The sequence below is a fragment of the Conger conger genome, chromosome 15 (genome assembly GCF_963514075.1).
Source record: "Conger conger chromosome 15, fConCon1.1, whole genome shotgun sequence".
NCBI lineage: Eukaryota > Metazoa > Chordata > Actinopteri > Anguilliformes > Congridae > Conger > Conger conger.
The window spans coordinates 21287970-21432148 of record NC_083774.1 but is presented as its reverse complement, the minus strand read 5'-3'; the positions used below and the strand labels follow the sequence as shown (position 1 = coordinate 21432148).

The following is a 144179-nucleotide window of genomic DNA, read 5'->3' as shown; positions in this document are numbered from 1 at the left end:
GATATAATGACACACTCTTACTGTCTTTGAAAGGACCCAGAAGGCCTTTCCACTACGAAATCAGGTTTGTTTACAGGGAAGCAAAAACAAACAACAATAACACAAAAAAAGTTCCACAATAGACTGCACTGTTTCCCACAATGCATGTCAGTATATGAAGTATCAATAAAGGTAATGAACATACACATTCTTAAGATTTCAAGGCAATGAATTGCAGTTATATGCACATATTAATATGACAATGGACCGTATTTACTGTACATGATTTATGGTCATGTTAATAAGGACACAAAATAATAATATAATCACATTTCTAATATAATTAGATTAATTACACCATTAGACATATTACTGGAATACCAGGATAGTGGACAAGTATAATCGCTCACTAAGGCCATAACAAGCAAACTGCATTTTGTACTCATCATATAAATCAACATTATATATGGTATATATAAATATACACACACACACACACACACACACACACACACATGCAAACACACACGCTGCCTTTGGGCAGAAGGAAATGACATGCCCTTTATAAAATATTCACTGATTACAGCAGGAAACCTGTAGTTCAGTTATATCCTGATGAAAGGCTTTCATTTGTTTTCCAGTCATGTAACGGCATGGTCATAAATAGTTAATGGGGAGCAACTTTGTACATTGTACACACTCCCCTATTTTTACAACCTGACAAGAACAGACAAACAAACATAAATGTACATCATTGCTAACACACATTACTATTTATCACTCAAATATCATGAACTGTTATATCAACCCTTGGATAGAATATAAACTCTGTGTTTTTTTGGGTTGATATTTCTAGTGAACTGTTCTTCTAGTGGAGAGAGTAATTGCATTACATTACATTACATTAATGGCATTTGGCAGACGCTCTTATCCAGAGCGACGTACAACAAAATACTGTTCCAGACAGAGGATCATAGAGGGAGAGGAACTCTGCGGACTAACATGCTACTGCCACCTACATGTCTGTAGGGCCATACATTACAGTGGAGCCAAAATGGCCGGTGTCCAATCATTACATATGGCAACACGAATAACACCGCCAGCGAGCTTTTGTTGATAACTAATAACTAAATTTACTTGGGCTGCTATGGGAAGTCTTGAAATAAAAATATTGCTTTTTTTCTAGTATTCATTTCCATTTTTGACATGGGAAAGGCAGGTATATGACATTGTGAGAAAGGTGTCCATCTTACCAATTCCTCCCACTTTTCAGCTGAACTTAATCTCTAAAATAACATTTAAAACAGTAAAATTTTAAAGCCTTGCAATACATGAAGTATAACTACATCCTAAGCAAACATGTCCTCATGGGAAAATTACATTATGATTTCTTAAATATTTTGCACAAATTTCTTATTGCCCATCAAAAATATTTATAGAAAAGCTGGAGGTTCTGGAAACATTCCCACAATGCTCAGTGCTTTCAGCCTGTTGCTACCTCCTGTAGCCCTGTTGAAAGGTTATGGTATCTCAGAGTGCAGAACATAAACCCAGAGTTTTTCAAATGATGTGTTTCTTTAGAACAGTGATATTTTATCGGAAACACCTACAGCGAGTGATAGATTTCCTTCTGGCTTTATCAGGCACAAATATCCAGAGATAAAATAAAATCCCTTTGAATCTCCATGGGCTCCTCTTTGAAGAAAGTACAAAGGGAAGGTGTTTTAAAAAAGCTGTGCATCAGCAGGAAAAACAAGCAGTAACCTGTTCAAGCTGGTTTGTGTCAACTGAGGAGTATAGAAAATACGAATATGGACCAATGCAGAATGATAATTTGCTAACACTTCATTTGGGATGGGGCTTATGTAACATCATAGCACCTTATACATAATGCATAATGCATCACTGTTGCGTTGTCAGAAGCATACAAAAATATGTCAGTATATTCTCAGCTCTGCCAGCTCCCCTTTCCTCCATTCTGATTCTTGACTGCACTGCTGCTTTTGACACCTATAACCACCAGATTCTTCCTCTCGTTCCTGTATGCAATGGGGAACTGTAGCCCAGCCCTTATCTGGATCCTTGATGGAGACAAGAGCTCACTTGGAAAGGCACAGCATCAACTTCCTGTAAGCTCTCTACCGGTGTTCCCCAAGGCTCTCTCCTTGGTCTCCTCTACTTCTCACTCTACACCAAATCCTTTGGTCCTGACTCATCACTGCCTGTCGTATCACTGCTCGGCCAAAAACACTTAACTCTTTCTTTCTCGCCTCTGCATCTCATCAAGAATGCTGTTCACCGGTTTCACAACCTCCCAATGCTTCCTTGTCAAAAACCTTTTTCTCATTTATTTTTGTAATGTGATGCTTGGCATGGTAAAATCATATGATAAAGTATATTTTGGAATAATTTAGTATTAAAATATTTAATTTAATAACAAAATATTTAAATGTATAATTAATTTTAAAAACATGTTTAGTGTGGAGTAACTGAACATGATCAATATTTCTAGAGGAGGCTATATGTTAATTAAAATGAGCTAACAACAAACAAATATTTGATCTGATTGTATATATGCTTATATCAGTGATGACAGCTGCCCTTTGTTGTAATGTATATTTGTTTTATCACTTATAAAGTAATTCTTGTTGGTATGTGTAGGCTATTTGTTACATGTTTTTTTTCAATGATGAATTGGAATTTATCAATGTGGACAGGAAGCGGGGCTACAGTAGTTAATGGAGCATCATTGAAACATCAAACCTATCAAATAGACAACATTGATAATATCTATATTTCAGAGCAATCCAAAACAAGTGATTGGAAGAACATTTTATAATTGAAAAAAATAAATATGCTGGTGTGTGTGGAAATATTGTGTGAACTCACATCCTAATTCTAATGCTTTTGGCACAGACATCAGTTCTTCAAAGATAAGTGTACTGTATCCACTATGCTCAAGTAATTAAAAAAACCCATACCTGTTCTATCATTATCTATCATTCTGTTTGTATCAAAGTGGCCTTCATGGCGTGGCATTGAAAGCACAGACAAAACAGTGCACTGCAGCCTTAAACACATAACGCAGTCTGAACAGACAAAAAACACCCTGATGTTCACCGTAATTGGATATCAGCAGCAATCAAAATTCAAGGACTCTGTCAGGATTGTGAGGTCCGTATTTCTTGCTTTTATCCTCGTGTCGTCATTTTTCGTATTAGCAAGCGGATACGGTTGAAACTGTAGAACACACGGTAGGTGCTGCACTGCACTGTAAGCACCTTAATATGTTCTGGGGGAATGTCTGCCGGCCGCACACAGACTGGTAAATAATTCATTAATAATTCACACTGGACACTTTTCTGTCGGAGTCCCTGAGCAGCCCAGGAGCTGGAGGAGGGCTGACAGCTGTGTCAGGGGCGGGCGCCGCAGATCTGACATGACAAGAGACTAACAAGTTTCTCTCCATCCTTGCCCGAGGAAGACAATGGCGCGAAGGTGCAGAGCGGGGAGGGGGGGCGAGGGGAGCGGGAACGACAAGACGAAAATAAAAGACAGAATATATTCTCTAATCCCCCGCCAAATAAGCATTTTCTTTTAGCCCATTTCATTTCTAAAGCAGTAACCTCCTTTTCCGCTTTTTAAACAATGTAGCCCCCAACCTCCAATCTCATACAGCCTCCAGGCTCTCTCAATACACCCCACACCCGCCCCCCCCTCCACCCAATCTCCCCCTCCCTGTCCTCCCCCTTTCCTCCCTCTCACTTGCTTGGTCATTTATGCCTGTCCCTGGATCAATACAGGCAATTCTTGGAGAACTGCAATGTCTCCATGGCAACCAGGCCACAAATTCTGGGCAGAAAGCAGTGAGCCTGCTCCTGGACCCTCTGGAGGGCTGGGCTGGGCTGGGCTGGGCTGGGCTGTCTCACTACAGAGGACCAGACTATTACAGTACAGAGCATGCAGTATGTAACCTGATCGAGGGAAGCTGGAATTACACGGTGCAAAAAGAGCATGGAGATCATGTGATATGTATCATTCATAAACTGGTATGAGCGGGATATACTGACTAAGTATGGAGGTGTGTAAGAGGGGAAACCTATAACCTATAACCTTCCCTATAGCATGGGGTTCACTGATCTCCAGGGGATCCCGACAGCCTTTAACTCACGGGTACACAACAGTGATCAGTTTCAGGATTTCACGCTCTAAAACGATTTGATTGGCCCAATAATTTATTTGACGTGACATTTTCGATGAAGTCGGGCGCCACAGGCACAGGCTGCACATATCGTTGCAGAAACGCTCTGTTGTCTGAAGCAGGAGCGTAGCAGCGAGGGTGTATACAGCGCGAAGTAAGTAATTGGCAGGAATAAAATGGACACGCATGCTGGTGCTCCGGGAACGGAGCTCTGCCTTAACGGAAAGGTCAGATGACATGTACACGCAGCCTGGGACCCCGCGCGCAGCCACGGAGGACGGACAGACGGACATCATCTCACAACCCATTACAAGGCTTTTCCAATAGGTCAGAAAAAAGCATTACACTTCAGCACACAGACATTCAGCACCATGGAGGAGTAAATGCCAGCCATTTTAAGAACAGCCCGTCGTTCCTGTGTTCATATTTACTGAGATATGCTTTCCCTGTGGCGCTGGTAACCAAATCTGAGACAGATTTAAATCATCAACCAAATGAACAAGGGTTCTGGAAGAGACTATTTACAGCACTCAGCAAATCAAGCAATCCTTTGGGGAATTTTGGGGAAATGGGATTGCACCAGTATAAATATATACAGTTCACACAGACCCACGCATTAAATACACAAATTGTGCAATATACAGAGAGCTCCACAAGCCTTGGGACAAAGACATTTTTTTCTTGATTTGACTCTGTATTCCACAATTTTACATTAGTAACCAAACAAGTCACATGAGGTTAAAGTGCTTTTGGTTTCACCATGTAGAAATTACAGCACATACTCCTCCCATTTCAGGATGCCATAATATTTTGAACAAATAGCTTCACGGGTGTTTCTGATTAGTCTGGTGTGTTCAATAGTTTTCCTAGTGCAGGTAAAAGACAGCTTTTTCAGTATCTAGTTTTGATTCTAGGCTTTTCATTGCCTTTTGAGTGAATTCCCCAAATAAATTAATTAATGTCCTCTTCCAAGAAAGCAACTCAGGCTATATTTGACATAAGAGCACCTCGATAAGTTTGACTGAATCCATGGGTGCATGTCCTGAGCCTCAATCTTGATCTACTGCCTACTGTCATACAGTAAGTATAAAATGTATTCCAATGCTCCAATGCACCAAGACCCCCCAAGTAAGCAATGCATGTACCTCCTCATCTATTCAATGAAAGACCAGTGATGACACTGCTCCTCCCAGTAGAGCCTCATAGCCACGCCCCCAGGTTGTGTCTTAGCCCTGGCTCCACCCACTTTTCCTCCACGCCTTCATTCACATGCCTGCTCTCTGCAGCACAATCCCCTCGGTCATATTTGTCACAGCGGCAATGGCGACCGTCTTTAAATGGGTCTCACCTGTGCTGTCAGCGTCGCCATAGACGCATCAGTCACTCGCTTCCTGTTGTCCCCTGGCATGGAGCCAGCTTGAGCCACAGTCACGCCTGACCACACTGGCAGCGACTATGACGGTCTGGAAGACAAATAAAAAGAAAAAAGAAAGCTTCTAAAAATAAAGTCAGGCCCTCCGTCTCCTCCCCGTCTCTCTTTCTCTGCCTCGCTCTTTCTATAGTCCTATTGTCCCGAGGAAACACCTCGTAAGTGAACATAATGAATTGAAATAGACAGGCCCTTTAAGTGTTTATTGGCAGCTGTGCAATTGATTGAAGAAATCTGTACTGGTGACCTCATCCAGGTTGAAGCAGGTTCAAGGTGTTGACGGCTAAGCCACAGAGCCAGCTACTTTGAAAGGGGGCACCTCTGCATAGAGACACACATTTACACAAAGGATGCGTTTGTATTATTATTCACAACTTAGAACAAGAGAAATGGAAAGGCACTCATTATACATCCAAAAAAGTAGAAATATGAGAAATTACAATGAAATTAAGCGCTAGAATTTACATTTACCACCCTCTGAAATCAGCAAAGCAGCCTGACCCCCACCCCCTTTGTGTAACATGCACTCAGCAGAAGTTAAGCACTTCAACACATCTCCACAGTTGCCAAGGGTTGAGAGATGGCCCTTGTGTCTTGTCAAAGAAGAGGTCAGCCAGGCCCTGCTTGCATTCAGATATGGGGAGTGTGACAGTTGTATCGGGAGTGTGACACAGTAGTGATATGGGGAGTGTGACAGTTGTATGGGGAGTGTGACATAGTAGTGATATGGGGAGTGTGACAGTAGTGATATGGGGAGTGAGACAGTAGTGATATGGGGAGTGTGACACAGGAGTGATATGGGGAGTGAGACAGTGATGATATGGAGAGTGAGACAGTAGTGATATGGAGAGTGTGACACAGGAGTGATATGGGGAGTGAGAGACAGTAGTGATATGGGGAGTGAGACTCAGGAGTGATATGGGGAGTGAGACAGTAGTGATATGGGGAGTGAGAGACAGTAGTGATATGGGGAGTGAGACTCAGGAGTGATATGAGGAGTGAGACAGTAGTGATATGGAGAGTGAGACACAGTAGTGATATGGAGAGTGAGACACAGGAGTGATATGGGGAGTGAGACACAGTAGTGATATGGGGAGTGAGACAGTAGTGATATGGAGAGTGAGACACAGTAGTGATATGGGGAGTGAGACACAGTAGTGATATGGGGAGTGAGACAGTAGTGATATGGAGAGTGAGACACAGTAGTGATATGGGGAGTGTGACACAGTTGTGATATGGGGAGTCAGACACTAATAAATGCCTAATAAATTGCCTAAAAACTGAACTGTAAATGAATACTACAGAATCATGAACTGAATAATTTAAAAATGATTGTTTCTTCTCACATTTTTGTACACAACTTTTTCCTTTTGTTAATTTCTTTCAAGAATAAGTAAGTGAGGGATCATAATATGTTGGGCCTCCCAAACCAAATTAAGCACAAACACTGGTTATATTACACTGACACCGAGAACTGTCCTTACATAAATAGATGGACTAAAATAAAAATAGAGAATTATGGGCAATATGTGACCAACCAACAAACTTCTCACCACCCAACCCATGAGTATATGAGAAATATTACTGTGTACACAAATAAAAGGCACTGGGATGAATAAAAAAATAATGGTTTAAATTAAAATGAAAAATTTAAAAAGATTAATCAAATTTCCCGGTAAGGTGGACCAATAATGAAAACCTGTTATGAAGCCATTCATTCTGCATTGTCCTTAGGCAAGCAGAATTATGGATATTACAGCAATATTTCCAGTAAAACAAGATGCATCTTTTGACCAATATCATAATTGAAACACAGCAAGGGAAGGGGCGAGGGAGGGCAAAATACATGCTGCCAAGCAAGTAAGCAGAGGGAAATCACATATACCGTAGCTGTACTGTCGCGTAAATGCTTTAAATAACTAATTCATTTGAACTAATATAGGTGCACAAGTAAGCATGACTCATATCTCATACCTGTCAACAAAATGAAAAGGCATTATCCATCAGAGTGGTTAAATGTTCATTCTACAAATACTGTTATTAGGACACATTTATTAAATCATGCTGCTGGAGCTATCAATCATCCACAATGGCACAAGGCCACTTGTTCTTTATCCTATATCCCGCTGTAAAGATGAATCCCCCTCACTGACCTTGTGCATGTTTTCAGATGTACAGTAGGCTTGCCTCCACAATGACCAAGTGCTCATGTAATTAACGCAAGTGTCCGGAGGAGAAATCAATACTGCCTTCATTTTACATATTTACATCTGAAGGGCGTTCATGGAAAGCCGTAATGTAAGGCAACAGGTGCTATATATAGAGTGTGAGGGGTTATAATGGTGATAATGATTATGATAACAACAATGATATTGTACCAATAATAATAACAGTGATAATGATTATGATAACAACAATGAAACTGCACCAATAATAACAACAGTAATAATAATAATAATAATCTGTTGGTGCTTTTATATATTGTTATGTTATGTTTAATTGTATTTGAAGCTTGTGATAGCAGCACTGGCAGAGCACACTGACAATGGATCCTGCATCCTGGATTGATTATTTTGGTTTTGTTTTCAGAGGCGTATCACTTCCCCTCTAGTTTATCAATGAAACCCGGAGAGGGAGCGCAGTGTGCTGGGCTCCGGCACCCAGACCAGGCCTCATTACTCCTGCCGACAGCCTCTCCCCGCACAGCCCTTATGAGCTTCCAGCTCCTCGCTGCTCGTCATGGAAACCCGGGGAAGCAGGCGGATGCATTGTGAGAGTGATCGATACAAGCGTCCATCTGACCACAGCTCCGTCCAGCACTGCAGGACACCAGGATCAAGGGCACTGCAGGCCAATAGATCAGGCACAGCACAGCTACCACACCCACATCTGCTCAGATCCATACATGTGGGTCACAGCCTTCAATATACAAAAGCTTAAATTAAACTGCTCAGAAAAATTACAATCTACTGGGGACAAAGTACTCAATGTCCACTGTTAAATCAAGTATTAAGATTAAATCAAACCATGCTTCTCCTTCACCTGTAACTGAAATACCAAAGAAAGTGTTCGGTTTTAAACTGAATTTTGCTTTGATTCAGCAAAAAGAAAAAGGTTTTGTGATGATGGCTACTTTGTACATTTTAATTAAAAAAAATTAAAGGCAAAAAAAAGGAAATAAGAGGCACAGTAAAAGTAGAATATAATCAAAGGCTCACAGCACAAACGGAGGAAAGTGAAGTTTTGGGGCAGAGGGAGGGCTGTAATGCCTATCGGGGTTTATGTTTATCAGAGTGATGCAGAGAAGAGATGGGTGCTGCCCCTGTCACGGCCTGAGCTCCAGCTCCAGAGGTCACAGAGCCGTTGTGAATATGAAATGAGCCCTGCTGACCCCCTGACCCACTGACCCCAGATCTGGGAGGGTCAATGCTCGTCCCTCTCACCAGATGCTGTAGCCAGATATGCAGGGATTGCTCAAGGGTCTAATGATTTCCCTCATACAGCAGATGAGCACAGAATATCAGAACATTTATTAATCACTAATATCTAAAACCAATATTTTCTGATCACTGTGTATACTGCTGTAGTGTAGAGAATGCCAAGCATCATGAGAAACATTTCACCAGTTGTTCACACAAATGATATAGAATTTGCATTACTAAATATTTTGTACATTTAGTTCAATGTTTTGTAAATGGAGCTAAACTGTCAGGACAGCAGAATCCCTCCCCCTATTTCGACGCAGACTCAAAACACACCTTTTCAAACTCTACCTTAGTCCTCCCTCCTGATCCCCCCCCCCCCCTTTCTGATATCCCTATCCTCCTTGTCTAACCCAAAAAAAAAAAAAACTTATGATGACGACTATATGTTTAGAACAGCATTCCTATTTTCCTAGTTATGGATGTGATGCTTTGACTTGTGGTAGAACCTATGCACTTGTAAATCGCTTTGGATTAAAAGCGTCTGGCAAATGACAAAAATGTAAATGTAAAAATGTAAACATTTGCAGTCCAGGTTTTACTTTGATAAAGTATTGTATACTTCGAGAGGACTAAAGTATGATCATATTAAACAATTAACATGTAAAGATTTACTTACTAGCTATCCTGATAAATCACTCTCAGTTTGCTACCTAGCTAGCTATTCCATGAGAGAAAATCCTTAGACGATTAGCTAGCTAGTGATGGGCAGTTAATTTGTCAGAAATCTAGCTAGCTCGTTGTTGTCACAGTTTAGTGAGATTTAGAGCTAATATGGTTTTGTTACTTCTCTTTATTAGCCTACTAGCTAGCTTTTAGCATCAAGATCAGTCTTGACCTGGTTATAGCATTAGCTAGCCAACAGTAGCCATAGGACATTGTCGCTATCTAGCTAGCAAGCAATTTTAGGTTTGAATTGAAAGGCAACTATGCAGGATTTCTTTCCCCAATTCACCCAGTGTTTACACACAAATAAACGTCTACACCCACATTCTCAACCCTGGCCTAGTCTACACTCAAGAGATGAGCAAAACAACAAAACTTCCTGAAAATATTGCACATTTAATTAACGGTTTCATCCATTTAAAAATATTGAATATTTAATAAATGATTCAGTAACAGTTTGATTCATTGAATACACCCGGAAAACATTTAGCTTAAATACATTTTTCGTTACTATATAATTGCACAATATTTAATATTTAGACCTGTAAATCATCATAAATATAGGCGACAGTAAAATATTTAGATTAAATGAAGCAGAAGAAAACTCATGGTAAAATCCTCCACTTAACTAACCTGACAGCATCAACACAGCAGTAAAAGCTAATATTTGAAATGTTTGAATATTTTAGCTTCACACAACTAAAATTAATAGGTCTTTTTTCTTCTGAACTTGAACATGCATTGACTTTGACTTTGGCAAAAAAAAAACAGAAACACCTTGACAATGTCAATAACCTCTGTTCATGAAAGCGTAACCGCATTTCCATGGACTGCCCTTAGATTTAGCTTTGAGCATAGCCTTGTAATCGCCTGGCCGGCACCTAAATTGAGAAAATGATACAACCAATTATTTTATTAGCATCCATTGAAATTGTAAAAATAAACTGTGAAAGCTTTCAGTAAATCATACCCGTAGGCTGAAAGGCAGCCATATATTAGAGCAGATACCAGGCAGCACACAATATATCACCAAGCCATAGACAAGTTATTGAGCTGTCTATGAGAAACACACCAAACAGGGAACCTTTCAGCCCAGGAGCACAGTGCAGGAGCTGATTGATGGGATCGAATGATGTAAAGCTGTCTGATGGCCTTCTCCCAGCATGCACTGAGGGTACTCAAGGTCTCAGTGATGATCTCTGACCATGGACAAACAGCTACTTTATTACAGCATGGAAACGAGTTGTACCGCAGGTCATATCTCACCATCTTTGCCATGCACATCCCACTTCTCAGCTCCCTGAGAAAGACTCAAAAACATCAAAATGTCCTTCCACCCATGTGCATTTTACTGGCTGTCTTAGTTCACTGTCAGATTGGGATGTGGATGTTTTTATGACTGGTTTCTGTACGGGCAAGGAAAATTATAATCAAACTGTTATTATCAAGTACAGTTTGTATCTGTATCCCATGAGGTTTGGGGTACAATCGTCAGTAATTTCACCCAATTAAATGTATTTTTACAGATACTTATCCTTTACCAGAATAGATAAAGCATACAGTAAGTACAGTTAGGTGGGAGTGCTCATTTGAAAAGAGCCACTCCTTTCTCCTGGCTGGACTGCACATTCATCCACAGGCTTAAGGGATTCTGGGTTTCAATTCACAGCAAGAGCATCAATAATGTAAGCAAATTCATTTTATTTAATATATCACAGGACGATAACTTCATTATCCCAGCTCAATTCATCACATCCAACATTTGTCTTCTCTCTCTCTGCCTCAGCAAAAGGTTCTACATTGGGTGGATAAAGACTGTAATTCCATTAGCTCTGCTTGATGTCACCCTTTCTACAGACTCACAACTTCTCTTCTTTCAGCCATGCATTCACTTATTCCTACAGACATCCGCCTCGTGCCAGGCCTTTGTTCATTCAGCTGAAAAGAAGTTGGATCTCTCTCCTTAGTCTCTTCTAGGATGATATAAGGACACCAAACCAATCCATAAAAAGACAGTTTCTATTAATGTGATTGGGTGTGGGAGGGTTGTTTTCTCAATGCATATAGGGGCATTCTTTTTAACTACCTTTAACTTCTTTACTGCCTAATAATAATAATAATAATAATAATAATAATAACAAAAATAATTATAATCATAATAATGCCATTTATGTATTGGAAGCCCACCACTTTCTATCTGTTACACTCCATGTGAACTCAGCAGTTCATAAGTTACCAGAATCCTATGCTTGTTTCTGATGGTTGAGAAGAGCGAGCATACACATACATTACATTATTGGCATTTGGCAGACGCTCTTATCCAGAGCGACGTACAGTTGATTAGACTAAGCAGGAGACAATCTTCCCCTGGAGCAATGCAGGGTTAAGGGCCTTGCTCAAGGGCCCAACGGCTGTGCAGATCTTATTATGGCTACACCGGGATTAGAACCACCGAACTTGCGTGTCCCAGTCATTTACCTTAACCACTACGCTACAGGCCTCCCCAGACAGTACTGTATGCTCAATCTCCTGTGTGTCAGTAGTCCCCACGTGTCATCTCCCAGTGCAGCCAAACAGCCTGCCTTCCTTTGGACTCATCCTGCAAGCCCTGCATGGGCAGCTCAACTCCTGCTCCACGCTCACCCATTGCACTGATTGCCACAGTGAACTTAAGAGAATTGTGTGTCTTCAATCTTCTCTGATCACTTAGGGCCAGCCATCAGCATAAAGCATCCATCATCCTTAGCCAGAAACACATGGCGCATCAGCAATCTGGCAGCCTATCCAGATGACAGTAAAAGCTGCTGTGCTATTCACAGCAAACACATTGTTGTCCTCTGAGGTACAGAGTTGTGATTAGATGGATGGCATACCCGGCTTAATGCATGCGTTAGGGGCATGGGAGAGATATTGTTTTGAGACATTTGAAAGATTTAATATATCCATTTTTGGCCAAATAATAAGCTGTTGTTGCATTCTTCCACTTTGTGCCGATTTATTTAAAAGCATTTCTTAAGTTTTTCTCCCCTTTCTAGCAGTTGTTTGTCCAACATAATGCAAAATGTGAAATGATTCTCTGACATCAGTTACCAGTGAAAGGCCATATTTCACAGCGTAAGACAGTCATTGTTTTAAAGAGACAAGTCAGCATACAAAAAGGCCAGTTCATAACATTTTACTATGGCAACAGCAGCTTATTTCCAAATGCATGACCTATATCTACCCCCTTTTAGACCAGAGGACAGGGGGACCTATTAGCCAAAACCTAATTCCATGATGGAAAGATCATATGATGGATTAATATACTGACAACTGACAGGATGTACTACAAATGCTTGGAGGTGATGGTAAAATATTCGAACAGAACAACTGCACATATCACTCACAAGCTTCCTTTTTCTCTTTTCTTGAACAGCTGTTGCTTTCTTAAGGTTGACAGTGGTGCGGTTGGTTAAACGCTCAGAGACGGCACATTCCCTGCCTGCACATTACTGTCAGAACACTGCCTGGGTGCACTGGACCGTCCCCCAGGTGTACCGTACCAGAAACACTGCATCCCTCCACAGAGAGAGAGAGCCCTCAGAGAAGAGGAGAGAAACTAGGACTACCTCGCAATAACCAAGCCGCTCTAATAGACAATTAACATTAATAAAGGCACAAAACAATACTCAAACACAATTCTTCATAGGAGGTAAAAAAAAAAAACCCAACAAAAAAACCATCAAATCAGTGACCACTTCATTAGGTAGACCTGTCCACCAGCTCAGTAATGCAATTATATAATAGCCAATCAGCTGGCAGCAACCCATTGCATAAAAGCATACATACATGGCCAAGAGGTTCAGTTGCTGTTCTGACCAAATATCAGAATATGTATATATAAGATGTCATCTACATGACCGTGGAATGATTGTTTGAGCCAGATGGGGTGGTTAGAGCTTCCCAAAAACTGCTGATCTTTGGAGATTTTCATGCACAACAGACAGAGAATGATGTGAAAAACAAAAAAACGTTCAGTGAATGGCAGTTCTGTGGGTGAAAATGCCTCATTAGAGAGAGAGAGAGAAACAAGAATGGCCAGACTGGTTCAAGCTGACAGGAAGGCAACAGTAACTCAAATAACCACAGGTAACAACAGCCGTATGCAGAAGAGCATCTGTGAAGACAGAAACATTGAACCTTGAACAGCAGCAGAAGATCACACCAGGTTCCACTCATGATGCTACAGTGGGCACAGGCTCACCAAACTGCACAGTTGAAGATTGGAGGTCTGACAAATCTCGATTTCCACTGCAACATGCAGATGGCAGGGTCAGAATTTGGCGTAAACAACACAAATCCACGGATCCATCCAGCTTTGTGTCAGCCCAATAGAGATTCAGCAAAGAAGAGTGGGCTAAAATTCCTCCATATCAATGTGAAAGACTGATATGAAATTATAGGAAGAGGGAAGAAATTATTTGGTTCCACTAAATGTTGTGCAATGAGTTAAGTGAAAGGGGGTAATTACTTTTTGACGGGGGTGATTTGGGTGTTTGATAACTTTTCTTAAATAAATCAAAGATTAATAGTAATGAAAATATGTTTTTGTTTACCCAGGTTCCCTTTGTATATTACATTTTGTCTAAAGATCTGAAACCATTCCGTGTATGTAATATGTAATAATGGTTTGCTACAGAAGTGCTACTTTTGATCCCTTTATGAAAATGTTATATTGTTCAAATAAACAGTTAAATATGTCACAGAACAGTGTAAGGAGAAAGGAGATTAATATCTGTAATATAAATATTTGCTCTCCTTTGTAAACACTATTACAACACGCAGTTAAACGCCTGTTGCCTGGTTCTTAATCCTTTGATGGACACAATGGAAGCTATTGGCAGCTGCAGTTCTATAAATCACGCCACAGTCGATCGCAACTGTTGAACAAGAGCCCCCAATTTAATGCAGATGAGCAATTAATCTTCCTTTGGTCTGTGCCGCTTGGCTCACACTGATTCTTTACAATGGGCTATAATAATAGATGGCGTCCGCCAGTGCTAAACTGCTGTGTCTTAATCTCTCTTCATTAGGCACAGGTCCATACACCTTTGAACAGTAATCTCACGTGTGTTCTCTCAAAAGAACATGAAAAAGTATAGGAAATCTCTTTTCACTTATGACTAGGAAAAAAGTAATATAAATGCTCACCATCCTAACACAGGAAAGAAAGTCAGAGGTGGCTTTATGCATTCTTTCCTATGAACTGGAGACATCTGCGGTCATAAAAGGATGGGGAGTGGGGGCAAGGGAGGGGTTGGGGGCGGTGCAGGTGTGAGGTGCTGTCGGTGAATGAGTGGCAGCAGGGCCAGAAATCCGACCAAAAAAGAAAACCATTACTGCCGCTTTTTAGCTGTGGATCACCCCACATCCAGGACTTAGACCATACGGCATGTGAGTCTCTGATGTGGAAGAGAAAATAACGTTAAACACGTTAAAGCCATTGCAGCATGCTTTTCAGAGCAGGGCCTGTGCATGGCAGCTTCAGCACACCCCCTAGTGTGGAAGTGCGCACAGCGCTGCCAGGCTATTCAGCCAATTAGCAGCCAGTCTGCCGAACAATGACTGAGAGCTCCCCAGAGAGGCACTGAAGAGGACAAAAATCAGACTAAAGACTAAACACTGCTAAATGAATAAAGAGTAAACACTGCTATACTGCATGAATAGAGTAAACACTGCTGTGTAAATAAAGAGTAAACACTAATAAATGAATAAAGAATGAACACTGCTGTGTAAATAAAGAGTAAACACTGCTGTGTAAATAAAGAGTAAACACTGCTAAATTAATAAAGAATAGACACTGTTATATAAATAGAGTAAACACTGATATACTGCATGAAGAGTAAACACTGCTATTTGAGAAAGAATAAAGACTACAGCTCAATGAGAAAGATAAAAAATCTGCTACATGAGAAAGACTAAAGACACCTATATGAGTAGACACTAAACACTGCTGCACATAGTAAAATGTTCAGTGTTAAACCACCTCCATCAAAGTACATATGAGTCCAATAGGAACTGTGTGCACTCTCTAAGAGTCGATTCAACACTGAACATTGTACTGTGTTTATGCGCGACTCGACACACAGTTGGCAAGGAGAAGATGATGAGTCGAAACAGACTCTGCAGCTCGAGCATCTGCGATAGGATGGAAAGTAAAGCTCCACCTGTCATGAGAACTGCAGTGGATAAGGAAGCACTACCTATGGTCTCGTTCAGCTGGATAAATCTGCTGAATTTGTTGTTGACATGGATGGATGATGGATGGACCGATGGATGGATGATGGATGGACCGATGGATGGATGGATGCATAGATAGATAGATAGCCTGTAGTGCATGAAATATTTTGTCAGTGCATGCTAAAACATTGGCACTTCATCTCTCTGTTAAATTTTCAGAGCACTTTCACAGGAATGTATAACGAATAAAAATGCATTCTGAAATGTTCAAAGGCGACTCGATGAGAATACGCTGTCTTTTGGCTGCGTTTGTCCACTGAGGTGGGTCAAATCAAAACCTGCTGAGATGAAAGACTCTATATCCAGATGGGCTTCCCCTTATATTGAGCCTCATTAAATATGCAGGGGGCACCATGGGGTATGAAGAAAAATCAATAAACAGAAACTATTCTTCTCACCTTTCTTTATGTTTTTCACAAAATGTTAAGTTTTTCGTTTCCTCCCCTGAATTGAAATGAATGGAAGTAGTCTATGAATACCAGAAATCACTGAAGTATTTGAGAACATACACAAACACTGGTCTAGGACTACAAACCCCCACATATACAGCCTTAACATGAATGATAAATGCCACATACTCCAATGTAGATTTCAGGAGTAACACAACAATCAGTGTGCGCACCTTTTATATAGCGTTCATTATTTTAAAATCAAACGGCAAAGCAAATGAAAAGTGGCTTATGTGATTTTGAGTAGTAGCCAAGCCTTATTGATAATGGGCCTGGCTGGACTGCAGCCCAGCGTATCAGTATCATTACAAAGAGGCCAAAAAAGGCACCTCTGCAACTTAATGTATCTCACGTATACAGTACACATGGAACTGCATTTCTGCAGCATTAAGGACAGCTAAGTTTATCATCCTCAAACCCTCCGTCACCTTTCATTCTATCCTCCTCACAGAATAACTACTGCATGTACAACAGGGCTGGGCCGAGCAGACAGCCACTTTCTACACTGTGACGGCTTGTTTGGTGCTACACTTGTAAAGACATGTAATGACATGTAAGGACATGATTTGATCAAAAAACAAGTGAAGGTCACTCTTGAAACAGCGGAAAGAGTGAAAAGCGTCTATTGCTGAATTAGACGTTTTGTTTACTTACCAGCTAGCTAGGCACGAGCTCTCAGCCATGGTCTGTACTACCTGTAGCAAGTCCAAAAATACATATATATATAGCCCCAAACTACTATCCATGTACCTGCTTTACTGAAGACTACAACAGGTGGGTGCTTTGTGTAGAATTGCTGGTTCGAGCCCTGATTGGCATATAGGGATGCTGCCCTGGTCTTATTATCTTGCATTTCCAATTATTATTGTAGGCATGGGTGATTAAGTATGAACAGAAATGGAATTAGCTGAAATCACTGTAGTGTGCTGTCCTTCATAAAAATACTTTCCCTTGTATGTCAGCTAACAGTTTCTGGATGAGATTAAGTATACACGCTTTGACTTGGGTTCAATGTCCCCTTGGCCTATGTCTGCAGTATCTCCAAATTTAAATTACCAGCCCATTGTATTTCTTCACAAATGAGGAAACTTATAGGTGTGCGTCATGACGTACCGTATAACTCTGTCGATATCTCTGCCCAGGTATTGCTTTGGCAAGCACACACAGAGAGAATTAATTGCGAACGACTTGATCTCTTAAGAGTTATGTTGTTTGCGGTGTAATTCCCCTTTAAAACAGCAGCCAAAAATGCTGGCTAACCCTATCAAACTATTAAGAAAAACCCACAATGCAACTATTATCTAAATTCCACAAATAAACACAAAAGAAACTTGTTTAACATCCAACGAGACCCGACCATGATTTTTTTTCTACACCAACTGAGGATAATGCCTACAGGTAGCAGCAAACATGAACAGTTTTGAACACAGTAAAACAATACAGGAGAACTGCCTTTAGATTTCTTTGCACAGACCATGAATTTAAAATGATTACCGAGGTAGCAGCAACAACTCGGCAAGTTAAAAACGTGCCTGCCTACCTTAAAGCCTTTTTTTTAAATTGCCGATGAGCCGATTAATTTGTTTATCCTTACGTTTAGCCAACCAAATATATCACAGACGCAGGTAGCTAGGATTTCACGCTACTTGCATATTCCACGCATGCTTGGTGCGTCCAATGGAGGAAGGACAAGTTTACACCGACTGCTCGACGGTAATTTAAAAATTGTTTAGTGCGTAGCCTTACATTACTGGACATTGACGTATAAACGCATGTTTTTAAAAAAAAGATGTATATTTTATACAATTCATTTCCGCTAAAATCATCTGCTCCCCATAAAACTCCATAAACATGCATGGCCTAAAATGTAAGGTTCACTTATTTCCTTCACAAATTAACATAATTACCTGTTGTTCTAACTGGGACAGAAAGCAGTTAGCCTACATTCAGTGGTGTAGATTTCATAATGGAAGCCTGGGACTCTCCTCCTTTTCAATCAATTAATAATCTGTTAGCTTGGGTCCATTAGACCTTAGCCGCTCAATCTTCTGACCCTGAATTACAGTACCCTGAGACATGGATCTGGGTGAAATCAACTGTGGAAATGATAGAAATTGAAAATCTCTATCACTATTTTTTTTTTTTGGGATCATCAGATGTCCTCCAGTACAGGAAGAAACACTTTTTCCCATTTGGGTGTTCAGGCACTCACAATAGATTTTGCAACACAGCAATTTCTTCTTTTATTAAATGTAATAGAAATAGAATGAGGGTCTGTTTCTTCTCTTTTCTACATCACAACTATCCCGTGCACACTCAATGCTCCGCTATAGGAGGGAATACACACATGCAGTGCACACACACAATAGAAATGCTTACATTTGCACCTACTCATAGCCACAGACACACAGATATGTACATGCATTCCAGCTCTGCCACGTACCTATAGTACCACACATCACAAATTACTGATTCAGTTTTGATGGTTTTAAAACAAACAAACAAGAAAACAAAAGCTATCTTGGTTATTCTATGAACCAGCCACCCACTGAGAACCAGGCGTTGATCTATAATAATAACAAATGCTTATACTTGTTCCCGGTAGCACCGTTTTCCAGATACCTATTAATTACTCTGTGTTTTGGGTAGAGGACTGCACCTCACCCAGCACATCTTGAATGTGGCTGTGTGTTTGGGGTTATCAGATATGTCACCGGACTTCATGTGTTGAGAGCCTCCCATTCATCACCAGCTCTTCTCCATAAATCTCAATCTCTGCATTCTCCCAGTCTATTCCAGTCTGTCTTTCTGCTGCTCATTGATCCCTGATTATATGGCACTCAGCAAAGCTTTCACCAGTTTGCGTTATCTCAGTGAATAACATGCATTTCTCACTTCACCATCCCCCAAACACACTCACACACACGCACACAGACACACACACACTCACACACACGCACACACACACACACACACACACACACACACACAAACCTCTGCTGATGTGAGCTTTTCAAATTCAGATCTCAGTGGCTGTGTGTAAATAGTTTTTAGAAGGGTTTGCTTTTTTCTGAGTATGTGCCTTGGACTGAATCCCAGTTATTGGCAGCTGGAATAGAGGAGAATCGCTGGCTCCAGCCTGCAGCCGATTGGCTGGAAGAGCAGAACGCTGCAGGCCTCCTGGGTGCAGAAAGACCTCGCCACACTGAAGGGCTCAGGCGTCATCCAGATCCACCTCCCTTAGCATTTGGAGCCCCTCAGCAATTGGCCACAAGGTCAAGGGTCACCCTGACCTCTTCTCATCAAGGCCTTCTGTCCAGTTACTGTCCAATGCAAACCTGAGAGTGAACAGATGGACAGATCCCTCCCTACTCTGGCAGAGCCCTACTGAGAATAAAAGTGAATTGACCTGGCTCTCAGAACAGTAATTTATGATATGCAATTATAGAAAAGTGATCCTTTACTACAACCTCAGCCCACTGTGAGAGGCTCAGGTCACCTGGAAAATGCATTCTGGCCAGTCCCACTCAGTCAAATATTATAACAAAAACTTCAGTATATTGATATATATATTGAAAATATTGAAGCGTATGCTTCATATTTTTCTCTTAATCTGAATATGGTAGACAAACTATATTCTGAAAAATGTCAGGATGCACACCGTTTTAATACTATAATCTTTGAAATGTGATTAAGGTTCTGTCAATGTCCAGCAACTGTCTTTTTAACAATTAGTGAATCTGGACAATTTGATTTCCAGGCAACAGCTATCAATTGAATTTATTTGGTGGGGTACAGTACGCACGTTTATAAAAGGTGAAACTACATTGTTTGGGTAATGTACTGGCCATGGTCTTTGAACTAAAATGTTGACTCAGAATAAGTTATTTATTTAGAACAAACTATATTCACTCTTCAGTAAACAGGTATGTCTAGTCTATTGAGGCTGTGCATCTCAGTAATCCAGAAAAACTTTTAAGGATCTGCTCTTTTGTAAAACAAAATATATCAAAAGATAGCACTTTTATTTTTATGTGTGTGTCTTTGTGTTTTAAAAGAATATTTTCATGTGAATGTACAACATTTTGTAACATTCCCCTTGTCCATCGTAGTACAATTTGAATATTTTGCAGTGGAAAATGCATTGGCCTTCAATGGATACCTAATGATATGATTGATCTCTATAGAATCTCATTGTAGTCTAATAATTTCTACATTATAAAGAAGAGTTTTTATGAAAAAATATGGAATTTAAAAAGTTACTTAAAAAATATATATATCCACCTGATTGGTCAACAGATTCAAAAGTAATTACAAAACGGCTGTAATATGTATATATATGTTCCATTATAATAAATACAATACAATAATACTATTTTTCTTATTATTATCTACATATTAACCATTATAACATTTTCTAATATTATGCTATTATACTTTTAAAAGATTTCTTACAGTGGACATTCTGCTGTTGATTAGAATATAAATGAATCCATCAGGGAAGACTTAATTGACTCCATCTTAAAAGGGCATTAATCTAATTTACTGCTCTTAATTAAGCCATTTGTTAGTATATGTATACAGCACATGAGAATTATTCTAAAGAGGCATGAAGCTAAATTATCTATTTTGTTATCTATGTACTAAAATGTTTTCCAATTAACTGGAGTGATAAGAGATTTCTCTCATCCACACAGACACAGATAAATGTTCTCATGGCACAGCAGGGAATTAAACCCTTTGAACAGCGAACGAGGACAATTACTGACAATTTACATGAAGCAGAGTGTTTATTGTCTCAGTCATGCAAAGTCACTGCGTTGTTTTTTTTTTGTGTTTGTTGTTCACATGATCAGCTTCTACTGTATATGAAAAAAATCAGCATTTGTGAAAGCACATTTCTCATCAACTCCACATTTCAGGTTTCTGAATCTGTAATGAACTGCAGGTTTCAAAAGCTGTTACCACGAGCCATTCTGTTAAAGTGTGAGAAACTACTCAGGTGACTTTCAAGCTTTCAGTAATTTATGAAACAAAAATGTATTCGTTTTAATGAAATGTGGCAACAGCTGGGATCTGATTGTACACCATTTGCTTTTTTATCCTTGAAAAAAATATATTTTACATTTGTAATTCAAACCTGCACCAAAATAATAGCATGCAAAGAAGACTACTTGCTTGACTATTATTTTGACTTTGGGGTCCAAGCACACTTTGTTATTTTTCTTTAACTTTGTATAAAACACGTAACTATTTTGTGCTTCTTAAAGTAAATACTGTACCTAATAAAGTGCTCACTGAGTGTATGTTTTCTGGTTATTTAAGGAATGGATGAAACAAATTTGTGTCAATCTGTAATTTTTCCACATTAAAAAAAGAATGTATTTGATACCATTTCACAATGGCATGTTGTAGCAATATTAAATCAATATGTTTGCATTCTTCAATTGCTGCTGTTTTCCGTGGTGTCAGGTGCAACATTCCTTCCACGCATTCAAATGCGGCATGCACAGGAACTTGCATGATGAATTGCAAGCACCTAAAATCCAAAAAGTGTCTTTAAAATGAGGTTTCATATATTACTGTATTAGATGACATTGTTTGTTATCTCTAGGTAGTCTTCATTCTCGAAAATGCGCAATAGCTGATATATCCTATCAGATAAAATAATGGTATTCTGAAAACTAACTTTTGTGACTGCCAGTCACCACACATTGCCAACTCCACCAACACTGAAGAATTAAAGATAATCTCTTTAAAAATATGGACTAATGTAAAATGAGTGTGGGCTAAGACATTATTCCTTCTCTTATCTTTCCCATTTGAATTTTAACCTTTTGCATTATGCCATTTCAAAGCCTCAAGGGGTCATTTAAATGAATCTGAAATGAAATGAATTAAATGAAGTCTTCACTTCTGTCTTTTTATTCCCTTACATTTTCGTAACCAGTCAATTACTGTTGTTGAAATCTCTGACAAAACACGATTCATATTTTTGCCCCCAGAAGATGATAAAGAATTACAGTAGATCTTTCACTACAGAAGTATACAAACTATTGCAAATAATTAATTTATTCAATTTATTGTTAAAGGGGAGAAATAAAATCTGAAATGAAGACAAAAGATTAAAATAGCAATTAAATGTACTAAAAATATTCTAATATGATTACAGCACATACCATTTTGTTGTGACTTTACTAATGTCTGCATCTGCATAATAATTCATGAATGTTTTTTACAGTATGGTAAGAGTACAATATGCAGGTTTCTGGATATTTCAGTAAGCTGATACTTAAACACAAGTGACTCCACTTGTAAAGCCATACAGGTTTAATTGAGATCTTCAGTCAAAGTTATACCCTTAATACCTAAATGAGTAAACTGCAAACCTTTAGTAAAATACAAGGGCAATTGTACTGCTCTATCCTAATGACGGGCATTTTGAAGGATTATAATGGCTTACATAACACCTGTCAGGTGCTGCTATGCAGAAAAGAGAACAAAGCCGAGTGACAGTCAAATGATTTATGACAGTTAAGGTATAGTAGCCATTTTTAAAATGGATTTCAAAGTGTTTGATCAAAGGATATGCATTACACTTCGAAGCACACAGTGGGTGAAGATTGAACAGGGCTAAATAGGGATGGTTAAGTGTCAAAATCATGGGCACTGAAACCACAAGCTGTCTCTTGATTCTTTTCCAGACAATGGTCTGCATTTTATGAAAAGAAGTAGCAAGCAGCAATTTAAATTGATATAACATGGCGCTCTCCTTTTATGATAAACCCAGAATTTTCCAGTATAAATCACGACAACAGAGAGAACCAGCTTGTTATGAAGAAGATGATATTGATTTTTAATCCTGTTTTTATCTTGTGGTGCAGTGCTATTTGGATGCTGTCAAAGGCTACACATCACCAGCTGCAGTCAAATTGTACTATTTACAGCACGGGTTCTTGTCAAATGGACCATACGGTATCCACACAATGCTCTATTCAAATGGCTTCTCGGCTCGTGGCAAAAGAAAAAATCCCCCAGTTTGATGTCTAACTTGTGACAACAATAAGAAGCCGAAGCTCTTCCGTCTTTGTTCCACATCCGGTGTGGCTGCACACCAGTCCTGGCTGCCAGCGTAACAACCCATCCTTTAAAGGATGCCTAATGTGAACTTTTTTGTCCTCGCAAACTTTCCATAATGAACACACACGCTGTGACAAGTGCATTTGTCACGGGTGGCGGACGGGGTGGGAGAGAGGCGGCCCCCCCCTCCTGGCACGTGGAGCACAATAGACACGCGCAGCTGGCGGGACAGCGGGGATCGAAGCCTGAATGAGGCCACGCACACACCCTTTACGTTCCGCTGAAGGATGGTCAGCTTGGTGCATTGTTGTGTCACCCAAAAAAAAAGGCTCCCTCAGACTCACGGAGTAGATACTGTACGTAATTCAAACCAAACACCTTCCACACAGAATCTACACAACTACGGTGAACCCCACGTGAATACCCTGTCACTTACGGCACAAACACATACTCATTCATGTTTGAACTACATGACAGCAGCATAATTAAAAATACAAATACTCATTAATATATGGCAATAAATATAAGTATTTATTGTATACTTTATGATATACGGTAAATAGTTAACAGTTTAGAGATCAAAGAAGTGTTTTTTTTACAATTGCAAATTGAAGAACACATACTGTGTCCATAGCATGTTTTGTACATTGAATTCATATGGCACAGCTTATTTCCCTATATGAATGTGGCAGTATTTAATGTATTTTAAATTGACAGTGTATTTTGCCATTGTGTGAGTACTGCATGTGAAATGTTTCTGTTGGTATCGTTTAATGCATTAACCTTAACCATTAAGTGCTATGATAAGAAAAAATAATAATAATAATTGTGCTATGATACAGATAAAGTAAGAAATTAGTAACAGAAGCAACATTCTAAAAATACACACAACAAAGATTACAAATATCAAATATACATTTTGAAACATCTCAGATCTAATGAAGAGAATCCAATAAGCAAAAACACACTAAAAATACACAAAAAATAAATGCCACCATTCATAAACTCAGATTCCGCTAATAAAACAATTGTGAATAAAATGGCTTCAATATCCAAAAAGTGGAAACTGAATTAAATGAGCCAGAACATCAAGGCTAGGAACTATTCAAGTCCAACAGCTGTTTCTCTGGTAGGCTCCAGATTATTAACAAATTCCTGGCTACACCACAAAAATACGAGCTGCCATCTGTAGTACAAATTGATACCATGCTGGGCACGGCTTCTGAAAGACATCTTGCGGTTCATTGTATTCAGAACCAACAAGTTACCTTTATAACCTCATAGGATTTATATTAAGTCTAAAGATTTGCCCATTACCCCATTTAACACTGAACAAAATGATTATGTGTCATTAAAATTATTCACCACTAGCATCCACATCCCAAATAAAAAAATAAAAACCAAAGAATGCAATTTGAAGCAGGCTGGGATCAAGTCCCATTGATCCGCACACGGCTGTGCGTGTGAGTGTGTGCACGCGCGTGTGTGTGTGCGCATCTGTGTCTGTGCGTAGAGAAGGAGCGAGAGAAAGAGAATGCATGCAGTCTCCCCGCCATTACTGCGCGCTCATCATTCACACACTGCAGGAAAATTAAAGCCAGACTCATCACTCATACAGAAGAAAAAATGAAGCCCGGCGGTGTGACTGTAATAAAGATGAAGCTCCCACCTCGTGGCCGGCAGCGCAGGAGCGGGGTGCAGCCGGAGCCTGGCCGGCCGTGCTCTTCAGGACGGCTCCTATGCAGATGGCTAGGCCCTGCTGCTCCGCCGGGCTATATCGCACACCCCGGATCAATTATCAGCATCTGAGATTGATCACGGAGAGCGCGCTCTCTCCGGCCAGCTCTCCAGGGTCACGCTGACCCACGGCCTCCTCCTACGACAGGACTGCAGGCCCCAAGCAAACAGACCCAAACTTCAGCCAAATTCAGAGTCATTCCACAACATTCAACCACTTCATGAGGCTTCCATAATATTGATCATGTTTAATCAATCTTTTTTATTTTCTCCTCCAAAAAAGTGTTACTTTTTAAGTGTTTTTTTACCATCAATGCTAAGAAGCAGCCGGGCAAAAGTAAAAACATAGATTCAAAATACAAAACTTAATTTATGTTTGTTCAAGCAATGAACATTAAATCCAAATAAAGAACAAACTTCAGGTGATGCTTGTGGCAGCAAGCGATGAAAAACACATACAGACAAAAACAAAGTCTCTGCTATACGTGAGCTACCTCACACCTGTGTGAGAAATTAGCATGAAATCAATAGGCCATGAAGGTTTTATATTAATCGACTGGCACATTACTTCTGCTTTTCTTTCCATTACATATGCAGTATGCAATATGCAAATGATAAAATTGGGATATGAACCTGTTGTTTCATCCACATTTGTGGGAAGCCATTTTGAAAGCAGCACCTGCCATCTTTCTGGCTTTGTTTTGTTCAGTGTGAGAGAGAGAGCTCCACCCTGCTCACACAAACCTTCCATGCCGTTCTAATTGCCGTATTGTTTCTCACTAGTCAAATGGCTTGGTAAACAAATAGTTTAATCTTCCAAAATTGAGCAATGGTGCATACACAATATAGACTGACCCAGGACCTGAACACTGGTGCACACACTGTGTAGAATGACCCAGGACCTGAACACTGGTCACACACTGTGTAGACTGACCCAGGACCTGAACATACGGTGTAGACTGATCCTGGGCCTGATTCCTTCACTTTATTGTTTTTTGTATCCCTGCTCTCTGCTATCGATCGATTGTAAATGAGATCAATGGCAGCCCACTCTGTCCACATTCTGAGGATTTAAGCCCAGTCTTATTGACTGAAATGGGTACATTGGTACTGTAAATGATTGTAGAAATAATTTGAATATTGCTACACGACAATGATTATTGTTTTTGTTTGATTACCATCATTGTTATTCTTTAATTTAGTCAATCATTATTAAACATTCATACAATAATTGTTTGTTTAGAAAGTTATTGAAATATAAGACAACATGCCACCTTAAAGGAATAGTCCAACTTGTGAAATTAGCTTTCGGCCCTCGAACCCATCGTTAGGTGATTAGGTTGATACCAATATCCCCCCTGCTCATCCAGTACATGGGCTGCATGCTAATTGTGCTACCTCTGTGAATGGCAGCAGGTGGAAACAACATTAGCTTTGCTAAGTGGTGGAAATGTATACCTTCAGCATCTCCAGTTATTTACTGTACATTTTTATCTTGCGTGCTTTCAATGAATGAAAACAAAAACAGAAAAAATCTTGAGTTGTTTTAGTGGCAGCATTAATAAAGAAGCTTTCAGTAGTCAGAAGTATAATTGACACATATCCATCCACTGGAGCCAGTGATTAATACTTGTGCAATGCCACTTGAAGCGTGAGATTGGGGTTACCAGGTATATAGTACTATTGGCTGCAGGGAGAGTTGCAGTGTGAGCAAAAGCTTACAATCAGTGACACACATACCTGGCAACTCACAGTTATATTTCCATCACTTCATTAGCACAGCTAACGTTGCTTATATCTGCTGCCATTGATAGAGGTAGCACAGTTAGCATGCAGCCCCTACATATGGTGTAATGGTTTTGGACTGGGTGCAATAGGATAAAAATCTATTAGTACATTAGCCAAAAAGTAAATTTCCCAAAAAGTCGGACTGTTCAATTAATATGTTTTTTGTGTTAATAGAGATTGGTGGAATTATGAAAAAGAGCAGTTGAGATCCTTTGTAAAACATCACACAGAAGCTGCATTGAAAATGTAGAATAATCGATGTCACAGAGATTTAACATCCCCGGAGCAGAAAATTTATGAGTAGGCAGATGAATAGACCGGTCCTCGCTGACCCTGTCCACCGGTCCAGGGGGGATGGGCTTAGAGGCGCGTGACCTCTTTGACCTTGACCCCGGCTCGGCCACAGCTTCCAGTGCATAAACCAGGGTACTGCTGGATGTTTATCAGTGTGTGTGGACACACACAACCACACAAACCAGGGTACTGCTGGATGTTTATCAGTGTGTGTGGACACACACAACCACACAAACCAGGGTACTGCTGGATGTTTATCAGTGTGTGTGGACACACACAACCACACAAACCAGGGTACTGCTGGATGTTTATCAGTGTGTGTGGACACACACAACCACACAAACCAGGGTACTGCTGGATGTTTATCACACAACCACACAAACCAGGGTACTGCTGGATGTTTATCACACAACCACACGCAAAGCAGGGTACTGCTGGATGTTTATCAGCTGAGACACACACAACCACACAATATCACTCTGACCAACAACCTTAAGAGTGGGAGAGAGAGAGAGAGAGAGAGAGAGAGAGAGAGGATACAGTATATCATTGAAATGAGGAGAAACAGTCAAAATAAAGAAACCACATATCTCACTGTGTCAGTATACCAAAACATTCCCCCCTAAAATATATTGTAGCATCAAGTCAATACAGCTCATAGGATGTTGTTGCACAGTGAATGGCAGTTTGAATTTTCAAAATATAATGTCTGCATTTAAAACAAACATATTGGACATCAAATAGGCAAGATAGTCCTGCTTTTTAACTTCAGACATTTCAAATACTTTATTTAATGCAAATTTGTCTTTTAGTGGAAATACAAGGTCATATAATTTAATCATGTTAATTATTCAGTAGTTTCAAAGAGAACCTTCACTTGCACAGTGAGAATCAGAGACCAAACTGCTTGCTTCATTTGAATGATGTAATTTCCTTGTGGCTGAATGTAATCTAGGGAGGTTGACATTAAATCATATGTCACTATTGATTATGTTACACGGCTTTATGGCAAGATGTTGTAAACGGCCTGTTTTATTGTGCTGCTGTTTGAAATAAATCTGATTAAAGTATTTGCTCTGCTAAAGAGATTGTGTGTAGCAAATAGCTTAAATGCAGCCATTAGGAATTACTCAGCAATTAAGACATTTGCCGATTACTGTATGACCTTTATCAATTTGTCAGCACAAACACTCTTATTTTTGTGTGTGTGTATCTGTGTATGCTGTGGAGCATTGGCACAGAACAAAATCAATTCTGACAACAAAGACATGCAGTAAAGGCACAGGAGTGCGGTGACAGAGCAATGGAGGTACCTGCCAAAGCAAGAGATGAAGCACGTGTCGAAATATGTGCAAATGAACACATACCATTATCAATATTTTAGAATGCATTGTTTATTTTGTATTCACATACTGCATGTTCACAACATATTGTTTTTTCCCCCCCGAAGATGATAGTGCACATTGTTATCATGCGTTGCTATTACATTCTGAAATATACAAACCATTACGGGCCGTTTCGGTGACAAAGCAAGCGTAAACGTGCATGCGAACAAGTCAACAAGAGGGATATTTTTCACCAATAAACCCATTCGCGTCAACATGGATTGGATGCCGCAATAGGAGGCATGTCAATAGAAGAATTCAGGGCTGGGGGTAATATATGCATTTAAACCAACCAAGACCAGGTTTTTACACAAATGTCAGTGCATTGTGCCATTTAGGTGGTGTTGTGAATTTACAGTATTAGGCTTGGTTCTGAAGATGCATGACACACGTGCTGCATGTTTGGATGTACAGAACACACTCACACACTGACAGCTGGTGCTCAGGCATCAGAGGGATAGGACATCTCTCATGGCAGCCACCAAAGCCACCAGCAAATGATCCTGAAACAATTTGAGCAGACCGAGGAGTGTTCAGGGAAATACTAAATGCTTAATTGGTGAACGCGAATGGCATCTTATCATAATGACATGTACATATTAGTTGGAGATAAGAAAGAAGGGAAGTAATAACCATATTTAAAGCCATGAGCGGTGTTCTTATCACAAGTTGCCCTTAATAAAGCAAAGACATTGTATTTAATTATTTGTAATGATTAGCTTTTAAACAACCCAATCAAAACATTCTCTTTCTCCAGCAAATATTAGTCAGCTTTCCTGGATTCTATCTAAATAAATGGTAATGTAATGGCTCATAATTTCATGAAGGATATGATGCACATTTACATATGATGCACAAGTGTCTATCCACTTTTGGTGAATTTGGCAACATCTGTAGTCACTAGCAGTCACAAAATGTGTTTTCACAGACCAAATACCAGAGTTCCATTCAAAAGTAAGCTATGACTAAGAGACAAGTGCTTTTTTTTCTTTGAAGATAATCGAGCTGCAGCATATTTTGGAGAAAGAAGACTTGAGACGACCAAAGATGTTGTCTGACATGGTAATATTGAGCAACATATGAAACATAATTTTAAAGAAGCTTTTTGTATTTTAAGTTCCTGTGCATGTGTCATCATATTTGAATACAGCGAGTGAATGTCACACCCAACAAAAGTAGTGGAAAATAGCATATAGAGGAGCAATTTAAGAATGGAAACAGATTGATTTGCTATTTCTACTGTATGAAAATGCCATTGTGAGATGATATCATGTATACGTGTCATTTTAAACATTTTAAATCATAAAAAGTTATTAAAATGTAGAAATGACAGACTTTGCAAATTGCACACTGAAGTAGATGTGACCTTTAGCATGTGCAAAACTTTTCAACACACGCAAAACAAATAGCATGACCAATGATTGGTCATGGCATTTGTTTTGTACCAATCATCGGTTATGTTATTCGTTTTATGTGTAACAAAACATTTTGCACACAGTATGATAAAGGTCTTAGTAAATCAGGCCTAAAGTTTACATTTCAATAGCTAGCACAGAAGCACTAGAAGAAGGTCAGGTTAACTTCCTTCACATCAACGGCCTTCACATCACTCCAGGCCACCTCTTCCTGGCTGAAGCCACATAGAGGCACTCTGCCTCCCTTTCTCAGGGACAGCCTTAAATCACAGCCTTTCCCAGGTGCCAACTGCAGGAATCAACTCTTTATTAGAGCAACAATCGCCATGTAGTTGGTCCGGTCATTCCAAATTAATTCCACCCTCAGTCTACAAATGAGACTTATCTTACATACAGACCGCCATAAAAAACAAGGTAATATATATGAAAGTTAAGGAAAGCCAAACTGCCCTGACACATACTTATAAATTCAAAGTAAACATTGCAGTGCAGTGACCTCAGATTTCTGTCAGCGAGCACAATTGATGATCTCAAGCGAACGCAAATACATTCTTTCATAGAGACCTTAGGATCGCAGCGACCTTGTGTAACACTTAGGGTTGACACTTTTATTGATCAGTCTTGGCACTTCGTCTCTCACTAGGCCTGGTGTCGAAAAAGTCGAAAATTACACCCATGCATTTAATAACTTTTTACCCGGCAACTTGCCTCTACTTCGCAAAAGTAATAAACATGCCACAGACCTCAGAACTGCAATAATCAAAAAGCAGACAACACTGTCAATAAAGCACACAGAATGTACAGTATCATAAGCATTTGAAATGGTCCTGTCAACACGTAAACAAGTAAATATTTCAAAATATATTTTTTGCAAACCTTGGGTTTGGTTTTGGCTCATTTTACGGAAAAGTAAAATATGATGAAATAATAGAACTACCAGTCTGTTGACACAACTGAGATGAAGTGTGCCTCTGAAACGCTGGAATGCAGTCATAATACTTCTCCTGCCTGCACTTCACCTGTAAAAGGCCCAGGTGATTGAAATGCTGCTTGGTTGCTTTTCAATTGCCTGATTTCTCTGTTGGGAGACACGGTGTGCAGGTACTGTATGATTTATTTTATAATCAATATTATTTTTTACCATGCGCTGTGTGATTGCTCCAAATGCACATTCATGCCATCATCCCTTGGTTCTGAATGAATTGTGAAAACACAGGCCCTCTGTTTTAATCACACTCATTGTGGAAAGCAACTGCCAAGCGCTTTGCACTGGGTATTTATCAACTCAAATGTATTAAATATAAAAATGTAGTTCCGTTAGCCCCAACGTCCAGGTCAAATTACAAAAAACTGCTCCATTTTGATCTTGTCACAAAATCACCCTCACTCTGGCTGATTGGTTACAAAACGCCTTGCATTCCCTATCAACCGACTCCCACAGGTCCTCATTGTAAATGCATAATGAGTAAACTTGATTTACCAGGTTAAATTAACAAAGGGTAAAAGTAACAAAGGGTAAAAGTATTATTTTACAAATCTAAATGATGCTGAAGGAGGTAATGCCAATTCCTCAGTGCTACAGTACATCATTATGAACGTCTGATGATTTTATTTCTGGATGGTCAGGAGATGTTGTGATTCTGGGCAAATTTAGCCTGTTAGATCTGTGTAATAGTACTGAATACATGCATCATACTGCTTACAGAATTTCAAAAAATCCTTGTCAGAACACAGTCACCACCACAATGAATTTGTATTTGTGTTTGCAACAGTAGTTGAAAATGCAAAGATATAAAAAAGCAAAGATTTAAGGTGTTTTCCCTTTTGAGCATTGTACACTTGTTTCATTGAGCGTACTGTATATCACCTGGATAACTTAAAATAAAAATATACAACAATATTGCTTCGTAAATGGTTACTGTTGATTACCCTGGCTAAAGGCAAAAATAATGCTTTGTAAAATTACAAAGTGAGTAGAAACAATGAGATGCTCATCAGTTTGCACATTTCCTGATCACCAGTCGAGCGCTGAAAACATGACTAGTCCGTGCTCCGGGAAACGCACACCCCTGGAGATAAAGACTATCAGGCACTGGACTGGCTGGCACAGAGTATATCTGTACAAAATCCAAAAGAAACAGAGAAAAGCCCTGTGTAAACACAGTCCCGCCAGACTACACAGGAGCGCTGCCCTGCCTGTGACCTGTGTGCATTGTGAATGAGGCGCGGGGAATTATTCTGCAGGTGGGGCTGACGAGTGACTCCTCTGCCTCGGCCTTGGGAAGCTGCAGAGAGCCACGCACCCGGAGGCTCCAGTGTCAAGTGTGACACACAGCTATCGATCCAGCACCTCCACACCAACAATGGCCACAGAGATGAGCTGGATTTCACACACACGCACATACACACACACAGACGCACACACACACACACACTCACACACGCACACATGCACACACACGCACACGCATATACACACACACACACACACGCACGCACTCACACATGCACACACACACACGCACACACACACACACACATTCACACACGCACACATAAACACACACACACACACACGCACATACGCACACACACACGCACACACACACACTCACACACACACACACGCACACGCACACGCACACGCACACGCATATACACACACACATGCACACACTCACACACGCACACATGCACACACACACGCACATACGCACACACACACACGCACACACACACACATTCACACACGCACACATACAGACACACACACACACGCACACACACACTCACACACACACACACATGCACACACACACACGCACACGCATATACACACACACACACACACACTCACACACGCACACATGCACACACACTCACACACACACACACGCACACATGCACACACACACGCACACGCATATACACATACACGCACACACTCACACATACACACATGCACACACACACACACACGCACACACACACGCATGCACGCTCACACACACCACACACACACGCGCACACACAATACTGCCAATATGGGAGCTGGTTTCATAAAAGGAAAATGAATATCTGGGGTTGAATAAACTGATAAGTATGATCACAAATTGAAAATCTGGCCATGATGGATTACCCGCACCCCCCACGCCCATGCCCTCCCCCTTCAGTGTTTAATCTCAGCTTTATGTTCTTAGCTAAACAATAGACGATTGGCTGAATTCAGTATAGGAGTCAGGTGATTGGTAGAGGTGTCATTCAGTACAGCAATTGTGATTGGTCGCGGCGTTATTTAGCTCTGGAGTTATGATTGGTCAAAGTGTAATGGAATTAGTCTCCCTAATTAAATAACTTGCAATCATATGGACTGAGAAAATACAATAAAAAACAGATTTCGCTGCATTTCAGATGAACAGATAACTCTTTTCCATCTGGACCCACAAAATAAAACTAAATAAAGGCGAGTACATGTCTTGATTTTAATGCTGTGTATTAGAATGCACCTGGGGTCCAGCGGTATATTTTGTATAATATTATCATTATACAATGCATTCATGGGAATAATTACTGTTCAATTGTGAGATAATGCAGATAAAATAACATCAACAGTATACCTGGACATACCATACGGAGTGAGAATATGTGCCACAGATTACCTTTTAGATTACAATAAACCACAGCCAACAAACCAATCAACTAAACAAACACACAAATATATCTGCAAGCAGTGATGTCAGGGACCAAGCATGGGGGGGGGGGGGATCTTTTTGTCATTGTTCAATTAGCACATTTCCAAAATTTGAATAGAGGCCGGATTTAAAGAAAATCCATATTGTATATCTTGTCCACAATATGGCTCTCTCACATAATGTGAAATATCATTGCATTTGACATAAATTTGTGGGTGTGGATATCTTTACAAATATCAACATTTCCCTCCCTAATAAACACAGTACCATACTGTAGATCATGCCTTTGGAGGGAATTGGACAAACATTGTAAGTACAAAAAACATTATTTTATTATTTTCAGATTTTAAAACATTTAAAATGCTGAAAAATTCAATATGGCGGACATTATCGGTTCTCTGAAATTACTTGTTCACTGCTTGCACTGTTTGCCACTGTGTTACCATTTCCCCTTAAACATTTACCCCTTATCATACACTTCAATAAGATAAATTCATAATTGATTAGAAATGTTATTCATGTTTCCAGAAGGTTCTATGCCTGATTTTGATGACGCCTTGCCAAGGCGTATTGACAGATACTTCAAAGGTCTCTATGGAGACCTGGAGAGGAAAATCTGCTACTTTCCAAAAACATGTAGATAGGAATATGACTGTTGTACTGCTCTCCTTTGACAACCTAAAGCGCCCCCAGTTAGCATACTGCTTCAGAGCAGACTACGCTTCTGACAGACCGGAGGAAACCTGACATGGCAGCCTCCAGGCTCCACTAACTGTCAATAATTTCTAATGAGTGAATTAAACAGTGGGTCTACATCTGTACTAATCTGTGGCAGCCTGCTGCTTGTGTTTTCAGCGGTGTGTAGTGAATGGCATCTGTATGTGATTGCACACTAATGACCGTCACATCTTAGATGTCATTTCACAGGTCCTGCTTCTTTTCTCCACCCCGGTCTCAGTGCTCCTCGCCCTGAGAGTCTGCGGCAGCTGCTTGGTCCTGCATGGATAATCTTATTTCTCCATCTCCCGCTGCTCTGCACAAAGCCCCTCGCTTCCCAAACTCCAGGCAAGTCTTTGGGCGCCATAGTTTTTGTTTGGTCCTTTCATGGCGTGTGACATGGTGCCATTTCCTTCAGCAAACCTCACAGAGCTCATCTTGTACCTACACCTTCTGAGGGGGCTTCCCCCTCCTGGCCCCAGCTGTCGGACAGCTGAAGTGTGTGTGTGTGTGTGCGCGTGCGTGTGAGTGAGTGTGTGCTAAACTCCATTCAACCCATCCTATTCTTTATCTTATTCATCGTTCAGTTTGGTAAGTATATGTATATGTATATGCAAAATGAGTCTCCTTCAATACTGATATTGCTCAATCTGCAAAGAACCAACATGTTTGAACTTTCATGTGCATAATAGACTTCCTTGTACAGTAGCAGATTTCTTGAATGTTCAGAAATGGCATTCCCTTCTTCCTCAAAGACAGATACAGTAAGATTCGTAAATATAAGCAAAGGAGACTGAAAACTCTAACATATGTATGCTTTTTATGTTGCTCATCACAGACATGGAGTTAAACCTCCATCTAGTGGCAAAATTGTTTGTTTTCATGAGCTGCCAGCAGGGGGGGGGGGGTTACAGTCAAATAGCTGGCTTTTCTGAACATTAAAATGTTTACCATTTGTTTTACAAAGAATATTAAATATTTAATATAACCAACCTCAGAAAATTGTGCAACTAAAACGTTCTGTTTTCACTATTGTCAGAGTTCTCAATAATACATTACACTGTGAATCAGTAATAACACAATTACATATTGTGATAACCTTACAAACTTGTCAGACGAAGGCAGACACTCCATGTTAATATTTTACCTTCAGGAGGTAGCACCTATTTAGCATCTGTTTGCATAACTGATGTCCCTCGCACGAGAGAGATAAGGGGCTTACAGTCCTGCTGTGCTGCTGTATCCCATTGTCAGCCCTTGGAGGTGGGCACTAACCTTAGACTTTAGACAGGAGCTCTAGACACCGCCAGTTAGAGTTAACTGAGATGCGGTTACAGAAGAAAGCAGACAGAGGAGCTCTGTCACGGTTATCAGCTGCTGGATGACTGGGCTAAAGTTGTGATAAGCGCTTTGTTCTTGAGCTCCAGCTACAGAAATGAGTGTGTGTGTGAACGGTGAGTGAGAAAGACTGAGTGAGTATGTCAGTGAGAGTGAATGGCTTCAGGATCGAATGAATGACTGAGAGAAAAGGTGAGTAAAGAGGTGAATTCATGATTGAGAGAGTGGGTGGAACTCATTGAGAGTGCCAACTAATTCAGAAATGGATTGCCAGCATATTCACAGAAAAATTGCAACATTTTCCCATTAAAAATACGTTTCAATGGCATCAAGTAAAACATGCCATTAGGTATATCATCAAACATAAATGTCATATTTATGGTAGCTAATCTATAGTTTTAAATTCTATAGACAACCAACGCCAGTTAACTAGCAATGTCATACAGCAGGGGTGTCCAATCTTATCCAGAAAGGGCCGGTGTGTGTGCAGGTTGTTGTTTTAGCGCAGGACTAAGACAGCTGATTCTACTCATGAAGGTCTTGATTAAAGAACAGGATGAGTTCATTAGTATAATCAGGTGTGTTACTGCTGGGTTAAAACAAAAACCTGCACCCACGCCGGCCCTTTTAGGATAAGATTGGACATCTCTGTCATACAGGATGGCTACATAGCTTGTAAGTTATTGTGTAAATGATAACAAACCAGTTGACCCAAAAATATAATTCATTTTAAAAATGTAAATCCTTTTAACAATTTTTGATATACTTCTACATATAAAGTATAGTCATACACTATAATACATAGCTACATTTATGTTCATTATTTTGTTTAACAAAGCAGGTAAACTAATTTTACTGCATTATTCTACAACTGTTTTCATTTGTTTGGTTTCATTTTTAAAAATATTTTATTAAACCAGTTTAAGTTGCTGGTATTGTGTTTCAGTATTGTTTTCATTATAGGCACTATGGTATTATTTGAATTTGGACAAACACATGGGGGGTTTCCACAGTTGAAAAAATATTTCACAAAGTTACACAACGAGCCTAATTTAATATTATCTCACATAAATCGTCATTTCTAGCTCTGGACACCCATCAGCACAATTCTGTTGTGAACTTGTTCATGTAGGTGAAGTGTATGCGATACTTAGAGTGAAGTTATTATGCTGTGATTATAATGCTTAAATAAACCCTGCTTTCATTGAATAAGCAATTTATTACAACGGACACACCGTTGACAAATGATGGGAGAATGTGATATAAATGCCAATGTACTAGGAGTAATTTTACGCTTCAGACCAGACAATGTGTGATATAATGTCGCCCCCTAGTGTCATTTAATGTACATAACACCCAATACGCAGACATTCACACAAACTCGGTTTTAAATACAGAATAACCTGTGTTGTAGGTCACACTGGTCATATAACAGAAATGACATTATACCTCAGTTGTATGTACATAATCATGACCATATGTTTTTCAAAACTAGAGTTTCCGTGGGATAATGGACGGCTATTACTTTAAAATCAGGACAAGACTAATGTAAGGCCAGTCTCAAATCTGACAAAGTGACCAAGTCACATCTGCATATTCAGACCTCCTGGTGGTGCAATGCATTACCAGCAGTGGTCAGGTCAGCAGTGCAGACAGGACTGTACCACATCTTGGCTTCATTAATTGATTATGACTGACAGTATACATGATTGTGTTTCTAATGTAATACTTCTCGTTGCAATGGGGCAGGTTACAGAGTGCTTTTTCCCCACGGTTCTCAATGTTGGTAGAGCGGTAACGCCAGCCGACGACGTACTGTAAGCGGTTACCTGTTGATTTCCCTTCGGCTTGCCGGAGACGTTCATCTTAACCCGGGGCCGAGCTCTCCTCGTAGTGATACTGGACGGTGGACGCCTTCGTCAGGCTGGGTCATGTCCATCAAAAGGAAAAATCCAGAACATAGATGCTACCACGACGCAGCGCGACTGTGGAGATGAATATAACTTCGCAGAAACGCGCACAATTAGAATGCCGTAATGAAAACGAGATGGAATTTCCTCCACCTGCAATCAATGAACCGCGAATGTTTTTGGGGAGCAGGAAAGCTAAACCTAAATTTGGCAAGGACTGCAATAGGTAACTTACCGAACAGAGATTATTGGGTTAGCCCTTTTGAACTTTTTTTTTAAAGCTCATTCGTGCATTAACAGTAGGTTACGGCAGTTAGTGGACCTTTTATCCACAGATGAAGCTGAGACCACTCGAATTATAGTAAATGGTAAATGGTTTGCATTTATATAGCACCTTTATCCAAAGCACTGTACAATTGATGCTTCTCATTCACCCATTCATACACTCACACACCAACGGCTCCGACTGCCAGACAACTGCTCTTACTGCCTGAGCCATGTCGCCCCCAAAAAGTTCACAAGGTAAAATTGAACTCAGTAAAGGTAAAACAGTCCCACAAGAAACGGTATTTATCATAGCTAAAAGAGTGTAGATGAAACCTAATGTGGGATTAAGTTTTGAAAACTGTTATGAAATAGAGTGATGAAAGAATTGAGACAGGCGAAGGCAACATTATTTATTGACCTGATCAATGAAGCAAAAATGAATAGCTGACAAATTTTGGATGAGTTAAACAAGGTTTTGGAAAAAGGACACTAAAAATAAACAGGAATTGTCAATTACAGGATCAATGAAAACAAACAGAATGTAAATATGTTCAAATTATGTCCTGGATCTGGCAAAGGATATTGATTCATGATCAAAAGTAATTGCACCAAGTAACTTATCATTTTGCTGTTTTTCATATTACAGAAGTATCATACAGTGTAATAATACATTCTGGGCCAGATGAAAAGTTTCCTCTCTACCCAAGCAGTTTGGATTTCGGAAATATCATTCGACTGAAACTTCAAACCGCTTTTTATTTTATTTTTACCAAATCAAGGCTAGATTTGATCAAGTTGGTGTAGGAGGTGCAGTCCTCCTCGATTTCAAGAAGGCATTTGACACAGATCAAAATAAACATTTAGATTTTCTATTAACACACTGTCATGGATGGATGGAATCTTATTTAATCACAAGGAAGTACAGTAAATTGGTGAAAAGACCTCTTCTTTTATTCTCTACTGGTGTTCTGCAGGGATCCATTTTAGGACCATTGATTTATTTGCATGCTAAGACTAAAGAACAAGCTGTTACTAAACTACATCTTCAAATGGAGTGTGTGAATGGCTCAATCACACTGCACATCATCACTGCACAATGATTTTCTCTTCTTTATCATTTTGCATAATCAGTTGGTCCCAGGAAGGAGTGACTACACTCAAACCCTTCTATACCATTTATAAACAAATATTGAAATCTCTGGATAAAAAGACTAAATTACTGTACCATTATCAAAAAATATAATTTGTTTACCTTTGATAATTTATTTTATATTTATATTTTATTTAGATGTGTGGGCAATGTACGGAATTATTCATGGTCTTGTACATCATGCACATCGTGAATAATGATCTCAAGTCCACTAGGTCCACTCTGGCTTAAGACCACACAATGGTCTCACCAATATTTTCTTTATCTCAAACTGTAGGCACAGTCAGCTGAGAACTGCTCTCCAATACCAGTAATTTAAGTAAAAATTTACATTTTCAAAAGGGGGATGAAAATAAATACCCTGATTCACCTGCAAACCAAAGGTGAAGTGTTTCGTACCAACCATCAAAATATTGCACCTTCATAAAACAATTCAGTTATAGTCAGGCATCAACTTTTCCTTTTGTGTTAGGAGAACACAGAACTGAAAATGATTTCCTCCATATAACTCTGTCTATGCATAACGCATGTTTGTCCCATTTGTAGTTTCATTTGCAGCAAAGCTACAGTATAACTACTGAATATGAAGGAAATACCCAGGCGAGTTTAGTAAATGCAACTCAGTTCACAAAATACTAATTCAATGATTGTTTTACTTGTTAAATTTAATGTGATTCATGAAAACATCTACTTTAATATCTAATATCCCTGAGGTATCCTGCTACATGTTACAATCACTTTATTAAAGACAATCTGTGTTGGCAAATTAAAAATAGGTTACACAAGGCAGTAGTTTCTCAGAATAATGTACAACAGAAAAGGTAACTATATTACAAGAAGTCACAGCTTAATGGTCTTTGACTCTATGGAACTGTAAATCTGCTGGGTCATTGGTACATAGCACTTCTCTTTCTCATCCAGAAAGTAGAGGGGGTCAAACACAGCAGATGGGCTGAACCCCTCTCCCACCAATTTAACTTTCATCTGCTTGAAGGTCCCAGTAATCTCCAAGAAATCCTATTGGGGGAAGACACAAAACACAATTAAGCAGAGTCCAAGTATAATTGCTAGAAGACTTTTTGTTGTCCACATTAAGGATACATTTCCAACTACACCGCTTCCACATAAACGCTGAGGGAGAGGCGTTACCTGGATCCTCAGGAAACGCGGCCAGGCGTAAGCAGGCAGGTAGCTGCTGACCTGGCTGAAGACGCCAACGGGATCAAACTCTGCTCCTGCTTTTAATGTGATAGCTGCCATTCCGATCCTCCCCTCGAGGCCTTGGGAGAATCATCAAATAGAAACATATTCCTGTGACATTGTCCTTCAACTTAATGATGAAACAGAAGAGTGAAATAAAGTAAAACTCATACAAGAATACGGACACAGGAAAATGTATCATGACATGCCTATGCTATGCTATGCAATGCATTAGAGAAACACATATGTGTAGACCAAGTATTTAATTAAAGGCACACCACAAAAGTAGACACAAAAATCCATGGACTATATCTACAGTACAACATGGAAAATGGCCATAGTTCAAATTTGATTAAATACAAAAGAATAGGAAATGCAACATGCAGCTGTTGGGCCCTTGAGCAAGGCCCACAACCCCGCATTGCTCCTGGATTGGCCCTGCTTAGTCTAATTAACTGTAAATCGTTTTGGATAAATGCGTCAGCAAAATAACAAAATATATATTACGATCTCATGATTTACAGCAATGGTTACAACAGTGCCACATTATGTTAGAAGCAGATATCCATGTTATAAAGAATGACTATTCCAAATTATGCAAGGACTTTTAATTAGCTCTAAGACAATGTATGCTGTGGCAAATTTGATTAGTTGACGGACCGACAGATGAAATTGGCAAAGTAATAAATGTTGAAAATGTGGACACCTGGTCATTGAAACAATACTACTCGTGTAAAGTGAAGAATATGAAAACCACTAAAATCTGTTTCTGGGTAGAATTATGGAATATTTACTAGCCTTCCACAACTAAAATGAATCAAGAGATAGGTTAGAATGAAAACCAGCATACAGGGGATACTCCAGAACCAGGGTTGAGAACCACCAATTCATAGAACAGATCCTATTCTGTAAACATGTTTAGTATTGATGTATTAATATTTGGATTCTGTGGTATGGACATTTCTTGCTAAATTGACACATAAGATACTGTAGTATCATATACATCCACCAAACCACAACCTGAACAAACTATACAAATAGAGTTTTTGGAAATGGCACTTGTGTCTGACCTGGTACTTTGACGCCATACACGTTTGCCTCCTGGATACAGTCAGCCATAGCTAGGACATCAGACACTTCAGTGGTTGCCACGTTCTCTCCTTTCCACCTGCAAGATGCAATAAGGCACAGCTCTTCAAAAAAACAGGGAAGTACATTTTTGTAATAAGGATATTGCAATCACTTTCAAATCACATTTTTTCAAATAAAGTGTGAAAAAATGCTAAAATTCTGACAATGTGCACTTCAACTATTTGATGGGTCTTTGTCCCAAACATTATGCAGGGAACTGTATATGGATTACATTGTTGCTATAATTACATATCATACTCCGACAGTGAAACCCCTGTTGAGAGGTTGTTTGGGTGCCAGATAGGGTACCTGAAGGTGTCGCCGACACGGTCCTGAAAGTAGATGAAGTTTTGGTGGTCGATCCTCAGCAGGTCTCCAGTGTTGAAGTACAGATCTCCTTTCTGAAAGACATCCCGTAGCCTCTTCTTCTCCGTCTGCTGGTCATTTCCCGCATACCCAACAAAAGGAGCGATCTTTGTTATCCTTGAAACCAAAAGTCCCGTCTCCCCTTAAAAAAGAAATATGGAAAAAAAAAAAAAAACCTGTTTATAATTTCTGAGTAAGTACTGTATAGCTCAGGGCCGCGTTTCACGGTAACGGTGTCTCTTAGCGTTTTAAAAAGATGCGAAAGGTATAGCTTACTAAAGTTGTTTACTTTTCGAAGTGTGTTTCCCGAACTATCCCTTAGGAGGTTGCTTAAGGGATAGCTCCTATGTGCTACGGATCCACAATCGATTATTCACTCCATGCAGCGACTGCTTGACTGCGTTATGAGAAAGTAGTGTTCTTTATAAATAAAAGTATTTCACTGCAGGAAAATATTGCATTTATCATGACTGGTGGGAACTTAAAGAATTAAAAACTTGCATACTGAATTATCCAACCGGATATATAATTTTCACTAAATGGGTATGTACCTCGTCCTGCTATGCCAAACATGGTATGTCATGTGTTATTTACATTATTGTAATATCTTTCTCATGGTGCCTTAAATGACTTTGCAATCAGGGTTGATTTACCAGAAGCACCATTACCTGACTGGTGTAATTCAGTATTTTCTCTTGATTGGCTGACATTTTCAATGAAAGCGCACAAACAACGTACGAAACATGAAAACATACGCTATGGAGGAAAAAGCGAAACAAAGAAAGAAGCGGTCCCACAGCTTCACAGCAAACGAAATGGAGATATTATTAGAGGACCTGGCACTGAATAAAGAAACATTATTGTCCAGTTTTAGGACTACGGTGCTCAACAAAACAAAGAAAGAACTATAGTTAAAGGTACAATAGGTAATTTTGGACTTCTAACTGTCAAGAGAGGAATAGCAGCAACAAACACCTTCAAACCACAACACTGTTTATCCCTCCCCCTTCTCTGTAAACAGGCTGACGTTGAATCGCCATTGGCTGTGGCAATTAGAACCAATTTTCAACCAATGAGCTTGAATTATTGTACAGCTATATGATGTTTTGGTACAGAGTGTCGGGCCGTCAACTGAATATACATACTGCTTAACAGATTGAGATGCAACTAGGAGCAACAGCTGATTTTCACTTGCGGAGTGAGCTAACAACATTGAAGGTATCGCTAAGAGTGGTCCAGACCAACCTTACGAAAGTATCACTTAGAGAAGGTTCACTTAGCTAAGACCGTTTTGGGAAGCACGCTGAAACGTTAATGTACAGCAGGGGTCTCCAATCTTATCCAGAAAGGGCCGGTGTGTGTGCAGGTTGTTGTTTTAGCACAGGACTAAGACAGCTGATTCTACTCATCTAGGTCTTGATTAAAGACCACGATTAGTTCATTAGTATAATCAGGTGTGTTACTGCTGGGTTAAAACAAAAACCTGCACCCACGCCGGCCCTTTTAGGATAAGATTGGAGACCCCTGATGTACAGCTTAAGGCACAGCTTAAGGTATAACTTACGAACGACGTAGCATTAAGAAAGCTTCGGGAAACACAGCCCAGATCTTTAGGTGAAGTCAAAGATGGCCTGTACTAAACTGGGGTTCATGAAAATTTGACCAACCTTTCTCAGCTTCAATGCACAGCCCCCTCTGGTCCCTCACTGGCTCCTCCCTCTCTGCATCGTATTTAATCAGTGCGTAGGGGAAGATTTTCTGCAGCACACAAATAAGATCAGATTTACCTTATGCAAGTTTGTTCCTACTGGAGTATCCCCTGTATGCAACTTAAGTCAAATAAAATATATTTTACAAGTTGGAGTAGTGTGGTGTTTTAACACTTTATGCCAGGTATGTTCTCTATTCAGTGGCATAAAGAGCAGGTTGTTAGCTGTTATTGTAAACCCGCTGGATTCAAGAACCATAGTTTTCAGCAGGTTGCCACTTGCTCGATAAGCCTTACCCTGTGGAAGTAGTTGACACGTCCGATGGCACCGATCTTTCTGGTGTAATTCACGAATCCCACATTTCCCTCGGTAGCGGCATAGAACTCTCGGACTTGAATGTCGCCAAATCTGTTCAGGAACTCCTTCCACACCTCAGCACGGACACCATTGCCAATAGCCAGTCTCACTTTGTGATCTCTGTCATTATCTCTCTGTTGAAAGGACACAAATACGTAAATGTGTCTGTTTTCAGCATGACCTGGGCAAGCTCTCTTGCAGTATGAGTAGGGTGGTTAATGTTGACTCATGGGTGAACGCACTGAAGTACATAGTACATAATTCTTCACCTGCAGTGCTCCCTGTGTGCCTGCAGGGGGCAGAGATCATGCAAGGGCATATTATTACTGGCATTTTGGCAGACGCTCTTATCCAGAGCGACGTACAGTTGATTAGACTAAGCAGGAGACAATCCTCCCCTGGAGCAATGCAGGGTTAAGGGCCTTGCTCAAGGGCCCAATGGCCCAACGGCTGTGCGGATCTTATTGTGGCTATACCGGGATTAGAACCACCGACCTTGTGTGTCCCAGTCATTTACCTTAACCACTACGCTACAGGCCGCCCCTGTAGTACAATTCTACAAAAAAAAGACTATGGGAGACAAAGATTCTTATATTTTTACATTTAAGCAACATTTGGGTTTTATGTTTTTGTATTATTAGTATTTTTTATTTCTTTTTTTAATTCAGCCATTTTTGTTTTTTGGGATTTTATTATTCTTCACCATAGAAATACTCGCCAGCCATCCACTACAGTGGTCTTCCTCAGTCTACCAGGTCTTTTGACGTTATTGAGTTCACCTGTTGTTTTTCTTGTTAATAATAAACCAAATTGTTGACTTGGGCACGCCCAGCGTTTTTGAAATGTTCCTGATAGATTGATTTTAATTTTGAGCCTCATGACAGCCAGCTTAATTTGCATTGACAGTGCAGTCTTCCTCATGTTGTCACACCCCAACAGCAATCTCCAAAGGCAATTGTAAAGTCTACAATCAACACTAGAGATCAGCTCTCTTCTGCATTCACCAACTACACAAATTAATACACATCTGTGAAGCCAATTCAATAAGTACCTGTAGTACCAATGGGGGGACCATGTACAAAAGTTGCTGTCATTTCTAAACCGTTCATCTGACATGGATGAAAATACCCAGTGTATCCAAAGCTCAAAGTGCAAGAGTACAGAACCAAAATAAAAGAAAATGTCTCACTGTATATTCACAACATGCCCGATATTGCTGGTCAAAGTTCCTCCCAGTCACTTTAATATGCAACAAGCTGTTCAGCCATGTGGTTTATTTTTGTTGAGAAGTTGAGAATTAGACATTTTTAGAATACTGCCAATACTTTAATAGCAGTTCAGAACAGTGTGCTGAAATCAGTCACACTGCCACAACTCTGATCTTGTTAACTTTTTGAACCTGTGTGTTCTTATCTGTAGAGGTAATATCAGCTCAGATCAAATGTCAATCCACCAAGTTCAAATTCCAAATCAACCACATGGCTGAAGGACTCATCACAAGTTACCGGGTAGCAATTTTAGCAGCAATTTCAGACCTGTAATTACATAGAGTCCAATTGTTTTTGTGCACCCAAGCTCTTCTCTGGATGCATAATATATCATACATGACATATTCAAAGGGGAAGATCTAGATTGGTGACCTAAGTCACATAAGAATCACTCTTAGCCTGTGCTCTGAGGAAGACACTTGCCTTGGGGGTATTGCACAAATACCGCAGCACCTCTCCAATGTACTGGATCACTGTGACCTTGTGCTTCCTGCAGTCTTCCCAAAACTGGGAGGCTGAAAATTTCCGTCGTAAAATGATGGTTGACCCTGATGTGAAATAAACAATTGTTATTTGTTTTATGTATTTAAAGTTAATATATCTTTATTACAATATAAAAGTGCAACTGGTTAAAGGGTTTACACCTGCATAATCTTCCACAAGAAATAGGGAAGAGCAATAGCCAGACTGGCTTCAGTAACTTTCAAGGCTTAAAACACTTCTAATCAGCAATCCTTCAGATACCACTGCTGTCTAATCTGTACACAAATGGAATGAACTTTCCCCCACTTGGAAGAAAAAATCCCCCTTTCTCTCTCAAAAATGTGCAGGGCCATGTTTTGCATTTCCTTTTTTCCCTATCGCCTCCTGTTGTGGAGATTTTACTCATAAGTAACACCCGTAAATGCACAAAGAGCTCATTCATTAGCATTCAACAGAGGAGGCGGAGATAGATGAAACACAGGGGAAAGAGCACCCGGCCTGTAAACATTACAGGCTTAATCTGCCCTCAGAAGCAACAGGTTTAAGAACATAATTACAATTACAGTTGGCCCAGTATGTATATGTATTCCTTCCTCTGAAGGTGAGAGCTTCACAGGGGAACATGTATATGATCCAGCCGAGTATAAACACCAGCTTTGGAATAGCTCAGAAAAGGCACAAAACCCATATAAAGGAGGGAAAGTGGCTCAGTCAGGAAAAGCGTGCACCATGAGCATCGGCTTAGCTCTATGGCAGACACATTACAGGATTGGGCCTTGACTGCGTCATTTGCTGAACGCAACTGCATCAGCTGCCAGGCCACCCTGTTCCCTTCACAGGTCAAACTGCTGAAGAGTGCAGAGTTGTTGACTTGGTTAGCACTCTGATGGGAGATCTCCAGGGAAATGAAAGATAAAGTCAGGATGTTGACAGAGTTGGGCGACAGGGAATAGGGTGGGTTCATGTCAGGCGGGACATGGGGTTATCACTGCACAGCCACCCCCTATCTGCTCTCTGTATATCCACAGGTTACCAATCGTCATGAGTGATAAGCCACACCTCTCCTCTGATCAGTGCTACCACTGTCCTGTAGTACTGTGTGGACTGTACTGGGCAAGGTAGCCACTAATTCATGACTACATTATTACATTACACTAATGGCATTTGGCAGACGCTCTTTGCCAGAGCGACATACAGTTGATTAGACTAAGCAGGAGACAATCCTCCCCTGGAGCAATGCAGGGTTAAGGGCCTTGCTCAAGGGCCCAACGGCTATGCGGACCTTATTGTGGCTACACCGGGGATCGAACCACCTACCTTACATGTCCCAGTCATGTACCTTAACCACTACGCTACAGGCCTACAGGCTGCCCCCGACTATGTGCGTCAGGGGAGTGCATATGCCTCGGCTGCAATGATCTCTGAATGGACAGGGGGCGTCTTACACTGCTAACAAGAGAGCCAAGTAAAATGAGTGATTCATGAGTGAGAAATAGGGAAAAATAAAAAAGAAGGCAAATTATACATCATTTCTCCTGCTGTGACTGTACTGTTAGCTCATTTCCTACACGGCCTGCAGTGAATAACATTGTCCTTTCTTTGGCACATCTTCACACTTCCATTGAGGACAACATGGCAGGAAACCAGAGAACTTCACTTCACCCGTTTCAACGCAGCCAATGAATCCGATGATGAAGCCGGCAGCGTGGTACAGAGGGAGGTTGATGTAGAAGACGTCATCTGGAGTCACCCCATTGGATGCCAGCACCGCCATGGAAACCAGGAGACGTTCCTGATTGATTAAAGCCGCTTTGGGCAGCCCTGTACCAGCAGGGAGAGACAGTGGTATTTCAGGACTGTGGTGGTGAGTTCAGTTGTTAGTGTGCCTGTTGTATGTGTAACTCTTCTTTGAGTTTTTTTAGATCATGCCCTTTCTGTCACTCAAAGTTGTCATCATAGCAAAACACCATTGCTGCTGTTGTAACAAGATTAATACTTCTGAGTTAAATGTAAACTTAAGTTTGTTGTCAATTTTTTTTCAGCAATCTGTAACTATGCTCAAATGCAGCAGCGCAAATATTTTCACACTCACTGTCTTATTTGAAAAATATATTTTTTTCCCATTATAATGAGAAAATATCTCAATATAATGAGAACAGCTGGAAATTCCCAAAATAATAACTCCACTTCAAGAGGGTCAGACTGCTTCTTTCTTCTGTACAGCCCCAAATATTTTACAATTCTTTGTAAATGCATACTTATCAAACACCATACAATACAAAACTAAATCATGCACACAAGCCATCACTGAACAAATTATGTATATCATTTTCGATAGGCTAATTGGTTTTCGTTATTAGATAAGAAAGCATATTTTTCACATTTTACTGAGATCTTTTATCATTATAAGCACATACAGTGCAGTCTGTACAATGTGCATTTGGACAGTTGGTACAATTTATTTTATTTTGGCTCCATAGGCTCCATAGCTTGCCCAGATTGTATTCGAAATGAAACAATAAATGTGAGGTAAAAATACAGACTGTATTTGTATCACTGTATGCGAGGGTATTTAGTTACATCCATACCGGGTGATGCATGTAGAATCACATCTATATTTGTATCACTGCATGTGAGGGTATTTAATTACATCCGTACCGGGTGATGCATGTAGGAATCCCATCCCCACAACACCCCCCCCCCCCCCCCCCCCCTTTCAGGGGACCAAAAGTATTTGGACAGTTGGCCTCTCAGCTGCTTCTGAATAATCAGGTGTCTTCAATCGCATCCTTGTAAATGTAAATACCCACAAAGGGGACAATCTACACTGTAACCTCACATTAATTGTTTAATTTCAAATCCAAGGGGCTGGACTACAGAGCCAAAACAGAAATTGTACCAACTGTCTAAATAAATACAGACTATTACATTACATCTCATTATAGATATTCAGCAGACGTACAACAAAGTGCATAGCCATAACCAGGGACAAGTGCACTGAAAGACCCTAGAGGGAAGTACATTGTCAGAATACAACAAAGATAAAGACTTGGGCCTTGTATATTTAATCTGATATCAAGGATTATATATATAAAACTGTTTTAGGAAACACAAAGCTGTTTGAAAGTTTCTTGTTATAACAAGATACTAAGACAAAAATATTTTTTCACTGTGGCACCAATGTGCTGCCGTATTTCATTCTAAAAACAACTTGGCTCAGGAGGTAAGAGCTGTCATTTGGCAGTCAGAGGGTTGCCGGTTCGATCCCGGCCTGAACAAGACATCTAACCCCAATTGCTCCTGATGAGCTGGTCGGTGCCTGGCATGAAAGCCAATCGCAGCAGGTGTGTATGGGTGAATGAGAAGCATCAATAGTACAGTGCTATATAAAAAAATGCCTACCATTTACCAAAAGGATTCAAAGGCGAACATTATCATCAACAAAGTGGCAATTGCTATGGGTGTTCTGCCAATTGTTAATATAAATGATAAAGAGAAAGTTGATACAGTCCAGAACTGGCAACAGACCTTCCCTATTTGAACTAATGAAACAGTAACTCCTCACAGTATCAACTGAATAGACTGTTTCTGGAAAAAAAACTTAAGTAGTGTTGTGAGGTACAGAGGGAGGTTTTGTCATACAGTTGTGCTGTAGTACCTGTTGTGCCGGAGGTGTAGATGTAGACCGCAGGGCTTTTGGAGGTCAGGTGCGCCCTCCGTGATGGTGATATTGGTCTGTCCTCAGCCTCCTCTGCCTTGTCCACGAGGCTCTCCATGCCCTGCGAGCTGCACTCCTTCGACATTATGAAGACGGACACACCCAGCTCATGCAGGGAGGGCAACACATCCTCTACTGCACCTTGCAGCTCTGAGGAAACAAACAGAGACAATGCTAATGCAATGTTTTAAGAATCAATTTCTGGTGAACAACTCGGTTAACTGTTTGAACGTTTAACCGTTCACACCCCTACTGTCCGGCAGTACAAATGACAGGTTGGCAGGGATCGAAGCCAGTAGGCATTTCAGAGTCTTAATTAAGGGACAGATATTTACTGACAGATATTTTGGCCCGAATCATAAATTCAGGCACTTCACCTCTGAAAATACCTCAGCCGATTTGAGAAGGTGCACAGTATGGGGTACTGCCAGCTGCTGCTGCCTTTCACTTTGCAGGCCAGGATCTAAGCTGCACAGCCACTGCGCAGGATGGCACAGCAAATTAATATTGAGCTGGCAAATAGATTTACAACTGGGTGATTGCAAACGCAATACGGTTGTAAGTAGTTACATTGTTCAACATTACACTGGCAATGCCCCACATTGGATATAAACCTGCAGTCTCTGTCGGTTGTAACGTGTCGCACTTTCGGCTGTTTTTTTAATCTGGCCAGAAGAGACTGCGTTTTTAAATTGATTGTTACTATTAGCCTACATCAATTAACCAATAGTGGATCATTTTAAAAGAAGGAACCTCCCACGCACGATTTGCAATCGCTACCCTTCCAAAATCTGACAACTTTCTAGAGCATTTCGCCTCGATAAGGCCGTTTTAAAAAAGATTTTTTATAAACAATAGTTAAATAAATAGAAAACACCAGAAGAATAGGCTGTGGACTATCTTTGCAGTGCATTGTTTATAGATGAACCGTATGGGGGGTGAGAAAGATAGGCTACTACTACTAGGCTATTTAACTTCTCAAATAAATATCATAACACTTTGCCTTCCAAGTAGCTAACTGGTTGGGATAACCACCTAATCACAAAATAGGCTAACTTTCAGAGCTATCGCTATTCCTCGCACATTGCGACGAGGAAAACGGCGGCAAAGTGACATACCTGTAGCTGCAATTAGCAGTTTTGCTCCACAACAACCAAAACAGTGTAGAAGAGACTTCGACTTAATATTGTTGTTGAGCAGAGCCACAGGGCAGCCAAGTTTAGCCAACGCAAGCCAGGTAAAAATAAAAGCAGGTTCATTTCCCATGTAAAGCGCCACCGTGTCCCCTTCTTTTAATTCGGTGTACTTCTGTAAAGCATTGGCGATTTTGTTGCTAGTTTTGTCTGCATCTCGGTAAGAAAACGATTTGTCCTCAAACACGATGAAAGGTCTATCTGGATGATTCGAAGTTTGCTCAAAAAATCTATCCATAACAAGGAATAACGGTTTTCTCCTTCTACGCTTCCCAAATTTGACCAAAATCCTTACTAGCTTCATCAGATAAGACAGATCATCCCAAAAGTAAGGACAGAACATTTTCAGGACCAGTGGGGAAACAGCCACACTGGCTAAAACTAAAGAGAGAATGTACATCTCCATAAGCAAATGTCAGCGACAAAATGCAAGATACACTTAACGCAACGCACGAAGCATTTCCACTAGACTAAGTATGTCGAATGCCTCTCGACCTCTCGACACAGCAGCTTAAACAGCCTCTTGCTCTGAAGGCGGAGCGTTGGGGTCTACGGTCATTGTAACCTACTCTCAAGTGTTGAATTCCAGAGATGGATAACCCAGAGGGGCAACGCGCTGGGTTTTTTGTTCCGCGCGAACAATAATAGGCTATTATAGCCTATGCAATGATTATATTTTCTCCCTTCTTGCAAAAGTGAGCTTTTTTCTGGTAGATTATATGGGTCATATATATAACTGAATATTAATTTATAGGCGGTAAATATATTCGGAATAATATTCTATAGACTCAATTGTATGAGTGTGCAGGCTACGATGCTGCCAGGGATTTTGGGCCCCACCACCCCAGGACAACCCATCTCCACGTCATTTCAGCTCAATTGTTTTGAGCTGGCATGTGCTCAGATAGGGCCTTGAGACTTGAGCCCCTGCCCTTTTGTCCTCAGAGTGAAAAAGTGCAATTTTTTGGCTGGTGTTAATTGTATTTTATTTTTTTCTTGATTTGTTATTTAAATTCTATCAAATATAAAGAGAGAAATGTACCTTATCACCTAATCAACTACACCTTATCAACTAAAGTTACCCCCCCCCTTCCAAATGGTTTTGTCTCAATCAATCAATCTTCCTACATTCCGAATACAACTTGTCATGAAAAGCACCGCATCCCCAGCCCCTGTTCGGTGACGGTGAATGATGTCACTCAGGCTAGCACTGTTTTAATTATGAAACTACGATTAAACAACACGTACTTTTTATGTTGTATATGCGTTAAAAAAAACTATAAAGTAGGACTTGCCAGTTGCCACCTTCAGGCTCTAATTTCGTCATTACTAGCCTCGGTACTCGCGAGCAAGCAAGCTAGTCTAATTATCATTAAAACAACGTTATCTCAGTCATGTACAACTTACGAATATGCAATTAATTTCTGAAGCAGTAGTTACGTTTTTCAAAATACTTCTCACCTCCCTGAGCCTGGATCCGTTTTTCAGGCATATACATAGATGTATGCATACGGTATGTGTTTAAAGGTACAATCGGCTAGGTAATTTCGGACTACCGACGGTCAAGAGAGGAATTGCAACAACAGACAACCTCAAACCACAACACTTTATGCTTCCCATAGTCTGAATATAACGCGTAATATAAATCGTTATTACACAGTTCAGTGTTCTCGTGTACTGTTTTGGAAAGCTGACAGTGGCAAACGCAACAGAGCCTGCTGTCTTTTCTAGTAAGAAAATGTTCGTCGAACAGGTGACTTTATGAGATCTTGACTTTGGTGTGCTGCACAACAATATTTATAGTTTTCACTTTAGCTAACCAGCTATATTGTATGCAAACGAGTTATTTGGCTACGTAACTAGCTGGCTATATAACTAAGACATGATAGTCTACCACAAACGATGCATCTGCAACTTACAGTTTGAGAGAAATAAAGGTTTAGCTAAACACGGATGATTGAACACGTAAAGAGACAAAATTGCTTATCTTGTTAGAAAACAATACCAGTTCACTTTAACAAGCAAATTAGCGATTACTAGTTAGCTTCCCGAATGTACAAATATCCATCTGAAGCACAACGTTTGTGCAATCTCTACTATGTTCGTATTGCCAATATTTTATCGTAAGTGGATAGGCTATTTGTAAATTCTTCACGCTAACTAAAGCTAATTTGCTTGTTGCTACCGATAACTGGTATTGTTTTATAACTAGATATGTAGTCTTGGCTTGGATAATAAGCAATAGTATAGAGTTTCTGCAAGTGATTGCTTGTCTCGAGTGCAATTTGGGCAGCTACACGAACATCAGCTGTGGCAGTTAGAACCAATTTTCAACCAATGAGATTGAACAGCTGTAGAATGTTTTGATACAGTGACCGTCCGACGAATGTACACTTTGAAACCCGAATTTAAGGACTATAAACACAGGCAGAGGGTGAGTCAACATGTCAGTGAGCCTTTTTTAATGATAGGAAGGGATTTACAATGGTCTTGTAACAATGTTTTAACACAAACATCTTACCTATTGTGCCACTGTCAGGCAGGGCCCTGGAGTTGTCAATTGGAAAAACAATGAAATAGTTCATGCTGTTACATTATATTAAGACGCATATATTAAGATATATAGCACGGTCTCCAGTGTCTCATCATTCTCCCACCGTCTTTACCTACACTCACACAACCCGAGGAACAGACGTATGTTTTTTACAACCGGACTACGCCCCCTTAGTACTCGACCATGATTGGCCAGTCACAGGCTACTGGGTCTGTGAGTGCGTATTCTCACATAATTGTTCATAAATTTAAAGTTCCATAGTTGCCTTGTGCTGCATCTGCTACGCAATGGAACAGGGCAGTAAGGCGCACAAACATAGGCCGGTACAACCCCCCCCCCCCCACAAAAAAACAAACAAACAAAAAACCGTTGGTATATGCAGGGAAGTATTTTTTTGTAGTTTTGCACTGAACTCCAAGACATTGGATTTGAAATTAAAGAATGAATACACGGTCGAATTACACACTGTCAGCTTTAATTTGCGTCCATATCAGGTGATGCAGAATTATATCACCTGATATGGATGCAAAAAATAATTACAGTCCTTTTTTAGTCCCCCCTATCTTACAGGAACAAAAAGTGATTGTGTGTCTTTGTGCTGTTTTAATTACATTACATTTATGGCATTTAGCACACGCTCTTATCCAGAGCGACGTACAGTTGATTAGACTAAGCAGGAGACAATCCTCCCCTGGAGCAATTCCCTCTATCTCGACTTCAATACTGCTCTATAGCTCCACTCCCCTGTTCTATCCCTAAATTGCATGCCTTGATTCAGCGAAATGTTCGCACCTGCTTAATTCTGTGCAATTGTTGCACCTTGCTAGTTCGTCATATCCTGCTTTTTCGAGTCCCGAGCCCTTTTACTCCTTTACTCCTGTTCTAGCCTCCTTGTTCCTGAGCCCTTGCCCTTGTGGCATTCTCTCTTGTTGATTTTTGTTTCCTGTATTCTTGTTTATGACCCCTGCCTGCTTCTCTGGACCCTTCTCTGTTTTTTTGTGGATCTCTGTGCCTTATTTGGACTGACCTACCATGGGTAGTTTAGAGTTTCCAATTACCCTACTATATGCCTTTGCACTGTGGGAGGAATCCAGAGTACAATTCAAACCTCCTGCTATTAAAACCTGCCATTTTTCTACACCCCTGTGTCTGCAGAGTTTTAAGTCTAACATATTTGTCGGTGCCTTGCTCTCTCTTTATCTGACCACAAAATCTCAACGTCAAATGCATTAATTGTTGGGATTTTTACTGCCCACTATTGGAAGAATGGATGAAATCAATGCAGAATATTATTCACCAGGGTGAAGTGAGTAGCACTGTTGCCTCAAAGCAAGAAGGTCCTGGGTTTGAATTGTACTCTGGATTCCTCCCACAGTGCAAAGGCACATAGTAGGGTAGGGTAATTGGAAACTCTAAACTACCCATGGTATATGTCAATAAGTCAATGGTGTGTGCGCAGTGATGGATTGGCGACCTGTACGAGGTGTATTCCTGCCTCTCATCCAGTGCATGCAGGGACAGGCTCCAGCCCTTGAAGCGACCCTGTCCAGGAATAAGTGGGTTAGATAACTGATGGATGGATATTCTTCACGATAGTATAATCGAAGAGTGTGCGTGTAATGTAGCATGTAATCACAGTAACCAAGCTGCCTACTTCCTTTCTAAAGAGCATTGAGTGAAGATCCATTGTCACATTCATTCACATGACAACACACTCCAGTGTCTTTATTTACATTTATCATTTTTACATCCTTATTGGACATGAACTAAGAAACTCCTCTCTGAAAGCAGAGAGATACATAGCAGCGCCATATGATTCCCTGTGAAAGCATTATTATTGCTAACTGCATACTGATAAAAATGTAGGGGCGGATTTGTTGAAGGAGGGGGTAACCAGTTGCTGAGTTGCAGAGTTGTAATCACTAACCAGTTGCAGTGTTTTTATTGGTAACCAGTGGCTGAGACTCAGTTCAAAACTTGGACCTATATTATGACTAAAAACACTAAATATTAACTAATTTGCTCTTTGCCACAAATTAGGCCACAGGATTGAAGCCTACCATTAACAAATAAGCTAAGGGTCAAATTGTATTCAAAAACGGATTGATTGAATCCTTTAGATAGATTTTTTCTATGGAAACAGATTTTCTGTTGGGTATGTGTATCTGTGTGTCCATATGAAATAGATATAGTTACTGTGCTATCACAACCTTTATTTGTGATTGCCGGCTGGCATATCCAATCAGTGGACTCATCCTTGAGTGGTGAGTGGTTGGCTATATTGCTGTTGGTTGGAATCAAATCCTCTCTCTCAGCATTACTGCTGCCTGTAGACTCAAGAGGTGACTCTTAAGTTTCCCAAAGCATTGCCCAAGGAGAGCGAGTTTCAAATGGCAGGGTTTACCTTTCTCAGACAAGTCTTATTTCTGCCTTTCACTTTGTCTCCACCTGCTGGGTAATTTGCCATACTGTCCCATGACAAAAAAGCGCAGAAGGCCTAATCAAAGAATGCAGCTATGCTTCCATCCAGAATTTTGGAAGCAATGGGCTAAGAAGGAAGTGTGCTGGATGGGTTCTGACTTTAATAACAGTTTACAAAATCCATATGTATTACATGATAATTGCTGATGTCATAAATAGGTATAGGTTACTTCATCCATATTTGGGTAAAGGAAGCAGCAAGGAGCCTATGATGTGGTATCCCTACATGTTACATTATTACATTATTGGCATTTGGCAGATGCTCTTATCCAGAGCAACGTACAGTTTATTAGACTAAGCAGGAGACAAGCCTCTCCTGGAGCAATGCAGCGTTAAGGGCCTTGCTCAAGGGCCCAACGGCAGTGCGTATCTTATTGTGGCTACACCGGGATTAGAACCACCGACCTTGTGTGTCCCAGTCGTGTACCTTAACCACTACTTTACAGGCCGCCCCATGTAATGTAATGTGGCATTCCTGCCCACACAACACATTTATACAATGTTGAGGAACATGCTGTTTGGAGTCTCATTTGTTTGTGAGATAATATCACAAAGTTGTCATTCCCCAGACAGTCTTGGAACATATGTATTGTTCAAGTGCTGTCAAAGCCACAGGAAAACTTCTCGGGCATGTTGCATACACACATACATGTAAAACCCCTGATGGTTATCATTTAGCCATAAAAATACAGAGGATAACATGTATGTAATGAATGTTCTGAATGTAAGACAGACCCTAACTGTCTTATATTCAGAACATTCCAGGAATGTTCCAGGAATCAAAAATTGTTTGCTGGGATAGTATTGACAATGGATGAACTGCTGGCAATACTGATAAGTTATTCAGATACTGAAGTTCACTTGAACTGACATGTCATGATAGCTCTGCTATAATAGTGGCTTCCTGCTGCCCCTAGTGGCATGGGGCTGGTGTCTCATGTTTCTTTAACGGTTCAATCGGTAGGAATTTTTGTGTTCAAACATTGTTACAAGACCATTGTAAATCCCTTCCCCCTTGTAAATCATTGAAAAAGGCTCACTGACATGTTGACTCACCCTCTGCCTGTGTTTATAATCCTTAAATTCAGGTTTCAAAACATACAGTTGACAGCCCGGCACTCTGTACCATAACAAATGCATTACTGTACAATAAGTTCATTGCTCATTGGTTCGAATTGCCAGAGCCAATGGCGTTTCAACGTCATTTACAGAGAAGGGGGAGGGATAAACAGTGTTGTGGTTTGAAGCTGTTTGTTGCTGCTATTCCTCTCTTGACAGTTAGAAGTCCAAAATGACCTTTTGTACCTTTAAGGATTGGTGGCACCTGTGGGGACCCCTATTATGAAGACCTCTGTGGTGGCTGAGCAGGGAGCTCTCTCTATAGCCACCATCACACTGCCCATAGTGCTTGTTTTGGTCCTGTTTCAATCTCTTTTTATAAACATATTCCCTGTTTTATGTGTTTTTAGCATGTGCCCCCCTCGTTTAGAGGATGTTATAATTCATTTGAATGAATGCGTGGTTCTCCCAGTGGAATAATAGTAAGTTCAGCTCTTGGACTGCAGTGAAACGAAGAAGAAAAATACTGGAGGAAAGGGGGAGAATGTCACAAAACAAAACCAAAAAAATTCAACACAGCCCCCAGGATTAGGCTCAGTTAGACATAACTCACTAGACAATATTTGCTTTAATCAGTACATTCAGCAGAACACTTCCCCAAGGTTTTAGTTTTAAATATCTCATGTTTGCTCATGTTAAATCCTGTGCATTATCTGGATTTGACACCTGATGCAGATGCCACCCCCTTAACCCCACATTTAGATAGAAAATATGTTTGAATTCAGTTTAACAGAGCACGAAGATGTGATATCTTAAAGTTAGTGATAGAATCGTTTAATTAACAGAGACTGTAGTATGTCATGTATTCCAAAGGTAACGGTGTATTGAAAATGTGTAATTTCAGACAGTTGGAGAGTGTCAACTTTGTACTGCTTTGGAGAAATTGGAATTCATGCACATTTGAAGCTTTTGGCAGAGTTTCTGTGTTTGATTCTTTGGTATGTTGATGGCAGGTAGCCAAGACCTGGGATTCAACCTCAACCATGTGATTACCAGGCAGGCACTCTATCCGGCTATATAACCAGAGAGATATTGAAGGAATTGAAGTTTTGTGAGTATATGTAATTTTCGTGGCTGCCTATGGCATGGCCCATATGAACTGGGAAACTGGGTTCACACTAATTGAAGGTGAGAACAATTTTCATATTTTTTGCCTGTCAAGGTGAAAAGAATAGCATTGTTGCCTTGTTGCACATGTTATGTTTACATTTACATTTTTGTCGTTTGGCAGACGCTTTCAATCCAAAGCGACTTACAAGTGCATAGGTTCGTCCACAAGTTAAAGCATCACATCCATAACTAGTAAAATACACATTAAGTGTTGTTCTAAACATATAGTCATCATAAGTGCAAATTATTATTATTATTATTTTTTGGGGTTAGACAAGAGGGATAGGAATATCAGAAAGGGGGGCGGGGGAAATCAGGAGGGAGGACTAAGGTACAGTTTGAAAAGGTGTGTTTTTAGTCTGCGTCAAAATAGGGGGAGGGATTCTGCTGTTCTGACAGTGGTAGGCAAGTGATTCCACCACTGAGGAACCAGAACGGAAAACAGTGCAGCTCGACCGCCAGGTGCTCGTAGAAAGGGAACCATAAGGCGACCAGAGCTGGCAGACCGGAGTGGTCTAGCTGGGGAGTAGGGAGTGATTAAGGATTGTATGTAAGGTGGGGCAGTCCCCTTAGCAGCCTGAAATGCCAACACTAGGGCCTTGAATCGGATGCGTGTTTTTTGATACTTCAGCTGTAGTCCGATGCAAAGACAATCTTGGGATTTAGCCTACATTTCAGTTTGGCGCAAGTTGCCCCTATGATTTTGGGATAAGTTGTCACATTTGACAACCTGCCCCAGTATAAACAGACATGTTTGGTGACCTGCCCTAAAACCACTGTTGCATTGTGTAATTAGCTGAAAATATTAGTAAATGTAATTCAACTTCACTGATCATCATTTGTGCATTGATATATCATCCTGTGTAGTTTATAGCAGCCCACGTAACCAAAGGCTCCACAAAACAGGCTATATCTTGGCTGATTGAGTCTGACTATCAGGTTTATAAAGCGTGCGTGCGTGCATGTGTCCATGTAGACATGTGTCCGGACATACTACATCATACAGTATCATGACTGTGGTGTGTGGTTATGACTGGTTGTGAGGCAGCATCAGGGGAAGGGTAGTAGACAGGGAGGGGTGTAATACGCATGTAATTAATTTATAATTACAATGAGGAAATGTGTTTTTGTTGGAAGAAAGGAAGTTAGATGGTTAGAAGTTACAAAAGAAGGACAGAGAATGGCAGAGCACTACCTGATATAATGTTCATGTCAGTGAGGCTAGTGAAGTTACAGCAGAAAACAATCAGGAGTACAGGAAAGAATTTTAACACCAACTGCCAAACTCACTGCAAAAGAGACTGAAAGTGAGAGAGCCATGCCAACAACATCAATGTAAAGCCAAGGCAGGTACCAGTTAGAGATGCAACTTGTAGCGAACATTATCAGGTCAGGTGTTATTTATCTGGTTTGTCTCCAAGAGGGGTCCAAAGACTTGGTTATCAGTTAATCAGCTACAGTTCTCAATATGGTACAGTTCTTACTGCCTTCTGAAAATGGCACCCAACTCTGTCACTGAGGAAATCAGAGGCAACTAACTAATGCTACAACCTACCCCACATAGTGTGACAACAAACATGCCCCAATGGGGTAAGTTGTAAAGTAAGATCTAAAGAATACACATATGTGCCTGCGACATTCTTTCATTTGATATGAAAAATAAGTGATTGTGATCAGGGAATTTAAGAGAGAGTAAAAGGTGTGAGAACATGCCCCGGTCTCCCGAGGCCTAAACTGTACATTGTGTCTCAAAAAAGTTGAACCCTTGGGAATTATATGGAAGCGTAGTTAGACAACAATCTGGTACCTAAATGGCTAAATGGCTTGCTGCTTAACCACCAGCAGGCTATATTGCTGTCTTTCCATAAACCTGAAATTATATCAACGTAACCGTACCATGAGCAATGTGCACTCAAAATAAAGGACCATTTATTAATTCACTGTTTTATTTTGTTTGATATATGGATGTCAGATTGCATGTAGTCTACGGATGTCAGCTTCCCTTTTTACTTCGATTGCATGAACAAAAATTGTATTTTACTGCCTCTTGGGAATTATACAAATGCTATCTCGAAAACATGTTTCCCAAACATGAGCTAAAAGGCTGGCTACTACTGTATTTTGGATATAGCCTATATTGCAATTGCCTAAACAGGCCTTAATGTTTTCAGCTGATGCATTTGACTTCATATTTACACACCTCAACAAAATAAATTATTTTTTGCCGGATGCCAGTTTTTTTGGTGTAGAAACCAATAATTCTGGTAAAGCAGTCACAAATGCAATCATGCACGATATATCATTATCGACATTATTCCACTTTTGTGTCACGTTTTAATAATCGCATCCGAGTGATAATGTTTTCGTCATCATTACGGAAACGAATAATGTCACCTGATAATGCCGCAGATCTTTTTAAAAGTTGCCTCTCAAAGTCCGTTCCGCCCGCGAGCGCGCACGCTGCAACTGATTCGCTCGCTTGAGCTCATTTGCATTGACGTCAGTAAAGGCTGGAGGTCAATCCTTGCGGGTACTCTTATTGGATCTGCGGCTGTCAAGCAGTGCTGAAGAATTGGAAGGGCAAACGCTGGAAAGGCAGAGAAAGACTAACAGAAAACAGCATTATGTGGCTCATTTCTGCCTTTACGTTTGAACATAAAAAGGAAAAGGCTTCTTTTTTGCTAACTGAAACTTAAGAACGGAGGGCTGTGAGTGGATTTATACGATTTCATTCTCCAGAGGAGGTACCGCAGACAAATTGACAGCCTTTACATCTTTTTTTTAAAGAGGAAAAAAACTGGGCCTTTGAAACACTAATCCGTTTTAAACGAATTTCGTATTGTTACACTTTGTCACCGAACTAATAATGGTCTGGATTGTGGTTTTGCGACAAGAAGCATATTTTCCATAGGCTAATTGTATTTACATTTTGGCTTGTTGGAATGTTTGATCGGACTAAGCGCGTTTCGTTGTATGCAGAGAGTCTTCATATGAAAGCGGTTGTCGAGAGGAATAGGCTACTATGCTTTGTAAATCTTTTAGCCTGTTGATGATGTACGAGTGTGAAGTGGATCAAACTGTAAAGAGAACAGGTTTGTATCCTGTGTTTTAAATTCGCGTCCACCAGCTCGTTAAATTGCAAAGATACCACAGGGAAGGTCGGATATAATTTACAGTGGTGAAAACAGAAGCAACATACTTTGGCCAATGGATAAAAACAACTGTATGAATTGAGGGGGTGATTTATATCAGAGAGAAGAAAATACAAAAATTGCACCTTCAATATGATGCAGTAAGACAACGTCGAGACGAGCCTGTGGAAGAGGTCATTGGCGTATGGAATTAAATAATCAGAGTGAGAGTACTTCTGAATTAATGCTTTTGCTAGAGGAGCGCGCGTTTGCGAAAATTAAAAATAAATTACTTCATGTGAAAGTCAGAAAGGAAATCTATTTCCTGGTTGGGGGGCTGGGGGGGAAGGAAGATATATTATTCATGGTCTCTGTGAGGGAACCAAGAGAGAGAGTGCGTTTTGCCTTAAAATTTAAAGAAAGGAGTAAGAGTGAAACGTAGGTGATTAACTGAACCGCAACAACAACAACAACAATAAAAAAGCAAAAACGCCGAAGGAAAGCACTTTGAAAGAAATTTGTGAAAGTGGCGTTGAAGCATGGGCTGCGCGTCGAGTATTAACATCTCGGACAGGGTGGTCTATCACAGAGGGAAAGACTCCGAGGATTCACATTCACCCCAGCAGACCAACGCCACTCTTCAGTCTCAGCATCAGGGGAATCCAGCCCTTGGAATACCCGCGAAACCTTCCGACAACAAGGTGAGGACTGCCCCTCTCTCCTCTCCCCATCAATGACAATGTGTGTGAGTGTGTGTATCAGCAAGAGGAAGACCCATTTCTCCCGAAACATCCTTAACTTAAAATGATGTACACATGGTAATTGTTTTGCTGTACCGCTAGGTACATTTTTAAGACCAGCGTTTTTCAATTTTATGCCACTTTCAGTCTTTTTCTTTTTTTTTTTCATCTACCTTACACCAACAACACTTAACATTTCACTTGGATTTTAATATTGATGGATGATTGTCATGTTATGTCTGCACCACCCATGTTATTTCACCTCACATTGCCCATGTGGGACATTACTGACCAACACGTCTTTCCCACTTTCTCAATGTATTGTGGGAAGTGGTATTCTTAAAGTTTTCTAGATATCTGTTGCAGCACACCCAGGAACAATGGACCTCAAATGGGCCAATATTTGTGGGGCTCAAAGTTCCAAAAAGGACAACTCGACAGCAATGCTTTTTTCCAAATATAATGGCACAGTTAGTCATCATTCACATAACTGGTGTGAGGTAAATGGGTTTGATGAGGTCCTTGAAGTATATTTGACTCGGAACATAACTGGTGGTAGTTTGGCACTGATTATGAACAGTGTTCAATAAATACACATTGTTTGCATGAAGCAAAAGTATCTTTTTGGCCAAAATTAAGGCCATCTAGTGGTCTTGTTTGTTTTGGTAATAGTTTTATTAGCTAATAAACAGCCGTCTCACATTTCATTTTGATATATTTGTAAGTCTTTATCTCTAGTTCCTCCGACAACTCGCCAAGCAACCATACCCTAAGCAAATAAGCCTTTAATGTGTTGGGGTTCCATTTGTGTTCAGGATTGTTCATGTGTAGTGCTCAGAGACCTAGCTTAGAATTTAGTTTGTTTGTATTGAGTAGCAGGCAGTTTTCATGGGTTTGCACATTGCGATAGTCTTTAACACATGGGTGTGCGATGAAGATCCCCATCTGTCTCGGAATTCTATGTTCATTGTCTGTTTTTAATATTATTCCACTGACTTTATCTGACACTAAACATGTTGTCCCCCACCCCCATGCACTGTCGCCACCTCTGATTCCTTTGGTAGGGGACAATTACCCTATTTGATGCCTGATACTGGTAGTATGAATACAGTTAAGCTGCTTTCAATGGATAAACAAACTTGAAGTAGCCTACTTTTATAAAAGTGCTTGACTGTTCCAAAAAAAGGAATTTGCTGTTGACGAATGCCATGTAAGAGATTGCAGAACCCTGCAAAGTCATCTTGCAGCTTGGGAGGTATAATCCAATAACGAAAATAGAAACATCTCACCTGATAACTACTGTAGTTTACTTCACAGCGTTCCCTCATTTAGCAAGTAGAATGTACATTGTAAGTTTCTCCAGATATGAGCAATACAGTGCTAACAACATTCCATTCCTAGACTGTAAGGAACGGTAGCGTTAAAAAACCAGTTGCTCAAAACAAGATTGTTGCTGTAAATTGCTGTAGCTACAGATATTGTGCATTATAAGCTAACAATGAAGTCAAGCAAAAACAGTGTAGCTATCCCTTGCCTCTTCTTCACTAAGAGATTTTTCGGGGACAATTTAAAACGTGCAAGGAGATATTCTCAACCAGCAGTGATGGTAGCTAATTCATCCTCCGGTCACTTTAAGTTTGTGTTAGCAGAACCTAAACCTTAAGTCAGGGCTGAACAGAGTGTCTGTTTTGGTTACTTTTGTGACTAAACATTCTTTTCTTTGGCCAAAACTTCCCATTCACTAAAGCGATAGTGGTTAAAGGGGCATTGTACTTTTTTTTTAAAGACATTTAGGCTTCATCCTAGTGCCTCCATTCATTTCAGGAAAGAACCTGGAAATATTTCTGGCACATGTATGAACCCAATCAACAGACCACCAGAAAAAAAATATGAAGAGCAAATGCTGTTTAGTTTAGCAGCGAGAGGAAAAATGAGGACAGCGTGAACGAGTGCCACGGGGCAGTGGCGTCTGTTGTGAAAGGTCTACATCCATTCAGCACAGTAGATTCCCCATGGTTTAGGTTATGTCAGTTTTTTGTAATTGCTGAAAAAGGTGAATCCAAAGTGGGATGTGTTGAATCCAGCTATGCTCACCTGCTGCCTCTGTCAAACAGTGTTAATTAATTTCACAGAGTAATTATTTCCCTTCCCCTGTCCATCAACAATGTATCCAAAAGATTTGATGATGGATTCCAAAGGATTCCGGTTCGATTAGCAGATTTGGATTTGGGTTGGATAAAATACTTAGGAACCCCAACCATAAGTTGCAGTTTTTGGGGAGTGGGGGACTGTGGCCATTGGGAGGGTGGGTGTGGAGGTTATCGCTCCAGGTGTGAATAGAGGTGAATAGAGATGCTTTGGTTTGGTTTGGGTTTAGACGGAGAAAGAACACTTTGGTGTGGTGTGGTTCCTCCTGCTGGCTCATTTTCTTGATACAGTAGCTTATTATTATTATTATTATTATTATTATTATTCAATGGAAGTGCATTTGTAGCACACTTAACAGAAAGTGCAATCACAGAGCACATAGAAACAAGGATTAGGCAAAAGACAGTTGCATGTTAACACAGAACTAGCAAGTGAGACTATGGAAAACAATGAAATCTAAAAAATTCTGACTTGTGGACTTATGGCCAAATGTAACCTCATGATGTATTTAGTGAGGTGTAAAATGTGTGCTTGCGAGGTGAAAACATGCACTAAAAACCACAATTTGTTCCTGAGAGGCAAGAATCTCCTAGATAGTAGCCAAAGATGAGCGAAGGAGGAAGGGCAAAAGGAACATTGGCGCTCCAGAGGAGAATCCAAGCTGTAACAGGATGCACAGAAGTCAGCGTTATCATTTTCTAGCAGCCAAAAGGGTCACAGTCTTTCATAGTCATTTAATCAAACTGGGGAGGTCCTGATTCCTGCATTTGTGTCACAGGTTCTCTGTGAGGCATGAGTCTGATGGTTATCCTGCGGTGGAAAATGAGCAACGGCACATGAAGAGAAAGTCTGTGAGATGTTTGTGTTTGCCCCTCTGGGCAGATGTAGATGCAGATGTAGATGCGGGCACATTCCACAGAGGTCAGTGTCCCTCCTCAGCCTGTAAGTGGAGAGGAACTGCTGGGAATGTGCGTCATGCGTGGAGTTCTCATGATGGCATTTCACGTGCAGTGGCTGCATGGACTGAAGAGCCAAGGCGGAATTTGTTTAATCCCCTTTCGTGTTCGGCCATCCGGTTTGCCACGTTATTCTTGCTGCATTTCTTTACGTACTGTCGTCTTTATCGAGACGCGCTGACGCAGGTTGCATTCCTGTCTTGGTGGAAGTGTGTCGCAGAATGGGAGGCTGTGTAAAATCAGAATGCCATAAAGAGGTTCTTTTTAGTGACAGGCTGCTGCAAATATTTTAATGAATGCTCTTCTTTTAATGAATTTGCTGAGCCAAAGAATGACGTGGGAGGAGCAGGCCAGATGGGGTTTCCCACCCCAATGGAGTGCCTAAAACATTGTGCCAACAGCATACTTGGGTAACCTGTACCGTATGAATGGTAAATGGACTGCATTTTATAGATAGCTTTTATCCAAAGTGTTTTTCAATTGATGCTTCTCATTCACCCATTCACAAACACTCACACACCAACGCCATGCATGGCAGCAACCAGCGTGTCAGGAGCAATTGCCGGTTAGGCCGAACCAGCAACCCTCCGACTGCCAAGCGACCACTCTTACCACCTGAGCTAAAGTCACCTGCCACTGGAAGGTTGGTAGTTCTGGATGCAGTTCCAGTTAAATTCACTTTTGCACACATCTTCTGATTCTTCTTCTTTGTGTTGGCATTTACCAAACAGAACCTACTAATGGAGGTCCCCACAAAAAAGCTTGCATGTTAAAATGTCTCTTTCTGAGTGGGCGCCCTTATCAACAGCTACTCTCTGTGCTTAAACCCATGTTTTGGCAGTTGGTGGAGCAGACTGTTATTTTGGTTGTTTGTGGGTTTTCAGGGGAGGCAGATTTCCCCTCGCAGAGTAGCGAGAGACGTGTGAAGAAGGGGAGACGCGCGGCACGGACGTCACCATCCAGCCTGCCAGGGCTGCGATAAGGGCAGAGGCCAAGACTCGAAACTGGTGGGGCGAGCTAACGGAGAGATAGAGCACCGCATTGGGACGCACCATACTGCACGCTACCCCACACGCAGAGCAACCCGTCACACTCCAGCTGACTGCTTTTTACGAAAATAGTTCCTCTTTCTTATTTCGGGCTGGCGTCTGTTATTTCAGAAAGTTACCCCAGAAATGGTCACTTGTTACCTCATTGAGTGACCAGCAGTCCAAAGGCCTGTTAAAAGGGTCCCAGAAAGTGGTCACTAAATGAATCCTGTGTTCCTTAGGGCAGGCCTGGGCCTTTTAAACATGCGTGTTGGTTAATATGCTCATACTGTTGATGAGTGACTGTTGACTGTTTGATATACACTGTACTGTGTGATCTGCTCATGTTACATTTTTCTGTCATTGGTATTAGTGCTTTATATCTATCAGAATGATTAAAAATGTATTCCAGAGGCTGGGTCTTTCACTCCCCACGAAGGAGCTGAACTGGTAGGAGACAGGCTGGTTGTAGATCCCTGTCTGTCTGCATTGGCTGCGCAGTCATTCTGGGCAGCCTGAGGACAGCATCTGCGCAGTCCCATCTGAGACCCGCTTGGGTTATTTATTCCAGAGGATGGCAGAGCCTGTACTGGCTGATGAATTAATCCACAGTTTCACTTTCCCCTGAGTCCTAGGACAGAGGGAAGCAGGCATTCCACATCTCCATATCGCCCAAGAATTCCCTGTCCCCATTTCTGGTTACAGTTGTTAGGCAATTTTGTGGTTTTCTTCAATTATATAACATATAGCTTGATTGGTTTATTTATTTAGTAAGCTGCATGCCCAGTGACTAATACTGGGGAATTTGTATTCTTGTAAATATTACTTTGCTTGAATTCTGGGTGTATTATTTCTTGGAACTGTGAACAGTGTGCCCCATAGTGGTGTCATGTATGAAAAATAAATGTAGTTTCTATCTCTGTGTTTATCACTAGATCACTTGTTGTGAATCAGTCTGTCATTGTGTGTTTAAAATAGAACATAATACTTTTTTCCCAAGGGGAATTAGTTGTTGGCATATGATAAATAAACAATTTTCATAAATTATCATAAGATATACAATTACAGAAATTACATTCCTACATTGTAATGACTATATTAAGAAAGTTCTAGCACAAACTTCTGTGCATAACTTATAAATGACATGCAAAATGTTTCTGATGTAATTTAGAGAGCCAAACCAAGCTGTTACTGTAGGCTGAAGGTCAGTGCTGATTCAATGAAGCAGGTGTAAAATGCTTGCAGTACTGATGATTGAAATTCAATTTCCTGAGTTTGCGGAGGAAGAGCAATCTTGATTGACATTTAGCATGCACTCTGACAAGTGGCTCCAAAGATCAGTTTGTTGTCTATAATGGAGCCCAGATATTTAAACTCCTCAACTTTTTATATTGTTTTTGTTCTGATGGCAAGGTGTCTCAGGGACAAAATGTTCTTTTTAAGTCTCCTTTTCTGTGTTCAAGTCTTAAAAAAAGCTTACATCCCAGCACTGTTGGAACTGGCTAATGGTAGTTTAGAGCATTTCCTGAGAGTTGGAGCCATCCACTATCATTGTTATCTGAATACTTAAGAAAGCTTGTCCCAGGGCATTTGCTCTGATGGTCAAATGTGTAGAGTGCAAATAACACAGGAGAGACCACTGGGCCTTGTGGTGAGCCTGTGAAGATGCTATTGGTGTTACTGGCCTTTCTTGAATTTTTCTGAATGTGTTGGTGAAGTCACCATAACTGGCAGTGGAAGAACAACCTCTTTAGAGGGCATTAAACATGGGCAGTGAAAATCTAAATGGGAAGGGAGGTTGTGCTATCGTGGTTATAGAGCAAGGCTGGTAAGATTTGAGATATATGATATTTAGCTTTGACTTTGAAAAAATGATAGCTAAGAAACCAGCTTAGTGAGGTGGTGTGACTGCTGTGCGCCTGAAAGCGACAGATTCTTGGCTGATGGTGACACATTGTCTGCTGTCTAATAAGCCTGTGAGCTGCTCTTCCTGTTGTGGGTGTCTCTCAGCCTTATGTGACTGGCTCATTTTCTATGGCCTATGTTTGACACTATCTTTACTGGCATACATGTCATATGAAGAACAAAGAATTGTGAACCGAGGAAATAGCCGTTTCGCTTGGATCCTTTTCGCTGAGGTTGGGCTTGATGCTTGCAGTACTGCGGTGCTCCATAGTGGGCAGTGGCTACGTCGTCTACACGCCCCTTACTGCAGGTGGCCTATCTTTGGTCTTCCACTCTTCACTCTTTTTGTTGCCTCCCCATCCTGAGACAATGTACATTAGCAGGTATTGTAACTACAGGGCATCGCTGGGGTCAGCAGTTTGGTGATGTTCTCTGCTCTGGCCACAAGTCTTCTGTGGAACCCCTGTCCCAGACAAACGCTCTGGTGGTTGCCATGGATTTTGCTGGCTATGCTGCAGCAAGCAACACCCCCCATGGTCCAATAAACTGCTCCTTTGAAGCTGGGGTTTAAATATTGCAGCCCAGTAAGGAATGAATTGGAAACATAAGGCTGTAGAGATAATTGAAGAACAGAATAAGTCTCTGAAGCAGGTCTGTTTTATTTGTAAATTTATGGCTGCTTTTGTCTGAAAGACAGGAATTACTGGTTTGGGTGGACTTGGTCACCAATTTTTTTGTTTGGTCTGATTTCTGCAGTTTGGTTCTTGGGCTTTACACAACATTGTTACTTGCCTTCATGAATTGCAGTTCTGATGGCTGTGCTCCTGCTGACTTGATCAGTTGTTATTTCTAGGGGTGCAACGGTACATGTATTCCTACTGAACTGTTTGGTACAGGATTTATGGTTTGTTGTGCCAATTGAACTATTACAGGCTTGCTTTAACGCATGTTTGGAACCTTTCTTTGTGCTGAACAGGCCTTGGTCCATTGCGTAATTTTTGTCGATTTAGATACTTTTCTACACTTTACTAAGCTTGTCTGGTGTATTGGAACCTATGAAGCACTCGCAAAAAGTGCACACCCTGCCTTCTGTCCTCTTGGTTAACTCCGTTGCACCAGGCAATATCAGTCAAGCTCAGAAAAGTATTTGAATCCAAAACTATCATGCAATCAACTGAGGTCTTGTGCTGAACTTCCCCAGATTACATTGGCAGAGGGCCAGATGTTAGTTTGGTCCGTCTTCATCAGTAGCACACTGAATGTGAAGCCAGAGCTCGAGGACCTTCCATACCATTCAAGTCTCCTGTTTGGGAACATGGCTTCCCAGTGAACTGCTGTGACAAAGTGTGCTAGATCAGAGAGCGACAGTGGATCTGCCGGCATTGTTCAACTGAAATTGGGTTGGCCTGTGTCACTGACAATATATTAAGCATACTAACTCATTTTGGACAGCGGCCTGTAACGTTGTGGTTACGGTACATGACTAGGACCCACAAGGTCAGTGGTCGATGCCCGGTGTAGCCACAATAAGATCCGCACAGCTGTTGGGGCCTTGAGCAAGGCCCTTAACCCTGCATTGCTCCAGAGGAGGGTTGTCTCCTGCTTAGTCTAGTCAACTGTACGTCGCTCTGGATAAGAGCGTCTGCCAAATGCCATTAATGTAATGTAATGTAACGGACAGCACCACCCAAATGTGCCTGTTACTGCAGTGAGTGCAAACCCACATGGTGTTCAGGTAGCTGCTCTCAGCAGATCCAGCCTGGGCCAAAGCAATAACAGGCTGTGACCATACGGTTACAGAGAATGTGGGCTTTAAGCAAATACAACACCCCTTTTATGCAAACTACAGTTGCAGCAAAAAAACATGGAACACCAGACAAATAAGCAAAGGTTCTGTGAGGATTGGATCCATTCAAGTAATAGAACTAGGCGAGCAGTGCTTATTGCATTTTTTTGGGACTTGCTGAAGTTCAACTCAGATCTTTAGAATAGTTAAACTAGGCTAATGTATGCTTAAAAATAGCATATCCTATGTGGCTGTCTTTGCTCTTGAAATATCTGGACTGGCGTAAATCGAGACGCAAGATCGATCGCTGTATTCACTGACAAGGTACAACATCCTTCTGTGAGTCTGTTCTACACTGGACTGAACTGTAGGCAGTGTTGTATGATTAGGAAAGTGGGATGTTGTATGTTCAGTTCTAAGGTGGGGGCACTACTGGGCAAGGTGCATAAACTGAAAGGCTTCACTTAATATCTAGTTAAGGGGATTGTCTGGAAAAGTGAAGACGCTAAACGTCCAATGCACTGTAATGCAAAGTGTGTTGTATGCAGCAAGTTTGTGGTTTGAAGAGTTTGTGCCTATCTTGGTGCTACCTGCTGCCAGGGCAGCCCTGCTCTGGTATGTCTGGAGTGGAGTGTTCAGTTAGACAAGCAAAGAATTTAGACTCTGATTTCAACAGATTTAAAGACTGCTCCAGTAACTGCACGTATCGATGTCTACACTATGCCATGGAAGCTTTTGGAAAGGACGTTATAGGATACCACTGACTCTGCTCCACTGTATTGTGCTAGAGCACAGGTAACTAGGTTGGCTTTGTAATAATACCAGCTCATACCAGCTTTACCACTCAAGAAAGATGTGTGTTAGTAAAAATTTGCCATCTCAAAACTTAACCTCTTTGTTTTTACATTCAACTGAAAAGCCACTATGAGCACAACCGTTTTTGTTTCAGTCCAGCATTGTGGTTGTTGCAGAGCAGATTACCTGCTTTGTTGCTCCGTGGAAAAATGTCTAATCCTTTTTCCTCAGGTTTTAAATGTTGGTCAACTGTGCGAGTGTCAGCTCATGAGTGTCATTGTATTTTAACGCAGTGGTCTCACTGAAGGGCCCATTCAGAGGCGTGCTCTTCCCCCTCTAGGTGTAAATGTTGGGAATCATGTGATGAACGGGGAGCATGGTGAGGGCGGTGAGACGGTGTTATTCACACTGTGCCTTCATGCACGGCGCTGTTAATGACTGTATTCGTGTTGGCTTTGGGAGCAGGGTTGTGTTGCATTAAAATAAGCGAGGTCTTTGTGTGCGGGCTTGTGTTGTGTTAAAATAAGTGCCGTCTTTGTGCGCGGGCTTGTGTTACGTTAGGATAAACGCTGGCTTTGTAAACAGGCCTGTGTGGAGTCAGACACAGGAATGTACGCCAGGCCTGGTCATGGCACCACTCTCATGGCTCACTGAGACCCTGCAGCTGCACCGTGCTCTCCCTTCTGGGTAGTTTTTTTCTTTCTTTTTCATTTTTAGATGAAAGTTTGTTTTGTTCTCATATATTACTGTAGAAAATGGAGCACAGTAAGACAGTGATTCAGAAACCTGGCTGAAGTGAAAGCTGAACCCCTGCCTTTCATCTGTCTTTGGGGAAAAGAAAGCGCGGTGGTTCAATGCGTGTAATCCGTCCCAAGGTCATAATCCCTCACTTGAGGTAAAAGGGATTTTAAACCTCCTGGGTGACTGGCAGTCGCTTACTGTATCCATGTGTATGCATGTGATTAAAGATCTACACTCACCCTCCTTACCAAGGAAGGGCCCAGATGCATGGTGAAGCCTTGTTACCACACCAGGGCTGGGGTGACCCTGCTTTTCCTCATTACTGCAGATGTGATGCACGGACACTAGTCAGGGATACTACACTGCTATGAGCAGGAGGGGGAGACCAGCGTTCATCTCTCAGAGGAAATGGATGCAGGATGGTGTGGCCCCAAACCTCCTTCTGCGACTCCTAGCCGACTGTCAGAACCGAAGCACTCGGTCTCATTAACACGCTGTAACTAATGGGATCACGGGCCGGGGTCAGAGGTTAAACCTCTTTCAAGGAATGATCTGCATGTGTGTGACACAATCCCCTGTCCTGCAACGTGGTCCTGCATCGTGGTCAGACTGAATGAAGAGCTGCTTGGATACAGGTACCACAGGTGCTCATTGTTACGGCAGGTAGGCCAACATGAAACAATGTTCCTTTACAAAATGAACTCAAAAAGTGCAACACCAAGGAAGAAAATCCAAGGCACTAGGACAGGCAAGAACAAGGCAAAATGACCAACGCGTATCGACACTAGGTCTTCATCAGGGTCACCATCTTTTAGATGGAGGATGATTGATAGCTGCCATGCCTCAATCATCATCAGTTTTGGGGAGGGGGAGAGGGAGGGGCGATGGTGTTCTCCCTCAATCTTCTGTTTGAGGACTAAGGAGAGACTCCCATGTAGCTCTTTGTGCCATTGCAGGTCCTAATAGCAGTAGGTTTATGTACCAAGTGTGAGACACCAGTGATCAGTCAACCTGTACATGCTACATGCCCTAAAATAAGGAAGTGAAATTCCTTCAATTGAAGTGAGTACTCATCTCACTTCAAGGCCCATCTCTGCTGGCGGTGATTAAGACTGGTGGCATTAGCACAAATTGGCCTGTAATCTGGATAGACCGAAATACCGTGGAGGTGGAGGTGGAGGTGGCAGGGGACAGGAGGCTCTCTCTGCCTGCAGCTGATGAAACCGTAAAGCCCTGTTCTCGCTTTCCCAGACATATGTCAGACATGTGCTGCAATTTTGGTTGTTCAAAATTAGTTATGGTTTGTTCTCCTTGGTTACAGTGCAGTGGGAGGCATCAGCATGTCTTCACACACTGGAGGGATTGCTTTCATTCGCAGATGTTTATGAGAGATTATTGCACTGAAGGCCTGTGTCAGATCCCACATCTATACACTTACTGTTACTGTTGTGCACTGGACGATAGTAAGGCCTAAACCTTTTTTGATTTGTTTTTTTGAAAAGTGTTTGATTGGCCTGGCCACAGCAAGCTTTAACCAGTCGTGACCTATGGGCCTTATCTCCTTGCTTGTCCTTTTGACTTCTAACCAGATACTTTCACTGGGTTGTTTTTCAAGTGTTAGTATTTATTTTCTTAGCCTGTTTTTTATTTTATTTGTACAGTTGGACATTTGTTGAGGTTATGTTGTTTGTACTCATTCATTCAATACACTCTGCTGTGGCTATTATCATGAAAAATATGGCTACTGGCATATTAATATGGCTACTGGCTATTATTTTTTAATGGTATTATTGTGACGTACCTTTAACCCACTGATGCATGTGCTGAAGCAGTTGGTGCCTTGCACAGGTCGATTGTGTTGTGTACATATGTATGTACCGAGTGTATGTGTGAATTTGTGAAGTTGTTTCCTATTGCAGCCCTATTGCTTTTTTTTGTCTTGTGGACAGATGAGACTTTAGAAAAAACAATTATAGGATTATGCATTATTCCACAATGGACGATTATGACGAACGATTATTTTTTTGTGTCAATTAGCCATGGTGATCTTCAATTACATGATTATGGAATAATCGGCCCAGCCCTAGTTATTGTGCATGGAGGTCTACTGTATTCTAGTACTGGTTTACTGTTTACTGTTTGAAAGAGAGGCAATAGAGAAAAGGATCTGAAACTTGACTACTCTCAAATGTGTTTTTGTAATTAGTTTTCTACAGTGAATTTGTTTCTGCTGTTCATTTTTCTCCAGTGAATTCAGCCCTGTTCCCAGTATGTGGGGCAGCCATTGCCCTGCAGCAGAAAGCCTGACTGGCTTTAGAGATGCTCTGTGTTGACTGATGGCCTGTTGTTTCCAGCCACGCTGTGGTAACTGCATGTCACATGCTCTGATCTCTTCTCACTCTGCTTTCCCACAGCATTACCTTACGTAAATTCTCACGGTTATTTTTGCGCCTTTGGTCTAAATTAGGTGCCAGCAAGTCTAACGCATTTTCTCAGTCCTTGTGATGGTAGTGGCACACGCTTGCTAATTCAGCCGCTCACTTGTTTGCTTGCTCACTCTCTCACTCACTCAGCTAAAGTCAGCCCCTCACTCACCTCAGGGCCCTGAGAGGCGTTCAGCCAATCAGTGCAGTTTAATTTCTTTTTTAGATTGATAAACGTAAGCTACTGGGGTGGGGGGGAGGCAGGTTTCCTTTACATACTTCTAATTTCCTTATAATTTGTATTATAACAGATCACCTTTATTGTATTTCATGTATTCACGATCTCTTTTTCAAAAGCGATAGCACAAGCCAAGCACTGGCCAAGCGATAGCACAACACATTTGCAAACATGTCTCATCTATTGAAGACTTTCCCTTCAGTTGTAAGTAGAAGTTGGGGACATGGCAGGTGTCATGCACTTAGAAATTTAATGCAATATATGAATAATATATAAATGGAAAACTTTACATCCAAGTGCTGAGCCTTTTTTTAAAGAAATTGCCAGTCATAAGCCCTTTTTCTATTAAAGAAGTGTATGTGGCAACGTTAATGGAAAACAAGTTGATGCGACATATGATGCGCTAGACTAAATCGTTTGATAGAGGTGGATTAGAGTAGATCTAATTTTATTTAGTGCAATGAAAAACGCTTATCGCAATATAAGGGCAGATGTCACAATTTAAACAAGCTGCTGTTCATCGGAATTATGTTATTTGCTTGAGGCATGTAGCCTAATGACTCTAGCTTCACAGAGCAAAGATAAAGATGTCTCAAACTTAGTTAAAAGCTTAGTTAAGTTGAGAGTTAATTTTTCAGTGAAAAAAATGGCATAGCTATAGTTTACCTTCATGCATAGCACAGCTAATACATCCTTAGTGGTTTAGCTAAAAATTGTTACTTTAACTTATCATTAGGTCTAATAAGTTAGATTCCTGTGAGTGAATATTACCGATTCATAACATTACTCGTTCGCAAACGTAATGATTTCAGTAGGATTAATGTGCATCAGCAGGGCATTATTACGAAGTTATAGAGATACAGGCACAAAACGTAATGGAAAATGGGGTATAGTCACAATTCTGTCAGGTTTTTTTATCCTTTGACAGAACTACAGTGTTACACATTCTGTAAATCATTTCCATATCTGTATTTAGCTTTGACAGACTGACATAAAGGATCAAGTTGAAGATACTAAGCAGCACGTGTTAATAATGCATGTTACAATGCTATGGTGTGTATCAGAGTGCTTGAAGGCCAGTCCGTATCCCAGCATTCCAAGCGCCCAAGTCCCTCAGCTGCTGTTAGGAAGCTGTTTACCCGTAATGTCTGTCTGTGCTGACGTCTGCTCGCTGAACAATGTCATCACGTTTCCTGTTTTTCAGCGCAGTGGAAAGCCACAAGTCCAGCATATACTCGGGGCTCTCAGTGGCGATCCAGAGAGCTTGTCCCACCCAGCAGACAGGATATAAGGAGTCAAATGTCATGGTACTAAGTAAATACAGTAGGTGCGTGGTGCCTAACTTCACCATCTGACCCCGCGGGGAACGTTATCATCTGTCTGGTGGCAGTTTGGTGATTGGCACAGGGTACAGCAGTGAGGGAAATTTGCTGATAGTTTGTATCGAGTAATCAAGTTCTTATCTGAAAAGTGATCTATTACTTAATCTTACTTTATTTAACAAAATGTCACTGTAACATAAATTTTTCTTGAAAATTAGTGTTTGGAAATCTCAAAATTAGCTGTCTTCTACTGACACAAGAGTGCAGAAAAAAAAAAGAAAAGAAAATATCTAAGACCAAATGTATATACAGTAAAATCTTGGGTGCCTAAGACTTCCGCACAGTACTGTACATATGATACAAAAAAACAACTAAATGATGAACAATAAACAAAGATCTTTCACACCTCTCACAGATGTAGTCTTAACCTATTCTGGATTATAGAAGACCCATACAAAGGCCAAGGAATCACAGTGCTTTTCAGTGTCTTGAAGAACGGTCATATAATCAAATACAATGCTGGCGTTGTATCAGTCTGTTAAGGGAGATGTATTGTGCAGGTTGCATCTGTCTGTTAAGGGAGATGTAATGTGCAGGTCACATCAGTCTGTTAAGGGTGATGTAATGTGCAGATCTCATCCGTCTGTTAAGGGAGATGTAATGTGCAGATCTCATCCGTCTGTTAAGGGAGATGTAATGTGCAGATCTCATCCGTCTGTTAAGGGAGATGTAATGTGCAGATCTCATCCGTCTGTTAAGGGAGATGTAATGTGCAGATCTCATCCGTCTGTAAGGGAGATGTAATGTGCAGATCTCATCCGTCTGTTAAGGGAGATGTAATGTGCAGGTCACATCAGTCTGTTAAGGGAGATGTAATGTGCAGGTCACATCAGTCTGTTAAGGGAGATGTAATGTGCAGGTCACATCAGTCTGTTAAGGGAGATGTAATGTGCAGATCTCATCCGTCTGTTAAGGGAGATGTAACGCGCAGGTCGCATCCGCCCATAAGGGGTTAAACAAATGATTGCAGTGAAGGCCCTGTGCGCAGACAAAAGCACTCATTTTGTACGGTTGACTGATTCGCAGTAAACTAGGCCCAGATGTTGCTGGTGGGAGAGGCATGCAGGTGTTTTGCATGATGTACTTCACACTCAGAATACTGCAGCGGTTGTGTCCCTTCGGCTCAAAAAATAAGTTCTTTAGTTTCATTTAGATCAAATGTGAACTTGTGACCTCCTGTGCCGTCCTGGTGTGCAGAACGCTGCCGAGGCGCGCTGCATCTGTGCGCACCTCGTACCAGAGAGAGAGCCGGTGGTGATGTCATCAGCCAGCTGCGTGCAATGTGCGTCACATCACATCCTGTTCCCTTTCTTAAGGGCAATCACATTTCTGCAAACGCATGCACGGCACCACCCCCCAGTCTACCACGCCGTGCGCGTTCCGCAGCAGGTCAGACTCGTATTGTTATCCGATTATCTGCCCTGTGTGTAAAATTCCTCTCCGGACATTTCTAACGTGCACAATTTGCGGGCTGATGGGAGGAATTCAATAGGGGCTCGCTGTCCTCGGAGGCCTGCGTTGCCATGGATGCCACTGTGATGTCACATGAGGAGAAAAAGGAAGCTACCAGAATATTCTCAGCAGGCTGAGATTCTTTTCTTCTTTCTTTCTTCTTTTTTTTCTTTTTTTTCTTCTTTTTTTTCTTCTTTTTTTCGCAGTTGAAGGAGTTGCTCTGTTTATGTTGTTTTGCTCTTATTGGGCAATTAAAAGCTTCATATATTTCCTGTTTGGCTTTATGTTTCAACTGGTTCTCAAAACTGATTTCATTACTTGAATTTATGTTCCCAATCAGGAATTGGACAGTTGCCCTCTATAATAGAATTAGAACCATCTTTAAGGTGAATGTCTGTTCTTAAATGTATTCTTTTTTTGTTTCAGGCTTCAATCACAGAGGTGGAGTTTGGACCAATGAGGCTCTATAAAGAGCAGCTGCAGGTAGAGTATCACTGTCCTTTCTTGGATCATATATAGACTGGTAAAATAGAAGATCAGTGGCATTTAACTCAAAGTGTACACTATATTAAATGACAACACTAGACATCTAATGATTCTGAGATGTTCAATTAGATTCTTTCTAAGCTGCTTTTCAGATGTGCTGGCATACTGGTTTCCAAATTGTTTGTCAGAAGATTCAGAAAAATACTATTACAGAGTGCTACTTTGTTTTAAATAAAAGATCTGAGTCTCTCTAATGTTTATTTTTATGTAGTCCTAAAGCTCTATATTTAGCTTTTGGAACACCAACCAGTAGCATAATTTCAACGGAATAATTCACTACTGAAATTGTCCCCCCTATAGCTTTGAGATGCCAGCAGCCATCCAAAAAAAAAAAGGAATAAACATAAGTGAATGCTTTATGTAAGTTCTACACCATCACTGTCACCCTGGAACCCCACCCAAACATAAAATGCTATGAAAATACCATAATGAGTGCATGTTATTGAAGAGGAACACGGAGGACCGAAGGACAAGTGATGTCATTGGAAGCTTTGGCTACTCAGCCATTCAGTGTGTCCCACTTACAAACCACCAAGGGAGAAATGACTAAAAAAAACAAAAACATTTATTTATTTATTTTTAAAACATGTTGTGCATTACTCATGCACAGTATGCCTGTGCAGTGCTGGGTGGTCACACTGTCCTGTCTATTCTCCTCTGTGTTTGCGGTGAGCCCCAACCTCCTTTCATTCTGCATCCTCACAGCTGAGCTGTGCAGCAGGATGCCTGACCCCCGCTGGCCAGAGGAGTAGCTGTGGACCAGTGGGGCCAGGAGAATGCATTACTACTATAGGCCCGAGCCTGCACTTGTGATTGGGGCAGATTTAAGTTGCACTTTCTGTCTGGTTATTAGCTCAGTGTCTGTGCTCAGTTGGTCCTCTGTTTGCGTGGCAATGCTGTGAGCTTTGTGTTGACACATTCATGAAGAAGAGAAACAGGCTGCTAGGTAGTTCATCCCTTCACGCCACCGTTCTGGTGAATGAGGGGTGTCAGATGAAATCCAGACCAGGACAGTGCCAACAGTGGCAAGCAAGCAGACCTGGGTTCCAATAGGATTTGTTTTAGATTCAAATACTTTTTCTGTACTTCATTGATCTTGTCTGGTGCATTTGAGACTGCAAGGAGGAGCAAATGGGCACTTTTGGGATCATTTTTGACGTCATGAGACGTCTTCCTCCTGGTTGTGGCTGAGAGGTCAATAGAAGTGGGCTGGCGACAGTGCACATTCAGAGGGAAATTGCACTGTGGCGTCTTCACTCTCCAGAATTAGCGCCAGAGATTGCCACATAAACACAGAGGAAATGGAAAGGATTATGGTAGAAATTAGTTGTCAAAGTAAAAAAAAGGCAGAACACAGAAGACAAGGAGGTACCAAAACAGAGTCTCAGAGCTGCTGCCCATGTCTTCATTGGGTGTGATTCTGTGCCAGGCTAGAATGGCATTAGGGCAGGATTTTCCGAGGCAGTTGATGCAGACTGCCAGGTGTAGTGCGCTGTTTAGAAGGCCTTTGAGTCTTTCTTCACGTTATGTACTGCTCACCCTACTTTCCACCACCTCTGCCTGCATCTGCAGTCCTACAGTCTGTTCTGTACAGAGGGCTGAGGAGACCACACGTCGCCTCTGTTCCCAGGGTTAAATCGTTTTGGAGGGTTAAATCTTTGTAGAGGAAATGCTGTCAAACACTCAGGACCAGGTCTTGTTTTAGCTGTTTGGGGGCTAGTGTCTGCAATGGTAAGCATTGTGTTTGGCCGGTGAGCTGAGCTTTGCTGCTTTATAACTGAGTCGCTGGAGAATTAAATGGAGAAACATCCCCTTCCTGTGTTCATCATGCTTCCTTCACCACCAACCAAATCTCTTCTCTTTAGTACAACCTGGGGGCATGGTGAGAAACCGTGAAGGTGTGTCCGTGCCGCGCTGGTTTGGACACAGAGAGAGGTGTCCTGATGAAGCGTCTAATAGTCTAAGTTCATATAACACTAGTGGAGTATCGGGAAAATATATACGTATCAGAGAATTGTAAAAATCACTTAAAGAAGGGAACGGGCTTTTTGTCAAGATGGAAAGCAAATCCATTTTTTCAGCCACAGAGTTAAAACTATAGAATACAATAATCTGCACCTATAGACAGTACACTCAGTCCATAGTTGTATGAGTGAATGTTATTATGGATGTTTGTGTATATTGCAGCTAATTAGTTTCTTGTAAGATAAATAATTTCCAATATCACACATTTTTGTAAGCAGATGTAAGATTATTCATCTGTTAGATTAAGTAATGACTGCAGATTGTCAGGTGACAGATAGCTGTCCATCTTCCAGCTGCATATTGCTGTATAGCAGGGGACAGAATTAACTGAGAAAGGATGTTTTGCGTTGTGCTGAAATTGTCCCGTCGCTGTGTTGGACTCGTACTGTGGCCAGCAGAACCACTGGCCTCTGGACGCGTTCCCTGCACTGCCTACTATGTCGGTATGACGTCTGTTTATTCCTGAATGACTCATCATTCTGTTCCCAGTCCTTCTCATCTTGGCGGGTCGCCTAAATATGTGCCATGGGTCTGAGTAAGTAAGGAGCTACATTGAATCATTTTGGCAGTGGGCTCATCCAAAATGGCTGACTGGACCAAGTCCCTGACCCAAGCCGGTCCCAGGCAATTATCTTTGTTAATCGTGGCCTACCCTGGAACAGACCAGACCGATGCACTTGATGTGACGTGACCTTATGACCTTATGTGGAGGGGTTGCTGACCTCATTGGATCACCTTGTGAAACTTGGAATGCTGGGTGATATTAGGAACTCTGTTGGAAATGGCGTGGTCAGAATCAAAACCGCGGAACCCTTTTTCCTGTGCGGTTCGCGAGTCGTCGATGGACTAGCGACTCTTCGATCTGTGATTGAGTTCTGTTTGGGTTGTGTGTTTCCCCATTCTGCCAGGTGCTGTTAGTGTTTGCCAAAGATGACAGCCAGAGTAATGCTTTCTGTTGGGCGTGTGAGAAAGCCAGCTTCAGGTGTAGCATAGCCAGAACCCCCGAATCTGCGCTGGAGTCTTTCCTGGAGAAACATCATGACATCATCATCATCGATCACAGGCAAACAAAACACTCTGATGCAGAAGCCCTCTGCCGGTATGCCCCCGTAAAATGATATATTACTGTGCGTCCCTGTATATGTGTGCAACAACCTGTGTTTATTTTCTATTTATTGCATTTTTTTGTCAATAATGTAAGAATATGTTTTCGTTTAAAAATGTACATCAGAAATTTACAATAAAATAATTTAATTTAGCTATAATTGTACATTTTAAGTGTAAATTTAAAATAATTGTATACTGTAAGCATTTTTGTATTATTGTCATGAGGCAGAAGTAAGGCAAGGTTTTTTCTGCACTTTCACATATTTATGCAGGCATCAGCAGTACTTTTCCAGCAGCTGTTTTATGCACTTTCTGTTTTTAAATAACACATTAAACCCCACACTAAGGAAACGTTGACCACAGTCTACTGACATGCGGCAGTTTGCGTACGTCAAATAAATAAGCCCCAATGTTAAATGAATAAACGAAAGCAGAGATGTTATCTCAGGGATTTGCCAGGGCTTTGATGCCTGTAGGAGCTTCTCAGGGCTTAACCTTAGTCATGTTTCAGTGTCCATTGGCACACCTGCTATCCTTATCTCCATACAGTGTGACAGAAAACAGGATTATGGGCATGGGCTCGACTGACCCGAGGTGCACTGTGTTTTAATGTGCTGGCTTTCCTTAGTCCGCACGTCCAGCGCACATGCGTGGTGTGAGCGCGTGGGTGAGGGCTTAAACGGGCTTTACGGCAGAACCGCCCTGGAAAACCACCGGCTTGCAATGGAGGTGGCATCAAAGTGCATATTTCCATTCCGTTGCATTTAGAGGTTTAACACACTCTTACCACAAGGACTTAAGGACACGGCTTAATGCTTACATAGTATCCATTAATACAGCTGGATATTTGCTGTAGCCATTTGGATTAATGTGATGGTCATATCTTAAAATTTTACTGGGTTTTTAAATGTATGTTTTCCATTGGTCTGTACCATTTGCATGAGTGTGAGGTATATCCGCTGGCTTTAAAATGGTGGGTATGAGGGCTCTTAGTGGCATTAGTGGTTTCAAATAAGAAAAACACTTCGACTAACTAAAGCAGCTTGTGCAGTGACGTTCACGTAACTTAAAGTCTGTAAGTACCTGGCTCAAGTGTGCTGCAGCAGTGAGCCACAAGTCCAGTTTCCTAACATTACGCTACAGTGCACATGTTCACAGACATGAAGGAAGGCAGTTTTACTCCAGGAATGCCACACGGGGGGTTACCTAGATTAACTGACAGGAGTACTGACGGGATGACGCACGGTGCAGAGTGGCTCTGAACACACTAAGACGCTCCCTCTCTTCCTCTCTTCCCATCCGCAGGTCTATCCGGGCCGTGGGCTCGTCGGAAAACACGGTGATCGTGGCTGTGGTGAAGAGGTAGGCCCCCCCCCCGTGCGCGCCCTGTGCGCGCCCTGTAAGCTGGAGGTGTGTTAATGCGCTGGTCTGCTCTGACTGTGCTGTGCTTTCACAGGCCTGACCGTGAGGAGGCGTCCGTGATGCCCCTGATCGCAGCCGGATTCAACAGGGTGAGCTATGCGGGGAGGCTTTGCATACAAAACACTAAATATTGTGCTCCCAACACTGCTGATGCTCCCAAAACAGTGCTAAGGTTAGCGGAAAGGGAGAAAATAATAAATGAAAGCATTTTTAGACTGGAGACATTGTCTGCTGGGTGAATAAGATGGTGTGACGCAGGCTGAGTTGACCTTGCCAGCGCTAAGCTCCAGTTTTGTAAGAGCCGTCAGTTTCAGTGTTTCACGTGCAGGCTTTGCCTCTGAATGACGGAGTACTTACAAAGCTGAAGGACATGAGGAGTTTCGTTACAATTGAAAATAAGAGGCTTGAGCTTTTTCAAGCTTTGAAAAAGTTTGGGTGAAATTTTCTTCTGGTGTTTGTGATCCAAAATGCTTTCACAGGGATTGTAATCCTATATTAATTTCTGAAAACCCCAACAGAGATACGTAGAAAACGGAAACACGATGAGCTGCTACAACGAGCTGATCCAGCTGGAACGTGGGGAGGTGCTCGCTCAGGTCAAGCTGAGGTGAGCGGAGCTAAAATGCCCCTTCCACACAGTGGAGCTGTTCTGTGAGGGAGTAGCCAGGGCTTTTGGCACAAAGAGTTTGCTTGAATGCTGATAATGTTTCTGTCTGAAGTGTATGTGTCTGTCTGTCTGATGACTAACTCAGGGACTAACTCGAGTGTTTGTCTGCACCGACACAGTTGTATAGCTCATTATCAAACTTTAACTGAATTTTCTGAAAACAATTCTTAAAGTTCATGCCCCAGTTAGATGTAGAATGTGAACTCCTAATCCAAGGACAGCCTTGGGTGCCATTTAAACATAATTTGGCTCTGTTCATTTTCTGTGTTTGTTATGGCTGCTTACTTTTGTTTTAATCTTTCCAGAGCATGCAATGCCCTTTTCACTGCCCTGGAACAAAGCCAAGATGCTGTGGAGATCTCCAGTGAAGACCAGGTGATCCAGGTAGCATCTGCCTGGGAAAAATTCTGCTGTGTTGACCCACAGAGTCATCGTTTCTCTAGGGTTCTAATACTGCTCTCCTCAATAATGAGACCTGTTTATAGTGGCTGTACACATGTGCGTATGTAGCTGAGTGACTATTTTATCTGCTTGAATTGCTACATACAAGTGTTAAGTGTTTGCAAGTTGTAAATCTAGCTCAACTTCTTGCACAGCTGAAAATGGTGGACTCAACATGAAAACAGCTGTTTCTAAAGAATGGTACAGTAAGACATACACTTAGTGAGCACTTTATTCGGTATTTATTAGACTATTAAGTCTTTGGCACATCTTAGATTCCTATTAGTTTTATTTCCACATATGACTGTCTATGGCCCAGAACGTATCTGAAAATATCCGATACTGTGTGCTTTTTTTCTTATTTATATGTTCTTTGTACATATCTCATCTATGCCCACATGTGAGCATAATGGAATTGGAACTTTTACCAGGCGTGTGTAAGCATAGCCTTCGAATAGTGACTCAAGGTACTCTCCTTTCTCATCCAGTATGTGAACCCAGCATACGAGACCAGTACAGGGTACCAGAGGGGTGATCTCATTGGGAAGGAGTTCATCGAAATGCCAAAGAGTGAGAAGAACAAGCCTGACCTGCTGGAGACCATCAATACCTGCATCATGAAGGGGAAGGTGAGAGTGGGTACAGGGGTACAGGGGTATTTCTGGGGGGCCTGTAGGTTTGGATATGGGGGTATGTAGGGTGGGTGTGGGGTCTTTTGGCTGTGTAAGTTGCAGTATAGGATAGATTTGGGGGGAGAATTTCTGGTTTGGGTATTGGGTGGTTAGGGGTGAGGTTCCTGTAGCTCCCTGGCTGTACATTAGGGACCTGCATTTTTAAACTGCTCAAAACTGTCCAGGCTGGCAGTGCAATGTAGGGTCACTTCAGATGACCTGCAGCTCAATATCAGCAAGACCGCGGAGCTGGTGGAGCACTTTTGACACAGCAAGAAGCCACATCACCTTCCACGGGGGAGACCTGTTGAAGTTTTTGGGAGCACACCTGAACAATACACTCGTCTGGGCTGACAACACTGACGCATGCTACAGGCAGCAGAATAGGCTGTTCTTCCTGAGGAGGCTCAGGACCTTCAGTGTGTGTACCAGGCTACTCTGGATTCTTTTCTTCACTATGGTGTGCTGGGGAGGCAGCATCAAGCCTGGTGTAGCGAACCAAGCCAGTAATCTGGTCCGGAAGGCCAGCTCTATTGTTGGTTCGTGCCTGGATCGTCTAGACATAACAACATAACAGAGGAGGATGAGGGCATAAATGAAGTCCATCCTGGAAAGCCACTCCCTCCCTCTCTACTATGAGCTGAGGCAGCGAAGGACTCAGCTTGGGCTACTCAGGTGCTGGAAGGTATGCTTCAGGCATTCCTTTGTGTTGGTATAACAACCCCTATGACAGCGACCCCAGTCTTAGCCCCAGCTAAGCTGGTGACATCCCCCCCAACAAGCTCACACATACACAACAACTGCTCCCCTGCACTGCGCTGGCCCCCTGTACATGGACTCTACTGCTGCACTACTGCTTACGGACACCACTTGGTCATTGTCTGATGCTGTTTGGACTACTACTGCATGGACATTACTATTAGTGCAACATGACTATTAGTATCTGCTACAGTTTGCAAAAAATGTTTGCACACTGATCTTTTTTATTTACATTTCTTTCCCTGTTCTGTTATTTTGCTGCTACAAAGACCACATTTCCCACAGGGCTTAAAGTGCTATCGAAGTCTATCTGTCTAAGTAGGTCAAAGGTAATTTTCAGTTAGAAGAACAGTGTGGGAGGGGGCTCTGGACTTTCTCACTCGGGACTGAATTTCTCACACTTTCTGCCTGCTAAAGCTCTTGTTATTCTTTGGTCATATCCATTTCATTGATCGCAGCATGTCCCTGGTTCCTTGGTCTCATCACTGACTGACCCTGACTGTACATGTGTGTCACTTCCCCTCTGTACCTGTGTTTTTGTACAGGAATGGCAGGGGGTTTATTATGCCAAAAAGAAGAATGGAGATAGTGTGCAGCAGAATGTGAAGATCACTCCTGTGATTGGACAAGGAGGGTGAGTGACCGTGTGTGTGGGTGTGACATCATCATTAACAGCAGGGGACTGCTCTGTCCTTTCTACACTGGAGGTCTGAGGTCCTGCTTCATTCTTTTCACACTTTGATGAAAATTGCAGTTTGAAATGCAAGCAATCTTCTCTAATCTCTGTTCTGTTTTTCAGAAAAATCAGACACTATGTGTCTATTTACAGGTCTTTAAATGATAATAATAAGGTGAGTGTACTTGTTGTTTGTGAAACTTGATATGCTGGTTTTTCCTGACTTAAACATAACAATGTTTCTTTTGCCTTTCCTAGACTGACAAGTTTAGTGAAGGTGTACCAGCAGAACCTCACACAGGTATGAAATTGGCAGCTAGCCTCGAACTGAAAACCTCAGCACATACCATTTCATCCCTGATCTTTGACCTCTGACAGCCAGACAGAGAGTAATGCCCATTGTAATCGCAAGCCATTCCCAAACCCAAATCTTCAGGAGTGTCAAATCTTATATAAAAAGGGCCTGTGTTTTTGAAAAGAGTGCAGGTTTTTGTTTTACCCCAGGCATCAATCAGGTGTCTTAAATGCTGGGCTAAAACTAAAATCTGCACCCAGACCTGCCCTTTTTGGAGATTGGGACACCCTTCTTGTAAATAGAGTGGGGATTTATTCAGTGATTCATTCAAGACTGTATACTGTTATTTTGTTTTGAATATGTTGTTGACCTTTATGAGTGCATCTCAAACTGTAAGTAAACTTTCATTTGACCTTTGCTCACGCATGTGTGCTGTAATCTCACCACCTGACATGCACTCTCCGGCAAGAGTGGCTTCAAAAGTTTCAGAAGGGATTATACGCTGGTTTCGGTTGTGTGATGATGCAGATTAAAGAGGCTCACAGGAGGTTGGTGGAGCTGACACCTGCCTGACTGCTGATAAGTACAGAGAGCTTCTCTGAATGGTCTCCCTGCCTTGTTCATGCTGGCGGGCTCTTTTCCCACAGATGTCCAGCTGAGCAGACACAGAGACCGCAGGAAAGGCTCCTTAGATGTCAGATCAACCACGTCCCGGGGGAGCGATGGTGAGTGGGTCCTGCCAGCCAGAGAGCTTCATGGGAAAGTGCTGTGGAATCTGTCGCATGCAGGAAGGGCATGGGGGGGGGGGGCGGCTGTGGTTCCTCCTGGAATGGCAGTCATGTTAAGAAAAGGCACCCCATGAACCGGGCTGGTGACCAGCTCTTTGTGGCGGTCCTGTGGCTGACTCAGCATTGATGGAGAGAACATGTATGCATGTATGCATGTCTGCAGTAATGTGCAGTATTTCTTTTGTAACTAAGTTCATTCTGAACTGGTTTATTGATTGTTTTTGTTTGTTTCTTCTCTCATAGGAAGCTCTCAGAGAAGGAACTCTTCCATGGCACGGATCCACTCCATGACCATAGAGGCTCCAATAACTAAGGCAGGTTGCTCAGGGATCTGGTCACATGACCACATCACATGGTCTGCTCAGCTACTGCTGAAGGCAGAGAGTGGATAAGTGAGAACAGCATTTTAACATGGGTTCTCATTCTGCTTAAACATTCTGTATGTTAGCTTTATCCACTCCTGAGCCCCTGCAACTCACTGGGACCCGACTGCACCAAGTATTGCAGGGTCCTTAGGGCTCTGTACACCCTCTTGGAAAATCATATACTCAGCATACTTGACATAAACTATAATTATTCTTTAGTATATAATGTTATACTATTTAATATCGGATGCATGCTGGGAAATGCGGTTTTGCCTTTTTTAAACTGGATAGATCTTAGCTCTTAGTCTTCTAGGTGTCAGTAGTTCTTTCCATCTGGGGCTGAAATATGGGTGGAGCCAGAGACCGGTGAAACCTGCTGGAAGATAAGTTAGGGGTTAGGTGTGCCTGTGAAGACTTAAGATTGAAATACCGGAACCATTGTTTTAGTGACTCAAGCCTGTAGTAGCAAGGGCCAAGGGCTCTTTCATGTAGGCGCAGGCATTAAATATAGAATATGGAATCACAAGCTGAGCGCGTGCTACCCGTATGAAGAATGCAGGCTGGCAAGCCTGCGGTGTAGATTCACATTCAAAGCCCCTTTCAGCGGTGCTCCTGTGGCAGTCTCTGTAGCTGACCGCGCGCTCTGCGGTGCTGCCCCCTGCAGGTGATAAACATCATTAACGCGGCTCAGGAGAGCAGCCCCATGCCCGTGTCGGACGCTCTGGAGCGAGTGCTGGAGATCCTGCGCACCACCGAGCTCTACTCCCCCCAGCTGGCCCCCAAAGAGGAGGACCCCCACACCAACGACCTCGTGGGAGGCCTCATGCTGGTGCGTGTGTGTGTGTGTCTGTGTGTGTGTCTGTGTCTGTGTCTGTGTCTGTGTCTGTGTCTGTGTCTGTCTGTCTGTGTGCATGCAACGTGTGTGTGAGTGTGTGTGTGTGTGTGTGTGTGTGCGAGTGTGTGCAACGTGTGTGTGTGTGTGCATGCAACATGTGTGTCTGTGTCTGTGTCTGTCTGTGTGCGTGTGTGCGTGTGTGTGCGTGTGTGTGCGTGTGTGTGCGTGTGTGTGCGTGAGTGTGTGTGCGCCTGCGCATGTATTGCATTGGGAGTGTATTGCATGGGGAGTGTGTGAGGAGTGTGTGAGGAGTGCCTGTGTGGTTGAGTGCGTGAGGAGTATATGTGTAGTGTGTAAGTGTGTGTGTCCGTCCCTACTTTCCCCAAGGATAAATCAGAAGGCCAACAGAGTCCCTCATACCCTCAGGGTCCTGGCTTCAGCTTGTTTACTGAACACACTTCTACATCCGTCCATCCGCTCAATCTGCAGGATTTTCTAGGAATGCGCATTTTGTACACAATATTCTTGATGATGGTGGGTTTTAAAAACACTCTTAAATTGAGGTCCTCATTTTTATATTATTGGTGTTATACAACAGCAAGGTGTTAGAAAACATATTTTAATTCTGAAAGCAACAGACTTCTAGAACTGCCCACCACAGGAGGACTCCGAATTGGTTGTTTGGAGGCCATATTTTATTGTGTATACATGTACATTTAAAACATTTAGTAGTGCATGTTTGCAGTCAGCTGTCAATCAGGCGTGAATGTGAAGTGAATGTCCATACATGAAGTACCGCTAGCTGTCATTTTTAGTTGTCAGCACATTTTTAGCACCTCCTGTGCCCCCCACTTGGTTTTGCCAAGTTTGCCGGTTTGTGTGTGCATGTGCCCTGTATGTAGATATGCACGCCGGTGTGTATGAGTATTGCGTGCTTGTGATTGTGCATACGCATGCTGGTATATGAATTTGTGTGTGTGTGTGTGTTTGTGTAAGTGCACATGTACGTATGCATACTTGTGTGTATGACTTTGCAGTGTGAGTGTGAAACGGACCAGGTCAAATTAAAAAGTGGGAGAATTCATTTGAGAATGCATTTGCAACCTTCATAAGTACCTATTCAGACAAGGACATGCAAAGCTTAAATGTTTCCTCTTTCTTTCTCTGACGTCACACACTGAATGATCCCTTTCTCTCCCTCTCTCCTTCCCTGTTTGCAGGATGGTTTGAGGCGGTTGTCTGGAAATGAATACATCCTTGCAACAAAACGTAAGTATCAGAGTGTTTCTGTTACTGGCATTGGAATAGATATAACAGAGGGTAGATAATAGGTGTCACTCTCCCCTGCGTCAGGCTGCCTGTTTCAGCCCTGCGTCAGGCTGCCTGTTTCAGCTCTTCCCATGTGTACCTGTGTTCTCAGACCCTCACCATATTCCCAGTCACCTGATCACACCGCTCTCTCTGAACGACATCCCACTGCGTGTGGCTCAGACCATGGAGAATGAGGAATCATGGGACTTCGACATCATCTCCCTGGAGACGGTCACACTCAAACGGTGAGGGCTGGGGTGTCGTTCAGTTCCGGTGTGGTGCTGTGGTGCGGTTCAGCTGGGCTTACCACCAGGAGGTTATAGGGTCAGTTCCCAAGTCAACCTGGACATCTCCTCATTGGAGCTGGAGCCTATCCCAACATGCATTGGGCAAGAGGTGGGAAAAACACCCTGGACAGGTCATCAATCTGGAGCACAGGATACACTCCTCACTCACTCACTCACTCACTCACTTCTATGGGCAATTTAGACTCTTTAGATTTTTGGACTGTGGCAGGAAACCCACATGGACATGGGGATAATATCTGAATGGAAATGCCCTGGCTGGGATGATGATGATAATAATTATGATAATAATGTTATGGTAATAAATATCAAAGCTGCAGGATGGTAGTGATGGACTGAATGTTTGCCGTGTTGCCCTCCTCAGCCCCCTGGTGTTCTTGGGTTTGAAGATCTTTTCCCGATTTGGGGTGTGTGAGTTCCTCAACTGCCCCGAGGCCACCCTGAGGGCGTGGCTGTCTGTGATCGAAGCCAATTACCACTCCAGCAACTCCTACCACAACTCCAGCCACGCGGCTGATGTCTTGCACGCCACCGCCTACTTCCTGTGCAAAGAGCGTGTGAAGGTGTGTACTGCAGTGTGGTCCTTGTGTGTGTGGTGTCTGCGTGTGGTGTGCGTGTGGTGTCTGTGCGCGTGCTGAGAATGACAGTAGCAAATAAGAATAAGAAAGTGTCAATATTTTTCTGCCGCTACGGACAATGTAACGCTAGTTTTACACTGATCTGCGCCATTTTGAAAAAACAATTTTTCTGTTACTCTTTGCAGCAAAGCCTGGACCCCATCGACGTGGTGGCCGCGCTGATCGCTGCCACGGTCCACGACGTCGATCACCCGGGCCGCACCAACTCCTTCCTGTGCAACGCGGGCAGCGAGCTGGCCATCCTGTACAACGACACGGCCGTGCTGGAGAGCCACCACACGGCCCTGGCCTTCCAGCTGTCCACCCGCGACGACAAGAGCAACATCTTCAAGAACATGGACCGGTGAGCTCTGCCCACAGTGCCCCCTGGTGGATGTGTGGTGCTATGCTGGAAGAAACAAGCTGATATGAACCTGTTCTGAGACTTTCCTGGGACGTTACCGTAGCTTCTTAAGGGGGTGGCTTCCCCTAAGTAGGGTTCCATTAACTTTAGATTAGATTAGAAAACTTTATTGTCCACATGTGATAATTTGTCCTTGGCTACACATGGCATATACAACAGATTACAAACATAGAATACATTACAGACCTAAAACACCTAAGAAATGTGCTTTTGGCTACACAGTCCACATTTGTAATAACATGTGAACTAGGTTCCCAAAGCTCAGAGCTAACAACCTGCAAACTCTGTTCTCCACTGCTCATTAAACCGTAGCTTTAACAGACAGTCTGTTATACGCAGTGAGTAATGACTAAATCATAGGGTGTCAACTCCTCTATTTAGACCCCGGGGGTTGTTGTTAGTTAGTGTGTAATTATTTCAGTCATTGTAATATGCAGAAATCCACACAGCTATCTGTATCTCTCACAGCAAGCCTCCTGCTGTTTCAGTATCTAGTCTATTTTCTGGATTTATAATTCTTAATTCAGTTTCCAAAATGGATGGATATATTCTCCCAGGCACAATTTAATATTTTAAAAGGCAGATGAAGTTCATTTTTATTGGTGGTCATGCGTGACCCACAACAGTTGACCCTTGTGGGATCTCCCTGGGCTGAACAGATGGGTTTCCCAGCATTGCCTGGCACAGACGTGGCGTAATGTGATTCCCGTCTCCGCGCTGGCTCTTGGGAATTTCACCACATGTTCCTCCTTGTCTACTTCCTTGTTCCCGACCAGGAATGAGTACCGCTCGCTGCGGCAGGCTATAATCGACATGGTCCTGGCCACGGAGATGACCAAGCACTTTGAGCACGTCAACAAGTTTGTGAACAGCATCAACAAGCCCCTGGCTGCCCTGGAGGAGAACGGGGTAAGGCCCAAATGCCAGCCCAGCGGTCAGCATGAGCAGCAGATGTTTTGGGCTGGACGACCTCTTGGGGCGAATTCAAGGGTCGGGTTTTGGTCTGGTCCTGGACTGAATGTTCCAGGCCCGGGCCCAATCCCTGCTCTGATTCCCTCTGTTTTTAATGTGAATATGTATAGACCGTTTCAAAGACCAAAATAATAACATTACTTCTGCGCATGCGTAACTTTATCTGTTCCTTATAAACTTCCGGTCTGGCTCCATTTCTCTCTAGCCGCTACGATACGCACTTATTTTCTAGTTTTCCCTCTATTGAGCAGCAAGGATACTCAGTTTATTGTCGGTTGTAAAAAATCAATTTATCTCACATTAACTATCTTTGCTGCTGACACTGCTATTTCTTGCACCAGGTCTCTCTTGAAAGAGAGATTATATGTCAATGAGATGACCTGGTGAGATAAAGGTTAAATGAAATGGACATGAGCAGAGGGGTCTCGTTCAGGGGAAAGGCAGAATCTGCGTGTGGTCCACAGCGTTGGCCCCCAGCAGGAGAACATGGCCGCCAGGGTGGGAAGTGGGAATTTTACAGGCTGGTAGCAGCTTTCTCAGCCCAGTGTGGAATGCACTGCCTCGAGGTCTGAGTGATCCCCTCTGCCACACTTTCCCTCGGGCAGACCAAACGGCCTCCATTTTTTTTAACTTATTACTAACATTAAGACAGGGATTGTTGTATTTTCTTCTGAAAAAAATTTAAGGAAACCGCTTTCTCTGTGAATAACTACAAACGAAAAAGGGTCTCTGCAAGTACCAAGTCAAAGTCACTGTGCTTTTTTCTGAGCTTTAGAAGTCATCTCCTAAAGCCTCACGCCTCCTAAATATCATAAATAATCCCTTGTTTAAAGCTACTCCTCCTCCTTTTGTAGGAAAACGTGTAATGGTGATCATTTAATTTGACAAAAGCATTACGTTCTGCCTTGGGGCATTTTATAGTGGGAGAAAAAATGTTTCGTGCTGTAGCGATGATGCTAATGAGCTGGTACAGTATGGTTGAGTCAGTGTTGTGATTGCAGGGGGGTGGGGAGGAGGACTGTGCAGGGAGCATTCTGACGTCACCGGAGAACCGCATCCTGATCAAGCGCATGCTGATAAAGTGTGCAGACATCTCCAACCCCTGCAGACCGCTGGAGCTGTGCATAGAGTGGGCCGGACGCATTTCCGAGGAGTATTTTGCACAGGTGAGGGAATGACGAGGCCCTCCGTACACACTGGTGGTGAAGGCTATCACAGGTGTGGCGCGTGGTGATGTAGTGGTCTCCGGTCATGACCGTGGAAGAGACTGCTGTAGTAATGGTCTCCACTTGTAACCATGGTGGAGAGTGTGGTGCATTAACAATCTCCCCTTATGACTGTGGTGGGGAGTATGGTGTGTGGTGCATTAACAATCTCCTCTTATGACTGTGGTGGGGAGTGTGGTGTGTGGTGCATTAACAATCTCCCCTTATGACTGTAGTGGAGAGTGTGGTGTGTGGTGCATTAACAATCTCCTCTTATGACTGTAGTGGAGAGTGTGGTGTGTGGTGCATTAACAATCTCCTCTTATGACGGTAGTGGAGAGTGTCGTGTGTGGTGCATTAACAATCTCCTCTTATGACGGTAGTGGAGAGTGTCGTGTGTGGTGCATTAACAATCTCCTCTTATGACTGTAGTGGAGAGTGTGGTGCATTAACAATCTCCCCTTATGACTGTAGTGGAGAGTGTCGTGTGGTGCATTAACAATCTCCTCTTATGACTGTAATGGAGAGTGTCATGTGTGGTGCATTAACAATCTCCCCTTATGACTGTAGTGGAGAGTGTCGTGTGTGGTGCATTAACAATCTCCTCTTATGACTGTAGTGGAGTGTGTGGTGCATTAACAACCTCCTCTTATGACCGTGGTGGAGAGGGCGGTGCATTAACGGTTGTCTCCTTTGACCGTGCAGACTGATGAGGAGAAGCAGCAGGGTCTGCCGGTGGTGATGCCCGTCTTTGACAGGAACACCTGCAGCATTCCCAAATCCCAGATCTCCTTCATCGACTACTTCATCACGGACATGTTCGACGCCTGGGATGGTGAGTGACTCCAGCCTTCACGCTGAGGTGGCTTCTTTAGTTACAGCACTACTTTCGGTAGTAAATTCCCTTGTAATCCAACAGATGTTTTCAGGAAGCAGTGAAGCACTTCATTGGTTGGGACACCTTCTTTTGAAAAACAGTAATGCATTCACAAATGTCGGTGATTTTACTGTAAACACAAACATGTAGGGAAAAGGCTGGCCAACTCTGAATATTGTGCATATGAAGGGTGTTAAAGTGCAGGCTGTGTGTGCTCTCTCTCCCTCAGCGTTCGCGGACCTGCCCAACCTCATGCAGCATCTGGACAGTAACTTTAAGTATTGGAAAAGCCTGGACGAGCAGAAGCTCTGCACCCTGCGGCCTCCTCCAGAGTAGCCGGCCTATCCCGTGCTGTTTTGCACAGTGGGTGGGTGGGGCCTCCCTCGTCCTGTCCAATTACAGCCTTGCAGAGGCGTCGCTGAGGGGCAGCTCTGTCCAGAACATCACCCTGTCAGGGACCTACTGACGCCTGCTTCCTGTATCACATTAGAGAGGTGGAGAGTGAGAGAGAGAGAGAGATGGAGAGAGATGTAGAAAAAGAGTTGGATGGATTTATAGTGAGAGATGGAGAGAGAAAGAGAAAGGGAGGAAGAGATGGATGGAGAGGAAAGAGATTTATGGCATTATAGAGGTTGATGGATGGAGTTAGAGGGAGAGAAAGTTGGATGGAGTTATAGAGAAAGAGAGAGAGAGAGAGAGAGAGACTGCTTGCAGAACACATGGCACTAGCTTGGTGAGCAGAAGCACAATTAAAAGGATGAGTGTACAGAGCCCGGCTCCAGCTGTCCAGCCATTCTGCTGATGTGTGGCACGCCTTCAAAACCCTCAGCCCACCACCAGTACAGCAGTACACACAGACTCGCAGGGCCTGGTGGCCGCTCCGATGGGGACGAAACAAAATGGATGCATTTATGCGCAGTGAGCAGCGGGGTCACGGCTGTCGGCCTCCTCCCCATCCAGGGCAGAGGTGCAGAAGGGGACGGGCCACCAGGGGGCGCTCCAGAGGCCTCACGCAGGACGAGGGGATGAGCTCCATTTTCTCTGTCAGGTGACTCACCCCCCCCCCCAGAAACAGTGTGCTCCCTCCCTTATTCATCCGCCTTTTCTTTCTTCTTGTGTTTCGCTCCTGTTTTCACTGCCCCCTTCACGAACACGGAGAGGGGCCTCCTGGCCGGGGGACGGTTCAGCTGCACCTCTTTTTTAAAGTGGGGGCGGGGTCACCCTTAGATCACATAAGCATCTACAAGTAGACATTTTCAGTATATTTCTTTTAATTATTCAATATTTCTAAAAAAAATAAATGAATACATAATAATAAAAAGCCAAAGCTGAGTATAGTATCATCCAACATGAAGACATGTTTATTTTCATAATGCAAATATCAACTAGAATGCCACCTTTCTATTGCACTGTAAAGAAGAATAGAAGTGTATGTTGTAATAATGTGTCTGCAACTGGGGTGCTGTGTTCCGGCCAATAAGCTGTGTAGCTGCTGATAGTCTGGGCGTGAGAGTGTGTTTCTGTGGTTGTGGCTCTCCACGATGCGTCGTGGCATAAACCACGCTGCTTTCTGTAACAGATGAAATCTGTGAAAGTGACTTTCTTTTCTTCTCCCAGAAATTTTATATCTGGTTTATCCTACTGAGAGACTGCCTTATTTTATACACTATTTATACAGTCCGCCCCACTGTGCAAATGCAAAGAACATCTGAAGTTTTTATTTTAAAATAATGAAGTGAAAGTAAAATACTGAAATGTTAATATTTTTGTAGACTATGTATTTTACACTGGAGTGTTGAAATGAAAGCAAACACGAGCTTAGATCTGGCATTTTGTGGAGACGTTTGACAAAAGCATTGAAAAGGCATTGCAGTGTAACAAAACCATAGCTTTTCAGGACATGCAGAGTTCAAAGCTATCTGTTGCTGTCAAATATTGGTCTTCTACCACACTGCTCGCTTTGATTTTTAAAAGTAGCAGATCATTACTGTCTGTTTGTTAGAAGACCTGTCTCCACAGAAAACCCAGGGACAAAGCATTCTCCACCAATGGTTTCTGATAAAGATATGTCTGTGTGAAAGAATGTTCCTTAAGATTATTTCCTATTTTTATTTAAAGAGTATATATAAATCTGCCATAATACAGAAGACTATATATGGGTCAATATGATATATTGACCTGAAGCTTTGTTCTGTCTTTTTTTCTTTCCGGCAGAATTTTAAATTCATTCAGGGGTTTTGTTTCTTTGTTCTGATTCATTGCTTCTGCTGGTCCAACAGCACCAAGGGGAGGGGAAAGACATTAGAAAATTATTCTATTAAAAATAAAATGATGACAATTATGGTGTTGCGCCTCATTTCTGTAACCCGCTGCTGCCCTGCGTTTCCATTGGCTGTTTGGAAAGGGATGGTGAAACCCATTCAGTCTAAAGGACTGTCACTGCCATGCATTAGAGTGCCTCTGTGACCCGTTCTATCATAGTAAGTCGTAAGTCACAGTGGCCAATTTCACACAAATCCATATTTGTGTAAAAATGGTCACAATTTTGGTGGCACTCAAAATGAAAAGGGACACAACTCCATTGCTATCTGGAGTAGAGAGATAACTTTGGCATCGTTCAGACTTACATTCTCCTCTTTCGATTAGTTTCTAAAACTCGAAATACGTTTTGGGATCAATACTACGATTTTGATGGAGCAGGTGACTAATTTTGTTTGCATTACACACCACCATTTTCATCTGTGTTGAAGAATATGCTGATGTGTGCAAAGCTCACCAAGTGTGAGAATGAGGGCTTCAAACTAAATGAGCCATTTGTTTATATTGTTTATGAATCCGTAGGTATGCAGTGCAGTCCATATGAATTTGGACAGTGACCCAATTTTAGTTTTGGCTCTGTATTCATTGGATTTAACATGGCAAATTTTTAGCTCCTTTTCGCCATCTTGTGGTGAGGTGAGGTCCTGTCGTAGTCATGTTTAGGGGAGCCACAGAAAAAGCTTGTGTTAAACACTTGACACATGCTGTTCCTGTTTGGCTCTTAGTCATTGGATTGATGATATCAAGTGCAGTTAATCTCCATACTTATATGCTGTGCACAGCAGATCTGTTAGGAGTTAATGAACCTGTCTCCCCAGCCTCCCAAACTCTGGCAGAGCTTCTTTGTGCCTGGGATGTAAACTGCAGAAACTCAGTCAGAGCTTGCTGGAGTCTCTCCCTGTGTCTGTTTGATGTATTTACTGTGTGATTGATGGCTCCTCTGCAGACGGCAACTGAGGAATAGGAAGACACTGAAGGATCCTTAGCACTGATGCCTACCTCTTAGGATAAAAGTACTGTACTGGGAAATTCAGACCAGTGTTCTCTCACCCACTGAGCTCTAGGGTTTATTATTTATAAACAATATTTTAATTTAAAATGAGTTCATGACAGGGCTTTTTTTAAATTTTATTTACCTATCCAATCACAGTGTCTGTATTTGTGGTCCCAGTAGGTGCATGCTGGGAATGCCCACAAGGTGTCCGTTTACACAGTCACCACCAGTTTCTCTCCAGAGGCTCCCTGAGAGACGCTAGGTCTCCCAGCACAGCTGCCCTGTCTGTGGGGACTGCCATGTTCATTACCCCTCCATGTCTGCAGACAGTGGGTTAATGCAGAGTGTGTCCAAGGAAACCACCGCCTTACCTGGCACTGATAGTTCTTATTCGGATGATACAAACCTGCCATACCTCATTAGGATGTGACTCAGAACAACTTTGCTTTCTTGTCAAGTCTCTGAAAGGGGTTTTCTGAATGGGTCTGGAGATTCTCTCAAAAACCATAGGGCAGCTTTGATCTTGCAGCAGGGAAACACTGATTGGTGTTAAAAACACAGCTAATGAGCTCAAGGCCAGAAGTATGTGGCTGAATTTTAAGGCTGTGAGGTTTTGTGCTTTCGATTGTTGAAAGCTAATTGGTTGCGTAGGGGCTTCGTTTGTGTTCTACTTAATTGGCGTTGTGGTGCATTTGTATGCATGGAGGCCACTTGGACACTGCTGTGTTAAAGATACACAAGTCTGCCAAATGGGCTTCCTGAAAGAGATAGTGAGAAGGCTTCTGTGTAGAGTAGACGACTGAAGACCTGCACCGCAATGTCTGGCCCACGTTCACACACCCACCTACTCCACCTCCAAGAACAAAAGACTTCGCTTTACCATGATTGGCAGGTTTTATTGTTATTAACACCCCACCACCTCTCTGCCAAAATACAGCTTCTTAAAATTAGCACAAGCACAGCTGACGCATGCACACTGTACTTCAACTCTACTTAACTTCCGATATGGAAAAGGGTTGTAAACCTGTTCCCATGGAAATCAGGAACAAAATATGTAAATTTGTATCTGACATAAGCCAATTCACAAATATATTTTTGCAGTATAACTTTGAAATTCCTGCTCTGCGAGCATCGAGCCATATCTCACCATTACTGTGGTTTAGGATGCTAATGGAGCTCACTGGACCAGAAAAAGTTGTGTTTCTACAGCATAAGAAAATTCCTGCTCTGTGCACATGGAGCCACATGTATATTTCTGGCGTCAGACTTGCTGTGGGGTGGAATATGGAGGCTGCAGAGTTGGGTTTGAGGGGTTCAGGCGTAGCGCACGCAGCCGGGGGGCTCGATGCCGTTGTGGACGGTCAGGGCCCCGGGGTGGTCTAAGGCGAAGCAGGGGTGAACGTAGTGCAGGAAGTGGCAGTCGAAGGTGTACAGGTGCTGGGACAGGGCCGCGTTGAAGAAGGACAGCTTCCCCGTGTCGTAGTCCAGACGCACTCCTATTCGCCGGGGGTTGATGGTGATGCGGATGTCCGGGCTCCAGCCGTTGTGCAGGAATTCAAACTTGTGTCTGGGGAAATGGACAAAAGCAAGAGGGAAATGTACAAAAGCAGATGGGAAATGTACAAAAGCAGGAGGGAAATGTACAAAAGCAGGAGGGAAATGGACAAAAGCAGGGGGGAAATATCCATGGCCACACTGCTACTCTGCCGTCTAAGTTTTCTGTGAAGTCCTGGAATGCACTCTACCAGAGAGATGAAGAGAAGCACCAGAAGCAATTTTTTTTACAGCAATAACTGCATATTTTTATGGATTTTAGCTGACTGGGGTTGCTTTTATTCGTGTTTTGTCTTAGATCTTAGTATTTTTTTAATCCTGATTATTTGTATACCTCATCCTTTTCCATTTATAATTTAAGCATTTCTCCATTTTTATTTGACTATTATATTTGTTTTCTTAGAATTTCTTTTTTAAATTTTTGTATATGTACTTTTATCTTTCTGTTATGTTTCCTGTGAAATTCTTTAGGCTAAAAAATTAAGTTTTTAAAGTGCTATATACAGTAAGTAATGGTATTATTAATCCTATCTCAATCCGTGTGAAAGAGTGTTGCTTTGGCACAGTTGCTTTGTCCTTGTCCACAGGCATCAGTCCAGAAGACCCTCTCATGGCTGCTCCACTAACACTGGAGTGGACCCATGATCACCTCTCCAGAATGAACACCTATGAGCACACTGGTGTCGTACAGTTAAAGGGGCAGTTCACCCAAAAAATGATATTGAAGTATGTTTTCACTTACCCAGAGTACCGTCTATCGTTCCATATATATCGCTGAGATGTGACAAATCTTTGAGAACTTGTTTTTAGATGTGGAATCATACTTTAATAGAATTTTTGGGTAAATTGCCCAATTTGTGGTTATTGAAGACCTCACTGAACTGTTCTACAAATGTATTACTGCTTTCTGCATAAGTCCCACTAAATGAATGGAGATGGCATTGGTACAGGGTCCACTTGCTAGTGATGTGTTTGACCGTAGTGTGAGCGCAGCACGGTGTATATGACCACAGTGTGAGCACAGCACGGTGTATATGACCACAGTGTGACTGCAGCAAGGTGTATATGACCACAGTGTGAGCACAGCACGGTGTATATGACCACAGTGTGACCGCAGCACGGTGTATATGACCACAGTGTGACTGCAGCAAGGTGTATATGACCACAGTGTGAGCACAGCACGGTGTATATGACCACAGTGTGACCGCAGCACGGTGTATATGACCACAGTGTGACTGCAGCAAGGTGTATATGACCACAGTGTGAGCACAGCACGGTGTATATGACCACAGTGTGAGCACAGCATGGTGTATATGACCACAGTGTGAGTGCAGCACGGTGTATATGACCACAGTGTGAGCACAGCATGGTGTATATGACAACAGTGTGAGTGCAGCACGGTGTATATGACCACAGTGTGACCGCAGCACGGTGTATATGACCACAGTGTGACCGCAGCACGGTGTATATGACCACAGTGTGACCGCAGCACGGTGTATATGACCACAGTGTGACCGCAGCACGGTGTATATGACCACAGTGTGACTGCAGCACGGTGTATATGACCACAGTGTGACCGCAGCACGGTGTATATGACCACAGTGTGAGTGCAGCACGGTGTATATGACCACAGTGTGAGTGCAGCACGGTGTATATGATCAGTGTGAGTGCAGCACGGTGTATATGACCACAGTGTGACCGCAGCACGGTGTATATGACCACAGTGTGAGTGCAGCACGGTGTATATGATCAGTGTGAGCACAGCACGGTGTATATGACCACAGTGTGAGCGCAGCACGGTGTATATGACCACAGTGTGAGCGCAGCACGGTGTATATGACCACAGTGTGACCGCAGCACGGTGTATATGACCACAGTGTGACCGCAGCACGGTGTATATGACCACAGTGTGAGTGCAGCACGGTGTATATGATCAGTGTGAGCACAGCACGGTCGAAGCCTCACCTGGAGGGAGTAACCACGTGCCTCATGCACCAGGATGTGTTGTTGCCGCCCAGGTAACCGTTCCTCTGGGTGTCCTGGTACGCCACCCCAATCCTGAACTCTGTACAGTCCTCCACTTCCACCTCCCAGTAATGTGTTCCTCTGACCGGAATCAGCTCCCCCAGCACCGCAACGCACCTTTACACACACACACGCACACACACACACACTTTTACACACACCTTAAACAAAGGCTTGTTTTTATTCATTTCTCTACACAAATTCTCTACTCGAATATCCCTACTGTATAAAAACATCTTCCAAGCTCTAAAAAACAAATGTTCTTCACATTGCAAATGTGCACACCACTACACACTGAAAATACATTTCTTTCTAGTCAAAATCTTTTTGCTCATCATCACAGATATGTACACATACTATATATGGTCCCACAAACCAATGATTCTAATGTCATTGCTATGGTCTAGGATGCTAATGTGGCTCACTGGGCAAATGTGTTGTCGGTGAAGATCATGTCACTTAAGGCAATGTCATCGTCCCCGTAGAACATGGTGAATCCGTCCTCTGAGATGGACAGGCAGGGGTGTGCCGTGTCCTCCAGCAGGTGAAAGTAGGTCCCTGAAGGCACAGGTTAAAAAACATAAGGGGGCTCTATGCAGGTGAAACGCACAGTATCTGGCCTGCCCAAACCATGTTTGGATGTGTGAAAAGATTGGCCATTTTCTTGAATTCCAAATAAATCTGAAAACCATCCGTGAGAATGGTATTCTGACATCAGCTTCAGTAAACCGAAGGAGATTTTAAGGTGATTCATGCACATTTATGACCAGGTTCTCCTAGGAACAGCTCCTCACAGTGATTGTTTTGTGTGTGTGTGGGTGTGTGTGTTTGTTAAGGTACCTGTCGTGTGTGTGTGTGTGTGTGTGTGTGTGTGTGTGTAGGTACCTGTGGTGTGTGTTTCTGTGTGTGTGTGTGTGTGTGTGTATGTAGGTACCTGTGTGTGTGTGTAGGTACCTGTGGTCTGTGTTTATGTGTGTGTGTGTGTGTGTGTGTAGGTACCTGTGGTCTGTGTTTGTGTGTGTGTGTAGGTACCTGTGGTGTGTATGTATATAGGTACCTGTGGGGTGTGTTTGTGTGTGTGTGTGCGTAGGTTCCTGTGGTGTGTGTGTGTGTGTGTGTGTGTGTGTGTGCGTAGGTTCCTGTGGTGTGTGTGTGTGTGTGTGTGTGTGTGTGTGTGTGTGTGCGTAGGTTCGTGTGTGTGTGTGTGTGTGTGTGTGTGTGTGTGTGTGTGCGTAGGTTCCTGTGGTGTGTGTGTGTGTGTGTGTGTGTGCGTGTGTGTGCGTAGGTTCCTGTGGTGTGTGTGTGTGTGTGTGTGTGTGTGCGTGTGTGTGCGTAGGTTCCTGTGGTGTGTGTGTGGGGTGTGTGTGTGTGTGTGTGTGTGTGTGTGTGTGTGTGTGTGTGTGTTGGTACCTGTGGTGTGTACAGTGACGGGCTGGCTCCTCTCACTGGGGCCTCCGATGTTCACTGCCCTGACGCTGATGCAATACTGCCGCCCTGGCTGCAGCTGCACCAAACACTCACAGGTGGGCACGGCAACGATGGCCCTGAGGGGAGGGGAGGGGAGGAGGGCGAGGGGGCGGGCAGGATTGGGGTGGTGAGACTCAAAGTAGGTCATTCAGAAATGTGATACACCAGCCCTGCCCTCCAGTCTGCCCAGCACACAGCTTCCTTTCATATCCATTTCCTTCCTTACGTAATATTTCTCACTTTTTGATTGCTCTGGGCTTCCTTGGCCGATTACTATACAAATCAAGCCATTACAAGACTGGTACATGCCACAGGGATACAGAGAATATCTGAACTACCTGTATCCCTGTGGTGTGTACCTAGTGAAATGACAAAACCGCACTGCTGTGGCTCATGCACTGCATGAGTGGTAACACTGTGAATGTAAATATGGTCTGTATGGTCTGTGGTAAGACAGTAAACATTGTCTGTGTAAATACTGTAAGCATACTGAAGGGGTCACAGCACTATTCTGAAAATGCATTCTTGCGCTGTCTAAATCCTGATAAATGAATGGAGGTGTGGCACAGGTGTGTGTGAAAAACGCTGTCTGTGCAAACACTGTGTAAAGGCTGAAGGCCACGTGACCGGTGACCTCGTGGAGCTCGTACTCTGTCGCCGTGACGGCGTCGCTGGTCTCCTCGCCTGCCTCGCTCAGCTCCACGGTGTACGAGTCCACCGGGTTGGTGTTTCCCGACTCCCAGCGAATCAGAGCCGCGCTGGGGCAGCTGGCACATTCCCGCGGCTTGATGACGGGAGGGGAGGGGACTGCAGAGGCAAAACGTGATGCACGAATGCCGCTCAAAAAACACACCGCTCATAAAATCACTGTCACAGCGCTCAAAAAACAGCACTCACAAAACACAGCACTCACAAAACACAGCTAACACGGCACTCACAAAACACAGCACTCACAAAACACAGCGCTCCAAAAATGGCTCACAGAGTGCTGGCTCGGTCATGTTCCTCCCACTGCAGTGTTGCTCGGTTACCTGTCATGTACACGGCTTTTTCACTGGGAGGGCTGATGCCGGTGGTGTTGGTGGCTGTCACCCAAAACTCGTACTGCGCGTTGGGCAGCAGATCAGTCACCGTGCGGTACGTCTCCTTCACCTTTACCTCTGATTCTGGGGGGTGGGCAGAAATCCCAGATATACTGCAGTGAGAAGCCTGGCTTTATCACAGGATTAGCACAGACCCATATGGCCTCTGGCCAGAACTTCTCACCTCACACAAACCGTATCAACAGAACATAAAAGAACGGGACATTCATTTAACATTTTAAATGTATTTTAAATTCATTTCTGACTTCCCTCCTGTGTCAATAACAGTGTAGGGCAATTCTTGATAGTCAATGGGGAAAAAATGACAATCAACCAATGAGATAACCAAACCAAGTTATTTAAGAGGACTGTAAGAGGATTATGCATTTGTTATATTTGTACCAAACCCCATAGTGACATACATAATATTTCTAACCCAGAGAAGCATATTTATGGCTGGTTATCAGAAGACATGCAGGTTGTGAATGAGTGGAGATGTGTATAGAGGCATTACATTCCTGTGGTGGCAGCAGGCCCATCCCTGCCTGTGGTGACGGATGTGAGGATGACTGATGTTTGCAGGTGTGGTTCGGGGTGGGAGGTACCGTCATTGTATGGAAGGTTGACGTTTGTGGGTGTGGTTCTGGGTGGGCAGCACCCTCAGTGTAAGGACGACTGACGTTTGCGGGTGTGGTTCTGGTTGGGTGGTACCGTCAGTGTAAGGATGACTGACGTTTGCGGGTGTGGTTCTGGTTGGGCGATACCTTCAGTGTAAGGATGACTGACGTTTGCGGGTGTGGTTCTGGTTGGGCGATACCTTCAGTGTAAGGATGACTGACGTTTGCGGGTGTGGTTCTGGATGGGCGGTACCGTGAGTGTAAGGATGACTGACGTTTGCGGGTATGGTTCTGGGTGGACGGTACCTTCAGTGTAAGGATGACTGACATTTGCGGGTGTGGTTCTGGGTGGACGGTACCTTCAGTGTAAGGATGACTGACGTTTGCGGGTGTGGTTCTGGGTGGACGGTACCCTCAGTGTAAGGATGACTGACGTTTGCGGGTGTGGTTCTGGGTGGACGGTACCTTCAGTGTAAGGATGACTGACGTTTGTGGGTGTGGTTCTGGGTGGACGGTACCTTCAGGAGGTGGTTCCTCAGCAGTGGTGTCCTCCAGGACAGGTTTGTAGTGGAGCTGGTAGTACTCCACCGTGTCGTCTGAGAACAGGCTCCAGCACACACGCACTGAGGTGCTGCCGGCCGAGTTAGGCACTTGCGGGTTAATGACTGGTGCGGAGGGGGCTGGAGAGCACACACACATTTCAGAAACTTCATTCACCAACGGCTATATACCACAGAAGAATCTGAACTGAAACGCAAGTGTATAGAACTGCCTATATAAAAACAGTCCATTCGTTGAAGTATTCATTCAAATATCTGACCAAAATCCTAACTAGAAACAAGCACTGTTTCCTGGAAGAGCAGAGTACTTTTTCTCAGATAAAGCACATGATTGCTCCACGGACACAGGGATGACAGTGATGTCTCCCTCGTGTCACATATACATTTTCCTATCCCACAGCTCATATATTGGCGTTGTATGTGTCACTGCCAATTATAGCCCCGAGGGACCAAGCTCTTGTGACGGGCTGACTCAAATACAAAAGCTGCAACAACAGAGAGGCTGACGGGTGTGTGCGCTTAATGACAGACTGTCATAAACACGGTTCTTGCACCACACAGGCAAGGTGTCACTCTCTGCTGTGCACTTCTCAATGCAAGTCTAAGAGAAACTGTGAAAGTGTCTGTCTTCCTCCTCAGTAACAGAGGGTGGGCTGCTGATTGGAAGAGGGAAATCCCAGGGTGCATGTGTAAAAAAAAAAAAAAAAAAAAGAAAAAAAAAAAAAAGAAAGAAAAAAACCCCAAATCTTTTCACTAGTTTTCATTAACCCTTTCAGTCTCAAGAGTGCCATATGTCACTCAAGTGTAACTGCCGTAAAATCCCAAGAGTGCCATATTCTCTACCAAAGCCAAAACCCCTTGGGATTTGGATAGAGTCACTTGGGGCTTGGGACTCAAAGAGTTGTCAACAGCTCTGTGTATAATTCAGTGTCAAAAAGAGCTGTTCCTCCATTTTTCATGATACATTTTGCCAAGAATGTTGTTGTGACCCAAAAGTGCTCCAACTTAAATCACACCCAGCACTTAAGCTTGAATAGAGTGGTACTGGGATCACTGCAGTCCTGAACTACTCCAAGTGTTTAGACTCACGGCTGGTATAGGTGTCAACGCGGGGAGAGGTAAGCAGAGCCTTTTTAAACCCCTCAAATATCTGACAGTTGATTTAAAGCTAAAAAAGACATTATGTGTGTGGGTGGGACTGGGACCTGGTACAATGTTGATGGATTCCATCATTTGTTTGACATCAGACAAATCTACTGCAGAATTTCCAAACTCCATATTGGCAGCCAGTGTGAGCTCCACATCTTCTTTAGTGAAATCCTCTATTCTGTAACAAAACAAATTAGCATTACATTCACATTGAAAGGATACATAAATGCATTCCCTCTGTCATCTCTCATGGTTGTAACTCCACACAAAATGCCATTCATAGCTTATAGAATTTCCACGCTTCAATGGAAAAACACTTAGTACTGATACACAAAAGCAAGTACTTATAAGCCACTATTTTCAGTTATGAGGCTACTTGAACTGAAACCTAAAATCAGGTGATATTTTATAAATTTTGGATAAATAAAGTAAGGAATAGCATGAAGCATTTGCTTCTACGCCACATGCAGTGCATCTACACAGATGACCGGACACACAGATCTACTGGAAAATGTTGCAGCAGTACATCCCATGACAAAAGTTTTGGAAATACCAAACATTTTACACTGCAGTCACAGCATGCAGTATCAATGTGAACCAAAATTGTAATGCCATGTTGCTTTGCATTTTGCATTCACTAAACTCTATATATTAATAAAAACATAAGTCATGCAAAACTCCAAACTCAAGACACCTTACAGTACCTGTCTATGGTAGGCATAACGGCCTATTAATGAAAAGGATCACATTTGAATTACTCTATGAAACAGTTACACAACATTTTTAAATATGAAGAGCTAACATGCTGTTTTGTGGGACACAGATAAATGTAAAAAATGTTAAAAGAAAACTTAATTACATATAGATAGCAATGTATTGTACAACCGAGTGTTATAAGCACTGGCAGCAGTATGACCACTGTGAGGAACTATACTTGTGGTTAAGTGGGTTCAGGTTTCATCAATGCTGGTGACCAACACTAATTTAAAAATTAGGCTCAAACCCTTAGACCAGTGTCTCTCAACTCCAGTCCTCAGGACTTTTTGCTGTAACCACAAACTCACACACCTGATTTAATGACTGAACCAATCAAACCACCAATGCCCTTGATTAGTTAAATCAGGTGTGTGAGTTCCTAGTTACAACAAAAACCTTCTGGCAAATGGGTCACAAGGACCAGAGTTGAGAAACACCACATAACTGTGTAAACGGCAGGAAAAGCTATTTGTTATCTGTGAGATAAGTAGTAACAAATGTTATGCAGTTGTTATTCCTTGATATAAGTGTTTAAACTTCTGCTAAGTTGGTTACGGTTACCTCACAGAGAGCAGTATTCCAATGCTAGGTTATGGGTATACACTTTGTTGTAAGTCGCTCTGGATAAGAGCGTCTGCCAAATGCCTCTAATGTAATGTAATGTAATGTAATGTAATGTAATTCAGCAGAACAGACCTGAAGGAAGGCCAACTTGTCTTCATTTCTATACACTTCCTGTGCGGCCTCAATCAGCTCTTTGGAGACATCCAGGGTCTTCCCACAGTCCACCAGCTGGCTGTACAAGGTCTCCAGTTTCACCTTCTTTTCGTTCTCCAGCCCGGACGCCCGCTCATCATAGCGCTGCGTCAGGGTCTGGATCACGTCATTGTAGTGCTGTTCCAGGTTCTGCTCCTGTCTCCCAAAGTTTTCCTGCAGGGACGGCCATGCATTTAACCTCCACATTTCACTCTTGAACAAAGATCTTGGCAATGTTTCTTTTTGATCTTGCACAGGAAACAACCTTTATCAAATTAGTCTCAAATAAAGTGGCACCAACCAAGCATCGATGACACAGGCATACTTGCATGCGGACATGCAATGTAACCACGTATTCATGAAAAAATCAGATTTGATAGAATGAGTCGCAAGAGTATTCATATAATCACAGTATAATCACCATTGAAGACAATTTAAGACAAATTATTAAATTATATGAATATGCGTTTTACTTCTACAGTGATGAATATTTCCTCCAAGTGGCCAGCAAAATTCTCCATCTGCCCGATCTGTTCCTCCAGTTTGCGCATCTTCGCACACAGATCATTCTAGAGCAGTAAGATACAGATCAACACAACAGGGAATATTACAACAGTGGCTTGCAAATGATTTTGCTTCTGTTACTACATTACCACGGAATGGTTTATAAATGACCATGCTACACAGCGCTTCACCATATTCATATTAAAATGAATATTGCATTGAGTATTCTCAATAAACGTGACTCAGTGACAATGCTAGGTACTCAGTCTTTATTAATTAAATAGTCTAGTACCTTAACTTCCATTGAATCTTTGGGTATTTGGACAACGCGATGGTTCTTGTGAGGTCCAAAAGGCCTCTGAATAGAAGTCATGCACTCGGTGCAATAAATATCTGCAACCCTCTGATCACCCTCTGCGGGTCCTCCCCCTGCAGGGTCACCGGTGTCTCCTTCACCTGGTCCTCCAGGCCCTGGTTCCGTTTCGAACACTTCGTCATTGTACGCAGTTTTACCGCTCTGTTGTGTTCGTTGCACCGGCTCTTCTTCGTCCGACGCGACGAAAGGTTCGAAACGTAGGGATTCATTGGTTTCCACGGATAAACGCTGGAAGGTGGACACCGGTGGACTCGTATCCTTTTTATCTGGAAGGCCCATCATCACCATCTCTCCGCATGATCCACGAGGTCCACCATTCTTCTCTGCCACCAACACGTACGGTTCGTTGGTAGGGAGCTCCACGTCGATACCCGCCTTGTCCCACATCCCATAACGACCAGCAGTTCCACATTCACCATCGTTCTTCTCGTCTGCAGGCTCTGGCTCCTGCTCGGTCTCCGTGTCCTCCTCGTCAATGACCTCCAATCTGTCTCCAGTCGTATACATATCCATTTCACAAAAACCTGTGCCCTTCGATAGTGGATCACGTGCAGTTTTGAGCTGATGGGCAGGTGTTGCCGTATTGGTCAGGTTTCCATTGCCCTCTCAAAAGAGAAACTCACCTGACAGTCTGTTCCACAGATCCGTCCAGCCCAGGTTGTTCAAAGGTGAGTGTTAGCGGGCAGGCTGCAAAATAAGACATAGCCTAGGGTGAATAGTTGGCTGGCAGTATTAAGTCACAGACTAGTAAAATTGCGATAATACAGGATTAAAATTAGCAAAGTAATACAGGATTAAAATTAAAACAACAATTTTAAGAAGGAAAGAAACTGCAAGCCTTTGTCAAAATGTTTAGTATACGCATAAAAATGAGTAGCCTATATGGTTTAATAACATACTGAATATATTCACGAGTTGACGTAACGTAGTTATAATTTAACTATATATCAATATAATTTCACATATATAACCTATAATATAATTGAAGTCATCAAACAAAATGTCTCAAGCCAAGACTTTTCTTTTCTTTGCAGTGGATGCTACCTTCGTCCAGTAAAGCCTTGGAACTACATGTGATCAATTTAAGTGCACTTAATTAAATTTCTGCGATGCGTTCATCTATACGGAGAATAGTTGTATCGTTCGGGGAAAACACCCAACGTGACCCGGTAGGAGAACTACAATACTTACACATTTATAATTTAATCGGCGTAGAAGCGTTAGAGGAAATAAAACGATAAACGAACACGCACGCGTACGGCACACAGTGTACAGGTTTGACGTAAATTTACCTCTAAAAACTGCTTTTCTCGAAGGGTTTTCTCTTTTTACTTGGTCATTTCAACAGGCGCTTTAGGACGTGCATTAGCAGTAAAATTAGCTTCAGCATTCATTCCTAATGTGCAAGCAGTTTGGCAGCTGGTGACAAATATAGAGCAGGGTTTACCAGCAAAGCAAGCTTCTAAAATATCAGCAGAGTTCATTTAACAGCTTACAGCATGGCGCTTCAGGCAACTTGCAGGTTATCTGCAGATACATTATCATAAATATCAAACGAGCTAACATGATTGTTATTTTGACAACAGCAAAAGGAGATATGTTTAATATAATTGCCTATAAACAATATAAGCTAGCCCAGTATTTTGTTGACGCCCCTGAGGTGTTCATAGCGTATATCTCAACATTAAAAGACGTGTGGCATTCATTTAATGTTTCACACGATGTTGCAAATGAACAGTTTTGCGTCTGTAACAAATGTTTCACTGAAAACATTCAACTGCGCAGTTAGAGACAGCTGTAATTGCTTAGACACACTTGTAGCCAAACTTTAAACTTGCTAGTGGGCAGTCCTCGGACACGTGGATGCGCGTCATCACTGGGAACATGCCGACATCATAAAAATATGATATGTAAACAGCAACCTAACAGGTGCACTGGGCAGGCCAGTAACAATTTAGCATCCTCCCACAGGAGAGAGCTAGCACCTATCAGAGGAGAGGGAGGTATATCCACAAATCCAACAACTAGCCTGTGGGTGCCTGCTTCATAATTTGGGGGAAGCTGACTGAAATAAACCCACCCTGTTCCAGCAGTGCTTGCTCCGTTGTGTTCTACCACTGCAGAGTCCTGGCCATGGCATGTAGCGTGTTTCGTACGTGGCCTCAAGTTGCCTACTGACATGGCAAAAGGTCAGTCCTGTGAATAAGGGGCTGAGACTACACTACACAAGTTCCTTCTTACCAGCCACCATTTATGTGACTGCACCATACATACATGTTTAGATAATTAAAGATGCTGTACAATCAAAATGTTTACATTAAAAAATATATATCTGAATAACCAAGCTATTAATTAAGTTAGGATTTTAAATTACTTTTTTAAAATTCTGAAGACAGCAAATCATTTTATGTTGGCCATTTGGAGGCCATGCTTCTTGCCCAGGTCATTTGGCAGTTAAATTTAAAGCATACTATGCAGGATTTTCACCATGAAAGTATAATGAAACAAACATTCTTAGTCATTATTATGATACTCTGACATACATACATTCTGTGATCCAATAGAAGGATGGCAAGAGGAGATATGCAAGCATTGGCTACTACAGTGGTGAGCTGGGTTTGCAAGAGATTAGCCATGGTCGCTAACCCTTAACAAAGTGATTGGCTAGTGTACGGTAACAGTAGGTAGGTGCCTTCATTAGCTAACTAAATTCAGCTGGCAGGCCATGATAAACCAATCACGAGTGAATATGAAGGACTGTCCAAACAGAGCAGACAGGCCATGACAGACCTGTTGTGTTTATGAAGTACACACTTTAGCTCAAAAGGAAGTTATATAATTTCCCTGTACAACTCATGGCATGATTAGCAAGTATATCTGATTATTTTGCAAGATATCTGTGTGTGCTCTTGAAGAGTTCCTTTGCCTTGTAGAGTATACAACTGGCTGAGTGATAAGGAGAGAGAGTCAGAGGAGATGTTGTTTGTGGTAATGTCATTCAGAATGGCTGCCAGTGCACTGCAGATTTCTCCAGAAAGAAGCTTTTCTTTTAGAGTGAATTATGCATGAGCTGGGCATATTTCAAAGACGGATCTTCTTTCTTTTGGATCATCTTTATTGACAGTGGTGTAATGGCAACAGCAGGTAATAAGCACATCTCCTTGAGAGGGCACCCAAAGAAAATCTCAGTTGAAAGAGCTGAAAGTAGATGATATGCCGTATTGAATTGAATTAATACTGTATTGTTGAATTTTAAATCCGCAATTTTTTCAGCGTCGGCAGCCAAGTTCATTCCGGAACACCATTTTGAAATTTAATTTGTGAACATTATTTTGAAATGACATCTTCCGGTAAACTGAGATCGCAAGTCAGAAAAAAGAAAAGTAAAAAGAATTGAGAAGCAAAGGCTTGGAGTGGTGCTCCAGAGGGATATTCGGAAGGCAGGATCTGGAGTCACTTATTCTACAGAGCTGGCTTCCTCTGTGTGCGTTCTCTGGGAGTAATCTCGCGGGGGTTTGCATCCGCAGTGGATTTTCGCAGTGATTCTGGATGATTCTGGGCTGTCCTCGCGGTGTTTAGCGGGAGAGGCTGTAGCACTGGGGGGTTCTGCAGCAGGAGTGACGGTCGGCCCTCCGCATGACTCACACATACAGAGCCCCTCTTGCTCCTCAGGGTCTCGGGCCAGTGAAGAGCCCTGGCCTCGCTGCGTTGGCCCTGACACTGCGGGGGATGAGTCACTGTCCTCAAGAAGGTCCTTCCCTCTCTGACTGCCCGTGTCCTTCCACCTCTGCTGCACGATGACACATGTGCACATCCTCTGTGTGTCACATTCCACAACTCCCACACACTGGGGCTCTGTGCGTTTATTCTTTTTCAAAATGCTAAGGATAACAATAATTTAAGAGACCTATGTGAGGTATGGCATGGTAGGTGTTGCAGGCTCAAAAGCTTAGGACTGTAGGAGACTCACCATCCTGGTCTGGTCACCATGGAGATGATAGCAGCAGCAGTGGCTCGTGTAGTCTCAGCACCACGGCTGAGATCATTATATTAAACATTGATATAAGACTAGTAAATCAATATAGTAGAGTGAGTATTCTAATATTGCAGACAAAAGTGTAAGCAAATATTGTTTTTAAAAAAAGAAGCCTTTTTTGAAGGTGTGTGAAATTACATTTACACTTCAGCATTTAGCAGACATTGTTATCTAGAGCGACTTACACAGGTGCATTTTTAATTTACAATCCATTTATATACCTGGGTATTTTTAGTGAAGTAATTCAGATTGAGTGCATTACTCAAGGGTAAAACAGCTGGGAATAAAACCAACAACCATTTTGATTTACGAGCCCAGTTCCCAAATCATTATGTTATACTGCCACCCCTATGACACATAATTGCATTAACATGAAATGAATGCATTAAATAAAAACAGCCTGATGAGTCACTGCAGTATACCAGCAACACCAGAGGCCATTCATAACCTTGTCTGCTCTAAAGAAAGGAAAATGTGCGTAGATTCTTTTTATAACCTGTCCCTGTCACCAGTATTTGCTGACCCAATGAAGCTGTGTTCTTTAGACTGTGTTGAACAAAAGTAAAAGAGAAGTTTTGTTGGCAATGTGGGGATTGCAGTCACCATACTGTAGATTAAGTTGTTGCGATGTTTAACAAAGCTCTCGCTTTAATGAGAGGCGTCTTCAGGGAGATGCTACATTAATAAGTCATCTGGCACCTGGTAACTTCCCCATCTTCCCTGACTGACGCGTGCATGCCATTAGCAACAATGGATTTGCCCTTTGCATTTCTCGGTCCTGTCACTTGTTCCTGTTTGCACTCATTGCTGAGTACAATAGATCCTTGGAGGAGGTTGTTTATACACTTGAATGGTCTGCTGTGTGGCTGATGCTTTTTGTAGCACAAAAAGTGCCTCTGTCTACATCTTTGTTTATGTATTTAAGTGAACAGAGTTCAGAACAGAGGTGTGCTGTGTGGCACAGTCAGAGGAACCTGTTCTTTTTTCGGTACACAGTGACATATTTTACATAACACATTAAAATCGGTCCTGGGTACAAGTTGCATCAGCTCAGCAGTAGAAATATCCTACCCACTTCTATGCACACATTTCATGCCTCTTAAAGTATGGTAAGTATGTCTACTTTGGTTTTGTGTACATTAGTGGCATGGAAACGGAGAATGCTTCGATGTCTGCCAGTGGATCTGCCACACAGACACGTCGGTGGCTAAACCAGCCTGCTGTGTTTCGCGAGCAGAGTTTGCAGCATAATTAATGCTGTGTATGAATGTACAGGATTCAGGCCACAGATATGCTCCGTACATTTTGGATGAATGCCCTTTTAAAGCCGTCTGAATGTTGCCAAACCAGCCGTCTTTCGATTCTGCAGCCTCTGGTTCAGTCTGGCTGAGAAAACGGAAGGCAGAGAGTGCAATCAACCAATCAGAGCTGTAGCATCCTGAGGCGATCATCCAGTCAGAGCCAGGGCATTTTGAGGTCAGTGGGAGCCCAATGTGGTGAAGTTGTGAGGTTTCTCAGATAAACGCTGAACACTGCACTCAGGGAGGTTTTATGTGTTAATGTTCTGCGGAAATAACAAACAGCTGTGCATTACATCACAAGATGACCTAGCAACTTTTCTAGGTTGGAGCTTAAAAATAAAAAAGAACCTGCATGTTTAAAAAAATTCCATTCCTAAAAAACTGCTTCATTTATAACTTGTATAATGCATTTAATAAGGGGAGAAACTATGTTCCACTTTTTTAGTTATATACCCCTTTCTGGGAAGTATGTCAGTGTAAATATAAAAATGTGACTCACTACATGAAACCATTAGGGTGACAAGAGTATGAGCAGAGTAAGTTTTTATATATTTAAAAAGTGAAATGTTGTTATAGCTCTTCCCCACAAGCTGTTGGCCAATTTGCTTTATTCTGCATACTTGTGTTTTATTCATGCAAAAACCCTTAATTGCAGCCCTTGGGAATACAATGCTTATTGTAGAAAGTCCTGGCCTGGATATGTACTGTATGCTATTGGCTTTATTCAGCTTTTAAGCATAAAAAGGAGTCTGAAGGCTCCTTGCAGTGCTTCCCTCCAAATAAAAATACAGGAAAGAGGAGCAGGTTTTTTTTAGTTCACCTTCAGGGTTTAATTGGTTCCATGTCACCAAAATGTAGAGATTTAAATAGAAATTAAAATACTACCGCTCACTGTAACATCACTACTAGATCTCTCTACAGACAAAATAAACTACGTGCACCTTTTACTCATCTGTCATCTTGCATCCTTCCCTCTGAGTTTTTTCTTTTTGTTTTGCTCAAGATGTGTAAACGAGTGGTCGACATCATCATCCTTACGGCCAGCTGTGCACCTGTCCCAAGACTTTAAACATATCCGATGCAATGCTTGTTTTCATTATTAAAGCCCCTTTCAATGTACTCCTTTCAACTGGAAATCAATTTTACAGAAATAGAACGCGGAGGTCATATCACCAAAAAGACTGGGCGGACCACTCGACCCTCATGTTCCCACGCAGCTGTTGCTGATCTATAGATGAGTATGACCATTTCTCCTGCAGGAACTGCATACATGTGCACATAGTCTATGTGCTTTCAGCTCCTTCTCATGTGAATGTTGGATTCACAGGTGCAGAAATGGAGCTTATTTGAATTTACCAGACTTCACAATGTCCAGAACTGTACTTTCCTCGAGGGTCCTCATCGCACTTGTCCCTGGGTTTGATTTGCACTTCATTGTACGTCGCTCTGGATGGGAGCGTCTACTAAATGCCTGTAATGTAATGTAATGTAATGTAATGTAATGTAGTGTAGTGTAATGTCCATTTCATGAGAAACCAAGGCATGGCTGCACAGTATGAGCCACAAGGGGGCAGTCTGTCTTGGCTACTGAGGGAGAGGAGGGAGAGTGGAGGGGTGAGGGCAGAAGAGAGATGAATGAGGGGATGATGAATTAAAGCAAGGCTAATTCAGAGAGGTCATGACACAGCAAATGGAGGAGTCCATTTTTAAAACAGTTTGTTTAAGAAAATCATTGTTGACTTCCAAATGCTGAAAGGACAAAATGTACTTATGAGGCAAAACATTTTTAATGTGACCAAATAAATCCTCAAATGCACTGTACAAGGTTATATTTTCAATTCATTTTGTGAAACCATTGAAACACTTTGCTGTCATATACAAATTGCTTCTTAATGGTATTCAGTGCTTTGATCAAATAGCCGAAAATATTTAAATTGGCTAGAACGTGTCAGCTGAAAAACATTTAGCAGACCTTAAATTTGCTTGATTTGTTCCAGTGCGAAAGTTACAGAATAATGTGAATATTTTGCAGCTCAGCCGCCCCTTGGTTTCACAAGGCACTGTGATGGTGTTGGCTGTCGCGCAGGTGAGACCGCCTGCCTTTGGGCGACAGACGGGGACACCTGTGGGATTTACCGCAGGTACAGTGCCAACTGAACGGAGCAGAGGCGAATCCCCGCGACTGGGGTTGCTATGGAAACAGGGCAGCTCAGGCACCGATGCTGTATTACGCCAACATCTCTACTGCACGCTCTAAATGATGTTTCACCCACTCGCCCACTTTGCACTGTCACTCACACCTATTACGACTACTCCAAAGAGTCCGGGCATTTCCATAGCTGTACGAAAAATACCCTCCATGTCCTCTGCATCAAAATGAACAACGATTAATTAATCCGGGGCCTCGTGTCCATTCAGTAGTCTGATTTATCCGTACCCAGCCTATATCAACCGGCAAGTTGAGCGCGCTTATATTTTACCGTGTTTCTAGCCCGCCTGTATTGCTGGCTGAGGTCTTCCTTTCACTCTAGTTACAGGTGTTTTCTAATTGACAGCGAAGCCATAACATGGATGCATCCTCAGCAGAGATCGTACTCCAAGAGTTGACATGTTATACCGTTGGTTGGGATTCATTTAGCCACCCACAAAAAGAATGCAGTAGGCACTTGTGGTGCGTGGGGGAGTCATGTTGCCAAGGCAACGTGGCTTCAGACAAAGACGTCTCCACACAGCAGATAAATTGTAAAGTTAGCCCTCTTACTCTCCCCTTGTGAAAAACATAATTGTAAAATAAACATACAATTAAAAGCAGAACAAAAAGTGTATTCAGGGACCTTTTAAATTATTGGATGTATGTAGCCTATGTAGGATTATGTAGCTACATTTTATTGCCTTCATGAATGCACCGGGACTCAGAGAGACACGTCTTGAATGTGGTGCCAGTTTATCTTCACCCTGCATATCCTGAGAGAGATCAAAGTGTGCTGAAAAGTTCACAAGACTGCGCCGTTTGACTGAAACACCGAATCAAGGACCCCTTTACAACACAACAATCTTTATTCGCTTGCAGTTTTGAGACTGCTGACACCTGACTCGCCATATCTCAAACTGTATTCTAACATTTATGAACCCCATGTTGTACAATACAGAATAGAAATCACAAGTGTATACTGGAGTAATTGGTTTATTTAGCAAGGGAAAAAAGTGACGCGTTTTTAAAAACAGAGATGGCCCTAATCCACATCAGACTTCTGTAGTGAACGTTACCTTTCATTCCAAGTTTTAAACTGTGATTAAAAAACACATTCACAACATTGCGATGTTTCGTGTACAAGATTTTTTGTGGATTCCCATGAGAAGCAGACATGGCTCTTCTTTCAAACAGTGAACAGTGTGCACATACCCAACCAAAGTATTACATATACAGTAGTGTCTGAACCCAGAAAAGCCCACTGCTGGAGGCAGGACTTTGAAATCTACAAATCGACTGGTACTAGGGCTGATAGACATTTTAGAGAAACGGTGAATTCATCAGGTGTTGGAAGGTCCACAGCACCTGTTACACTTAAACATTATTCCACAGTCTAGCAGCAACAAAACACCTTCCTTTCCCGCTTCCCACAAAAACACCATCATGGAAAAAAGCCAGTCGTGTGGGAACTACCACCATAAACTTTGTTCAAAGAATCACCTAAATTCACACCATGCATACAAATCTCTTTAAACACAGCCATCGGAATTGGGGTCCCCATCGCCCGGTTTGGGTGTAGCTATCGTTCCCTACAACATGGCTAATCAGACATAAAACGATCCCTTACCCTAATGCACATACAGTACAGTCTTGCAAATGGTGTATTCACAGCACCAACAAAAGATTCCCAGAAACCATTGGACAGAAGCTGCTTTCATACATGGTAAATAAGCCACAACATTCACAGGATGCAACTGCATCTTGCTTCTAATGTACTACTCCCTGACGCTGTGCAGTTAGAGCTGTGGACATGTTCAAAATATCAGAATTGTTGCAATATTTGGAAACATAGAACTTGCACAATAGTAACAAGATTTATTCTTTCTTAAATATGCACATGTATGTCCATAAATCTACACTTTATTTATGTTGTTAGTCCTCAACACTATAATCTCAAATAACTCCTGTTAGAGTTGTATAAATGTGTTTACCTACAGAGAGTGATGAGCCTTCTTGTCAGTTTAGAAGGCCCCAGTATTGAGGCACTTTGTGTGATACTGTGCAGTGTTTCAATGTGCATATCCTGGAAAACAACCATTTCAACTGACCTGAGATCAGTGTGAATTAACTGCAGGCAGTCATACGGATTCACATTTCCCTTCCCCCCCTCCCCCACCCAATTCACTCCGACTAATTCCTGCTTCGGTCTTCTCCTGTTCTATGGCTCATTTCACCATTTAATTATTAGCCCTTTCAAAATGTCCTCCAACTGAAAGTCCAAACCTGTGGAAGCCTAACACACACTTTATTCAAGAAACCTGAGACTCAATCCTGTCCCTGTCAATTTGAACCAATTCCACAAACCCCTCCCCATAAAAAAGAAAAAAAGTAAATTTCCAAAAAAAAATAAAAATTGCAACTTGCTGAAGTGGTCTGACCTCTCATTTAATTTCACCCTCTTTATGTATTTGTATATTTTTTTGAAGAAAGGGAGGGGTATGGCACCAGTTCTCTTCCACCTCTGACATTTGCTCTATTGGCCTCCTCTGGCCCTTGCCCTTAATCAGTCCCCAGTTTGGACAGGCCCTGTCTGAACTCCTGCAGCTCATCCAGCTTTCCGTCCAGCGTGTCCGTCATCTTTTTCAGCTCACGCTTCAAGCTGCCCTGCTGCTGCTGCTTCTCCTCCACGTCCTTCTGAAGCGCCTCCACGCGGGCCTCCAGCTCACCGTTCTTCCTCTCCGCAGCCTGACCAAGGGTGGGGAGGAGCCGTTTTAGCATGGCAGTGTAGGGAAGGGGTCAGGCAGATTAGCAGTGTGCTGTAGTGGTTAGGGAGATTAGCAGTGTGCTGTAGGATTGGATTGCAGTTTGTTGTAGTAGTTAGGGAGATTAGCAGTCTGGTGTAGGACTGGATAGCAGTGTGTTGTAGTGGTTAGGCAGATTAGCAGTGTGCTGTAAAGTTGGATTGCAGTGTGTGTTGTAGTGGTTAGGTAGATAAGCATTGTGCTGTCGCAGTGGATAGCAGTGTGTGTTGTAGTGGTTAGGTAGATAAGCAGTGTGCTGTAAGTGGTTAGGGAGATTAGCAGTGTGCTGTAGGAGTGGATAGCAGGTGGATAGCGGTTAGGTAGATAAGTAGTTTAGGGCAGTGACTGGATAGTAATACAATAGCAGCATTCTCAGCAGCAATGTGGGGTTTTTCTATTTTTTTATGTATTATTTGATCCGGTAGCTTCTATAGAGCAACAAGGTCACTATCGTGAGAGATATTAAATGCAGGGCAAAGGGTTCAATACATTTCAGCTGGTGATGAAAGCAGAGAGGGAAGTCATGCCACCACAAGGAGTGGCATTACGTATACACACGTAATAGGAGGCCTGCTGGTTTCTGTTTGTATTGTGAGAGGCATGAATGCAACTGAATCACAGCACTGCCTATTTAATATCACTGGTCTATCTGTCTTGCCACCTGTGTCTGTCTGTCTGTCTGTCTATCTGTCTGTTGGCATGCAGTGATAGAGATGAAACCCACAGCTGACTTAGCATGCGAATAAGTTCCTTTTTCTTTTTTTTTCTTTTTTAATCAGAAGCACTATAACAAACTGTGCCTTCCATCTAAAAGGCCCGACACCATCCACGCACAGCAATTGTCTCCATTTGTGTCACTATTGAAGCCTAATCCAATACAGTGATTGTAATGGCAGCAGGTGGATTGGTCTGGCAGGTGTGTAGCAGACAGGTGGGGTGGGGTGGGGGGTTGGTGAAATGTGAGCATGTGCGGTCCTGAAATGGCATGCAGGGTTGAGTTTCACTCCTGCCTGAAACCGTGGAAACAGGCGGAATGCAGACAGGCAAGGGCTGGCGCCACGTGCGGAGGCTCTTCGTTCTCGCTGCTATTTAAAGAGGCGAGACGCCCGAGCCCTGGGCTCCCCTAGCCTACAGTATACGGAGGGCCTTGTGAGCGCAACAGCTGTATAGCAGCTCACTTAACTGCTCTCTGTGTTGGATTTAAAGCTCAATCCGTGTTAGGTTTACCGTTAGGATTCCATGTCTGTGATGATGTCGCAGCATTGCGTACCTTTAGTTTCTCAGTGATGCCGTCACACTCGCCCATGAGCTGAGGGATTATCTCAGCTTGCTTCCTCAGGTTTTCCAGCTCCTGCAAGAGATGCCAATCAGGACAGGCACAACATATTAAATGAGGAGTGAAGCTCATTAATACGGTGAACAAGCAGGGTAATGACTGGCTAAGCACAAAGATGATCAACAGGGAGAGGAGTCAATGATCCTGGGTCATGGCACTGCTCCTCTCATGGCTAGTTCTCTCAGTCCATTCTCTTAAATATGCCAATGTTACATATTGCAGGTCTCACCAAATCCTTGTCCTGCAGGTCAGCCTCCAGCTCCTTGACTCGACTTGTAAGCCTGGAGTTTGTCTCCTTCTCCTGATTGACCTCATTGCTTTGTGTCTCCAATGATGCGATCTGCAGCCAGGGAGATGGAACATTATCACATCACAAACTACAGCTCCCAGAATCCTCCCTGGGTGTGGGGGTCTGATAGCTGTGCAATAGTCTTGAGAAAGCATGACAAGTTTACTGAAGAGGTACAGTCGATAGATAGTCAGCTATCAACAGAGTACGGAAAGAAATTGGCTTCCATTTTGCTTTTGCAGTGCATTACAAAATGTCAGCTTGGAAAGGCTAAGAAAACAAAATTAGCCTGTATTAGCTGCAGGCTGGCAGGACTCCCACACACTGGTCAGGAGAGAAGCACTGACACATGGACATGCCGAAGGCCTGCGTTTGGTTCAAATATTGTGGGTTTTTGAGATTCCCATTGCTGTTCTCCATCTGTACTCCGTCTCACAGGTTAGGTACTCACACACGGTCCTGTTTCTCGTGTTCATGCCCACAGACGTGCTCACCTTGTTTCGTAGGTGGGTGCTTTCCTCCTGGCAGATGAGCACCTGCTTCTTCCAGGTCTCCACACTGGCGTTGGCCTCGTTGAGAGAGTCAACCAGCCTGGCATTGCCATCTCTCAGAGTCTGAAGCTCCGTCTCCCACTTCTTGGCATTCGTGTTGCTGGGAGAAGAAGAGAGAGAGAGAAACAGTAAGAGTCTTCAGAGTAAGAAGATTGTTCCATATGTTTATCCAAGCCAAACGTGTATATTGATACAAACAAGTATCAAGCCCCAGTTCAAGATCTGTACAGCTGTTGGGCCCTTGACCAAGGCCCTTAACCACACATTGCTCCAGGGGGGATTGTCCCCTGCTTAAGTCTAATGAACTAAGCATCAGCTAATTATGATTAATTATGAAATTATAACCCTGACCCAATCCTGACCCAGCCCTGACCCAGCTTGGACTCCATTGTTACCCCTGCTCCACAGCAGCCTTCAGACGGTTGTTCTCGCTCTGCAGCACCACGTCTTCTGGCTCCACGTGAGAGATCTTCTCGTCGTCCGTGCCGTTGAAGCTGGAGGCTTGTGTGGAGGAGGGGGTCCCACGGCCAGATTCCTGGGAGCACAATGGAGAGTCAAATACAAGCCAAGTACATTCCAGTCTGGTTTAAAAATCAAACAACAAAAACGGCATGTGGTCCAGTGAGATACGAAGGGAAGCCTTTTATGGTGGACAGTTGCACGCTGTTCAGCCACGGAAAGCAACATTGGCTGCAGTAGAGCTGTGTACAATGCTGGCTGTGTAATGAAGTGAAAGTGGGATGGTTGGTAGTGTGCCATGGCAGCAGTGTGGCAGGTTTGACTCCCAGCTGGGACAGCACTGTTGGACCCTTGAGCCAGGTGCTTAATGACACATCCAGCTCTATAACAGGTTAACATGCTAAATGTAGCCTGTGCAGGCCCATCGAGAAGGAAACATTGATATATTGTGATGCAATGCAAAGTCTCACTGATTGCAGAAATGAGTCTGAGTACTGAGCACCCACCATCTCTGCTCCCCTCCACTCATCTCAATACAGCTCAGCACCCCTGCTCTACTAATCCCAGTATAGTGAGTCCAATGCCTCTGCTGATCCCAGAACAGTGAGCTCAGCACCCCTACACTACTGATCCCAGTACAGTGATTCCAGCACCCCTGCTCAGGTGATCCCAGTACAGTCTACTCTGAGCAACAAGACACAATCTTTTCTTGGGATCTTGGTAAGTCATCCCTGGTCCTGGAGGGCCAAAGTGTCAGCAGGGTTACTCAACCGTGGTGGAGTTTATCCCCTGTGGAATGTATCCCCACTGTGGAGTTCAGAGTGTAGATGCTTTAACATGCACAGGAATAGTACCACTGAGATATACTCTTTCACCTCGGTCACCTGACCCCTGTTCTACTGCTTCACCATGCCTATCCATTAGCAGTTGTGTCAAAAGATCCTTTTCACAGTGGGTGCATTTATAGACACAGATGGTACCTGCAGCCGTCACTGGTCACTGCCATGAAATGGTTCATCTAAGAGGAGACCAGTGTGACAAGGATTCCCCCAATTCACTCGTTCATTCATATACCTGGGAGTGATTACTGGAGGTTTCCATTTTGTCTTGAGATTTGTCCTTTGCCACTTTTGCTGCCTCTTTGACTTCTGTGAATTTCTCAGCAAACTGGGATTACACAAAACAAACAAAAAAAGGTTAGTCCCATACATACGTATATAGTATATGATGCATATACATATACTGTATGAGTTACATATATGACTGATATATATGAGCTCACTGTAGGCACTATATTACCAAACAAAGTAAACCGTAGACACATTCTAATGTGTAAAATCAGAGGATAAATAAAAGGATGATTGAAATGTGATAGCGTTGATTAATGTAGGCAAGGTGTGGCTGAAGGTTTTGAAAGCAGACCTTGGCCAGGTGCTGTTCGGAGGGAAAGCCAAGGCCGAACACAGTGTTGGCCCTGCTGTCAGCCCACTGGCCAAACTTCTGTGAGGTTTTGGTGAAAGTCATGTTGGGTGTGATTGTGCTATTGATGATAACCTGAAAATACAAAAGAAATACCATTAATCAGCATATCTTTATAACATTCAAAATCCCTCCCACGTCCGTCTGCACCACATGCACTGTCCACCCCCCACCCCAGGCTGTTCTCCTGTTTACTGTAGAGGTTTATTAGCATTTCATGTGCACCAAATAACAGTGGGTCAAATTCAAATCCACCCTGCCTAAATACGTGCCGTCTCTTCTAAATTAACTTATTCCATAAAAAAGAAAGGTATGTAAATGTAAGGAAAGAGGTCATTCTTATACTGTAATCAGACTACAGTAATTTTATTCATTGTCCCTTAATTTGAATGACATAAATTTCATAACAAGTTTGGTGGATAAACCTGAAACCCTGAGTAATAACATGTGCTCTTAATAAAGCCTTGCATTCACAGTATATACTGTTTTTCGCATATTCAAATGCCTTAGAGTAATGAGGGGGAAACTCTCCACAACCATCACCAATGTGTCGCTCCCACCTGGGTGATGCACGGCAGCCATTTTGCACCAGAACGCTCATCACACAAAAGTAAAGCTGGTGGAGGTGGAGAGAGTGATTTTTAGCCAATTAAACTGGGGGATAATTAGGTGGCAGGGTGAGACAGCAATCTTGGAAATTTAGCCAGAAGACCAGGGAACCCCGTATTCTTTAGTGTCACAGTATCTTTAATGACCAGTTTGAGTCAGGACTTCGGTTTAACATCTTGTCTGTAAGGCAGTCCTCCTGCAGCACTGTGACCCGATCACTGCACTGGAGCATTGGGATTTATTGGACCAGATGGGAAAATAACCCCCACCAACACCACTTCAAGCAGCAACTTAGTTTTCCAAGGCGGTCTCCTGTCCAAGTACCAACTAACTTGGCTGCTGACAGCAGTAAACTGTTTAATCAATATAATTTAAATTCACATATTTGCCCCCAACACACCTCAACACCAGGCCTCCTGGTACTTAAAAGCCCCATCTTATGAAGAGAGTAATCTCTACACACAAAAAAGATTTGCTTCTTTCATCTTAAACAGCTGGTTATATTTCACCCCTCTGTGATCAGGAAAGCTCTTCAGAGCCCTGAAATCCTTCTGCCTAAGAACCCAAAGCTGCACTTTATATAATCCTCCTTTTAGGGTCTATAAATGTGTGTAACGTGCATGAGCCATTCCAGAGGCACTGTTACTCATACACTATTATTAACGGCCAAACGGGTAAAGAATTCCAAATAATGCAATCAATACATTCAAGTCTACTGCATGGATATACATATTTATGTTAATGCTGACAATTGAGTAGTAGACACAGAAAAATACACAGAGACCAGGGTAAAATGATGGAAACATAAAATTGGAGAATAGTCACTAGCAGCATTATCACTGCAGAATAACAGCACATGAAGGCGTCATGCAAATGTGCGCACACTCTGTGAGGAGTACTCCAACTGCGCTCAACATCACACGACACAGGCTTGACTCTGCGCTCACATCCACTCAGCCGCCACTGGAAACCGAGACGAGTGTGGCTAAAGTGCTGGTCTACTCATGGGCGCTGGATATCGCCAGGGAAACCAGAGTACATTACTGCGCAGTCACCTACAGCCCCTCCCCCTGCTCATTCTACCCCCGTGCCACACACACGCAGCAGGAAGGGGGAGAGGACAGAACCCAGCAATTAGGAGGAATCAGAAGACATTTTAATTATGCTGTCTCTCTCGTTTTATGACAACACGGCTCAATCTGGAAGTATGACTTCTTGCCAAAAAAACCTCTCCGTTTCTATTGTACCATCTCTCCCTCTCCCTATTTTTCCATCATCCTTCTCTCTCTGGTAAATGTGATGCTGTCTGACACTCAAAAATATTCAGCTTTTTTCACTGGAGCTGTTCCCAGAGCCAGAGGACGGAGGGAGAGGAGTACAGTACTTCAGGGCTGATAAGCTCACATGGCTGTCAGCAGCTCATTGTATGTTATATGCTACTGGGGTATCAGGTACGGACAGCAGCACTGTGACCAAACCCCAGAGGGACTGTCGTCCTGAAGACCTGCAAGGAGTGGATTCACAGAGCACACAGCCTGACAACCATGCCCCAACCTGCTGTCACTGCTCACACAATTCACACTGCGTGAAATACACCTGAAATGTACCATGTGTGTGTATATGTATACATACGAGTGTGTGTGGGTGTGCAATTGTGTGTGTACGTGCAAGAGAGTGAAACTCTCATGCATAAGCAAGACAGAGCATATATACATTCAGATAGTGAGCACTTTCTGTGTACATGGGAGTTCAGAGTCAGAGTTCATGGGTGGAAGCCATTATGAGAGGACTCATTCTGTGCCTATATGCAGGGCCTGCATTCTTTCAGAAAATGGTGTCTGTTCATTTTTGTGGCCTGCAAGCAGAAGAAATGGAATGTTTGCCTCTAACCAGAAGGCATTTGTCTTTCATAAGAGGTGACGCAAGTCTACTCATTCTACAACCAATAAGACATTTCATTTCAATGCCTTCATAACTTTCATTTCATAGCTTTCAGAGATGCTGTGAAATGTTACACAAGCATAAAAATAGCACATTCAGTGAATAAAGGCACTCAATTTTGTGAAACGTCTCAGTATTATTAAAGGAAATAAGCACATTGGTAAAGCAGGGTAATTAATCCAGCCATGAATCTGACCTTCAGCAACCCCACACATGCTCAAGGGAAATGTACTGTTAACAGCTGTGAAAGGTCCAGACTTCCTGTCATATGGTGTGTAACAGGATAATCGGCACTGACTGACACATCCTACAGGAATTAATCCACTTTGCACCAGTGAAACCAGAAAATCCCCCTTGCTCTCTCTTTCTCTCTCTACTTGGACTCCTGTTCACCCAAGCCCCATAAACACTACTGATCCTGGGGTGTGTCAATGTGATACACACCTCACCAGGAACTCAAAGTTCATCCTGACTGGCTCCCTCTTAGTTCTCCCATAGAATGCACTAAAATTAAAATTAAAAAGAAAAAGAAAATTCTAGCTGAGGGAGGTAAACTCCCTTCAGTGAAAACGGCCAGCACATAAGATTTATGCTTTGCAATAATGTTTTGTAATATCGGGTTTGCTGGAGTACCCATTCCAGTTAGCTCAGCCCAGCTGTCACACATGTCATAAATACTGACGGAGAGGAATGAGGAATAAGGGCAGGATATGTCTGTTTGTGGGGTCTGAACCCCAGGGCTCCTGGGCCAGGAGGAGGGAGGGGAACCGCCTGCCAGCTGGCACGGACAGAAGATACCCACTCGGCCAGTCTATCCTGGTTGGCTGGTACTCCAATGCTGATCCTGGATCAGTTTCAGCCTAATCCCCCCAAATAGAGGGCTGAAGCAGCCCTAGATATGCTGGCCCATCAGCTGAAATCTGAAAAGGCGTGTGTGTGTGTGTGTGTGTGTGTGTGTGTGTGTGTGTGTGTGTGAGAGAGAGAATGCGTTCCTAATCCCCTGGGTCTTGCAGAGGCCTGTCTCCAGTAGGGGATTTGGGGACTTCCTCTTGGGTATGCCCCTGTGAGGGAGATACTGCTGAGCTGAGGGGACATAAATGATGAAGAGGCTTAGCTTAATCTCTGCTGCTCTCTGCCAGCGTGGCACGCCTCATCAGACCCGAAGAATCTGCAGTCTCATCAAGGTGGAGTGGTCCACAGAGCAGAGCCGGTGCACAGAAGGTGAGCAGTGAACATGAGGGTCGAGGAACTCCCTTAGGTTTCCATCGCATATTCTCGAATATGAGCCAATAGCTGCTGCTAAAGCTGGCTCTCTCACTCTCTCAAGTCTGTCAACTTGGCGGAATGCAAACCAGTGTTCTCTGGTTAAAAGGTAGAGGGAATGCAGGTGAGCTTAATGTAAATCAGTATTCTGTTACAGGCGAGTAGAATGTAATTTGAAGTGTTCTCAGGATAAGTGCTAAATGGAGCATTGTGGGAATATGTGGAGACATGAAATCTGAACCCCAAACAGGCGCCCCTCCACATCAGTGGACTCCACAGGTCAGTGGGATAGAATATGAACAGAGATAATGCTGTTTGGCCACACGCCAAAATCCAGGACAAGCGATGGCTTCCTCTGCCGCCCCTCCCCTCTCCACACGCACGCCTGCAGAGATACGAGTGATGATCTCATATCACGTCACCCACCATGCCTCCTCCAGCAGCTCTGTGCCCAGTGACACACTCATTTCAGCAGGAACCCATCCACTGGACCCGACAGGAGTTCCTGTCATCTCTCCCTTCAGCACAGCTGATCTGGATGCACAACATGTAGAACAGTCCCACGCAGGAATACCACCTCTCAGTGTGAGACTGTGTGAGAGTGTGATCAAATGTTTTATTTTTGGGGGAAGGAGGGGTTGGCTTCAGGGGCTGGAAGCCTTGTTTCTGCAGCTCGTATAATGATGCCCTCGTAAGAACAAGCTGATGTGCAATGATGATGTACTCAAGACAGGCTTTCACAGCGCTCAAAGGAAGTGTAGCAATACAGGATAGCAAGGTCATGACTGTGCAGGTGTGACTTTCTCAGCCTGAACCATCAAACTGGCAAAGTGAGCCTGCTATACCCACACTAGTACACACACACTGCTACACCAGAACAGTGAGCCTGCTACACCCACACCTTACTCCTTAGAAATGACAGATGTAAATCTCTTGGCATGAGGAGGAAAAGTAGAAGAGAAGGAAGATGAGAAGAGAGAGGCCGAGACGAGACATCCTTCAATACGCACACCTGTTTGAGAAATCTGTGGGAATCAGTCATGTTCAGGGTGAACGCAGACTGTGGTAAATGAGCAAAGCTCATTATCAGCTCCAGAGAAACAGAGAGCGGGTCAGTTCCCTGGCAGGGACAGCCCCGCGGTGGAGCAGGCACTCAGCCGTGAGACGATGTGAAAGGACAGGTCTTAATTTAGCCGTGTCCAGGCCGGCGGTGCGGGCCAGTAACGTAATGTCCTTTAAAGGGCCCCTCTTTCACAATCTGAGGCTCCTCTTTTAAGCTGCACTTAAATCACTCAGGGACCACACACCGAGCATTCCCCCCCATCACATGTAGCTGTCCATCACCCGCACACTACCGCTGCATAACTTACATATAACTTGCTCATCAGACCACAGCTACAAGGTTAATACTTAGCACTTTGATTTTGGAATTAACAGGTTTAATCTAATTTAATTCATTTCAAAAGCTCTGTGCTCAAAGTGTTCTTCAAGCGTGTTTCCTGAATTCATGCACAACAACAGTTCACTACACTGTCGACCCGTAACCTCTAATGGCTGTAGCTGGGCCCAGCTCAGCACGCTGTCCTTGGGGACCGAGTGGCACTATCACTGCTCCACAGTTCCTGCTGTTCTCGGGAGTAAAGGTTGACTTGTCACAGCTGCTCTCCTTATAACTCTCTTTGCTAGCCCTGCCCAGTTCTCCAGCCCCGCCCGCCACAGCCCAGCCCCATATTCACCTTGGAGCCATCCACACTGATGATGCGATAGCTGTTCCGCGTGCTGTCGTAGAAGTAGGAGACTGTGACGGCCTGCTTGCTGGCAGGGACCCAGTTCTTCTTGGTGCTGGGGTCGATTTGGAAGACATGAGCGCGGGTGGTGAAGATGGGCTGCTCCCTGTAGGGGAGAGGAGACAGGAAGCAGACATTAATAATAGCACTACACCTGTACAATACTGAACAGTAATAACTCCAATAAGTCTTAATCCGTGTCAGAATCCTCCTCACTGTACTTGGTCTGTCCTGGAGTGGCATTTTAAACCAGTTATCAGGCAGATAGTGTGACATTGTACCCTGAGCCACTATTCACAGTTGTGAGTGAGAGTTATTACATCATTACCCATAAATCCCTGTGGAAGCTCTGAGCCATAAACACATCACAACATGGAGAGGAGTACACCAAAACACACGGGTTACATGTAGTTCATGTCCATCCCCCAGGCTTTTTACACCTCCCAGGGTTGGCCAACAGTATAGGTGTGGGTAGATAATGGAAGATGCTGCTGTACTGTAAATAAAATCCCTGAGATTAATTTGATTCCAATGATCAAATATCAGTAGTGGAATGAATGTACAATTAATTAACAAGGTTTTCAACTAGGGAACCCATTGGTATGCTAGCACTTTAGATGACCTTCCCTTAATTTAGCATGGAAAAATGACTGTTCTCCTGCCATTCATGGGCCTCTCCCATACCAGCCATCCAATTTGTACCAGGTCACTCTCAGTCACCCTCAGGCTACAGACTAAGCACACTGTAGCAGCTGACATGCACGTAAACAGAGGCGAATCTGGGCAACACTGCATAAAAAAGTGGGCTTGGCATTTGATGGTGAATTGGAGCACATTCAAACAGGGCTGTACCCATGGATATGACACGCGGTCTTCAGTGCGGACAGATCTGGGCCGACCGGATTTACCTACACCTAAAACAAGAATACATGTTCTACACCGCTCAATCACCTTTGATCAGAGGCAATGCATTAGAATATGGATCTGAATAAGAACTGTTACAGTACTATTCTGCCAGTTTCTTTTTTTGTGCTCTCCTATTCTCACCGACCAAACAAGATGGTAACCTACTTGTGTTAGTATGTTGTGAGGTTGCATAATAATCACTTCATTCGTATACTACAATTTTGCATTAATACTATAATAAGTAGTATGATAATAAGTTATTGGCATTGACACACACAGCACAACACAGCATATAGCTTGGGTCTTTCTGAAGAAGCACATAATGGAATGGATGAAGGAATGACTCAGTACATAAATGATTTGTATCATTTGTATCTGATGATGGTAAATCCAATATCATCAACCAGAACATCACAGGCCCGCCTATGACAGGAAGGGATTACCACAGACAGTGCAAAACCACGCACAAACTACTGCCAAACGTTTATGCATATAATGAGCTATGGACTGGATTTAAAATTACACATTCTGAAAAAATGCTTTTAGTTTCTCAATTTAGAAAATAAAACACACGCAAAAAGTTTTTGGGAGCACAAACCCCCTGAATGAGAAGCATGGCAAAATGAAGAAACTGAGTGTTCACAATGTGTAAATCAGGGCACAGGGCACAGGAACACATATACACATATACACCTCGCCCAATCCCCATCCCAAACCACCACAGGGAGTCTGTTCTGCAAGTTGCATCACACAACCATGAGCCATGCTGCCAGATCAGGGTCACAGCCTGGTATCACAGATTCAGGATGGTGCTTGAGGATCACAGCCTCAATACTAGACACAACTGACCCAGAACAACAGCACAAATAACTTCTTATAAACACTGCACTGTTTATATTTCTGGACTTCACATCCAATATGATGTTCCAGGAATGAATCTTTTCACAGGAGCATGGTCAAAACATTTTAGGTTTGATAAGAACAAGGAACAAGGAAACAAAACCGCCAAGTGGTGTCAAGAAAATAATGCACTGCTGTGCCACATACTAGATTCTAAAAGAATAAAATGATGAATCTGAATTTTAATGTATTATTATAACACACATTAAATCTGCGTGACCTTTACCAGTATGGCCCTCTATGCCTGTGGCCCCTGTGTGGGCGGGGCCCTTCTTATATCTAACCACAATGGCCTTCCACCGGAGAACACTTCCATCGTGCTGCACAGGATACACCACTGTTTTTTTGGACATGCGCCACAAACACTTTTAAAAAAGCGACCACGTTTGTCAGAAAACACTAAAGCAGCCACCAGGACACAAGCACAGCTCAGAGCTAAAACTTCAGAAGCCTCCCATCGTAACCTCTTCCCCTTCCGGCGTACTACGCTTACAGTGGAATTTAAATTATTTACTGCCGAGTGGGTGTGGAGTGCCTCAGCCGGGTGCCGTCCCTCAGCACAGCAGAGGGAGAGCGACGAGTGTACAAACAATGAGATTAATTCTGTTATATTGTACATATTCCAATCAAGAAAGGGAAGGATTCTTTAAAAATATAAATAGAATTATCCCCAACTTCAAAAATATGAGAGACAATGAAAAATGATCAATAATATTAGAAGGGCCTGCATCCCCACAAGCAGCCAGATATGTAGCCACATGCCACACATTCAGTTTTGTATTTTTTTTTTACAATGTCAATATATTTAGCTTTACCTGTAATGTTTCTTGTAAGTGTTCATACTCGTCACATGTTATATATGTGGTTTTCATGTTTCTGTATGTTTCTATGTACAGCATAATATTATTATGTTGCTTTAGTAATATAACTAATTGTCCTGCCAATAAAGCAAAATGAAATGGGGGGGGAGAGAGAGAGGGAGAGAGAGAGAGAGAGACTCCCAGCACGGACACATGAGTATACCCTGCCAGCATATCTGATAATAACAGGAATGTTCCATTTCGCAAAACAACATTAATTATGAGAAAGTATTCACACCAACAGCATTGAGTCACTATCTCAGAGACACACCCCGACTGCTGTCTCACTCTCTACAACTACAACAAAACAGGGCATGTTAACATGAAATGCAATTTTTTAAAAGTCTGACCACTGATTCCCTAGGTCACAAACAGAGCCCACACCATTCTTGTAGTCTATGGCTCGGTAATACAATGGCTTGCATTTGTCGTGCCAATACAGCAATTGGAACTTGATTTAGCCAAATCATCTTCCATCAGCTCATCTGCACAGACCAGAATCTCTGACTAAGCACTGCAGCTGCACTACAACAGCCTGAGCAGAATGTCTCCTCCGCCGCTACACCTGCGTTTGGAATGTCTCATCTGGGCCATCGTCTCTCCTGTGCAACCCTCAGAATGGATTCGGAGAGAGCGATACGCCTTCTACAAGTCGCATCATCTCTGAAGTTACCACGACCGTGACTCTGAGATAAGTGCAGTCAGGGTGTTGTTGTACGGTGATCCTACAGCCCTCCCCCCACCGTGTGCCGGCCAACCTCGGTGCGAACCCCGGTCATCGGTGTGCAACTGTCACAAACTGATGCCTGCATCAAGGTCCGCTACTTTAGCCGTGCGCCACCGTGGCACTATCAAACGATTTTAACATTTAAAATGGAATACAGGCCCTCAAGTGCTGGCCAGATTACTTGATCAGAAATGGCCATTAAGCACAGAGCATGGGTTTTAAAAATAACAAATAGTGCTACTTTCAGTCGGACAGCCCTGAAGACACGGTCAGCCAGAGTGACACAGCCCTGAAGACACGGTCAGCCGGAGTGACACAGCCCTGAAGACACGGTCAGCCAGGCTGACACAGCCCTGAAGACACGGTCAGCCAGACTGACTGCTTCAGAGACACAGTGAGTCAGACACAAAGCAACAGGGACAGACTGCATAAAACTTTAGCATTCCTAAGAGTAACACCAATGTGCTCCACTTCTGCAAGTTGCTCTGGATAAGAGCATCATGCTAAGTGGGGGAAAGAACCTTTTGATTGGTTCAGTCAAATCATCGATTGACAGCTTACTGCAACTTTACCCATTATGGGATTTATAAAAGCTCACTGTGCCTTCAGTCAATTAGCCACACTGATCCTACCACTTCTAAATTTTTGCACACAAACAGCCAGACGCTGACTGCAGCCATCACAGCTAGATTAATCAAAACTGCACAGTGTGTTAGAGCATGTTAAAATTATTCTAATTTTACCAAAGGTACTGGTGCCTCAGGCACATTCGCACCTTTATCATATATTCATTATATAATCATCCTGATTTGAACATGCTTCATGCAGAGGAAGTCATAACATTAAATGCTTATTTGTAACTGTATATGCATTATGTACATTCCATTTACTCTTCTGTTAGTTCATCACAAATTGCAGGGAAAAGCCATTTCCCACAGCCTTGGAATTACTACTGAAGGCACTGAAATTACCATCACTGCTCAAGCTTCATTCATAATCAATGAATTAGTCTTAGATCTGGAATCCAAGCCATTGTCTATCCATTTAATGATCATCATTTTCTTTTCTTTTTTAAACGGCAGCGCCTCTTCTTGAATGGCAGCAGAGGGGAGAGAGATGTATGACCGGACTGCTGACAATCTCCTAAGCCAAGTCTTGAACAATGAACACATTATTCAAGATAACCCATAATTATCAATTCAGAGTCCTTGTCTACCCACAGACCAGCACTGCTGAGGGCTAAACCTTTCTCTCCACTAGTCCCATTATTGTCATCAACTCTTATTGTGACCCAAGCTACCATCCCCTCCCCATACCAGCAACAGAATCAACAACCAACCCCCAAGTCATATTTCAGGCAGGTTTCTCTGGATGACGCTCACCTCATGTCTCATAATGATTTGGGTTTTACTGTAATCTGACAGCAGCTCATCTCAGTCATGATCCGGAGAATACAGTACTATATGTAGGAGGGCCCTGTACAGTGACAACCAGTCTCCCTTGGTAAAAAAAAAAACAACAACAACAACTGGACAAACCATAAAAGGCTATAGTCAATGGCAGAAACTATAGAGTGCACACATTTTTGTATGTAGTGCATTGAGTCACACAAAACGATTCCTCACACTAAAGCGGTTTGAAAATGCAAAATCTCACAATTTAAAAACTCATTTGTTTGAATCATACACCACTGGTGCATGAGGGTGTGTTATAAATGGAAGAAATGAAAGAACTCACTTAGGAAAAGAAAAGTTACTGTTGCAAATACAGACTGCATTATGGGATGTGAGTGCAAGTGGAAGGGCCTCTTATCTCACTGTTACTGCACTTAGTCATCTACGGTCACTGTCACCTCCTCCAGAAGAGCTGAAGATCTGTGCACCTGCTGCTCTGGACTGAACCCCACATTAGCAGCTCATTCACATGATCCTTTCTTCTGCACAGCAGTGATCCAAAGACAAACACTAGCATAGAGACAGGCCCTCTGACTGCACAGGCAGTGGGCAAGGAGTCAGAGGTAGGGAAAAACAACAAAATGGCCAACACATGGGCACCCTGGCCCCTGACCATGGTCCTGCAGAGTTCTTTTCCAAACAGAAAACCTGTTGGACCACTTCTGCAAGGACAGGTTAAAGGACAGCCAAAGATGTCTACTGGCGGGTTCTTGTGCAAGAAAGCGGTAATGTCTCGATTACATAATCACAGCCACTGATTGGTCAGAATCCTGAACCCCCGGTGCTCCAGGTGAAAGTGATCAGCTGCCTGACAGGTGTATGCAAGGCCCTCAGGGTCAGGAAGGACTCCACTGGACTGAAGATACAGGCATAACTGCTACTACAGTGACATTTTTCTGTGATTGGTTACTACAACCTACTGGCTGTTATCCCTCCTGAAGGCTGATGGAGAGCTTGAGTCATACACCTGTGACCCAAGAGTCATGCTTAAAGCACTTCCACAAGGGCATTCCTGAGATTCTTTCAGTCTGAAAACTCAGGAATACTGCAGAACCAGCTCATCCGTTTCAGTCCACCTCACTCAACCAGACCCACCACGCTGACGCAAACTGGCACGGGGAGAACATGAGCCATCCCACCAGTAAGAAAACCTCACTGCAACACCCGCTATTTCATGGTGTAACAGCACTTTGCTATTAACCAAATTGTTTTCACTGTCTGGCCATCTTCTGTGTGGGTGGGTCCAAGTGAAGCTGGAATCTTCCGAGCACAATTAGATACATGTTCAGGGCTAAATGACATTTACAGAGTAAAACAGATTTCTTCAGACAACTGCCGTGGGTGTTCACTTAGAGAGCTTCACCGAAGTAATCAAACCGTTTATTAATAAATGAATTAAATCATCCCAAAAGCAGAACACTGGAGATGTACTAGCTGTCTTCATTCTCTCAGCACTCATCAGAAAAATCAGGCAACGGATTAAGCAGCAAGAAGTTTCGCAAGCTTACACAGTCACGTTATGAGACTTGTCTAAGCACTCACAAGGCAACAGAACATTTTCTACCAGAGTGTCAGCAACTTGACCAGAATGTTCTCTTTGATTCTCCAATGAATGCAGTGTGAGAGTGCAGGGTGCATAATGGTTAAGGAACTGGACTTGAAATTCCAAGGCTGTCGACTGGTGGGCCACTGTCTGTGTAACCTTGCACAAGGTATCCATACTCAAGATGAAATAGTGCTGTAATTATATCTAGCGGTATGAATTAATTGTACATACAAGGAATGTAAGTGCTGCATGTTTCTCTAGATGCTTGAAATGTAAATGAAATGTACAGCAAAGCATGCTGGTTATCTGGATGATATCTCTGAGATTTTGTATCACGATGTGGGAGCCAAGGCTTAACTCCAGGGAACGTGGGCTGCGTCTGGCTTAACACTATCTGCAAAATCAATAATTATTTCAATTATGAAAATACCATGCCACAAGTATGACATTTTAAGCTTAAAATATAAGTATTATAAAACATGGCGTTCATTACATTTTTCCTGAGAGGGAGGCCATGTTTCTGGGACTTGCAGGCCTGGTCAGATTGGAGCGGGTTCAGGCCAGGGCAGACGTTTGTAATGATGCCCTGTGAGTGTGTAATTTTCCGTGTGAGGGAAGGTGTCTGGAGAGGCACAGAGAGTCACAGCAGATGGCCCAAGCCCCCCGCCATCTGCTCCAGACGACTTTCCTTCCCCATCGGCTCGCCTGAACCCACTGATCAGCTCTTAAGTAACAGTGCTGGTCACAAACGACCCCAGCCCTTATCCTTATCCCTCTCTTGCTCTCTCTCCCTCTTCCTCCCTCCCTCCCTCCCTCTCACCATGGGTCTGCTGCTCAGACCTTCAGCCTCAGAGTGTGGGACGCAAGCATGTGAATACATTACCCTGGCCACTCAACATCCCCATCACCTCAGTGGGCTAGTGGCCCTCTCTCAAAGCACCCTGCTTTAAATAGCCCCTGCCACTACGCTGATTGTACAGCCATGCCTGAAGCCTCTTTAGCCAAGTCTGAGCAACGAGCAGACTCCAAGCCTCAAGAGGGAACTCAACAGGCTGGACAGCTGACTTTCCTCTTGAAGCAATGTTCGGGCCTGATAAACACCCAGCCAATCAGTGAGGGGGCTGAGCTCAGCCAGACCTCTAAGAGAAGGAGAAATAAAATGTATGTGGTAGAAGCTATGGCACCTCATGTGAGGTGCACACTATTCTCAGGGTCCAACTTATCTCACTAAAACGCACTGCCAATCAGACTGCCTGCCAATCAGAATCTTTGCTGACTGCGTGATGAAATTGTTGATTGATAGCTAGAAGGAAATTGAAGGGCTTGCTGGTTAAAGACTAGGGAACAACATAGTTAATCTATAACTCTGCACAGGACAAAAACACAGCTCTGGATCTCTCCATTTCCCTCGGGGATACCACACTCACGCCGTCACCCAGTGCAAGGAACCTCGGCGTGGTGATGGACAGCAGACTGTCCCTTTCCGAGAACATTGCGGCGGTGACCCGGTCTTGCAGGTTCTTCCTATACAACATACGGAGAATCCGCCCCTTTCTCACCCCCTACTCGACCCAGCTCCTGGTCCAAGCGATGGTTCTGTCCCGCCTGGACTACTGCAATTCCCTCTTGGCTGGCCTCCCAGCGTCTGCCATCAGACCCCTCCAACTCATCCAGAATGCAGCAGCTCGTCTGGTCTTCAACCTTCCCAAATACTCACACGTCACCCCCCTGCTTACTTCCCTCCACTGGCTGCCTGTCATGGCTCGCATCAAATTCAAAACATTGGTGCTAGCCTTCCAAGCAGTTAAAGGGTCTTCCCCAGCTTATCTGCAAAAAATCATCAGACCCTACACCCCTGCCAGACCTCTTCGTTCAGCCTCCACAGGCCGCTTGGCACCTCCCCCTCTCAGAACCTCCACCTCACGCTCACGACTACTGTCTGTTCTGGCTCCACGGTGGTGGAACGAACTCCCCGTTGAGGTCAGAACTATAGAATCCCTCCCCACCTTCAAGCGCAAGCTGAAGACACACCTCTTCAAACAGCACCTCTCCCCATCCCTCCCTACCTCCCTGTGAACCTTAATTGTTGTCTCTGTGACTTGTGTATCAGTATTTTAGTTGGCTAGGTAAGCAGTGTTTGGATAGTTAACTTTGGTGACTTTTGCTCTGTTTGTTTGTTTGTTCAAAAAAAAAAAAAAAAAAAAAAAAAAAAAAAAAAAAAAAAATGGCCCTTGTCCTTATCTTTGTTGTACAGGTAGCAGTTGAAATTGTACTTACCTCTAGGGTCTTTCAGCGAACTTATCCCTGGTTATGGGTATGCACTTTGTTGTACGTCGCTCTGGATAAGAGCGTCTGCCAAATGCCAATAATGTAATGTAATGTAATGTAATGTAAAAGACAAAGCCCTAGTTGAAAAATAAATAAATAAATAATAATAATAATAATAATAATAATGCAGTAAAATCAATACCACTGTGGGGACCAGGATCACCTGATGACCCACACCTGATGGCCCCAGGCTCAAAGCCTCTTTCACAACAACATGCTGCTTAATTATTGACAAGTGACCAAAGTCCAAAACAATATCTTTGAAACAGACAGCACGCCCTTTTCAATTTCAATCAATCACAGGGCTCTTTACAAATATCACAATTGGCAAAAAGATGTTGGTAATGTGATGAGCAAATTCTCAATTCACCTTTTTGTCATTTTTATCAACTTGTACATGTAAATTCCATGTTAAAATCTACTTTCTGTCGTCTAATTTGCCAGAAGGTCACAGATTCTACCAAGAGTGATTTGTTCATTATCAAGGAGCAGGCCTGATTACTATGCCTTTTAAAAAGCCAAAGAAAGATACAAGAGTGTGTGTAACAGGGTTCTCCCCCACACCAAACCCTGAATTTCAGAGTATTGATTACTTCCATCACTAGACAAAACCTTATTAGTTACTGTAACTTTACTGCCCTTTCAGTGGCAGTTAGCAGAAATGCCCACACGGTGGGTGCCCTGATGGTCCCGAGGAGCTTCCCTGATCCCAACAGCAGCTCTGTGATGTGACCACCTATACAGGAGAAAGGGCCTTTCTGCAGTCACGCCACTGGGTCTGCCCATTCAAGTTCCACTGCTTTACATTACATAAGTTTTTATTCACCCCTTGCCTCAAACTACATACATCCTTCAGCAAAAAAAACAAAACAAGAAAATGCAAAACTGGTTTGTCGAGTCGCCCGGATGGTATGCAGAGAAGGTAGGCTACCTTGGAACAAGAGCTGTAGTCACTGAAACCGGTTTCAGCAAACATTTCTCTCAAAATGTATCTCACAACTGTGAGGAGAATAACCCTTTTGTTGGTGCGAAAGGAGCGTGACAATGGTGATTTGTTTGTGAGACATTGGATAAATAAACTTACAAACCTCAAGTTTAAGTTGTTTCAATTACTTTCAGAAGCAGTTTGTGCTCATTAATCACCACTGAACCATTCAGGTGTGCAATGAGAACATACAGATTAATCTCTCACATCTAACTTCACCAACTCCTGGAGCTTAATACATGGTATTAAATACAAGACCTGGAATTGCTGATTTGTGTGGGGGAATGGAGGATTCCAAAAAAAGAACTTTTTAAAATGCATCCTCACATGCCACCAAAGATTTGAGCTCATTCACATACATTGTGCAGACCCTTACTAAATCATAGTTCACCCAACCTGATCAAAGGATCGGCACTTTCCAACCTGAGTTCGGCAGGTGTGCTGGCATTACCCAAAACTTGTATTTATTTGCTCAATTAATTGAAAACTTGTCCTTTTGTTGTTCAAAACGCCACAGTTCTTGGCAAAAACGTAGCATAGCTGGCAGGGTCTGTGAAAAAATAATTCCTGAAGAACACATGAAGGCTCATCATGTGCTGCCGTGAAAAACACGTCTCCTTAAACCTATCAACGATAAATGTGAAAAAGGACGAGGCTGTGGGAGGGAGGAATAGTCACGTCTGAATCAGAGGACGAGGTCTTACTCTATCGCTACCTCTTTCTCTCACTCTGCTTTCCCGTCTATTGCATCTGCATTTGCTTTGGCATATTTTTGTGCAACGTCTGTTGACTCTGCCAACAAAGTGGTCCAGTCTCCATGGGAAGCTCTGTTAGGTATCCAGTGGTTTCAGCAAATATCAGTTACGAATCCATAATAGGCCTACTCAGGACTCATTCATTGTGGGGGTCACTTCATGTCGGGCGACTTGGGCTATCGGACCAATTAGCACCTAGGTTCTAATAATGAATATAATAGCTACTCCTAATCTTAATCCCAACCCCCAGAAAATGACACGCAGTATGACATTATTGTTACGGAACTGATCTGAAATAAAACCTGATTTAGAATCAGCTGGTAACTATGGGTCTATAGGAAGTGTAGGCATCATGAAGGTACACAATTAAACAACCTTCTAAAAGCAGTGAATAATAGACCCACATATTTCAAATAGTTTCATTAAATATATTGTAAACTTTGTTCTGGGCGAACACTTAGCCTGTGGAGGTGGCACAATTTAATGCACCTATAATTAAATGCTATCTGTTGGTGTTGTAAAATATACAGCGTTTTAATCACACAATATAAAAAACTTGTTTTACCAAGCCAAATAATGAAAATAATAATGAAAAAGAGCGTTATATGAGCGAAGCACACTAATAAAAAGCCTACATCCTTGACATGCGCCAGTAAATAGCTCACTGACAGCACGGAAACGAGAATTACCAGATCCTATAATGCAGGGGGGTATTTCTGGAATGTATTTTGATATTTAGTTGGTCCCTTTAAACATCGGAGTATTCCTGCCTCTTTCGTCAAACTTTCAGTAGTCCTACTCTATGTCCAATTGCCATTGTTCCTCGTCAAATATGTTTATTCTACATACAAAACAATAATTAGGGTAACAGTCCAGCACGCTTTCATTTACTGGTCTACGTATGTGAAGAGATAAGGTGTACAGCTATTTTAACGGAACGAAAGTCGTGCGATGCACAATGAGAGTCGAAAAGGTGGTACGTTATCATGTAACAACTGAAAACATAATTTTAAAGTGGAAGCGTTTGTAAGCAGTTGTCAAAATAGCATGCACTTGTGATTAGTATGCTATCATGTTCTGGCCGGCTACTCACCCCATTTCCACAGACTTTTACAACAAAACCCCAGCGTCCAAAATTATATCCGGTGTAAATTACAGTAGCTTAAGATATATATATATTTTTTGTAAATTCTAAACGAACTAAATATCCAGTCCTGTCACTAGCTCTTCGTTGAGTCCATATCGGGTCCACACTCCAAGAAGCAGTCAGCGCAGAACTGAGATCTGACTCACTCGCGCACTGAAGGCTCTTTAAATGTTCGTTGTTGTGAAGGCTTCCCTGTCTACACACGGAAGCCTGTGTCATGTAAGAAGCTTTGCAAACGGTGAAATGACAACAGCGCAAAACCCCCCCAGTGACAGTAAAAATATTAAGCTTTAAAAAGAATATGCTATTACAACGTTTCATATATTTCTAAACCGATCGGTTCTCTATTCCCCAGTTAGAATGAAGAACGAGCTCGATTTCTAACTCAGCTACAGCAGCGACACTGAGCGGATCACACCTGCTCGAATAGCCCTCCCACGTAGGCTAGCTCTGGAAGCATGTGCGTGTTCCCCTGGAGTGCGGAGCAAACTTAATCTCAGCTATTTTGCATTGTCGCGTGTTTGGAATTCGACGAGTCTTACAAAGATAATGTTGAACGTATTCACGCGTAATTTATCATTTGGACCAAATCTAATACCCGGGTACTGCGTTGCAAAATAATGTTAAGCAATTCACTGCGTTGGACGCAGTAACGTTACATAGCCAACCAATACAGTGCCCATTGTTCATAGTTTTTGAGATTAATGTTACTTACATCGTTCTTTTATTGTTCACTTGATTGAAGGCAGTGGAAAAAGCCCCCAGAAACCAAAACTATTGTATATTAAAAAATGTTAAATGTAGGCTCAGGCCGCGCTGACTTGAAGCTTGAAAGAGCGTCCAATAGCATGTGAATTAAAAAGATTCACGGGAACGTTTGCGCAATATACCAACTTGTCAAGAAGACCTTGTTTGTTACGTGTCTTCCTATGGAACTCTGTAGGTGCATCACACACCTCATTGTCTGGACTGTAAGCCAACTGCTTCATATAAATTAATAGGCTACTTTTTTAAATTCAGTCACTGTTCTAGATTGCTTCATCAGAATGTTAGAAAGTTAAGAACAACGTGATTAGACACGATTCATATTTTAGGCTACCTATTTATCCCTTTAACTAGCCTACAGTAAATGATCCAGGTTTATGCGGGGGGCATTTGTGGCTCTGGCCTAATTAAGTGAAATCACTTAATGATCATTTAATGAATGACTCTGCCAGGCCCTGGGGGTGGAGGGGGGGGGGTCTGCCTGCTGATTTTTATTCCACCCAATTACTTTAGTTGCTTGTGCTTATACAAATATCAGATATAAGTGAGCTAATTAAATCATTAAGAGCAGAAAGTGCCACAAAATCCTGAATCGCATCAGTTTCTCTTGTGCTCCCCATGCGCAAAATGAATTAGGCAGGAATACATTTCCGGAACTAATCTTAGAATTGTTGTGTGTGGGGAACTAATACATCGTGGCACTGCAATGTGTGCTCGAATCACTGAATCCGTTGCAGGATACACGCTACTCCTAACAACACTTGCAGACTACACCGTTTTCGCATATTTCAAAGTTAGTCATTCCATAATTTTGTAAGATCAAGTGATGCTTTCTTAATATAAGGAGCAGCTAATAGTGCTGAACAATTGTCTCGATGTGGATTGCTAAAGAATCATTTTGTTTGCTGCTTTATTTGCTAGCTACCTAGCTATCAAATTAGCATTAGCATTGCAAAATGACTACTTTATGTTAGCTACTGTTTAGGTAATGCACGCTACATTATATAGCTAGCTAACGTTGTGTTAGGTATGAAATTCTAAGCTTTAAAAAATCTGATTTCAGAATGTCACTTTCTCCCGAGCCTTCGCCCAATTATGAAGAACAGTTTGCTCACCGCTTTACTGCAGACGATAAGCAATATCAGCAATACCTCCAGCGCTCTTCAGATCCACCCCCGATGGTCGAAGATTGGATTCGTGGGGGTGGGCACCAGCGCTGCAGGGACAATCGGTTGGTGCTAGTGATATATTATGTAATATAGCTAATATAACGAGCTAAACGAAACCCACTTGTCAAGTTTTGTGTAGCATAGTGAAGAAGGTTCACTAGTCCTACTTCCATCAGGTGGAGATATCACTGCCAATTTAAAAAAATAATAATTTGGTGGCTTCCATAATGACTGCTTTTGGAAGTGTAAAGGGGAGAAGAATTGAGAGTTAATAATTGCATGATTGCAGACAGGGGAGTTGAAGATGATGACGAAGAACATGAGGAAGATAAACTAAATACAAGTTTGAAGCTTTATTCCCGTGGTATACTGTGGGATGTCGTATCTGAATTATGTAGGCTTGCACCAGATAAGAGGGTAAGAAGTTAATGTTTGTGAGGAGTGAGTTATTTCTGTTAAACTCTCAGCTATTGTATGGGGCATCGCATGCACCCATAAAAAGCATACCATGGCAGATGGAATACCTGGCATTCCACTGGTTTGTATTGGGGTGTGGTGGTAACAAATGCTGAAACCACATTCGGCTCAGGTAGTATAACTTAAAATTTACCCTTAACTATCCGCTGATTGTTTAGTCTAGCTTAACCAAGCACAGTATCTTATCTTTTATAATGAAATTGTGCAATAAAGTAACAGCAGTATACATTGCAGGTGTTTAATACGTCAGACTGACCGTTGCAAATTACAAATTCGATGGGTAATTTCTCCAATATCACAATGAAATGTCGCGTTATTGAAATGGCAGTTTTTTTTCTGCAGATGTTTTTGTTGGTTACTGAATTTAACTTGGTTTTTCGCAACAAAATTCACGTCAGCCAAGTGTTGACTCCTTTTTGTGGTCTTCCTTTCAGCTTCCAGGAGCATCGCCCATACAGGGGGCGTGACCGTGACCGTGGACGTGGCTGGGGCTGGTCAGGGGAGCAGCGGAACTCGTCTCATTGGCAGGACCGCCGGTGGGGCTCAGGAGGTGGGGGGTATGAGCAGGGATACAACTCTTACAACCAGAGACCCCACAACTACTAGAGATGGTTCACTCCAATGTATTCAAATGTTGTCCAGCTCCCAAAATAGAGTCTTTCAGCATCCAGCTTTTCATAGGGTCTTTAATTCCAGTCCTGTGTGAATGCCTCAAAGCAAGGTGATATGCCATCCACCTGCCCTTTCTGAAGGGATATGCGTGATTTAACCATCATTGAGATGGATGACCTGTTTTATACTAAGCTCTTATGGGCTCCTTCACTAATGTCAGCAAAGAATAAAAATGTTTGATTTTCTTTATTTTGTATTATTTTTTTATATACAGGTATTTTGGTACTGACCAACAGGTTATGTCATGGTCAGATAATTCTGCTTCACTATTAAATTCTTTCTCTGAGTGCTTCTTGCTGAACCAAGAAAAGCTAAACAAAGTTCATGATTGTAAGTATAAGATGAAAGTATTTCTGCATCTTGAACTGAACTATAATGGAAATGTATTTCAATCACTGTCTTTGAGTAGTGTTACCCGTTACACAGAGTTGTTGGCTAGTATGGAGATCAGATGTAAATGTCTGTGTGGATGTGGATCAAAAGGCCTCGTGTCATGAACAGATTTCTTTACTTGTTTTAGGGACGTGGTCTCAAATGTGCTACTCTTCATCAGATGACATTTGTTGTAGCGAGACGAGGTTAATTGGAGCCATGGAATTTGTGCTGTGAATGAGCTGTGCTGCATTAGTGACTTTGTACCGTGTTTAAAACTTTCCTCATTTCACTTTGAGACTTTCCTCAGCTTTGTTTCTCCATTTGATTTCATTTCATTTCATGCTGGCATTCAGCAGGCCTGAATACGACCATTCAAAAATAAATCAACCTTAAAACGAATATACTTTTCTGCTATTGATTCTGTTATAATTAAATATCAAGTTTATATAAACTTGAAAAGCTTGCTGTGTGCGTGTGAGAGAGTGAGTGTGTAATAGGTCTTGATTTACGTTTGCTGTATATTAATGGTTATTTCCTACAAGGCAAATTTAGGATGGAATATTTTGAGTGTTTTTGGCTCCAGAGTGGCCCATGTCAGGTCACTCTTGTGCAAGAAGTCAGGTCTTTGTCCCCGTTAGCCCATCATCAAGTCATATTTCTTAGATAAGAATTGTGAGAATAATGTAATGTTTTATGGAATTCTATTTTGTATAAACTGTATGTAAACATACATGTCATCCTCATGTCCAAGATTGTAGTACCTGTCACTTCAGAAAGGGTAATGCTATGTCTCACTACACATTAACCGATATGATTAAATTAAACAAAGAACTGATGATTAAATTGACGTTGTATTAGGTGTGGTCAGACCTAGCATTACGACCCTTGTGGAGTGAATATGAGTTAATACACACTATATAGCTCATGGATCAAAATTAGTCAAAATATGAGGTCTACGCTACAGTCTTGGCATAATCTGGATTTCTTACTATTCCCTGTGTACAGTGCCATTTAATTCTCAAGTAATAAAGTCAACTGCACAGTTGGTTTAATTTATTGTATTTCTCTTGCCATGACAATTGTTAATTAAATCCATGTGTGCTTTTGCAAGACTGGATTGTCAGAAGGAAGTAATTAACCTTTAATTAGGTTTGTGGAATTCCTGTTAAAATAGGAATAAAGGAGCACATAGCTCTTAGATGAGGAGAGAGAATGATGGGTTTCCTTTGGGAGTCTCAAGCACCATTTCCTGTGTGTGTATGTGTGTGTGTGTGTGTGTGTGTGTGTATGTGTTATGTTCCAACTGAGCTTTCAATCAATTACACTTCATTGACTTGTTAATTGAATACTGCTCTGGAAAGAACAGTGAAAGTAATTTCCCATTAGAAGGATGCAAAGGTATTCTTTGATTTATGATTGATCACTTGTGCACCAACATAGATGCACTTATTGGAAGGAGCACTCAGAGGCATCATCATTCAGGGCTCGTGCCGATGAGCTGCGTTGTGGTACCTGCTGCTGACTTGTTTTAAAGATGGGAAATGAAATGAAGCTCAGTCTCTGCACTGTAAGCAGCAAAGGCACATATTTCCTCCTGTTTCTGCGCTTGGACTCATCCAGGTGGCTTCTCTTAATTCCTCCTCAGTCTGCTGTAGGGGAGCAGCACACTAGAGGACCTGAGGTGTTGATCTGAGAGGAATGAGAGCTTACTCTTCCCTGTTGACAGATCGGAGAATATAACAAACAAAGGCCATCAGTGGAAGGTGTGCATTAACAAAAATTTTAATTTTACAGCAAATGGTGTTCTGTGTTAACTATTTACCCCAGAAATGCATTGTAAATCATTAACCAATTCTTTTTGGGGGGAAAAAAATATAAATGGGCTTAATAGTAACCACATTGTTCTCATGAAGTTCAGTCTGCTGTATTAC

General features: G+C 42.5%; 4 protein-coding genes and 1 long non-coding RNA gene across 9 annotated transcripts; 2 read left to right on the top strand and 3 right to left on the bottom strand.

The window, feature by feature from the left end:
• Window positions 1-38504: 38504 nt before the first annotated feature.
• Window positions 38505-51246, bottom strand: LOC133111426 (long-chain fatty acid transport protein 2-like). Its single transcript, XM_061221775.1, has 10 exons — window positions 50609-51246; window positions 49431-49640; window positions 47435-47593; window positions 45713-45837; window positions 43961-44155; window positions 43623-43713; window positions 41899-42097; window positions 41529-41626; window positions 40408-40538; window positions 38505-40275 (listed from the first exon to the last, which is right to left on the bottom strand). The coding sequence occupies exons 1-10, from the start codon at window positions 51087-51089 to the stop codon at window positions 40099-40101; spliced, it is 1866 nt and encodes a 621-aa protein (XP_061077759.1). The 5' UTR covers window positions 51090-51246; the 3' UTR covers window positions 38505-40098.
• A 9229-nt stretch (window positions 51247-60475) lies between these two features.
• Window positions 60476-95318, top strand: LOC133110987 (high affinity cAMP-specific and IBMX-insensitive 3',5'-cyclic phosphodiesterase 8A-like). 2 transcript variants are annotated; one of them, XM_061221116.1, is made up of 22 exons: window positions 60476-61779; window positions 77099-77155; window positions 80152-80342; window positions 81656-81712; window positions 81807-81861; window positions 82291-82379; window positions 82745-82814; window positions 83369-83509; window positions 84856-84944; window positions 85110-85161; window positions 85245-85287; window positions 85929-86006; window positions 86313-86383; window positions 87099-87263; window positions 88490-88538; window positions 88690-88825; window positions 89250-89448; window positions 89649-89866; window positions 90703-90835; window positions 91900-92064; window positions 92809-92938; window positions 93210-95318. In XM_061221116.1, exons 1-22 carry the CDS (start codon window positions 61618-61620, stop codon window positions 93314-93316), a joined length of 2457 nt encoding a protein of 818 aa, XP_061077100.1. In that variant the 5' UTR covers window positions 60476-61617; the 3' UTR covers window positions 93317-95318. The 2 variants fall into 2 exon arrangements, with proteins under 2 accessions (XP_061077100.1, XP_061077099.1); XM_061221115.1 differs by having other exon boundaries at window positions 60477-61779; window positions 82745-82823.
• A 1850-nt stretch (window positions 95319-97168) lies between these two features.
• LOC133110976 (fibronectin type III and SPRY domain-containing protein 2) lies at window positions 97169-108630 on the bottom strand. 3 transcript variants are annotated; one of them, XM_061221101.1, is made up of 13 exons: window positions 108432-108630; window positions 107056-107826; window positions 106733-106828; window positions 106200-106433; window positions 105452-105474; window positions 104804-104925; window positions 103557-103718; window positions 102371-102505; window positions 101990-102146; window positions 101283-101416; window positions 100298-100430; window positions 99813-99989; window positions 97169-97860 (listed from the first exon to the last, which is right to left on the bottom strand). In XM_061221101.1, the coding sequence occupies exons 2-13, from the start codon at window positions 107650-107652 to the stop codon at window positions 97608-97610; spliced, it is 2223 nt and encodes a 740-aa protein (XP_061077085.1). In that variant the 5' UTR covers window positions 107653-107826; window positions 108432-108630; the 3' UTR covers window positions 97169-97607. The 3 variants fall into 3 exon arrangements, with proteins under 3 accessions (XP_061077085.1, XP_061077086.1, XP_061077087.1); XM_061221102.1 differs by having other exon boundaries at window positions 108331-108472; XM_061221103.1 differs by lacking the exon at window positions 108432-108630 and adding an exon at window positions 108184-108202.
• LOC133110977 (uncharacterized) lies at window positions 107067-114271 on the top strand. The gene is made up of 3 exons (XR_009704954.1): window positions 107067-107807; window positions 112545-112651; window positions 113480-114271. It is a non-coding gene; the product is annotated as an uncharacterized LOC133110977 (long non-coding RNA).
• A 1243-nt stretch (window positions 114272-115514) lies between these two features.
• Window positions 115515-139870, bottom strand: LOC133112016 (homer protein homolog 2-like). Of its 2 annotated transcripts, none has more exons than XM_061222683.1 (9): window positions 139506-139870; window positions 127132-127288; window positions 121526-121657; window positions 121178-121270; window positions 120040-120179; window positions 119588-119744; window positions 119034-119144; window positions 118739-118819; window positions 115515-117412 (listed from the first exon to the last, which is right to left on the bottom strand). In XM_061222683.1, coding segments are annotated over exons 1-9 (1059 nt in total). In that variant the 5' UTR covers window positions 139508-139870; the 3' UTR covers window positions 115515-117226. The 2 variants fall into 2 exon arrangements, with proteins under 2 accessions (XP_061078667.1, XP_061078666.1); XM_061222682.1 differs by lacking the exon at window positions 139506-139870 and adding an exon at window positions 138737-139231.
• Between the last annotated feature and the right edge of the window lie 4309 nt (window positions 139871-144179).

What these genes read in the sequence shown, in the direction of transcription:
- LOC133112016 (XM_061222682.1), bottom strand. An exon ending in TCAGTGTGGATGGCTCCAAG is followed by an intron (nt 121,658 to 127,131) that starts GTGAATATGGGG and finishes TTGTATTTTCAG; the next exon opens with GTTATCATCAATAGCACAAT. An exon ending in ACCTGCAGGACAAGGATTTG is followed by an intron (nt 118,820 to 119,033) that starts GTGAGACCTGCA and finishes CATCTCTTGCAG; the next exon opens with GAGCTGGAAAACCTGAGGAA.
- LOC133110987 (XM_061221115.1), top strand. Translation starts at nt 61,618, where the DNA reads ATGGGCTGCGCGTCGAGTATTAACATCTCGGACAGGGTGGTCTATCAC. An exon ending in ATACATCCTTGCAACAAAAC is followed by an intron (nt 88,539 to 88,689) that starts GTAAGTATCAGA and finishes CTGTGTTCTCAG; the next exon opens with ACCCTCACCATATTCCCAGT. An exon ending in CATGTTCGACGCCTGGGATG is followed by an intron (nt 92,939 to 93,209) that starts GTGAGTGACTCC and finishes TCTCTCCCTCAG; the next exon opens with CGTTCGCGGACCTGCCCAAC.
- LOC133111426 (XM_061221775.1), bottom strand. Translation starts at nt 51,089, where the DNA reads ATGGAGATGTACATTCTCTCTTTAGTTTTAGCCAGTGTGGCTGTTTCC. An exon ending in ACTGCTAATTGCAGCTACAG is followed by an intron (nt 49,641 to 50,608) that starts GTATGTCACTTT and finishes TTGTTTCCTCAG; the next exon opens with AGCTGCAAGGTGCAGTAGAG. An exon ending in CGCGTTTCCTGAGGATCCAG is followed by an intron (nt 40,276 to 40,407) that starts GTAACGCCTCTC and finishes TTCCCCCAATAG; the next exon opens with GATTTCTTGGAGATTACTGG.
- LOC133110976 (XM_061221101.1), bottom strand. Translation starts at nt 107,652, where the DNA reads ATGGATATGTATACGACTGGAGACAGATTGGAGGTCATTGACGAGGAG. An exon ending in AAGATTCAATGGAAGTTAAG is followed by an intron (nt 106,829 to 107,055) that starts GTACTAGACTAT and finishes TTACTGCTCTAG; the next exon opens with AATGATCTGTGTGCGAAGAT. An exon ending in AAAAGCCGTGTACATGACAG is followed by an intron (nt 102,147 to 102,370) that starts GTAACCGAGCAA and finishes TTGCCTCTGCAG; the next exon opens with TCCCCTCCCCTCCCGTCATC.